We start from the raw sequence: 144,179 nt of genomic DNA on the forward strand, positions 1-144,179 counted from the left end.
ATGTGCTGGCGACGACCCTGTAAACAGGGCTAACTGCAAACATGCTTTCAAATATTTTGCAAATGCCGCAGAGATGCCTGTAATAGCCTGAACTCACTTAATAACTTCAGTATAAAATGTAGCAAAACATTCAAGTGCAAGCTGTGTAAGAATTTTTAGATGGTTGAAAGCTTCTACATAGCCGAGTGACAAGTTCAAGGCGCTTTTTTACAACTACACTCAGCAGGTGGCCCCAAAAACGTTTTACACTTTTTTCACCATCAGGGGCCCTATTCTAAATGACTGCGAAAATTCCCAAGGAAACCGGGAATTCGGGGGAAGTCTTTTCTGATTGGCTTTCAGTTTTGTTCACGTGCTTCCGGTTGACAAAGCGGTTGTTCGTGCCTTCATCATTTTGACGTTTTATGACGTTTACGGGCACCAGTTCTAAAGTTTGCCTTCTTTCTCTTTTAAAAGCGCATAATTCTTGGCCGGCGATGAAGAACTAGACTAAGTGCACTAGACATGACAACGTAAGCCTGTCTTTGCTATTCAACAACAATACTGCTTGTAATACACGCCCTCTCTGTGATTGGCTGAGAAGGCGTGGCGTATTTTAAACATTTGGCGGGAACGACACGTCACACATCGGCAACTTCAGCCTGCGTAAAAGTGACGTAATGCTACGCAACAGCTTGAAAATGGCGGCTGCTTTTGCCGCGAAATAGGGCAAAAAGTTTCCCCGACCTCCGGCGCCGCGAAATGTCCGTGAATTTGCAGCAGGCGCAGTTTCGCATGACGCGCAATTTAAAGAAAGTTTTCTACCTAAAAAAAATAATAGTTTCGACTGTTTCCAAGTCAGCGATCACAGAGCATACAAATAACGTGAAGTATTTGCTTTTGTTTGGCAATAAAATAAAAATTATTTGTTTGGCGTAACCGCAACATAAGAGGGCAGTACAAGCCTCTCCATGACAAAGAGAACCCAATGCATGGCATTTGTCCGCACTCGTCCTAGTAAGCTGCTGGGTCAAAGGATAGAACTCAATATAAAAATAAGAAGTAAAAGTGACTCTTTCGTTCATTATAGTGCTGATTGAAGTTGAGCTTCACGAATGAGGGAATCGGCGACATCGGTACGCTCCGCGGCTATCAAGCGTAGCGCTTCCCTGCTCTTATGTGTCATACAAGCGATGGTCGCGGCCGTCTTTTTATGTGATCACGCCATAAACTTGTAACGTAGCAGCAGACGATAGCATGGCGGCGGTGGCGGCCGGGGAGGTGATAACGCAACAAAGCTTGCATTGAAGCAGAGAGCTCAACTATGTTACTAAAAGCGATTGAAATAAATAAATAGATACGGTAAAAAAGATTGTGTGATGATCTTTAACTCAACATTCCCCTTTCGTTCGCTTTTGGTTCAACGTTACTACCCGCCGCGGTGGCTCAGTGGCTAAGGCGTTGCGCTGCTGAACACGAGGTCACGGGTTCGATTCCCGGCCGCGGCGGCCTCTTTTCTGATGAAGGCGTAAAGCGATAACGCTCGTGTGTTCGAGATTTCGGCGCACGTTAAAGATCCCCAGGTGATCAAAATTAATCCGGAGCCCTCCACTACGGCGCGCCTCATCGCCTGCGTTGCGTCGGCACGTTAAACCCCACAATCAATCAATCAACGTTACACGATCGTCTCGTGGTGTTGACGCCAGTTTGGACCTGCAGAAATGTGTTTCGCTTGCCAACCTTAGCTTCCGGCCAAATTTTTATAATACGTGCTAAGGGTTTTTATATCTTTTATGGGCAATATTTGATACCTTAGTTGGGATCTTTATAAGTGAAGCGTCAAATTACACCGCATGTCGTCAGAGCTTTACGTGCATCATGTCACGGATTGCTTACGTTGTGTTTACGCAAAAAAACATGCCGAATTGCCTGGGCATTTGTGCAGTCGAGAATAGGGCCCCAGACTACTTTGGTTATGTAGTATGCTTACATTGGTGGAGGGGGGGGACTGGTTTACATATAAGGGGCGCCCTTGTGTTACTAGATAAGATACAGAGTACCGTCACTGAGGCACGCAAGTCATAGAGATTCATCCTAAAGACTAGAAGGGAGACTGGCGCTGCAATTGTTCAACCACCAGCTGATTATGTGACGTAGGGCCCTATTCTCGACTGCACAAATTCGCGGTGAATTCACCCTGTTTTTGCGTAAGCACAACGTAAGCAGTCAGTGACGTGGTGCACTTATAGCTATGACGACATGCAATGTAGAGAGGGCGTGTATTACAAACAGTGTTGTACACGTTCCTCTAAAATAGGAACGAAAGCTCGTTCCTCGTTACTTCCCAATTTCGAAACGAGTTCCCGTTACAAGTTCCTTTATTGCGAAAGGAACGCGTTCCAGTTCCACTTCGAAAATTGGAACGTGTCGTTACATTAACGTTACAATTAGGTTTTAAATTAAAATATAGTGCCGGATAATTCTGGGGCGAAATTAAGTGAGAAATTTAAAACTAACATCGAACTACGTATATTATACGAATATTAACACCACCGGCAGCAGATTATCTGGAGATAAAAATAATCAAAAGAAAATCTCCTAGGCGAATTTTTTCAGGGAGCACAGGACAAATTCCAGACGGCTCTAGGACATTTTAGTGCAGCATGTTTCGGTGCGGAAATTTCGGTGTACGGACATATCGGTGTACGGACATTTCGCAAACTTTTCGGCGACCAAATTATCCGGTGCTTGCCTGTTTGCGACAGCCGTTATATTTTTACTTCCGCTTAACGTGGGTTATGGACAACAATATGGAGCAGGGAATTTATTTTTTGATTTTTTTAGAAATTCTACATTTATATATTTTTCTTTAATACCTATTCCCGGGGACACCTGTTATGCAGCCGATTGAATTCTTAAGCACACGTTTTTTTTTTTTTTCATTTACGACAGGTTGTTAATTTATATTGGCTCTTTTTTAGCTAAGACAATTAACCGGTGTTTACGACGGTCCCATGCTTTTTTTTGTATTTCTTTAAATTACATAACTTCAAATTACATAAATTACATGCACACTCTCAATATCTAAAACGTAACAAACATTAGCTAGCCCGCCCCCCCCCCCCTCCCCAGAATGCAGAAAACCTTATGCGTACGCTGGGCTGCCTTGGTAAACTGAATATGCGAACACTGGTCTAGGATATTGTCGTTGAGGAAGAACGGGCCTTTTTGAAAACAGCCGCAGCTTCTAATGTCCTATATGGTGATTAAGCGCGTACGAGTTGTGCATACAAATTGCACCCATCCTGTTCCGGAAAACCAACCTTCGTTTTATGTTTACATGCCTACATTCACCACATTTTAATCCTTCGTCCTAGCGCCCCCCCCCCCTCCCTCTTCGCCTGCATGCTCGAATCTCGACCAGATTTCTTTTTCAGTCATATTATTTTTGGTTTCCCCTGAAAATCCTAGAGGCGGGGCGGAGTTCCGGCCTCCGAAGCCTCACCGCGGTGATACAGGAAAAAGCTTTACATACACCATGAGCTCACGAAACCTCTATAATGTGCAACAAAAAGCCACCCAAAAAGCCGCTGAGAACACAATGGCCACTATCGTTTGCTGGCTACGCCCTTCCGCGCGTCGCAGTCATACCGACGGCGCCCCCACACCAGGAATCGCTCTTTCTTCACCTTCAGTCTCCCCATTGGGAATTAACTCTGCAAGTCGCGTATATCATGGACACCCCAGGCATACATTGCTTTCTCCCATTATAAGGAGCAAAAAAATTGAATAGGCTAGTGTGACGAGAGCGGCAACAGTCGTCTTCAAGTTTTCGAAGTCCAGTTGACGCAATGGTGAACCACAAGTGACACCCCTCTCTCTCTACCAAGGGGGCTGGTAGCCGGCGGGGCTCAGCCTTCCCCTCCCCTAAGTAACGCCACCGTAAGTGCGATCGTTGGTTGGTTAGTTTTAAGTAGAACCGACACCGAATGCAACAAATACGAGATTTATTGAGAAAATAATTAAAACGGAATGCACATGCGCCTAATCTACCTCGTTTTTCTGTTTTTTTTTCTCGGATGTTTTATTGTGGGGTGGGGGGGGGGGTGGTGGGGGGGAGGATAGACTAAATGCAGTAGTGTCTTGCACGTTGGGTGAAGTGAAAGCAAAGCGCGTTGGTAACACTTAAAGTAGTAGAGTTGTTCACATGAATGTTAAAATAAAAAAAAAAGGTTGAACGGATGCAAATTAACACCGTTAATTTTTACCATCTACTAATTTTTACCATCTACTACAGAAATTGGGTTTTACGTGGCAATGCTCCGCCAGGGATTAGCGTTTGTTTCCACACACGGAATGCCTTGGACATCCCGTGACTCAAAATGTCTGGGCCAAGACGTCGTGCACCAAAATGTCCGTGCACAGAAATGTCCGCACCGAAACGTCCTGCACCTAAATCTCCGGATCCCATATTAGACAATCCTTCCCCGCCAGGGACCAATTCTATCGGCCGGACGCGCGCCCTGGCCTCCTCAGGCAAACGATGAAAGGTGAAAAGCATTCTCGCGGCTACGCTATTCACCCGTCGAACGCCGCGTAAGTTCAACCAGCATGAAAGCAAGCACAAGCTGCGACCTGCTGCGTGGTTATTCTTCTGCCTTTGACCTTCGAGGAAGCACTTACGGCTGAAGGGCGGGCAAAATTGACCAGCTTATACGAAAAGAAACTCGAGCCTTAGCATCAAAAACAGCCAAATCCTAGTGATGTAACGGCAGGAACGCCGTTCCTGCCTTTCCTTCAAAAACGTAACGAGTTACCGTTACAGTTCCACCGAGCGTTAATGGAACGGTGGCGTTCCTCCGTTCCTCCAAAAAGGAACTAGTTCCAGGAACACCGTTCCTTGTAACGTCGTTCCGTACAACACTGATTACAAACAGTATTGTTGTTGAATAGCAAAGACAGGCTTACGTTGTCATGTCCGATGCATTTAGTCTAGTTTTTCATTGCCGGTCAAGAATTGTGACTTCGCGCAGAGAGAAATAAGGCAAACTTTAGAACTGCTGACAGTAAACGTCATGAAACGTCAAAATGGCGAAAGCACACACAACCGCTTTGTCAACCGGAAGCACGCGACCATAATCGAAAGCCAATCAGAAAAGACTTCCTGCAAATTCCCAGTCAATTTGCCATGTTTTTTTACTTAAGCACAGCGTAAGCACTCAGTGACGTATTGCACGTATAGCTATGACGACATGCAGTGTAATTTGACGCTTTACTCATAAAGATCACAACTAAAGTATCAAATATTGCCCATAAAAGATATAAAAACCCTTGGCATGTATTATAAAAATTTAGACGCTAGCTGAGGCTGGCAAGAGAAACACATTTCTGCAGGTCAAAATTGGCGTCAACACCGCAAGGCGATCGAGTGACGTTGAACCAAAAGTAAGCGAAAGGGGGATGTCAAGCTAAAGAACATCACAGAATTTTTTACCGTATATATTTATTTCTTTCAATCGCTTTTAGTAACATAGTTGAGCTCTCGGCTTCAATGCAATCTTTGTAGCGTTATCACCTTCCCGGCCGCCGCCGCCGCCACGCCATCGTCTGCTCCTATGTTACATGTTTATGACGTGATCACAGAAAAAGAGGGCCGCGACCATCGCTTGTATGACACATAACAGCAGCGAAGGGCTACGCCTGATAACCGCGGAGCGCACCGATGTCGCCGATTCACTCATTCGTAAAGCTCGACTTCAATCAGCGCTGTAATGAAAAAAGGAGTCACTTTTCTTTGTTATTTTTCTCTTGAGTTCGATAATGTGACCCAGCATCTTAATAGGCATAGAGTTTCTTACAATATACACTAAAGAGGAATCTGGCGCTAGCGTCTATGCGGCTCACATCAAGGCCGTCTGTGTCGTCATGGGCCGCCGTTATACATTGCGCTCGCCTTAGTTTCATCATTGGCTTGGATTGAAACGTTTTAGTGACCGCAAATTTAAACAAAGTGCTAGAAAAACGCGAAGAATAACGGGCAATTATGTAAGTGGAAAATAAAAACAGGCTGTTTTAAAACTAAGAAAAAAGGAAGTAAAGCGTATTTTTGCCGGAACGGTTGTACCTGCTATTCCGCAGGCCAAGGTTGTAGTTACGAACAATGTTAATATTTGGGGGGGAAACTCATTAGAGACTCTGATTTGATTAATTTTGCCATTATTGCAAATAATAAGTTGCTTGAAGAGTTTGGAAAGTTGTTTGAGCGTGCCTATTAAAACGTGGCCTTCGTAATGAACCGGTGCACAGACCGCGTCAGCTACAGTTTAACAAAACTTGCTGCTGAGCGAGTTGGTTTATACATGAAGAAAAAAATGTTCGCCAATTCACCCTGTGAATGTGCTTGGAAAGCAAAGCTGTAAGCGGCACCCACAACAATTACCCATGCGATATACTTAAATTCCCTCACGTGGCTCTACAAATAGTGAAACCAGAGACAAGTGAAATGCCCTTAACCACACCCTGTATTACTTCAAAGAGATATTCTTTGCTAAGGTTAAATCAATGCATGATTCATGAACGGTGTTTGGTCGAGTTGTGTTGGGGAAGCACATGAGTGGAAACTCTTTTTTTATAAAATTAAAGGAAGCTCAAACCCGGTGTTAGACGATTTCACTTTTCCGTCTGTGCCACCGCCGACAGAGACGACAAAATCTGAGATGGAGAAGAGAATACTTCTATTCAGATTTCTGAACGGCCGGGAATGCGGCCCAGGGGGGTGGTTCCTTCTTCCCTGGAGCCCGCATGCATTCCGCGCCGCCTGTGCTCTGTCCAGCAGCTGAAGCTGGGTGGGCAGAGAAGGGCTGGACAGCTGCATCTCCCATTGCTCTTGTTCGGTAGTTGACAGAAAGAGACGAGGTTCCTCAGGGCTAAAGTCGCACACCCGGATGTTTGGGCGGAGTGTTTCTATTTCTGAGCAAAATTTATATTCACCTAGCCATTCGGGTGCATTGAGTGAAGTCGCGTCCTTTGGTATGAGCGTAGGGTAGTTGTTCCCTGGAAAGTTCAGGGTGCGGTGAGGGTAGGATCTGTCTCTGAAGGCTATATTGCTGGGTTATATCCCTGAACGTGACAAGCGGGTGACTGTCCTCGTGCAGCTCTATGGCAGGGGGGGGGGGGGAGGGGGGGGGGTAAAGTTCAGGCCTGTTGGTGGGCGTATTGGTTGCCCTCCATGAAAGCGTGAGCAGGCGTCTAGATGAGCTGAATGGAACCGGTTGGGCAGTGTTTTTTTAGCACACGCAGTGCAGCTTGGGACACCCGCCCCGACTGGTAATTCTGCTAGGCTTGTTGGGAATCGGTGACTACCTTTCGGTGAATCGGTTAACAAAAACTGAGTTGTCAAGTACCCAACGCCCTAAACAAATTCCCCTTTCCTGATGAGTTTTTCTATCTGGAAACATGTTCAAGAAAAAGACCAAACAACATCTGATTGAAGGTGAAATTCTAATGTAAAAATGCAATTTACCGTCTTCGATATATATGCGTATGTGTATGTATGTGTGTACGTGGATGTAAGTGTATATATCTATATTTCTATCTTTTTCACACAAGTAGTTGAGTCGAATGATTTATTTTATTTCATCCGTATGTATGAAATTGTACTTGTACAAGTATCAATTTGTATTTGCCCATGATTGTGCACATGTTTTGTATTCTAGTAAGTGTTACTGCTTATATATTAGTTTTTTATTTTGATTGCTGCCCCTTCTATGTATTAAGTGTTTTTGCGTTTGTATCTGTACTGCTTACAGGCTTTGGGTACCGAGGCCTCGTCAGGCTTAACCGTCTTTTGCCTCGGTCCCCTCTTTTCTATGAAAAGAAAATAAATTCACTTCACTTCACCTTCCGAACCCATGGTTGAGCGAGAGCCAAGGCGATGGGCTGCCTCTTCTTTTGCCGTCATGTTTTGGATCTTGAGTGAGGCACACGCAAGGAGGTTGGTTCTGGTGGTAGCCACGATGATGGCGTACTGCTGCCCTCGATGTTGGGAGGCGTTTGTGTAGATAACTGCATGACCCCGTCCGTGGGTGGTGCTGAGCGCTTGAGCCAGTGCTTGTCGGTGACCCTCGGGGTGTGAAAGGTTCATATTTCTAGGTAAAGGAGGGAGCATCTTAGTTCTTGTGGCCAAGAGTCCGGGAGTGACATTTTGTGCTGCCCTGCCAACCTGGTGAAGGATGCGGCGACCCACTGCAGCTCTGCTCAATTGGAGCTTCTGGTTAGAAAGATGGCCTTCTATCAGCTCTTCCACCGTGTTGTGGAGCCCGGTGCTAAGCAGCCATTCTGTGGACCTACTCAGGGGAAGACCAATGGCCCGCTTAACTGCATTTATAATCATTATATCAAGCATCTTTATGTCCTCCTTGCTGAGAAGAAGATAGGGGGTGACGTAAGTGATACTCTAGAGGACGAAAGCTTGAATTAATTGAAGCGTATTGGCTTGCTTGAGACCTCGCTTCTTGGTGGAAACAGGTCTGATAATGTGTATGATTTGATTGATGCTCTGTTTGAGGCGCTGCAAGGATCGTCACTCTTGGTGTTGGACTGGAGATGTAGGCCCAGGATCTTGATGATGGGGCTTGGAGTGATGCCCTGGCCATCAAGGAGTATTTGAGTGTCTTCCTTGATGCGTCGTTTGGCGTGAGGGCGGATGACAAGGAGCTCTGATTTTTGAGGTGAACACTGGAGGCCACAGGCTGTAGCATATTGGCGTACTGGAAGTGAGATTGCATGCGTAGGTGTGAGCTTCCTTTAATATTTGTAAGTCCTAGCGCATTCTCAAGGTGCGCACACGGCCGCTACACTTGCCGTAGGCGGAGCGCACAGAGGCGTGAGAGGTCGCGAGACGCTGTCACGTGGCATTCAGCGAGAACGCAGGGGGTAAACCCGCCGATGTGCTTGGTGAGTGCACCGCTTGTCGTCTCCGTTTCCACGTGGAAAAAAAAAAGACTCGTAGCTCAATCAGTAAGACAACGGGCTCACGCTCCGTTACTGTATTAGTTCCAGGCTCGAGTCCTCGCGGTGTGAGTAACTTCTTTTATTTGTTCGCGGGAGTTTTCTGTTGACACCAACGGTCGCGGAAGAACCCTTGGGGGGTAGAGGTAAAAAACTTTGCTTTAAAAAAAAAACGTGGCGTTTGACAGTCGTGGACGATGACAAGATAGCACGGATATAGGCGCCCGTATCTATCGTATCTTGTCTTCGTCGAAGTACGTTTTGTTTCTTCTTTTTGTCGGCTACAAATTTCGCGGCGCCATCTTGCCCGCTCAGTCCTGCGTCCTTAACTGCGGCATGAGCAACGTCAGGTGTGATCACGCACTGCCTGCTGTTTCACCGAACATGGCTACCACAGAACAGGGAGGATTTCGACTTCCCTGTAGCTCGTAAACGTGTTAATGCATAGTGAAGGAAGCAAATCCCAAAAACCGCTTAAGAATCCAATTGTCATGCCAAGCCCAAGCCAAAAAGGGGGGTCTTCCGATGAACCCCCACGACGACATGGCTTACAAGGCGCAGTTTCCTCTCTAGTATACTTACTAAGAAACTCTATGTTACTAGGAGCATAGTCTCTTAGTAAGTATACAAGAGAGGAAACTGCATCCGGGAATCCATGTCGTCGTGGGGGGTTATGGGAAAACACGCCTTTCTGGCCTGGGCTTGGCATGACAACTGGATTCTTAAGCAGTTTTTTTTTATTTGCTTCCTTAACTATGCTTTACTACGAGCTATAAGGTAGCCGAAATGCTCCGTGTTCTGTGAAAGCCATGAGCCGTGCAGCTGCGTGCTTGGTGAAAGAGCAGGCAGTGCGTGATCGTACCTAACGTTGGTAATGCCGGAGTAGAAGGAACCTATGACTGAGCGGGTAATATGCCGCCGCGAAAGTTAGCGACGAAAAAAAAAATCGCGCCAATCCACCCCGTGAATGTGGTTGGAAAGCAAAGCTGTAAATGGCACCCATAACGATTACTCATGCGACGTCACTTAAATTCACTCACATCGCTCTACAAATAGTAAAACCAGAGAGAAGTGAAATGCACTTAACCACACCATTTATTACTTCAAAGAGATATTCTTGGTAAGGTTGATTAATACATGATGCATGAACGGTGTTTGGTTGAGTTGTATTGGTGTAGCACAAGAGTGAAAACTTTTTTTTATAAAATCAAAGTAAGCTCCAACCCGGTGTTAGACGATCTGACTTCTCCGTCTCTGCGCCGCGGACGGAGGCGACGAGACTTGCGGCTGAGAAGGAGGAGGAAGAAATACTTCTGTTCAGATTTCTGAACGGCCCAGAGTGCAGCCTTGGGGAGTGATTCCTTCTTCTGTAGGGCCCATATGCATTCCGCGCGGCCTGTGTTCTGTCCACGCGCTGCAGCCGGGTAGGTAGAGAGGGCCTGGACAGCAGCATCTCCCATTGCTCTTGTTGGGTAGTTGACGGATAGAGAGGAGGGTGCTCAGTGCTAAAGTCGCACACCCCGATTACGGGGCGGAGTATTCCTACTTATGAGAAAAATTTACATTCAGCGTCGTAGCGATTCGGATGCATTACGTGAAGACGCGTAGGCTGTGGGAATGAGCCCGGATTGTATGAGCCGTAGGGTAGTTTGTTGTTCTCGGGAAAGGTCAGGGTAAGGCGAAGGTACGGTCTGTCTCAGAAGGCGATAATGCTGGATTATCTCCCTGGACGTGACAAGCGGGTGACTGTCCTCGTGCAGCTCCATAGCACGGGAGGTGAAAGCGCTGGCTTATTGGGTGGGCGTATTTGTTGCCCTCCATTGAAGCGTGAGGCGGTGTCCAGATGAGCTGAATGGAACCGTTTGGGGAGTAGTTTTTTAGCACGCACAGTGCGGGTCAGAACACCCAACCCGACTGGTAATTCCAGTAGGCTTGCTGGGAATCGGTGACTACCCTCCGAACCCCTGGTTGAGTGAGAGCCAAGGTGATGGCTGCCTCTTGTGCTGCCGTCATTTGTTGGGTCCTAAGGGAGGTACACGCAAGGAGGTTGGTTCTGGAGGTAGCCACTATGATGGCCTGTTGCTGCCCTCGATGTTTGCAGAAGTCTGTGTAGATAACTGCATGAACCACGAGGGTGGTGTTTAGCGCTTGAGCCCGTGCTTTTCGTTGACCCTCGTCATGTGAGGGGTTCATATTTCTAAGCAAAGGGAGCATCTTTAGTTTTAGTCGCCAAGAGTCTGGGAGTCCGTCAAGCGAGTGACATTCTGGTCTGCCCAGCCAATCTGGCGAAGCATGGGGTTACCCATTGCAGTTCTGAGTCGGACCTTCTGGTTAGAAAGATGGCCTTCTATCAGCACTTCCACCGTGTTGTGGAGCCCCATGCTAAGCAGCCGCTGTGTGGACGCACTAATGATAAGACCAATGGCCTGCTCGACCGCCTTTCTAATCATTATATAAAGCATCTCTATGTCTTGCTTGTCGAGAAGAAGATAGGGATTTGTCGTAAATAACTCTCGAGAGGAGAAAAGCTTCAATTAATCGAAAGGTACCGGATTCTGTTAGGCCTCGCTTCTTGGTGGCAACTCGCCTGATCATGTGTATGATTAGATTAATGCTATTTTTGAGGCGCTGCAAGGAGACGTCACTCTTGGTGTTGGCCTGGAAATGTAGGCCCAGGATCTTGATGCTGGGGTTTGGAGTGATGGCCTGGTCATCAAGGAGTATTTGAATGTATTCCTTGATTTGACGTGAGGGCGGACGACAAGGAGCTGTGATTTTTAAAGCAAAGCTTTCTACCTCTACCCCCCAAGGGTTCTTTCGCGACCGTTGGTGTTACCCGAAGACTCCAGCCAACAAATAAAAGAATTTACTGGCACCGCCGGGAATCGAACCTGGAACTAATAGACTAACAAGCAAGAGCCCGTTGTCTTACCGATTTAGCTACAAGCCCACGCGCACACGGGAAGACAAATGGTGTACTGACCAAGCACATCTACGGGTTTACCCCCTGCCTTCTCGCTGAATGCCACGTGAAAGCGTCACACGACCACTCACGCCCGTCTAGCGGCCCTGTGCGCACCTTGCTCATGTGCTAAGAGTTACAAAAATTAAGGGAAGCTCACACCAATCTATGGAATCTCACTTTTAGTACGCCAATGTGCTAAAGCCTGTGGCCTCTAGTGTTCACGTAAAAAATCACAGCTCCTTGTCGTCCGCCCTCACGCCAAATCAAGGAATACATTCAAATACTCCTTGATGACCAGGCCATCACTCCAAACCCCAGCATCAAGATCCTGGGCCTACATTTCCAGGCCAACACCAAGAGTGACGTCTCCTTGCAGCGCCTCAAAAATAGCATTAATCTAATCATACACATGATCAGGCGAGTTGCCACCAAGAAGCGAGGCCTAACAGAATCCGGTACCTTTCGATTAATTGAAGCTTTTCTCCTCTCGAGAGTTACTTACGACAAACCCCTATCTTCTTCTCGACAAGCAAGACATAGAGATGCTTTATATAATGATTAGAAAGGCGGTCGAGCAGGCTATTGGTCTTATCATTAGTGCGTCCACACAGCGGCTGCTTAGCATGGGGCTCCACAACACGGTGGAAGAGCTGATAGAAGGCCATCTTTCTAACCAGAAGGTCCGACTCAAAACTGCGATGGGTAACCCCATGCTTCGCCAGATTGGCTGGGCAGACCAGAATGTCACTCCGCTTGACGGACTCCCAGACTCTTGGCGACTAAAACTAAAAATGCTCCCTTTGCTTAGAAATATGAACCCTTCACATGACGAGGGTCAACGAAAAGCACGGGCTCAAGCGCTAAACACCACCCTCGTGGTTCATGCAGTTATCTACACAGACTTCTCCAAACATCGAGGGCAGCAACAGGCCATCATCGTGGCTACCTCCAGAACCAACCTCCTTGCGTGTACCTCCCTTAGGACCCAACAAATGACGGCAGCACAAGAGGCAGCCATCACCTTGGCTCTCACTCAACCAGGGGTTCGGAGGGTAGTCACCGATTCCCAGCAAGCCTACTGGAATTACCAGTCGGGTTGGGTGTTCTGACCCGCACTGTGCGTGCTAAAAAACCACTCCCCAAACGGTTCCATTCAGCTCATCTGGACACTGCCTCACGCTTCAATGGAGGGCAACAAATACGCCCACCAAATAAGCCAGCGCTTTCACCTCCCGTGCTATGGAGCTGCACGAGGACAGTCACCCGCTTGTCACGTCCAGGGAGATAATCCAGCATTATCGCCTTCTGAGACAGACCGTACCTTCGCCTTACCCTGACCTTTCCCGAGAACAACAAACTACCCTACGGCTCATACAATCCGGGCTCATTCCCACAGCCTACGCGTCTTCACGTAATGCATCCGAATCGCTACGACGCTGAATGTAAATTTTTCTCATAAGTAGGAATACTCCGCCCCGTAATCGGGGTGTGCGACTTTAGCACTGAGCACCCTCCTCTCTATCCGTCAACTACCCAACAAGAGCAATGGGAGATGCTGCTGTCCAGGCCCTCTCTACCTACCCGGCTGCAGCGCGTGGACAGAACACAGGCCGCGCGGAATGCATATGGGCCCTACAGAAGAAGGAATCACTCCCCAAGGCTGCACTCTGGGCCGTTCAGAAATCTGAACAGAAGTATTTCTTCCTCCTCCTTCTCAGCCGCAAGTCTCGTCGCCTCCGTCCGCGGCGCAGAGACGGAGAAGTCAGATCGTCTAACACCGGGTTGGAGCTTACTTTGATTTTATAAAAAAAAGTTTTCACTCTTGTGCTACACCAATACAACTCAACCAAACACCGTTCATGCATCATGTATTAATCAACCTTACCAAGAATATCTCTTTGAAGTAATAAATGGTGTGGTTAAGTGCATTTCACTTCTCTCTGGTTTTACTATTTGTAGAGCGATGTGAGTGAATTTAAGTGACGTCGCATGAGTAATCGTTATGGGTGCCGTTTACAGCTTTGCTTTCCAACCACATTCATGGGGTGGATTGGCGCGATTTTTTTTTTACGTGAACACTAGAGGCCACAGGCTTTAGCACATTGGCGTACTAAAAGTGAGATTCCATGGATTGGTGTGAGCTTCCCTTAATTTTTGTAACTCTTAGCACATGAGCAAGGTGCGCACAGGGCCGCTAGACGGCCGTGAGTGGTCGTGTGACGCTTTCACGTGGCATTCAGCGAGAAGGCAGGGGGTAAACCCGTAGATGTGCTTGGTCAGTACACCATTTGTCTTGCTGTGTCCGCGTGGGCTTGTAGCTAAATCGGTAAGACAACGGGCTCTTGCTTGTTAGTCTATTAGTTCCAGGTTCGATTCCCGGCGGTGCCAGTAAATTCTTTTATTTGTTGGCTGGAGTTTTCGGGTGACACCAACGGTCGCGAAAGAACCCTTGGGGGGGTAGAGGTAGAAAGCTTTGCTTTAGAAAAAAGAAACCAAATGTACTTCTACGAAGACCAGATACGACAGATACGGGCGCCTGCGGCCGTCCATATCTTGTCTTCGATCACGACAGATTAACGCCTCCTTTTTCTTCAAGTATGAACCAACTCGCTCAGCAGCAAGTTTTGTTAAACTCTAGCTGGCGGTCGGTGCACCGGTTCACCACGAAAGCGACGTTTTCATAGGCACGCTCAAAAACGTTTCCAAGCTTTTCAAACAACTTATTATTTAAAATAATTGAAAAATTAATAAAATGAGAGGCTCTAATGAGTTACCCCCGAAATAATAACATTGTTCGTAACTACAACCTTGGCCTGGGGTCCTATTCTCGACTGCACAAATTGCCGGCAATTCTGGCAATTTGCCGGAAGTCTTTTCTGATTGGCTTTCAGTTTTGGTCACGTGCTTCCGGTTGACAAAGCGGTTGTGTGTGCTGTCTTCATTTTGACGTTTCATGTCGTTTACGGACACCAGTTCTAAAGTTTGCCTTATTTCTCGTTACTAAAGGCGCATAATTCTTGGCCTGCAATGAAAAACCAGACTAAATGCAGCGGACACGACAACGTAAGCCTGTCTTTGCTATTCAACAACAATACTGCTTGTAATACACACCCCCTCTGTGATTCGCTGAGAAGGCGTGACGTAATTTAAACAGTTGGCGGGAACGATTACGTCATGCATTGGCAACTTCAGGCTGCGTAAAAGTGACGGAATGCTACGTAACAGCTTGAAAATGGCGGCTGTTCTTCTCGCAAAATACAAGCAAAATAGGGCAAAAAATTGCCCCGGGGGTCCTATTCTCGACTGCACAAATTTCCGGCAATTCTGGCAATTTTCCGGAAGTCTTTTCTGATTGGCTTTCAGTTTTGGTCACGTGCTTCCGGTTGACAAAGCGGTTGTGTGTGCTGCCGTCATTTTGAGGTTTCATGTCGTTTACGGACGCCAGTTCTAAAGTTTGCCTTATTTCTCGTTACTAAAGGCGCATAATTCTTGGCCTGCAATGAAAAACCAGACTAAATGCAGCGGACACGACAACGTAAGCCTGTCTTTGCTATTCAACAACAATACTGCTTGTAATACACACCCCCTCTGTGATTCGCTGAGAAGGCGTGACGTAATTTAAACAGTTGGCGGGAACGATTACGTCATGCATTGGCAACTTCAGGCTGCGTAAAAGTTGTGTAATGCTACGTAACAGCTTAAAAATGGCGGCTGTTTTTGTCGCAAAATACAAGCAAAATAGGGCAAAAAATTGCCCCGGCTTACGGCGGGGCCAAATGTGCGGCAATTTGCAGCAGGCGCAGTTTCGCATGCGCGCTGTTTAAAGCCTGTTCCCTACCGAAACAAATTATAGTTTGAACTGCTTCCAAGTCAGCGATCATGGAGCATACAAATAACGTGCAGTATTTTGTTTTTATGTTTGGCAATAAAATAAAAATTATTTGTTTGGCGTTACCGCAACTTAAGAGGGCAGTACAAGCCTCTCCATGACAAAGAGAACCCAATGCATGGTATTTGTCCATACTCGTCCTAGTAAGCTGCTGGGTCACATGATCGAACTCAAGAGAAAAAAATTCACCCCACCTCCCAGAAGGGAATCGTGAGGAAATGCGAATGCACCGGGATCGGCCCGGCACCGCTGCCGCTTGGTCTCGGCCTCGCGCCTCTTCACCTGAGGATCGACCGAGAGAACGGGAGAATGGGGCGACGTCGAGAGGAGAAGCACCGAAGCACCGCGCCTACCCTCGTTTACACTCTCCCACACACGCGGGAGCTCCGGCGAGCTCTCGCGATGCGAGCGCCCTCACACGCCCGAGCGCGCTCCTCCTCTCCACTCACTCGCCGCTGATCCGCCCTCACCACCTGCTCCGGTTGCTAGGGGAGAGGAGGAGCGCGCGCGCTCGCAGCTGTTGCTATGGGAGAGGGGTGAGAGCGGAGAGATAACACCTGAGGGCGCGTGGACGCTGCACGGCGCCTGACATGGCTCGACTGAGAAATGCATTCGCATTTAAAATAACAAAGAAAAGTGACTATTTGGTTCATTACAGCGCTGATTGAAGTCGAGCTTGACGAATGAGTGAATCGGCGACATCGGTGCGCTCCGCGGTTATCAGGCGTAGCGCTTCGCTGCTCTTATGTGCCATAGAAGCGGTGGTCACGGGCGTCTTTTTCTGTGATCACGCCATAAACTTGTAACAAAGCAGCAGACGATGGCATGGCGGCGGTGGCGGCAAGGAAGGTGATAACGCAACAAAGCTTGCATTGAAGCAGAGAGCCCAGCTATGTTACTAAAAGCGATTGAAAGAAATAAATAGATACGGTAAAAAATTGTGTGATGTTCTTTAGCTTGACATCCGCCTTTCGCTCGCTTTTGGATCAACGTTACTCGATCGCCTTGTGGTGTTGACGCCAAATTTGACCTCCAGAAATGTGTTTTTCTTGTCAGCCTCAGCTACCGTCTTAATTTTTATAGTACATGCCAAGTGTTTTTATATCTTTCTTGCACAATATTTGATGCCTTGGTGGCGATCTTTATGAGTGACTCGTCAAATTACACTGCATGTCGTCATAGCTATAGGTGCAGCACGTCACTGATAGCTTACGTCATGTTTACGCAAAAAACATGGGCGAATTGCCGGCAATTTGCCGGAAGTCTTTTCTGATTGTCTTTCAATTTTGGTCACGTGCTTCCGGTTGACAAAGCGGTTGTGTGTGCTGCCGTCATTTTGACGTTTTATGATGTTTACGGGCACCAGTTCTAAAGTTTGCCTAATTTCTCTTTACTGAAAGCGCATAATTCTTGGCCGGCAATGAAAAACTAGAGTAAATGCACCGGTTTTGGAATTACATGGGAAAGTACTTACCCATTTTACCACTAGAAATCCCACAAGTTTCAGCAGATTCTCTTGCTGCTCAGAAAGCGGCCACGTGAAAGAGAACATCTTGCGCCGTGGCCTCGGCTCAGTGCGCATGCCGGCGCGAGGGGCGGCTGGCAAAGCTACGGGCTGACCAAGCAACAGGTAGCCACAACTGCTCGCGAGCGCCACACTAGCAGACGATGGCGTGATGTTTCCCGCGAATTCTGCAGGCCCATGCAGGCGCGCTCAACGCCTGCACATATCGGTTACTGAATTATTACTGCGAAGCAGTACACCCGCCCAAGTACACCCGCCCAATGTGTGGGCGTACGCCAATTACAAGGCAATGCTGACCATTGCTGTGGCCGCGTAGCTTACCCGTTATTCGGTAGTGCTCGCACGGTGGCTTCGGACCACTTGCTCGTCTTTCGCACTACAATTTATTTATTTATTTATTTATTTATTTATTTATCATTACTTTTTTATTGGGTCAATTTCCATCGGCGATGGAGGAGGAGAGGGAAAAAGCCGTGCGAGCAGCTTGACAAGCCCTATCCCCCCTCCTGGCTACAGCGAGTGGCATAGCACTGACAACAACAATAACAAAAAAAATAAAACGAAACCAACTTTTCAATATGCAGTATACAAAATAAAAATCAAAAATAGCAGTTAATATATTATACATAGTCATGCAAACAAAAATCATGGGCACATGGAACAATAATAAGCACAAGAAATAAACAGTATACATAGCAATATTAATTTGACGTAGTGGTAAATCTTACCATGGCAACGTAATACCACTTCTATATACGCGCTAATTATCCATAAAGAAATACGAACGTATCCGATGTACAACGCAATAAAATTCTCACTCATACAAAGTAATGTAGGTCAGCATCCAAACAATAGCGTAGGAAAAAGACAACAACAATAGGTTATCATGGGGAATCGTATGTAAGAAACATGTTTCTCAATTTTCTAGTATTTAGCTGGAAAATATCGATATTTTTTTTTAGGTAATTATTTAAGAGGGTAGGAATTCGGTGTTTTACGGTTTGCAAAGCGTAATTAGTTCGGTATGCATGCACAGTCCAGTGTTCTGGATTTCGTGCGCTATATTTTGTCGGTGTATTTTTATCTAGTTGGCTAAGAATTTTCAAAAAGTTATGTTGTCTTGTGTCCTTGATTAATGCTTGACATAGGTAGTAATTATAAAGGTGTTCTGCGCTCAGTATTTTAAAAGTTTCAAATAAAGTCTGCACCGGGAAATCAAATGGAGAGTGAGTAATTATCCTAATTGCTTTCCTCTGTAGCCTGCACAATTTTTGTATATTGCTAGAAATGGTTGTACCCCAGACAAGCACGCAATAATTCAAGTAAGGCAGAAACAATGATTTGTACAACAGTAGCATGATACTTTTAGGGAGGTGTTCTCTATGTCGATAAAATATACCAATTATTGATGAAAGCTTTTGTGATATAAGATTCACGTGCTTGTCCCACGACATATTGTTTGTGAAAATTACTCCAAGGGTTTTGAACTCATTCACAAGTTCAATCTCTGAATTACTTAACATAAGTTTTGAGCCAAGTGTAGCCACTCTCGCTTTAGCGTGGAATATTATTGCTTTGGTTTTTGAAACATTAATTAGTAAACCATTATAAGATGTGAATTTTACGATTTTAGATAGAATAGTATTTGCTATATTACAAAGTTCAAGGCAGGTTTCAGATGATATAAATATGCTAGTATCGTCTGCATATATAACAAAGTTTGCTCGGGAATCAATGTCTACGATATCATTTATGTACACGTTAAACAAAAATGGTCCTAACACACTGCCCTGTGGTACTCCATTCCGGGTATGCAAAAGAGTTGACGAATACCCGTTGTTTTTAACGAACTGAAATCGGTGGGATAGGTAGGATTTGATTAATTGTAATGATTGACCTCTTATTCCATAAGAGCTGAGTTTATCCAGTAGAAGATCTCGGTTTAAGTAGTCAAAGGCTTTCGTGAAGTCGATAAATATTCCTAGCACAAATTTTTTGCTTTCTATATTTTTAGTATTTATTTATTTATTTATTTATTTATTTATTTATTTATTTATTTATTTATTTATTTATTTATTTATTTATTTATTTATTTATTTATTTATTTATTTATTTATTTATTTATTTATTTATTTATTTATTTGCCCGAATAAGATACCCCCGTTTGCCCTAATACATTGTTTAGGAGGTGTGATACATAAATAACAAGGAAGGGAAAAAAATACAAAATTAGGCGTGAAAACGAGCATACACGAATAGCAGCGCAAACAGCAGACTACAGCCGCACACTCAATGCAAACAGCTACAAGTTATGCTGCACTTGTATGCAAGTCCTCCCAGAATGCGGCGGAAAATATTTCATTGAGGTCGGAAAGAACAGGGTGGGGCATTCCTATCTATAATAGGTTTTAGAAAACGACGCTTAGAATGCGGATACGCGCCGTGAATATTCCGCGATTTTTGTGCTGTCATCCCTTCGTCTGGATGCATACGAGAGAGGAGGGAGAGAGAGAGAGAGAGAGAATAGTCTTTAATGATACTGGTGAGGTTAGCCTGGCCAAGGCGCCTAGCTTGCTACACCAGGGGCGGTATTCTCGTAACTGTCCCTTTTGAAAACGTCCCTTTTGCGTCCCTTTCATCGTGACGTACTTCCGGTAAAGCAGTGGACCTTTGATTCAAATACCGTAACTGTTCTTGCAAACGCATTTTAAAGAACTGAAACCGTATCAGAGTATCTTTTATGTGTTTATTGTTCCGCGAGCGAACCAACAATAAGGCGACGAAAAATCGTCTGCTCCAAATCGTCTGCTCCGAGCAGCCACGGCTCATAGCTCCGCCGTGCTTGCATAGCGTCACATCCGGGTGTTCGCTGTTCGCCAATCAGGACTCGCTCAAAAGGGACACTTTTGAAAGGGACACAAAAGGGACAAAACACGGGAATACCGCCCCAGATGTATTAAAAAAATGAAATCGATGAAGAGATGATGATAATGACTGTGATGAAGATGACGCGCTCATTAAGAGAGTCCTGTTTAAAGAGTCTGATCAAGTCCTGTGCTTCGCAGGAAAGACAGTAGAGCTTTTGTCGCTCGAGATGCTCGTTTAGAGTTCGTCCAAGGGCCTAGCACGTCACTGAGAGTTAGGCCTCTAGACAGCGGAAGACCCAATGACACTAAAAGGGATGTTCTGGCGGTTCTATACCGCGTACACTCACATAGCACGTGGTTCAAGTCCTCGCGCACGTCACAAAGAGTGCACAAGGGGGAAGCGGCCTGTTTCGTCTTGAATCGAAAGTAATTGGTGTAAGCGACATTTAGCCGCACACGGTGAAGAACCGCTTCGTCATGCTTGGAAAGTCCTTCAGGCATCCTAAAGGTCCCGTGCGGGTCTATGGAGTGAAGCGGCGCGTAATTATGCGGCGCAACAGCCCACATGGATCGCTGAAATCTCCAGGCAGCCTTGGACGCAAGGGCAGAAGCATCTTTTCTGGAGAACGGTATCGGTATCACTGGCCCGTGCAGATCATGCGCTATCGATGCCGCAGTGTCCGCCTTGACGTTTCCAGTTATACCGCAGTGGGCAGGAATCCACTGAAGCTCTACATGATGGTGTGCATTTAGAGCTTGTAAGTGTAATCCATGGATGTCTAAAACAAGCTGTTCTTTCGGGTACGATTTTAAGCACTGAAGGGCCGCCCGAGAATCCGTGAAGATTGCCCACTGACGTGCTGGTTGCTCGATGATGTAGGCGAAAGCAGCCCGCAGAGCGGCAAGTTCGGTGACCATGGATGTCGTCCTGTGGCTAAGCGTTGCGCTGAAGGCGGTACAGGAGGACGGGAACCAGATTCCTATAGCCGATGAGCTAGCTGTCACAGACCCATCCATGTATAGATGGGTGTGTGCCCTTTATTTTGGGAAGAGCAGTTCCAAGGCGAAGAACTTTAAGGCAGGGGTGGCGATATCCTGTTTGCGGGTAATGCCGGGCACTCCAGTTGTAATTTGCAGACGGGGGTACATCCAAGGCGGTTGTAGCGACGGAGAAGGGTGCTGGAAATGCATAAGCAGAAGGTCTCGCACTTCAGTGGCTGAGCTGAGTGCTAATGGGTGACCTTGCTGCCGTGCTGCAAATCTCAGTTGAGCCCGAAGGACCTCCTGCGTGCCAAGAGCAAGTGGTGCCAGTCGTCGACACTCCACCATAGTTCTCACCGTGGATGTGGTCTTCGGAACTCCAATGCACACCCTCAGGACCTGCGCTTGCATACTTTGCAGGGCTCTGGCATTTCCTTTTGAGAGGGGGAGAAGAACAGGAAGGCTGTAGCGCAACAATCCTACGCACATGACGTCATACAGCCGAAGAAGAGACTGGACGTTGCATCCTCCGGCGTTACTAGATAACATGCGGAAAATGTTGACAAAGGACGCAAGCTTGTCTTTTATATAGCGGACGTGTTTTGACCAAGTCAGAGACCTGTCAAATGTCACACCCAAAAACTTATGGTGCGGAACATAGGGGATAATGCAGCCTGCAACGGTGAGTCCATAATTTGATACATCACGCTTTGTGAAAGCGATGGCAGCGCACTTGCCAGCTGATATATCTAGGCCTCGGGTTCCTAGAAACGCCGCAATGGAATTGATTGCCCGTTGCAGTCTCGCACGCAGTACCCGCCTGTTGCGTCCAGCACTCCATATGAAGATGTCATCCGCGTACAAGGATATTTCCACTGACTGCGGTAAGCACTTCTCTATGCCCATCATAGTGATGTTGAAGAGCGTTGGACTGAGGACACCACCTTGGGGAACACCACGGGTCACTCTGTATAGCGGTGTGTCACCGCTGTCTGCTGACATGTAGATGCATCTATCGGGTAAATAGTCCGAGATCCATGCATACATGTGACCCCCAAGGCCCGAAGACCTCATGGCCGAGCGTATAGCTTCATGGTACACGCAGTCATACGCCGATTTGATATCAAGAAACACAGCGATTGTAGTGTTGCGCTGTGTTTTGGCTTGTTTAATGCTGTTAGCAAGGGCTAAGGCATTATCAATGCTACTCCGTCCCTTGCGGAAGCCAGACATCTGTGGCGGGCATGCGTTGCGAGTGGTCAGGTCCCAGTCCAGGCGATGGAGCACCATTTTTTCCATAAGCTTGCCGATGCAGCTCAGGAGGGCAATAGGACGGTAGGACTCGATGGAAGTCGGTATTTTGCCTGGCTTCAGTACAGCCACAATACGCCCGTGCTTCCATTTTTGCTCTAGGTGGCCAGCTTCCCAAGAACGATTGAAGATGCCTAAAAGGCACTTCTTTCTATTTTCGCCCAAATGGGAAAGGGCTGTGTAGGTGATATTGTCTGGACCAGGTGATGTAGCTTTCTTGACTGAGGTCAGCGCAGCGACGAGTTCTGCCATAGAGAACGGTTCATCCATGGGTGATGTTATGGCTAGGGCAAGCGCACTTGTGGGCGACGTGGCTCTTATATTTGATGTCGGCGAAGAGTTAATTTTTCTACAGAAGGCGTTTGCAGCGTCCAGGTCACTGATGTTCATGCTTAGCGAAACAGAGTTGAAGGGGTGAAGTTGTGTCGGTGGTGCCCGGAGACTTCGAACCAGGCGCCATATTCCCGAGAGTGGCTTCCTGGGGTCCAACTTAGAGCAAAAAGACGTCCACTTGCGCTTGGCCAACTTGTTCATGTGCCTCTGAGTGGCCTTCTGTGCTCTTCTAGCATCTCGGATATCTTCCGGTGATTGCGTCCGGCGCGCTCTTCTTTCGGCTCTCCGACGCACTGCACGAAGTCTTTCATAGTCTGCATCGGCGGTAGTATACCTTTCCTGTAACCTCAAATACTTAGTGCAGGCAGACCTGGCCGATAAAAGTGTTTGTACTAAGTCGTCATAAGATGACGAACAGTCCACTTTCTCCTCTACTGTGGTTTGGAAAGACGTCCAGTCAGAGCAACGCCGTGTCCGTTGAGGACGACTACCCTGTAAGCCATCAACAGTGACGTAAACCGGGACGTGATCGCTGCCGTGTGTTTCAATGTCAGATATCCAACTCGTTCCAGCTAGTAGCTGCGATGACACAATGGTGACGTCAAGGGCGCTTGACACGGTTCCACGGAAAAACGTTGGTTCTCCAGTGTTGAGTACAAACATGTCGTACCGTTGAGCACAGTGCAAAAGACGCCGCCCTTTAGCTGTCACTTTTCTTCCTCCCCATGACGGGTGGTGGGCGTTAAAATCACCCGTCAGAATGTGGGGTGCTGGGGTAGCATTAATAATGCCTTCAAGTCGATGTAGGTCCAGTGCGACACGAGGGGGTATATAGGCAGCAATAATAGTGAAGGACAAGCCGCTGCCTCGCACTGTAGCTGCCACATATTCGTTTGACGCATCGGGTGGAATGCTATGTTCTATGATGGCCAGGTCATTACGCAAAGCTAGGAGGACCCTTGTTAACGCCACTCCTGTTGACGATCGTAAGACCGTGTGACCCGAGAGACGAATATCTTTGGATAATCGCGACTCCGAGATGGCGATCACCGGGAAGTGATGCTTTTGCACGAAACGGCGGAAATCAGACAGACGCTGCTGGAGTCCACAAGCATTCCACTGAAATATTGTTGCCTTATTTCGAACTTCCTGCAGCTTTAACGGTGAGGGAGTGTGAGTTACAGTAGCTACCGCCATTCAGCAAGGAAGGGCGAGACAAAATCCAGGAGTGTGACAAGAGCCGTAGCCAATGGAGACGCAAGGGAAGCAAGGAAGCTGCGTACAGCGTCCACGAGTGGCGAAATCATTGTCCAAATCACACCAAAACTCCGGTCAACTTTTCGAACACTATCTTCTCTCGGCGGAGCTCGACGGGCCGACTTCGACGTCCGCACAGCTGGAGTTGGCGGCGACGCTGTCGCCGGTGCCGATGCAGGCTCCGCTGTAGATGCGGAGGTATGGGCAGGTAGGACACTTTTTAGTGCAGACGCACGAGTAACCACTGGCGCCCTCTCCGGTTGCGTTTTCGCGGCAGGAGCCTGCTGCTCACGCTGAACGACCGGTAGCGGAGGGAAGTCTGCCTCAACATTGGTAAACGTTGAACTCCCAGCGGTCTGGTCTTGTCTCAGTAGGACGCCCTTTCTCCCAGTGTTGCGTTGCTATGCTAGGGCAGACTTCGCTGACTTATAATCGACGTGGTTCGCCGACATGACTTTAAATATCCCTTTCTGATGTCGTCGTACAGAGCACTTAGCAAAGGTCGATTCGTGCTTTTTTCCGCAGTTGGGGCAATGAAGAGTTTCAGCGGCGCACTTTGTACGGTCGTAACTGCCTCCGCATCGTGAGCATCGTAGTGATAGCTTGCAGACTTCCGCCACGTGCCCGAAGCGCTGGCAGTTCTTGCACTGTCTGGGTGTCTCCACATATTCGTACACGCGGTAGCGCGTGTATCCAATGATGACGTGCTCGGGAACCGTTTCAGTTGCAAACACAATCTGAACACTCTCAGAGGTTTTTCCAAGTCTCCGGGCGCATTTTACTGGGGCCCTGAGGCGCAGTGCACTGAGGATGTCAGAATTGCTTAGGTCCGTGGAAACACCTCTGATGACACCCACTCCGCAGTTGATGGGGCGTGGCTCATATGCCTGGACACGAATTCCAGCAATGGAGGATATTTTCAAAAGGCGCTCCGTGGCATCAGCATTGCGTGTATCAATGGCCAGCAGATTAAGTCTATGATTCGGTCGTACTTGCAGTACACCAGCGGGAGCCAAAGATTCTAGTCCCTCCTTGATGACAAGCGGGTTGAATCGAGTGATAATTTTAGATGTATCATTAGGCTTGATTACTACTACGACCCCATGCCTCAGCGGGCTCGGGGCGGTACTGATGTCTAGCGGCCGGTAGGAGCGCTTGGAGTCACGGCGGCGCTTCGGGGGAAGCACATGCTGAGGGAGTTCTGATTTTTCAGTAGAGGCCATGGCTTCATTAGCGTAAACAATAGTATCGGAAACAGAGTTAGACGATTCTGACATGCCATCCATGTCGTCTGGTAGGGGTAAGTCTGAAGGTTCCACAGGACTCACTTGTCCTGGTGGAAGCGACGTCCCAGAAGTGTCTTGGTCGTTGCCGCAGGGGCTTAATGCAGCTGGCAGTAGTCCCGAAGGAACGATAAGCTGAGGGACTGCGAGGATTCCCGGGCTTCCCGGCGCTGTGACCGGGTCTGGAGAAGCATCGGGTGGTTTGCCAGGAACCGACGTAGGCGGCGGCAAACCCAAGGCCGCGCCCGTAGCCGGAAGCATTCTTAAGCTCGCTACACCAGAAGACAAGTATACTGGGCAAGCGTACGCTTAATAAAGAGAAAATAGCAGAGAGAGACGGCTAGAACAGGCCAAGCGATCTGGTCTTCGTCTTCCTCCTCAGTCGAGGGAGGAGGGGGAGTACATACTTAAAGGAAGGCTTAGAGCAAAGAAGACGAGGACGGTGCCAGACGAGACAGGCGCTTGTTTCAGACGAGGCAGCAGCTGTCACATCTGCCAAATTCCTCGTCTCCTCTGCGCTAAGCGTCCCTTTAATTATGAGTTAGTAAGAAAGCGCAAAGCCGTATTCTGAATTGCCCCAAAATTTATTCATCAGAATTTTAACGTTCAGGATCCAGACCAAGGCGGCATACTCATAATTGAGCGTCCGCGTGGGGCACGCTGGTTTTCTGGAAGCTTGGAGTGTTTGCACCTGAAAATTGTATACTTCTCCCCAATGGAGCGCACCAAAACAAATAGCGCTCGAGGATTTTTCATCTATTGCGCCCCGACCGAACATTGGTGCCAGGTTGAGGATTGCCGGCATGTAGTTTCTGGAGGCCAGGGTGGAAAGTTGGAGTGCCATTTGCAGCTGTGCCATCAAAACTTATAGGATAAGGAGGGTTTAAATGTCCTCGGACTTTTCTGTGTGCAGTTGAGATATTGAACGAATATTTTTACGAAAAATATTTACGCTATTCACCTTTATTATCTTTTTATCATAATTTTATCTTTTTAAGATAATTTAATTCTCGATCTTTTTTAACAATTTCATAAATCTCCATTTTTTTTAGCGCACAAACATGAATCGTTATGAACCGTTACGAACCGTTATTTTTTCGTTCCGGAGCTGAAACGGAACGGAACTTTTATTTATGGAACGAAACATAAACCGGAACGAAAAAGGTTTCGCTCCGACACCTTGTATCCCTTGCCGACGTCTCGCCAAGGAGTTCCCGCGAGAAGCAAGCAATGCGGCGAAGCCGAACGTGAGGAAATTCGCGCTTAGGTGGCGTTCCTACAAACTGTAAGACCTCCTTTTATAACTTCTGATTACCGGCGTAACGGGACGTTTCGAATAAAAATTTAATTTAGCAAAAAAAATCAACTGAATCATTTGTCCTATTTTGGATTTAAATGCAAAAACTACAATAAAACACGTCGTTTTTTGCAATCGCCACTAGCGTGTACTGCTTTACGCAAGCGGTTTAAATTTTAACTTAAAATTAATTTTCGCTTGTGTCCTGTTAAGTGGCTTTGCGCCACCCGTAAAGCCAAATTTGGATATTAGAGCCTCATCTGCCACTGATATATGCGAGAAATTGGCTATTGGGCAGTTGAATGATCGGCAAAAAAATCCCCGCACCTCCCCGAGGGGGATTGTGAGGATAAAGAAATGCATTGGGTGGACCGATGAGTGTGATGCGATTAATGGCGAAGAGAGAGGCGAGAGTGTGAGCGTAATCATTTATTTTTTTCTTTTCCCACACCCGTCATTTCCGCTTCGTTATAGAGAAGCGTCTTCCCACACCCGTCATTTCCGCTTCGTTATAGAGAAGCGTCTTCGAGACTGCGTTGAACGCAACCGCCAACTGCAGAGGATCGTTCACGTCAAAGTCGTCGGGAATCATTTCGAACTCACCGTCAGCATCATCGACGTCGTCTTCCTGCGGTTCCTCTCGTTCGTCACCGTCATCGAAGTGATCGAGCCGACTCCAATCGACCCGAACGTTGATGGCGCGATACAGCGGGGTGTGTTCCAGGTGCTTGAGCCAAGCCAGGATGTTGCCGCGCTTCACCAACCCGCGCTTGTACGTTGCCGGACTCATCAGCCTCCGCTTGATGTGAACGTCGAACGCAACGTCCTCGGGTACCATGCGAGGAAGGCACCGCACAACCTTCGATACGTCGATGGGCACGTTCGCCGCCTGTCCCTTGATTCCAAACTGCCCGTTGCCTCGAGTCAGCCGCCTGATGCTCATGAAGGGGAGTCGAGGCGCGATGAGCCGCTCTTCGACCGGGTTCAGATCGGGAAGATGCGGCGGCCGAGGAGGATAACGGTAGCCAAAACTCACACAGCCCTCCTCTTCGCAGCTTTGTCTTCTTCTCCTTCTTCTTCTTCAGCGGTTCCCCTACGGGAAGATGACGAAGGTGGTTGAACGCGAAGCTATCTCGTGATGGATTGTTTGGTTGGCCAATCCCTAGGAGCATCATGCCACAATCATCATCAGACGCCCTGCGCACGCCGGCCAAGGGACGCATGACAGCCCCCGACTATAATGCATTTCTGCATAAAAGAGAAGTCTCGCGGGGCCCGCTGGCAACACTCAACGTCAGCGTGCTTCCTGCAGACGTTCGTGATTTCGGGTGGCTGCGTGGCTGGAGAGCCCTGCCGACGTGTGACCTCCTTGCAGCATTTGGTGTCGTTAGCTCTGCCCGGTGCCCGCAATGCGGACGCACTGAGACGCTAGAGCATGCTCTTTTTGAGTGTCGTGTGGCCGCCACATTCTGGGTTTCACTCAGCAGAATGTTTGAGCTTAGGCTGGGAGCCCACACAAAATCGAAAGATCCATTTGTCAGCTTTCTGCTGTGTGTGGGTGCCTTTGTTGTGTGGCGCCAGCGAAATGTAGCCGCCTTGCAGGCACGACCACAGCGTGCCATGTATCCCCTGTTGTGGCGTGTTCGGAAAATGGCCATAGAGCACCTGCAGCATCATCTGGTGGCGCTGGGTGAAGAATCTTTCCTCATGCGTTGGTCGACTCGCTTTATCAAGGTTGCCAATAACACCGTGAAATGATGTATCGTGCCTATTAATAAGGTGCAACACTTGCGTGCTGAAGGGAGTTGTATGTTAGAGGCCAAGGCGCAGTTTAGGCAGCCTGGCTGAGCATGCCTCTCTGTGCGGACATAGACATCAGTACTGAGTAGAACTGATGTGAGTGAACTGTTGTGGTTTTTATATTGACTGCCACGCGTGAACTGTGGTGTCTGAGCCTCGTTCCACGGACATTATTGTAAAGAACCTTCGGTGTGGTGGACTCGTTTTTTGTGAACTTGTGTGATATTCACTTCCTTTCTTCTGTGGCACATTGCGTATATCCTGTTCCCTGTCGACCCGTGTAGTAGCTAACTACAGCGGGTCATAGCTGTAACTAGTTTTTAATAAATTCTCTTTGAGCCCGGCCTCCAAGCAGCAGTAGCCCGGACCCATACCAGGGTGCTACTGCTGCAACATTATTACCAAAATCAGAGATCTGAACTCACCGCCTCGTCGCAATTACATTGCGACGTATCACGCTCGAAAAGCATGGCCTTCACCACACAGGGCCCTCCGGGAATTGGTGTAGAGAAAAGACGGGTGTGGCGTTTTCCGAAAGAATTCCTGCCCCGCTTAGGAGCAAGTTACAGTGTAACGAGCTAGGGTACGATATTCCTTTCAGTCTCTTGGACTCAGTATTCCCAGTAGGCAACGCTAAGTACTAACACAGATACTGCTGTAGCCACTCGTGACCTTGCGAGCCCGTTGCTATGACGGCGACAAACGCTATTTCGTCAGGCTTAACAGCTAAAAAAATCGCCATTCTATCTGAAAAACAAAAGATGTTTGTCGATTTAAACTTAAGGTGAGGGTAAGAATTGGCAAATTGAAGGCGAAATCAGCAGCTTAGAACATGATGTTGCACCGAGGAATTAGCGACGAAGATGTTGAGTGTAGGCTGTCCTGCCTTACAGTATCGGGGGTCATATCTCCGGAGAGGGCATGACCATATCATGTGATATAGGACAGCCCTGTCACCGCACGCCTTGCATTTATCGCCTTGCATCTTATCGCCTTGCACGCCTTGCATCTAAATAGAGCCCTGGGTAACATCGGCTGTCAGCCACTGGATTGGGGAAACAATCGGTCTGCAGTCGTCGCCACGCCACTGACTGCCATCTGCTCAGTGTCCAGTCTGGGGCTGGGTATTTTGTCCTTACTAGCCTATAGTTGAAATTATGTTTCGCTAGTACACCAGCCTGTCCCTGCCCGACCTTCGTAACGAGTGAGTGTCTGAGTTAGGAGGTTCGACAGCGGCTCGGTCAACGAAACCTCGAGCCGCGTCGTGCGCACACTCATTCCCGGCCAGGCCAGAGTGGGCCGGTGCCCATATTAGTTGTATTCTGACGTCTGGCTCCATATACACGCCGGATTTTAGAATTTGAAACGCCTCGGGTCAGATGCATCCCCCCGCGTAGTTTAGTATGGCCGACTTGGAGTCGCTTACCATAACTGTGGTCTTGAGGGACGCTACCATTGCCAGGGCAATGGCCACCTCCTCGGCACTCCACGGTTCCGTCGTCCGGACCGAAACGGAGGTGATGCAATTGCCCTGTCGATGCACTACCGCCAAGGCGATAGCGTCGCGGATGGTATATTCGGCGGCATTCACGTACATTACGTCCTCGGATTTCGAGAATCTTTTTTTCAGAGCCCTGGCTCTGGCCTGTCGTCGGTCCTCAATCGTTATGTACCGGATGCATGTCTTTGGGGAGTAGTGGGATGTATACGAGGGTCCGTATCTCCGCTGGTATTGAGACGTTCGGGCCTTGCGCACGTCTGTAATTATCTTAAGAGAATCTAGAATTTTCCTCCCTGTGTGACTCTTAAACAAAAAGGCGTTCCTTTTGTGCTGTTTCTGAGCTTCTATGAGCTCACTGAGGGTGTTATGGAGGCCCAGCGCTTCAAAGCGTTCGTTCGATGCTGTTATAGGTACACCGAGGGCTTGTTTCTGCGCTGTCCTTATCATTGCGTTTATTTTGTTCTTTTCATCCCGCTTTAGGTTCAGGTAGGGGGTAACGTATGAAATCCTATATAAAACGAAAGCCTGTACCAATCTCATTAGGTTATGCTCTTTCACTCCGTGGTGCCTGTTTGAGATGCGCGAGGTGAGCCGAATTGTTTGATGGACGTTTCTTTTTTTTTTTTTTTTTCAGCGCGCGTATAGTTTCTGTGTTGAGCCCGTTGGCCTGAATTCTAAGTCCCAGAACTCTAATGCTCTGAACTGCCGGGATACGCTGCGTACCACCTGCAAAAAGCTGAATGTTGGTTGTGGTCGAGTCGGTTTTGCGCCCTCTGCTGGTGGGACGGTATAGTAACAGCTCTGATTTTGTGGGGAGAAACGCAAGCCTCTCGGTCTTGCGTACCCTTCCACAGCCTCGATCGCCCGTTGTAGGGTGTCCTGTACATGCCCGCCGCTACACCGGCCACACAGAGCATGACATCATCGGCGTACAGGCTGTGGTGTAGTCCCTCTATGTCGTCTATTATTTTGGGAAGTCACATCATGGCCACATTGAAAAGTAAGGGCGAGAGGACCAATTCCTGAGGCATCCATCTGCTCGCGAACTCCAACGTGGCCGATTTCAGCCCCACTACGGCAAGTGTAGCCTTTCGATCCGTGAGAAAGATTCTGACGTAATCGTACGTCTTGCGGCCTATTCCTAGATTGTCTATGTTCTCTAATACCGCCGTGTGTTTTACGTTGTCGAATGCCTTGGTTAGGTCGAGCCTCAGAATTCCCCTAGTGTCTAAAGGAGGACAGTTCTCTCCGTCAATGATATTGTGTTTAAGCCTGAGCATGACGTCTTGCGTCGACAATTTCGCGCGAAAACCTATCATCGTTGCCGGAAAGAGTCCTTCCTTTTCTGCGTATCTATCAAGTCTTTTCAGGATCACATGTTGCATTAGTTTACCTACGCATGACGTAAGTGATATTGGTCTTAGGTTATCCATATGCAACTTTTTACCGGTTTTCGGGATCATCACTACCTTGGCTGTTTTCCACTGCCCTGGGATTTGACCTCGTTCCCAGCACGCGTTCATGTACCGGGTCAAGGCCTCGACATAGCTGTCGTCCAGGTTTCGCAGCATCTTGTTCGTTATGCCGTCTGGGCCCGGGGAAGATATTGTTGGGAAGTCCTGAATGGCACCTCGTACTTTCCCCACCGTGATGGGACGGTCCATGTGTTAATTCTCCTTGCCCGCGTATGATTTAAGCTACTTTTTTGGGTTGGTCCCTATATATCTATCACAAATTGCTTTAATTAGGTCATCGTCTGACCCTTCGAATCGGTGCAGTAAGATGCTCAGGTTGTGCTATCGAGTGGCTTTGCTGTTTTCTGGGTCAATTAAGCAGCGAAGAATGCTCCAACGTTTTGCAAGTCCAATCTGGGGTTCCATGCTGTCGCATGTGCTGTACCAATTTTGCCGCATAAGTTGGTTCGCATAGCCATTAATCTCCCGGTTCAGGGCTGCAAGACATCTGCGTAAATTACGGTTTAACTTCTCTTTTTGTAGTCGCCTTTGTAAGCTTTGCTTGGCCTCCCTCATGTGTAGTAGCCTGGCACCGGCCTGAGTGAGGTTTGCCTCTTCCGGTATGTCTTTAGTTGCTTGCTATATACGCTACTGCGCAGCTGTGCTTCCCATTCATCGATATCTTCAATAGCCTTCTGTTGGGGGCTAGCGGTGTCGTGTGAGTCAAGTTCGGCTGTTCTGATCTGACGGAAAGTATCTCAGTCTACAATTTGTGTCGTCTGCCCCACTTGTGTTTTGCAACTACTGCCTCGAATGGGGTCGCAATTATGAAGTGGCCGCTGCGCACGTTTTCTGGTGTATTTAGCCACGTGGCTCCTGTACGTGTGCTTTTTGTGAATGGGAGTTCTGGTGATGTGTCTCTGCTCACACTGTTTCCTGCCCGCGTAGGGTGTGCGGGATCTGTCATCAGGATAAGGACCTCCTGCTGCGCGTCAAACCAGAGGTTCCTCCTCTTTATTGTTTCCCGCTTGTATCCCCACTCCGGGTGGTTGGCATTGAAATCTCCTACAATTACCAATGTGTTTCCTTTGGCTATTTATAGAGTTTTGCCGAACAGCTTTGTAAATCTGGGGTTTTTACGAGGGGAGGTGAATACGTCTAGTATGAAGATACTGCCTACCTTGTGTTTCCTGTCTGGTATTATTTCTACGAGAGCGTGATCCACGGACGTTGTGCCGTCGTCAATGTCGCCACGTATGGCCGGTAAGTTACGCTTGACGAGGGTCGCCACAATCGATTTTTTTTGGGGTCGTTATCCTAGGGCGTCATTTTCTACCTCACAGTAGGACTTATAATAGCCTGATAATTTTGCGGGGCCACCCGTCTCCTGGAGACAGATGACGTCCGGCATATCATCTCGATTTTTGATTTTAGCAAATAGCTCTAGATTCCTAGATTCCTAGATCTAGATTCTAGATTCCGTTGGAAGCACCGACAGTTCCACTTCCAAACGACAAGCTTGTTGACCTTATTCCGCGCCATAGTTCCTTAGCTGAGCGTTTTCGAGGTTGGCCCTAGCACTTTCCGCCGAAGTGGGTCTGGTGTAGGGTTTTGTCGGTTTTATTGGGCCCGCGCCTCCTCCTCCTCCCACGCTGAGGCGCGGGGTGGGGGTTTCTAGTTATGTCACTCTCGTGTTCAGGGCATCGATTTTGACGCCAATGCTCTCGGCGTATTTTTCGAGCATGGCTTCGAATTTTTTGCTTAGTGTCCCGCTCAGTCTTTCCCCGAATTGAGTAATCATTTCTTCTTTTACGCATTCCCTTGCCCCGGATACCTCGGGGTTTCTCGAGAGACCTTGTTCTTTGTTGATCGTCCTGCACTTCGGAGGGGGGCTCAGGTGACTCGGACGTCGAGAAGAAGGTTCAGATACGGAAATTTGTGACGGCTGTTTTGCCAGCAGCAGTTTTGGACACTGTTCCTGTTTGTTACACGCTGCCGTGGGGCTGCGATGGGGTGCACCTGCATGTTGCGGCGTGGCCGCTTGATTACAGTTTGAGCCCTTGAGTCTGAAAATTTCTGCTTTAGAGGCCTTATTTTTACTGAGTACTATCTCCAGCATCTTTTCGATTTTAGTGATTTCTGACTGTTTTGACTCTGCCGAGCTAGCTGTGCTACCGTCTTCCACGCTGGTCCGCGGAGCTGCGCTGTGAGAGACCGCGCTAACCCAGCTCACCTTGATCTGTTGGTTTCCACTCGGCGAATGTCTTTCGCTGCGAGACGTGGACCTTGAATGGTGTTTCGAGTCCTGGCGGCCCGCGGCGTTGGGGCTTCGGCGCCGAGACTTCGATCTCGACCGGTGTTGCCTCCCGGTGGAACCGTCTTGGGCACCAGCTGCGCGGCATGAGCCCTTCCTACTCTGGCGCTCTGGAAGAGGGAGACGGGGAAAGGAGCTGCAACGATCATGCCTCTCGCCTTCCTTATCCCGCTTCTCGCTGTCCTTGAGTATGGACGATGCGTCCCTACTGCGGCCGCCAGGTTTTCCTTTGTTTTCCTCTTGCCTTTGTTTCTACTCCCACTGTCCTTTTTTAATCAGGTAGCGAGTACGGAATCGTTGCCGGCTTTTTTGTCGCCGGTTGGGTGATCCCGTCCACACAGAGCGCATTTTGGCTCGCACGGACGGTTTTCTGGCGGGTTTTTGCGGCCACAGTTCTTGCATACCTTTCTGTCTGGTGTGGGGCACACATCGGACCGATGTTCCATACACTCTGCTGCATGCGTCGCATCTCATGCTGCTTCTTGTGCAGGAGGCATCTATACTCGACTCTGCGGTAATAGACGCACTGGGGTACCTTGTTGTTTTCAAAAACGATTAGGACAGAGTTGGTCCGGCCCATCCTTCCCGCTTGTAGAATCGTAGGGTTTTTCTTGCAGACGAGACTCTTCGTTATAGCTTCGTCACTGTCATGTTGTGTCGCTGGGATGTTGTGTATCACCCGTTTGACGGTGTCTTCCGGCGGTGCCATGTACGCGGACACCTCATAGGTCTGATGCGGAGCACTCTGATTGCGTTGTACTTCTCTGCCCGCTTCATGCTGGGGGTATTTACAACTATGATGTTCTTGGCTGCATGGATACGGAGGACGTCTTCTTCCGCTTGCTCGCATGCGAGGCCGGCCGCTTCCTCGCATGCGAGGCCGGTCGCGTCTAGCACGCCGTCGCGCCGTCCAGCGAGACTGATCTTGGTGACGTCTAGGCCCTCTCTCGGCCGCAGCACAATCTTTGTCTTCTTTGGGCAGGTGTGGTTGGCGAGGCGTCAGCCGTTGCCTGCGCAGTTGATGTTGTGCACGCGACCTCTGGTTCGTTGACCGGTCACCGCCAGCGCCTTGCCCACGAAGGAGCCCCGGTGTCAGGTTCATGTTAGCGATTGCGCGAGCGCCACGTCGACGATTGCTTGTGAGCCAGCCGGCCCCCTCCGTAAATTCTTCAGGCAAGATGGGCTCACCTTCTACTTCTACGCCCCCCATTTTGCAACTCCGGTCCTCAGGGGAAGGTCACCCGTGAGTCTAGGCAGGGAGGCGGCCGTCGCCGCCGTTCCTCGGTGCGCCTATGTTCGAAATAGGGTCAACTGGACTGGGCTGCTTGAGATGGAAAAACAGACCGAAAAGGCCACCCAGGGTTCCTATCTTCCAATACTTGGTGCCCTCAGGTAGCGGATGCTTGGCGACTCTCGAATAAATGGTACTTTCTGAGGTGGTCATGGAATTATCGCCACAGAAAGTGAGAAAATTCAGAGCCTTTTCGATTGTTTTAATTTTTAGTGGGCGATCCAGCTAAACTCAAAGAAAACAACCAGCATGGACTTGACAGCGAACTAGACATGCCTTTTCCGGTCGTGGTGTATTTGGCGACTCACTGCGATGACCGCTGCTCATTTCGGAACTATAAACGTTGATTGATTATATTATGAGGCTTAACGCGCCGAAACTACACAGGTTATAAGGTGTGCCGCTGTGGAGGGCTCCACATTAATTTTTACCACCTGGGAATCTTTAACGTGCACCGAAATCTCGATCACACGGACGTTTTTGCTTTTCGCCTCCATCTGGAAAGCGGCAGCCGCGGTCGGGAATCCAACCCGCGTCCTGAGGCTATAAACGTAAACTCATGATTCATAACCTGTTATAACAGGTTACGGATCATATATGATATTGGACATGAAGCTGGGGATGCCTATGGGTTTTCTGACTTCCGTGGGACTTTTCCTAGAACTTCCGCTGTATCATGTTTGAGTTAGAAGGTACGAAAGGTCGATGTTATAAAATTGGTAATTTTGGATCCACGTGTTTCGATTCAGCCCCAATAAACACTGCGCAGACACCCGAACATTCCCCAGTGATGTCACAACACTTCAGGATCAGTTTTCGCTGGGCTATGTCGCTGAATTTTGTGATACAAAATTTAGTGTGGCTGAGTGCATGACGTCGTAAAGTACGCAAGACGACCAACCGGCCATGATTAGACTTTTACAGCTGAGCTTTTTTTATACGCTAGTTTCCAGGAGACCGATGCGTATAGGTAAACGGAGTGCGTAGACCGGAAAACCTCGTAGCGTCGATACAGCTAAAGATAGCTACAGTGTAACTATCTTTAGCTACACTGTAGGTATCTTTAGCTATCACAGCATAGCTAAGATAGCTGTGTTGCTATCACAGGTTAGCTTCGGAGCACCCTCTCCACTCACTGACTGTGCGTCGTCGGGGCGCACTTTACAGCTGCGACGCACTTTCTTCGCCCACCATCGGTGCGTCCTCCGAAGATGGCGCTACAGACAAGTCTACGCACAAACGAAATATTAGGCTACATATATAACTGGAAATAGCCAACATGTGTCCCTTTGGCGTGTGTCGTCACGCACTACCTAGGGCAACTTATCTAAGTTGCGTTCCTATACGGCGTCGCAGGTCATCCACCTTTTCAGAGTGGAATAGTACTGATTTTGTTTTTTGTCATCACCCTCTTCCTTCACCCCTTTTACCCGATTTTCATCTCTTCCTTCTCGTCTACGTCACCATGACTAAGAGCGTTGACCTAACACCGTTTTTAGGCCTGTATTGAGGCTTAACGTAAGGAAATTTTATTTCCCAGCGTAAAGACGTGCCAAGAAACGTGAACCTCATTGTACGTCTTGTTGCCCGGCTATGGGTTCAGGTCGTTCTTCCTAAAAGCGCGACATCAAGCATTAGGTCAGGCCATCCTCTGCACATTGCACTTAACCTTTTTATCACACCCCGTCTTCCTTCAACCACATGACGCGCTGCAGCCAATGGGGATGTCAGGCCATCGCATACACGCGTTCAAAGCAAATGACGACGTCAGATGATCGTGCACGCAAGTTCGGAGCCTGTAAGGATGTCAGACCGGCGCAAAGCTGCGTTCGCAACCATACGACAAGTTTCAGCGCATTGGAACGGTGGGCGAGTGCATACCCGCGTTTCCATCCTTGGAAAATTTGACATGTGAAAATTCTGGTCGGCTTCAGTTTGTGATGACGCGGATGTGTGGCTGACGTGTTTTTTTGCCAATTTAGCCAACTAACGGATAGTGATGGTCGTACAGTAAAACATGGCGTCGGCGCCGGTCCTTTTAATATGTATGGCGACGATTTTAGGTCCAAGCCATTGTTTTGCTTTGCTTTGGCAATGCCGCCCAAAAGGGTTGGAGTTTGAGAAGGCCGCACTCTGTAAGGAGAATCCCGTAGTTGAGCTTCGTCACAGTACACTCTAGTGACCATCCGTACAGTACACAAACGGATAGGCGAAGGCATAAAATCCTACCCGTGGAAAACGGACCCATAGGTTTTAAAAATTTAAGGAGCGCTGGCGGCGCCCTTCGCCAAATATGACGACGACAAGAACGAATGAACAAGGATTTTCGCCTCGCTGAACAGGTGATTGTCCAGTCTGCCAATGACCTCGGATATGTGCAACATATTGGAGATGAATCATTGGAAATTTACGCAAACTTTGCTCTGTTGTGTATTTAAAAATGTAGAGTTTACAAGAGACTCAGTCTTCAATGCGGGGAAATATCGCTTTGCTTGCACGGCTATTAGCCGTGCACGACATCTTACTCAGTAAGAAATCACCGGCTGTATGGGGTTGAACCGAACCTTAAAGCATTTGCTCAAACTTGTTTTCTTAGGCAGTGTCCTGTAGTTAGATGAGAATTTTTTCCAAGCACTGATGATTGGTCGATCCACTGATCAATCGATCACTGATCCACTGATCAACAATAATCAATCAATCAGTAATAATAATAATAATAATAATAATAATAATAATAATAATAATAATAATAACAACAATTAATTTTTTTTCCGCTGTTGGTGGCGCGCGTGACACGTCGGGACGCCGCCGCAAAGTACGGTCGCTTTTTTCAAGTGCTCTTGGGCCAGTACTTGCACATGCCCAGAGCACCCCGGGATATCAGTGCCCCCGGGCAAAATAGTACTGTGTTCTCCTGGTGGAAATATGCGTGGAGACCGTTGAAGCAAAGCGCTTCAATTCAGTTTGTCCTGTAGAAACTCCGAAGCGGAACAACCAGCTCGCATAAGAGACCTCGTCATACCTGAGATGCGGGATGCGAAGTCGCTGCTCCGTTGATATGCTCCGCCGGAGCATCCCAATAACCTCTTGAGTGATTTCCCATCAGTTGATCCAGCCTCTTTCTTAGCGACCGGAAACAATTCAGCGTTCGGCGGCACATCGCGACAGATATAGCTCCAAGACAGATTCAGGCTGGCGGAAATTGCGTGTACTTCCGCCGCTGATGAAACCGTTTCGTTTTATAAGAATGGCCCCAAGCTGGTAGTCGCTTGGTCGGTCGAGGAAGCTGTCTGGAGGTGGCTATCAATGAAGTTATATAGCTGATGCGCATCGATACTTCCGAACACCCAGTTAGCCGGTATCGTGGCGACAGCTGCCGCAGAAGTGCAAAAAGAAAGAAAGGGGGGGAGGCAGAACGCAAAGAGGGCTCATTTATTTTGTTTTACTCATTCTTCCCCACTGGTGCGCGCACCGATGGTGGAGCCGCATTCCCGAGTTTGTCGAACCGGGCATCCAAATAGGGCCGACCCAGATCTGCGCGGGTTGGGCTGGCTGGCTGGCTGGCTGGCTGGCTGGCCGCACAACGCTCGGGGCAGCCGACGCCGAAGCGACAGTCGACGACTCTCCGCACCTATATACCGACCCGGAGGGTGCCGGCGCGCCGTTTTTACGCTTTTACGCACGCGTAGCCTCGTATCGCGCGTTTGTAGGCCAAGTCTCGACCCGAGAAGAAGCGCGGCCGCAACCGGAGCGTGCTTCGACGACGCGCTGCTTTTCTTCGCACGTTCGGTGCCGGGAAGCTGTCACTGCGGAGCTCGGTGGACGTAGCGGTGCGGCTGGCCGCATGCACGTGGTAAGTGCCCACCGCCACAAGCGGAGCGGAATACGGAGGAATTGGATCGGAGCTTTGAGTGGTATATAAGTCATATGGACGTTGAGCTTTACAGTTGTTTTTTACACAAGCATTTTTGGGGGTTCGGCTTGCTTTGGGAATGCTTCGTAACATGTTCAACTAAACGTTCATGTTCAAACAGGTTCACGCCTAAGTGCTAATGGTATAGAAGCCCTTGTTAAAAAGAAACACAACGGGCTGCAACGGTGAGGGAATTGTGGTAGCGGCTTGCGCGACGTGTGAACGCGTCGCGCACACAATCTTTCCGTGGTTTGATTCGTGTCACCGCGCTGGTTTGTTACTTCAGAAGGTGTACTAATTTAAATTAGTACGGCTTTTGAATGGCCTTTTCATCGTGACTGATGTGTTCCTCGGTCAGTGCGATATTAGGGTAAGCGCCGACGTGTCAGTTGCTACTGAGGATACTATGCTTGTTTGAAACTTTTTTAAAACTGCTACCGAATCAGTCACGTGAGGTATGGTGGGAGGAAGTAGCTCGCGGCTCGCGTTCTCATACGTGGGCTTGCATATTCTTGATTTTTTTCCTTCAACACTTAGTCAAATTATGTGGAACATGATTGGAGTGTATCAATTCCAAAAGTTTGAGGACATAGGATTTCGTTTTTGTGCGTTGAGAAAATTTTAAAGGCATCACTAGTCTTAATATAGCGGCATTACAGATACGTAAAATTACTCACCCAAAGGGTGGCGATGAAAGCTTCGAGTTTCACTCCTTTCATCGCTCCTCTCACTGTTTTTTCTTGTGTGCTTGTTTTGTAGCCTTCTTACCACGTGCAACTGCATGTTTAGGTCATAACCGGTAAACAGCGTACTTCGAAAGCCTCCACAACTCCCCGCGGTACTAGTACTGCTACACTACTACTATTACTACTACTACTACTACTACTACTACTACTACTACTACTACTACTACTAGTACTAATACTACCACTAATTTTTTTACTTGTTTTGTGGTTATTATTAGTGGGTTAACGCACATCAGTCGCCTCTTTAAATCTCCAGCCGCGGTGTGTCTTGTCGTATCATCGCCTCCCGTACAGTCCGTTTCGGGTATAATTCTGGAGGAGTGGAAACGCTGACTACAGGTACCTCATACTGACGTGGTGCGGAACAACCACCTTATATTTATTTCTTTTTTTCCTTTAATCTCCACCTAATTCACAATGCTTATTAGCAGCCCTTATTTATCAAGGATCGCGTAGCTAACCTAATGTAGTAATTAGAAAATGAGGTGAATAAGAAGGCCTTGGAGGGAAGCATTTCTCTTATTTTAGTCAATGATTAGGGACTTAACTCCGCAGCACTCGATGACATTCACAGTGAGGAAGATCACAATGTAAGCGCTGTGATTACCAGTACGAAATGTCAATCTACTCGGGGTCGTCCAAATATTAGAAAGGGCAACATTTATCCCGAAGAGAGGGCCAATTTCTTTTTCATCCTTGTTTTTGAATGACGGGAGGAAATGTCTTTATAAGCTCTCACAATGACACTTAGGGAGCGATATTGTTAAGCTAGCAGAAAAAGATTGTAGAGAAAAACCATTCGTTGGTAGGAAAATGACGTATGGCTTCGCTTCCATGTTCTGGGCCGTGGTATTAAAGCACACGTTGGCAGTGCACAAATTCTGAAAGGGGAGGAGGAGGAGCAGGAGGAGTAAACTGTATTTAGGCGAGCCATAGGTGCTGGTGTCTGGGCACCCGCCTTGTGGTTGGTTTCCTCTAGTCCAGGATATCCAGGCCTGTTCTGGCCACCAGGGCCCTCTCCACCAGGCTGCGCTGGGAGGAGAGGTCGGAGCTGGTGAGCCGTGCCACCCACTGCTTCTATGTAGGTTGGGGATTAGGAGTAATGGACGGGGTTTGGTGACACCCCCATACCAGATGGTAAAGGGGGATAGGGTGGGGGCAGTATTTGTTAGTATATAGGGTATATACGGTGGGGCACATTGCATGGAGTAGGGTATTCCGGGGTAAGAGTTTGTGCGTTGTCGTCGAAATGCAAAAAAAAGTACATGCACTCGCATAATGCGGCACGAATTTGAGCGTTAGGCACGGCATTTTGAAGCGCGCGCGGCTTCCTTGCACAATATTGCGCTCGGATGCGGCGGCCGTGTGCGGCAGCCTCTTGTAGAGGCATTCTGTCGCTTTTCGCCCCACCGGGCTTTCCAAAGGCTTCTGTGCTGGCGCCAACTGAGTGCGCTGTGGTTGCAACTGAGGTTTCTATTGTGAGAGTAAACAATAGTCGACCAGTTGGCTAAGAATAGGGGTAACACAGAAAGGCAAGGCACGAATACGGATGGGGCAGACGAGCGCAGCTCGCAACTCTGAAACGCGGTGAGTCTTCGCCAGAGTAGATGTCAAATTACTGATTGCGGAAACGGTGCTAAAAAGTCCGTTACGAAAAGGAAGAAAAGGGAGGACAAAGGACAGCGACAGGAGAGCAAACTAAGAGAAGTTCGTTTGCAAAGAACACGCGACTGTAGCTTGCTTGGAAATAGTTGCTTGTATGTACAATACAACGACATTTAATGCGAAGGCAAGATAACCGGTGGTCATTAAGGGTAACAGAGTGAATCCCTAGAGAAGGCAAGCATGGCAGGGGGTGGTACAAGGTTAGGTGGGCAGATGAGATTAAAAAGTGTTGCGGAATAAATTGGTCGCAGTTAGCACAGGACCGGGTTAGTTGGAGATCTATGGGAGAGGCCTTTGCCCGGCAGTGGGCGTAAACAGGCTGATAATGATGATGATGATGATGCTGCTGCTGATGATGATGATGATACAACGCCATGCATATGCGAGCTGCCCATGACATAGCCATGCGCCCACGTCCACACCACCTCACAGAACCCCAAACTACAAGGCGTATAAGTGCCATTCCAGTCTTTGCACTTGCCTGGTAAAGCGCCCCCTGCACCGCTAGCCACGTGGCGTTCCATGTGATGATGTCGGTTCATGCCATGCAACGTGTTATGGGTTTGCCCTCGCTACAGAATTATAAGGCTGGCAATGTAGATGTCGCTCCGTCTGTGCACAGTTAGGTTAAGAGACCTTCGGTGGTTGTGGGTGCTTTCCTGTGTCGCCTTCAAAAATGCGCTGTTGAGCATTTTACGTGGCAGTATCACCATCGCCATCAGCATCATCATTGACAGTTAATTCGTGTACACTGCAGGGCAAAGAACATTGCTAGAAATTTTCATCAACCACTCCTGTCGAGGGCTTTCCGAGTCCATTCTAGCCCCAAATTTTCGTATTTCGTCCCTACATCGGCTCGTTGTCCTCCCATAATTCGTTTGCCGCATTCCGGTATCCGCTCCACTAAACAGGATGGTTCACCAGTTCGTCATTATTTATCTTTATGTAAATGCGTAGGCATGGGGTTGTTATCTGTCTGCGTGAGTGTGTGTGTCTGTTCACGTTTTTTTGTGTGTGTGTGTGAATTGCACGTAAATTAGCTTCCATGAGACATTGCAATACAGTAATCCCACCGCGCTAACCTCGTAAGTTCACTAAACCAACTGTCGCGGTTCCCTTCGCCCTCCCCAGCAATGCGCATCCACCACGACAATAAGGACCGACGCGCCTGTCTAAAAGATCTCCAGCTCAGTCGCCTACCCCCTCATCCGGCTCAAGCGAACTATTCATCAACAAATTGCTCCCACATATCCTCCCCCGGCGATGTCCTATCTGCCGTACCACCATTCCATCGTACTTAGCACAGTTTGTTTTGTGGTGCTCAGCCTTTGCCAGACACCGTACATTCTATTCCCCTCAATCACACTGCTATCCACAACAAATTGATGCCCAACTATTATCTGAAATTTCAGTCTGCTCAATTAAAAGAGGTCTAGCACGGGTTGTTTGATTGGGTCCTGCAACATATGTAGGTGTATTGAACCCTCCGAACCTGAACCGAACTGCTCATCCTACTGCTGATACCATGAACTCACCCATTAACGGCAGATCACGACCGGCTTGCGACAGATGCCAAAAACTGGCCCATTCATTTAGAAAACTGAGACTTCAGAAACTACAAGCATTTGTTTATTTCCCCTTTCCCTTCATCCCCATCTCTTTCCTCCATGGTGACCAGTGGTCCTCATTCTCCAGTTAAGATTCTTACTAGTAGTTTATCTCTAAGCAAATAGACGTTATTCGTCAGAGAGCTTGCAACTACTTGACGATTATTTATTCAATATATGAGCGCACATGGCTATCTGATAAAACGAATGCGCAGCGAAGTTTTAGGCACTCTTTCCAATGTGATATCGAAGGCCCCTGCCAGTCATATAGGACCCGAATTTGGCCAATGCCCAGTTCACTGGTGATTAGGCATAGGGCATTGCACATTTTGTGTAGTTTTTGTAAGCAACGGAAGCGAAAGATTTCGATCGTGGTAACACTAATAACTTCGCTGCGAAGTAAATTATTACCTTTCGGTTACAAGTTTTGGAAAAATGTTAACATTAGAGGCGGGTTCCGCTGTTCCTCAACGGCCCTCCGCTTTTTTATGGTTGCTGCCTGGCGACGAAAATATATGTTAACATTTTCACAGAACCATCAGCCTACTCTTTGTTGCGGTCAGGTCGGGAAAGAACACGCTGTGTCATGTAAAAGACATCGCCTGTCTACCGAGAGCCTGTCACGGGAGCTCGACCCCGAGGTGATCGGTGAGAGGAGCAATTGTAATTACGGAGTCTGGATGCGGAATGTGGCCTTGTAGTATCCATCCAAAATCCGTTTTTCTGTGGTATGCTTATCCGCCGACATATGACCTGAAGAACCCGGGAATGAACCAGAGACTTTTATATAAGCGGCTGATTGCTATTTCATGTCCCATAATAGCGTACGGAATGCACAGGGGGATGACATTGGTGTGATGTGGCGCCGACCGCACCCTCCCCATGCTGCGGCGTCAGGAATGTTGTGCTGTTGCACACTGCGCGAGTGTGGGTGGACAGCCGAGGCGGGATAGCCAGTGCTCTTTCGTTTATGAAAGCCTCTCACAAGAGTTCAATCTTGAGGTGGTCGGTGAGGAGAGCAACAACATAGCTCGTGACCACGGAGGCTGACTGCGGAATGGAGCCTTGTAGTGTCCATCCGAAATCCGTTTTCACTGCCACCAGGTATCTGTGCAACTTGCGGACTTCACCACGCACTATTCCCAAATAGTAGTCGGCACCGATTAGGCGCTCGACATTTCCTGTGGTTCGGTGTGCTGGTGAAGCAGCCACATCCACCAGCTGCAGTCCCAATTCACATGTGTTCCACACACTCAGCATATGTGTTATTATGTTGCGGTAATGTCGTACGCACAGGCACAATAATCTTTGCTGAGATGTGCGTCCGATACGTGGGACTCGATGAGTGCATCATGCTCCTTGATTTCCTTGGCGAGGATTTCCACTTGAGCTTGCGTCTCAGGCAAGCGGTATTCGTGCTGAGGCTCCGGGCAACCGTACGCTATCATGCATTACAGATCATCACTTAGTCCTTGTAGCTCGGCTCACATCACAAAACGTTTTGTCACGAGCTACTTCATGTTTCGTCGTGTGTACACCTAGTAATCCGAAGGGTCGCTTATCTAAGTTTCCAACAACCGAGAGCAGAGCCTGTATTTAGGGAAAGCTTTCAATTGATGAAACTTGGGTAGCCAATAAGGTAAAAGGGAAATATGGATAGTGCAATACTGCATTCTTTTATATTGCATTTGCAGATTACGAAAAAAGGGGATTGATTCTGTAACACCGCTCCACTAGTAGATGTATTGTGGAACCGGGGAATAGAGAAGACGCACACAAGACTCTTGGGGGACGTACGATAATCGCTTGATTGCGATAATCGTTGACAATAATAGTGAAACGTTCCCCATCAGGAAGGGAGTGAGGGAAGGAGACTATCGCTCCGAAGTTGTTCTCACACTGCAGGGGTATTCAGGTATAGTAAATGGGAGAAGTCAGGGATGCACGTGAAGGGGGAAAGAACACCTGAGCCATTCGAGATTTGCGTACGACATTATCTTTTTTCAGGCAAGCAGAAGGACGACTGCAAAAATGCTGGAGCTGTAAACAGAAAGCTCTCCAGTAGGATTTCAGATAAAAATGAATCAATCGAAAGTAATGTTAAAGATACACGCAGAAAGCCTCACCTTTAGTGTAAGTATGATAAGATATGATATGATATATGATATGTTTTATTTCTTTCAAACAAAGTATACAAAGTACACAAAGTACACAAAGTACACAATGAAAGAGGACGGAAGGGAAGAAGCTGCCATGTGCATCTTGAAGACCCCTTACGCCCCACTTAGCAGTTATGTGGTTAAAGCACAAACGCAACGCGACAATTTGAAAAATATACACAACTACAGAAATTCAAATCGGTAAGAACATTGTTATACAATTCTAAATATATACAAGTACACAATTCCACACAAGTACCATTACACAATTCTAATGTCAAAGGCAAGAAAAATACAGCGAAAATAATACATCGTGACATTTCATTGTAAAATTGCTACTTAGATTAGCCTATTCGGTCGAAGACTCAAGAAGATGCATCAATTCTATGAAAGTTGTTGTAGAAAACATTCGAATATTAAAGTTATTACCATCGAGAATATTTAAGTATTTGGGTAGATTTCAAGATAAAGACTGTGTGCGGTATTTGGTGAGGCTTAGTGGTAGGATCCATGGATTAGAGTGACGTATATTACAAGTAGGTTCATGATGCACTAGCTTAAAGATTGTTATCATGAAGGCATTGTTCATTGTTGCAGCAGTTTTGTAAATGCAAAGTAGCCTATATGTATACAGGGTAGTTACTCTAAGGATATTATACTGCCTGAAGTATTCTTCTGTGTGAGCATTCCACTGTATATTAGCTAGCAGCCTTATTGCTCTTTTTTGCGCAACAAGAAGGCGTTGTTTATTAGACTTTGTCATCGTTCCCCAAACCGTGTAGCAATAAGGGATCACAGGTACAATATATGCGTTGTAAATGAGCAGTTTAACTTGTGTGGGAAGTGTTAACCTATGTTTACATAACCAGCCATTATTTTTGTTCATTTTAGCTCTAACACTGTCAACCTGTATATCCCAATTCAGCGTCTCAGAGAATACGACACCGAGAGATTTTATACTGGACACAATGTCAATCTTGTCATTTCCCAAAAGCAATTCGATGTCACCACTTACTACTCTATTTTTTGTTCTATATATCACAGCTTTCGCTTTATACGTATTAACCTCAAGACGTTTTCTACTGCACCAGCAACGCAAATATTCCAAAAATTGGTTGCTACAGAGTGATAACTCAGCTAGTGTGTTTACTGTGGCAAGCATTGTAATATCATCAGCGTAAGCTACGAGATGAACTGGAAAAGGGATGTCAAAATATCATTTAGATATACCAGAAACAACAAAGGCCCCAAAATGCTGCGATGTGGTACACCAGACGTGATGGACTCATCGTCTGACAAGGTTTCATTAAAACACACCATTTGTCTACGGTACATTAGGTATGACTGTATTAAAGCAAGGCCAATTCCCCGAATGCCATAGTGACTGAGCTTTTGAAATAAGACAGAGTGATCAATCAGGTCAAATGCCGTGGATAAATCTACGTATATGCCAACAGCAAGGAGCTTTTCTTCAAATGCGTCAATTATAATTTCTTTTTGTTTCGTTAATGCCATTTCAGTGGATCTCTGGTTTCTAAATCCGAACTGGCAAACGGAAAGCACAGAGTGCTTACTTAAAAAGTTAGATAACCTGCAATGAATAATTTTCTTTAGTGCTTTAGATAATACTGGAAGACTAGATACCGGTCTGTAGTTAGAAAAGTCAGAAACAGAACCACTTTTGTGTATGGCAATAACCTTTGCAATTTGCATTTGTTTTGGGAAGACGCCAGTACTGAGACATAGGTTGTAGATATGTACCAGTGTCGGGGCCAATAGGTCTATTACAAATTTAAACGGTGGAATTTGAAAACCGTCTTTATCCCTGGATTTACTTGATCGGAGGTTTGAAAACATTGATACCGCCTCAGATTCGGTTGTTGGAAACATAAATATCGTTTCCTGTACGCTTGGTATCCCAGGAATCAAGTAGCGAAATACTTGGAGAGGTGGGTAAATGTAACTGTCTTGTAAAAGTAGTTAGCGGTGATTCTAACCATTAAAAAAATTCTGGCTTAGAATATTATGTAATGGAGGCGTGGGGCAAGAACGACGAAATAGGGAAGACTATGGCCCCCCTATCTCTGAAAAGAAACGTATACAACCGGTGCATTATTCCAATGATGACTTATGATGGGAGACAAACATGGCGACGTACTAAAATACTTGAAGAAACCCAAATCACCCCAACAAGAAATGGGAAGAAAGATGGGAGTAACGTGTATGGGTGGGAAACGAGCGTCTCGTATTAGAGGACGAACTCAGTGGGAAGTCATCATAGCTCAAATGAACAGCAATGAGTGGACGGGCTGCGCATGTTGGGCTAAGAACTGACAAGCCCGTTGACCATTCCAGTAGTAGAAGAGGATCAATAACTGTACAGAGAGGTGAATGAGAAAAAATTACTCCCACCTCCCCTCGCGTGAACCCCTGTGTAGATGCGACGCATAGGGGGTTCCGTTGTTGTTTCCGTTAGGTTGATTCTCCCATCGCGTGAAACGTGCCGTGAACCCCCTGCCGCAGCTGTGACGCAACGTGGCGCGGCTATGACGCAACACAATCCAACACAATCCACTTTAATCCAATCCAATCCAAATCCACTCCAATCCAATCCAAGCCAAGCCAGTCCAATCGAATCCAATCCAATGCCCCTCGCGAGAGAGTGTTCGCTATCGGAGAGGAGAGGGGCTGAGCGGCGGAGAGCGCAGCTCGCGTGGTGAGGTGAATGGGGGAGGGGTGTGGACGGACAACAACGCCGTATGGAGGGACAAGGCGAGTGAATGAGATGCCGTCGCATCTAAAACTCGGATGCAAAGAATAGACTAGGGCATTGCAGGATAGGAACGGCCGAAAGAGCATTGAAGAGGCCTTTTTGCGAGTACTAGTGCACACAAGTGGGCTGTTTATGGTAATGGTGATGATATAAATTATTATTATTGAACCAATTTTATTTTGGGGAACGATGTGACAGTTAATCGCGTGCTGCCGAAACGTTGACCCCTTTGCAGATAATAAATAGCCTTATAAATCCCACAGATTAACTGGCGGACGCGGGCTCGATTGCCGGACGCGGCGGCCGCCTTTCTGATGGAGACGAAAAGCAAAAACGCCCGTGTGTCGAGATTTCGGCGCACGTTAGAGATACACCGGTGGTCAAAATTAAACCGGAGCCCTCCACTACGGCACGCCTCATCGCCTGTGAAGCGTTGGCGCGTTAAACCTCACAATCAATCAATCAATCAATCAATCAATCAATCAATCAATCAATCAATCAATCAATCAATCAATCAATCAATCAATCAATCAATCAATCAATCAATCTATTAATGGCAACGAACTACATTTGAGCTCCGAATTTTCCCGCAGGAGAAAAAGAAAATGAGGAATAATAAAGCACATCATACCGCACATGCAGCCGTAGCAGACACTGGGGCAAAAAGAAATTGAATCGCACTTCGCTAATCTTGATGTGTAGAGTCGAAAGAAAACCCTAGCTTAAATTAAAGAAGTACAACAGTATTGATTATAGACTAGCATTGTGCTTCGCACGAGTGAATAAAAAAAAAATAACGACGCGGAAAGCGCACGATGGCTGTGCGGCACATGCCGGCAAGTGCCCTTGTATTGGACTACATTGCTTGGGAAGTTGACCCGGCTTGTACGGGAAATCGCCCCTATGGAATGGGGCAGCTGCAAAAATGCATCAACTTCAGCGGGAGTAACTATCACTCTCTTGTCACCCTTGCGCAAGCTTGGAAAGTGGGAACACCCATTGGCTAGGGGAACTAACGCGCCCCTGTAATATACAGCGTGAGAGGAGGCCGGGGTCCAGTGTTGCGCGGTAACTATACTGCACCCATGTCGTACTGTTCATTTTATAGAATCATGGGGCCGAGGGTTTTGCGAACCCCTATAACGGAGGGGCCCACAATGCGAGCTGAGCGGCAGCCGAGAGAAGTGATGAGCCCTTGTAATCCAATTTCCTTGGGGCTAGGGTGCAGAGTTACGGGAAGTTCCGCAGGGCCGGCTTCCCGGGTGACCACTACACCCACGTTGTACAGTTCTTACGTATGGTTGCCGTAGGGCCGGGGAGTGTCGCGAGCCCCTGTAACCGGATGCGAAGAAAAGGCCAACAGTGCGTTCTGGTCGACGGCCGAGGGAAATCATGAGTCGTTGTAACACAATCGCTTGGGCGCCAGGGTGTAGAGTTACGGGGAGTTCTGCAGAACTGGCTCCCCGGGTGGCCCTTCCTTCCTCGAGGTTCCCGCTTAGAGACGGCGGATCCTCCGAGAGGGGGTGAAGTTAGACTAATAAGGGTCATCCAAAACTGCGAGGCATGTTGGCCAGCAGTAGTGGGGGTGGTAATCACGAGGAACAAATATCCTTATTGACTCTGGCAAATTTAGTGCGGAGTACCACCCCTACCGTGAGAGAAGGTTGTGTTAAACTACATCTCTAGCGGAGATTCGCCAGTGAGGAGCGGGGTCTGCTTCTCTGCGAGTAGGCAAAGTATCCGCCATTGGCACGACTGCTCGGTTGATACACATGCGAGTCGCCTGCAGTTCATGGGTTTGGATCGAGTGCTAGTGGATGTGGCGCAGCGAGATTAGGTCATGGTGTATGATCACCCACTGCTCGCCCCCGTGGATTTGATGCGTGAGCAGAGATGGACCAGCGGGTGCGACTTACACTGCTCTACCGGCGGCTCCCCCTTCGTGAATGTGCTCCTGTGGTAACGGGGAAAGTCGCTGTGTCCGTTCGCGCCAGTCTCGATGATGAAAGGGGCCCTCTGGCTGTCGATGGAGGATCGTGAACCTGATAGCGTTCCTTTGCTGTGGTGCTCGTATATCTTGCACCCAACTGCCGTTCGATGGTTTGCCAGGAGAACGAGAAACCTATAGGCTTTAATCCAATATGTACCTTCACTACGCGTTATGGTGAATCTTTATCGTTTGCCCAAACAGAAATAAAATGGCTAGATGAGCAAATAATTATTTTGTTTCATTCTATGGCCTACTAGGATGTTAAGGCGTTGGACCCTCCGGTGTAGCATCACCTCATACAATTAGCGTGAGCACGTTTTAAATTTTTTTCAGCAGGATTCAGGGGAGGTTACCGTGGAATTATCGGCTAGCTGGTTTACCATCTCTACCTATAAAGAGAAATGCCTGACTGAGTGACTGACTGGCTGAGTGGCTGACTGACTGACTGAGTGACAGACTGACTGACTGACTGACTGACTGACTGACTGACTGACTGACTGACTGACTGACTGACTGACTGACTGACTGACTGGCTCGCTCGCTCACTCACTCACTCACTCACTCACTCACTCACTCACTCACTCACTCACTCACTCACTCACTCACTCACTCACTCACTCACTCACTCACTCACTCACTCACTCACTCACTCACTCACTCACGCATCAACGCCCAGCCAAGACAGCTAGACCTAGAGAATTGAAATTTCGGGGGTACATTTGTGTCATGGCGTAGGGGCTCACTAAGGCGGGATTTTTCGAAATCGTACTCCTAACCGAAGAAAAGCCTGGACATTGTGTTTTCGCAAAATCGGGGTTATCTCGCTCACCCGTTAACATATAAAAACGCATTTTGCTGATATGTGTAGCCATTAAGTATATCTAAGAAGTAGTTTTACTGTTTCGCGCTAACCAGCACTATTGGGGCGATTCTGCATGCATTTCGGAACAAATGGGGGGTTGTTAAGGGTCCTCATATAAATGTTTCACTGATTCATTTATCCAATTCGGCTTTGCTAATAAATGTTACTCATAGTAATTCACAAGACCAATTTTTAGGATTTCGCCATGCGAAGCCGCTAAAAGGGCGGAACGGATTTTTTTTAAATTTCCACCCATGACATACCCCAAAGGTTTAACATTTGTTGTGAACGTCAAGCCAAACTACTAGTTGTACAAATTAAAAATTGGGGAACCACATTGCTATTATGGTGTAAGACCTTTATATTGCTGAGTTTTTCAGAAATTACACCTCTGAAAGAGCGAGAAGCGCTAAAAGTTTGATCCACAAATTTTTGTTGTTATCGCAGGTCAGTTGAGATATCGAATAAATATTTGTTGATATAGGTAACCAATACAAATGTGTAAAAAATGTTTTACAAGATTTTCCCATAACACCCATGTAATAGGGACATCAAAATTTTCGGTAAATTGCCTGTTTTTAGGGATTTCTTCATAGCTATTCAGCACGTTGATATATTCAATTCGTTTTGGACTATATACATGCTGTCTATTAAATTGTCTATAAACTTGTCCATAAAAAAAGTTGTCCATAAAGTTGTACATAAAAAATTAAATTGTCTTATTCTATGCGTTCATTCAACAGTAGTTTAAGATCGTTTTTGCTTAACAATCTTTCCGAATAATAAAGTCTCGTATAGTAGTTATTCCTGTTTTTCCAGATGTAATATTGTATAATTTCTTGTTCTAGTGCTTCCATATTTTATTGGCGTGTTACACTGATCCGTACCTAACTGCGAAATTCTAGTACTTGTGCAAAATATTGCTTCTTCATTGTACAGTAATTTAAGACCATGCTTGCTAGCATTTTTCTTTTTTTTATTTTTTTTTTATTTTTTTCTGATTAATACTTTCTGTGCTTCCCCCTGTTTATAGTACTCAAACCTTTTTTTTTCTGTGATAATATTGCAGAATTTCTTGTTATAGTGTTTGCATATTCAATTAGCGTGCTAAACTGACCCGTACCTCGACTGCCTACATATTTTTTAACAACATTTTCGCATTTATTAACAGGAGGTCCCCCCGGCAGTTTTACTTTGGGTACTAATAACTACGTAGAATGTGTATGTACCGAAAAATGTTTAATAAAATCCTTAAATCCTTGAAACTAATTTGGGCATGTTGTGGCATGAAACCTATAAACCGGAAAGCGAGATTAAAAAAAAAACACTCCTCTCGAAGTGAAATTCAGTTCAATTTGCCCACGTTGCATAGCGGTCGCCATCTGTTGGGAATTTCTGCAACCACACGCCTCCCGTAGGAGGCCGTGTTATTTATCATAAAACTGAGTGATGCGTATTCTTTACACCTACCACATAATACTTCCCGTGAGTAGTAGTTTGAGCCCACTATCTTGCTACAATTTGTTTTTGGAATATTTCGAATAAAGCATGAGTTCAAGGCGCTTCCTATAACCCCACGCCTCCGGGAGGAGTCCATGTATGGAAAGCAGGCAGGAGTGCTTAATTGTGCACAAGTCCATCGAGGATTACCTAACTATCCCAAGTAAGAAATAACAAGTGTTATGCCCATTCAGGTAATTAGTATAGTGGCCCACCCGGGCATCGCCGGGTTCTACCGCTAGTTAATACCTCTACACAACCTGCGCGCACAACGGGACGAGAGAAAGGAAGGAAAATTTGTTCCCCTTTTGTTTTCCCGCTTGTGCGCGCTGTTTGCACACGTATCAATTAGGTAAGGCACATGCGGGTACACAATAAAAATATCAACCACTACAGCAGCAAGTGGTAAACTCAAACACCTTCAAAACCGTCGTTGCAGTTTGCCACAGCTCGTTTACAGCGCAAGGAAACGCCTTCTGACAGCTTGGCTTAGTTTTTCTGCTTTCGTGAACGCAGCGTTGCCGGCGTGTTTACCAATCCTCACTTTTTCCCTCACTGCTTGGAAATCATATGCGGAAGCCCGTGCATAAAACTTGGCCTCGGCTTGTGCCCAACGCTTTTTATCTTCTGACATCCAGTGAACAGGAACGTCACCGTGCAAGGCCCGTCTGGACGAGAACGTCCCGCGCATTTTTCTTGGGTGGGCGCTTTGTGCGCCTGCCGCTTCTCCAGTCCGGCCATGTGTGTGCATACGAGGCCTTTGAACAAGAAGTTGACGCAGTCAACCCACGCCGGCTTTTTTTTTTTTTTTTCCCTCGCGAAGTTCTTTACACAATCACTTTCTGCGGCGAAGTGTGCGGCCCATGTCGACACGCTTTCTGGCGGACGCTGCCGCCCGTGGAAAACACAACACACAAAAAGGTTATGTTAATGCGACCCGCCCCTTACGTGTGCCATCAGCCTCACTGTGCAGCAAGATATACAAGGGGGGGGGGGGTGACAGGAGTCTGTCGTGTGCTCTGTGCACAGTCGCGTCTGTTGGTCGTTATTGCGCGCTCTGCACTGCTGCGTTTGCTCTCAGCGGTATTGCTTGCTGAGACTCACGGAAACTAGGGCTATACCTTCTTGACCGCCTTCAGTGTTTGCAATTGTCTGGCTTTTTTTTCCTCAGTTTATTTTCTTCGTTGCTCGCAATTTATTGGCAAAGTGTTTTCTCTTAACTTGTGTCTTTAGTTGGCATGGAGAAAATGCAATGTAGTTTTATATATTGCACAAACATTCTTAGCGCATGCGGGCCAGGACAAGACAGGAGAGACACCACGGAGCGCTGCGGGGTGCCTCTCCTTTCTTGTCCCTGTCCGCATGCGCTAAGAATGCTTGTGCAAAGCAACACCAACTCGCCCAGGAATCCGTACTCGTGGTTTTATATAATTTATTTGTGATGCTTTAAATAATGAGTTTTACTCAATTGGTGCGTTCTCGTGCTCAGTCATGCATAATGTGAGGAATTTCAAGGGACCTGAGTTATGGAAGAAAAGAACAGTTGTTATTGTCATTAAATAACGAAAAATACCTTCGCTGTGTTTTATCGCAGCTACGGCAATTTTCTTTTCTGTACCCTAATATTGCAATGCTAGGACCGTTACCATACAACAAACTCCAATCTCCGCTAGTTTCGTGCCCGTGCGGTGAAGGTAAGAAAATGCATTCTTGAAATCAAACATCCAGCTTCGGGTTTCTTGCAACGCTTGAACAGCCCCTAAAGAAGTTTAGGCTAAAAGTGCGTCGCTGTTATTATTCTCAAAGAATCCCAGGCGAAGTTAATAGATCGTCTCGATTACTCCTACAAAAAAATCCTCATAGAGAAAGGGGCTTACCAATGAAATATTTTGTCAGAAAACCTTACCAAAATGGAGAGCTTCAATTTAGCCTCGAACCCACCACGGATAGTTCGCGGGTAACCTAAAGATTCTTCTTCCCACTCGTCATTCGAATTGATTTCAACAAAAACTGCTCAGGTTTAACTGTTCTAAACCTATCACGAGTGGAAGCAAAGACTATGCACACACTGTTTCGTGAAAGTTTGCTTTTGCTTGAGATTTCGCAGCCTAGATATATCTGATAGATTATTGGATTCATCCTTTCGCTCTCGCTGAATCAACGCACAGACAGCCCACCCGGATCGAAGCAGCTGTTATACCCTCGCCTAGTCCGTCGTACCACAGCGAGGAGGCTCCCAGCGTGCTATGCGATAAGAAAGAAAGGCGTGCCTTGGGTGCCGGTGGCTGAAGGTCACTTGAGAGGCGATGAATGACCTTTCAAGATGTCACTGACCTTGCAAGCGAATGCGTAATACGGCTACTTTCACTGTGCGAGCGGTCGGTGACTCCGGGACAGATAACAGAAGTCCCCACTGACATTGAGGGAAATGTGAACCCGCTCCCTACTTATTGAGATATAGAAATAAACTAGAAGAGTATGGTGTTAGAGTTTAGACGGGGGAGGCGGAAACATTGTCGACGTCACTAAATATATTCGGTTCACCTCCGATAACTCCCTTTAAATCAGCTTTGCGCTCGGAGAATAACTCGCTGGTGTTGGTGCACGCGCGCATGCATATTGTTTGCTTTTAAAAGACGTTAGGCTCTCTTGGGCTTTTTGAATGTGGAAATTTTGGTCTGTCTGTCTGTCTGTCTGTCTGTCTGTCTGTCTGTCTGTCTGTCTGTCTGTCTGTCTGTCTGTCTGTCTGTCTGTCTGTCGATTTAGCCACCCGGCCAAAAGTTATAAAAACATGGATCGAGAAGTTTATATAGGCAGAACGTTTGCAAACCACTAAATCCGGTACCATACGTGATACTTGTCAACATACGCGTGCGCAAGGTTCTAGATTAGGGGAAGGGGGGGCGCAGTCTCACCGCAGCGCCCCCTCCCCCGGAAACTCCCGACCTTTCCCCACTGAAGGCCTAACCGTCAGAACGCAGTGCAAGTAGGAGGAATGGTTATATTTTTTTTATCTCAATGAGATGGCATTGCAACACACAAAATATTTCTGAGCAGAAGTTTTTCCTTTCATGCGTAACATCGGCAAGGGGAGCAAGTCCCTGCGCGATCTGCATCAGTTTCACTACGCGCAGACGAAAGAACTTCCGATCTCCCTAAAGCTCAAAAAGATACGACACATCTGTCTTTTGTAAACTGCAAAAAATACAAAACTTGAAAATGTTATACAGTATGGTGGGTGGCTGGGTTAGTTGGTTGTCTATACTGATGATAAGCAGTGCGAGACGAGACACGGGGACGAAGAGCAGGGACAAAGGACAAACGCTGAATCCAACTGAATATTTACTGAAAAAGCTTTATGTATTCAAGATAAAAAAAAACTTAAAAACCGAACAATGAGAAGGTTGTCTCAAAGTGACAAAGCTATTAGATACAATGTAGTTGACTAACAAGGCAAGCGCATAACCGCACCTGCACACAGTGAAAATAGTCATATAAGGTGTACGCAACATTCACACAAAGAACAGGAACACAATTTAAAAACACATAGACATATTCAACGTTTACAAGCACGAGAATGTACAACAAACAAAATGTACAGGAAAGACCTATAGCGTATTTAATTATCAGCAAACATAGATGCTACAACACATCAGGTTTTCCTTCTGAGTATCCAATACACAGTTGAGATCGACTTCCGAACACGAGGTACACCTCGTCGTACAAGTTACATGCGGGAAACAGCTTTCGGAAGGTAACATGATTGTTCTTCGGTTGCCGTTATCATGAAAACACAGGCGTGGTCATAACCCTAAGGGACAGGCTCGATTGAGTAAAAGTATAATTTGGTGCCCCCCCCCCCCCCAAGATGATCAAGGGGGGGGGGGGGGCACCGGCCCTTCTTTCTTTGTGCGCACGCCTATGCTTGGCAACATTGTTGCGCAAAAAGAAAACCTTGAGCATATTTGAGGCAAAACATCAATACATAACTAGTTCTAGCAGTGTTCTTGTAATTGCAAATAGATGTGTGCTGATTTTTGCGCTTGAAAAAAAAAACACGTTGAAAACGATTTTCTCACCCACAGCTCCAAAGGACTCACGCCCTAGCCTGGACCTCGTGGTGGCATTCAAGCCCAACAGCAACGGAAGATTCCAATAAATGGAGCACGAGCGGTGGAACGCTGCGAAATTGAATTGATTTGAGCAAACCGCCACCGTGTTTATCGTTTGAGGAGCAAGACGGGAGGGGAAGAGCATAACAGGTGGGCGGGGGTGAGGAGAGAGGCATTTGCGTGGCAGGGGCGGCAGACGACTGCCGTCTTTCGACGACATTTGCGGCGAAGTGAGCAGATACGCGGCCAATTTTTTTTATTTATGATCCCCCCAGACGGCCCTTCGGCAGTTCTTGGGCACGCTAATAATAAAATGATTGATTGATTGATCGATCGATCGATCGATCGATCGATTGTTTGTTTGTTTGTTTGCTTGATTGATTGATTGATTGATTGATTGATTGATTGATTGATTGATTGATTGATTGATTGATTGATTGATTGATTGATTGATTGATTGATTGATTGATTGATTGATTGATTGATTTGAAATGGGGCTTTAGAGATGACCAGCTGTGTCACGCCTTCACTAATTGCCCTCGTCCCGCTGTCACATTGTAGGAACGTACATGAGGTTGCCTTTTTTCAACGTGTCATGGTCAGGCCCTAAAGGTTTGTGCTGTAAAATAAACTGAGACTAAGGCAAGAAGAAGACACCAACAGAACAAACACACAGCGCCGTGCTTCGTCCAGATATGTCTTTGTTTTGTTCTTACTCCGTGTTTGTTTTTGCTCTGTTGAAACCCACGAACTGTCAGCGTGTCCCTCTGGACTCACTTTAGATAATACTGCTTGCAGATAAAACCGGCACCATGGCTGCGTTCACACATATTATCCTGTTCGGCTTCGTAGCTGCCATCCTCATTGTCCAGTCCCCAGCTGGTGAGTCGCCATCGTGTTTAGTATTCAATTTTTCTGTACCGTGCACCGGGGATCCGTTTTCTAATTTTGGCTTTGCTTCCGCAGCCATTTTCTTTAAACTGCTTATGGAATTTGTTTATTGCTGGAAATGAGAGGAAGCCGGCCAATAGGAACGGCAATCGCTCGCATGACGTCATTCGAGCGCGCAAACAAATCAAGGATCTCAAAAGAGAAAAAAAAAACTTTTGAGCAGGTTTCTAAGTAATCTGATGGACGCAAAACAGTAATTCTTGGTTACGGTAATTTTTTACCCCCTACTCTAAATACTGGATAGCCTAGTTGACTACATTATGAAACAATTTAACGGTTACAAAAGAAAAAGTTGAAAATAGTGCGAAAGTCGAGAACGTTGCCTATACGCGGACGCGGCCGATTACGCTGGTCGCGAAGCAGGGACCGTAGCGGTGGTAAACAATCAGGGTAACACCATCGCCTCCTGCTCTATCCGCACGAGAGACTTGGTGGTTTGAGAAGAGGCAGCCATTGCTGTAGCCATGGTTGCCGCCACAAAAATCTAGACAATCATCAGCGACTCCAAATCAGCGATGCTAAATTTCTCCCGAGGGCACATATCAAGGGAGGCGTCCGCAATCCTAATTTCTGGTCTCCATCTCGAAAACCGGACAGGGAAGGTCAACTTAATTTGGACCACCGCCCACTCCGGCCTTGCAGGGAACGAGTCTGCGCACGAAGCCGCTCGAGGCTTTACCGATCGAGCGGACGGCACCTCCGATGCGGAACTCGTCCCCATGTCAGGCAGGGACAGGCTATTAGAGAGTTTTATCAGTCCGTCTGTTCCGTCGTGTACGTAGTTACCGTGTTGACCGGGACCCGACTGCGCCTGCGGGCGCGGAAGGGCGAGGGGGCGCACCCCATCGTGACGAATGCGCGGACATGGCGAAGGCCGGCTCGCGGAACTAATCCCCCTACGCGACGAATGCACAAGTGCCCAGACGGGTCCCGGTCAACACGGTAACCACGTACACGACGGAACAGACGGACTGCTCACTCTAAGAAATCGGTGCAGGTGGGCTTCACGACAACGCCCCAGAACGACCATTCAGCGTGCTTAAAAGTGAGAATTTGGCGAATGACGAGGCCCAGCATGCGATTAAAGTAAAAACTCGGATCTGCGCTGGGACAACTGCGCAAGGCGTGCGTGTGCGCTGTTGTCCCAGAGCAGATCCTAGTTTTTACTTTAATCGCATGCTGGGCCTCGTCATTCGCCAAATTCGCACATTTAAGCACGCTGAATGGTCGTTCTGGGGCGTTGTCGTGAAGCCCACTTGCACCGATTTCTTAGAGTGCTAAAACTCTCTATTGTCATACAGTGACATCTCCGGTCGTTGCCGTTTAGGCCGGGCCCGCTTCCCACCCGTGCACCCATCCCTCAGTAAGCGACTCCTACAGACCCACTAGTATCCAAACCCTACCCAGGGCGCTACTCCCCCGAGTGTCATAGATGTCAGGAACGAGAGGACCTGGCGCACATGTTATGGCAATGTCCCCAGGCGATCACAAATGGCCACACAATCACTAACAGTGAGCAGTGGGAGACCGTGATGCTCAGCTCCTGCCCGCAAGATAAGCTGGCTGAGGACGCTGCCAGAGCCCAAGGCCAACGACTAAGCAACACAGTTGGCAAACTGAATAAAGTTTATTCTCCTTCTCTGAAAATAGTGTTTCAGGGTCCTTAAGGTATAATTTTTAAGGTGAAAGGCCTAAGGGCCCCATTGTGCGGAAAATTGACGTTGTTGTTGCCAGTCACATTATATGTTCGCTGCTGTAAAGAGTAAAAAAAAACAGATTTGAGCTCGTATTGGATTCGAATACGGGTCTCCAAGAAACCGAGTGCGCTGCGACCGCGCTACATATGCAGGTTGTCAGCGGTGGAACAAGAGCTCGGCAGGTGCGTGAGGCACTGGCGTGATATCGCGTGAAGAGTGAACGCGACAGTCCATGAGTAGAACAGGGGCACCGCAGTGACGGAGAACACTGAATCTTGGGAAGCTGGGGCGTGAACTGTGACCAGTACGCCTGTCGAAGTTATTCCCGCCAAATGACTGAGGATCGAAAGCGAAGAAAGAGACGCAAACAAGGAACATTATCGCCAGAGGAAGCCATGATGCAACTGCGTTTGTACTTGGGCTGGTTGGTACGTGTCATGCCATGACAGCGCGAAAATACGACACAGAGAAGAAGCGACGTACACAAGCGCTTCTTTTCTCTGTCCTCTTTATGCGTTATTTTCCAGCCACAATGATTTCACCTTCACACCACGTAAGCATGGCTTAAAGTACCCCAAATAATATTTGGAAAAAGGAAGTTGTGCAACATTTAGGTTGCAAGAAGTGCCGCGCTTTCTGGTGTAAGTACTTCTTTTACATGCCAAGTTTATTCCACTGAAAAAAAAGGCTGTCAAGAAAGAAGAGGTTAACACTTCTTTTTGTGGGGACTTTTTACGTGCCGCAATGTTCCGTTAAAAAAGCCCATATAACTTCACTTTGTTGGCTGCTAAATCCAAACCCATATATGTTTACTCTTACAGGAGTAGCACGCTAATACTGGTAATTCAATTGTTCTACTTTCATCGAACAGAACTGAAGAAAAAAAAACGCTGCGCTTTGTGGAGTGAGAGAGAATAAATTTCAGTTTAGTGAATCAAGCCCGAGCCGCGACGTTATGTACCTTCACAGGTGTACAGCCGATAATTACCGAATATATGGGTGTTTTTTATTTGATATTTTGCGTGATTAGCGTTTCACCGTAGCTAATCGAGAGCTAGGTCGTAGTCACAACATTCCCCGATCGTAACAGCGACTAGCGCACAAGAATATTACCTACCTGTAACTTCTGTCACATTACTAGTGCAAGATTCTACATATTGACACCATTGAAATGCCGATAAAAACAGAATTCACTCGAAATTTATATCAGACGATTTCACTGAATAGAGGGTAAAGAAAATGTGCCAGAATCATTTATTAACTAAATACAGTAGCCGTCTTACGACGCAGAATAAACGGGGCTTAAAAATTAAGAACCGAATCAACAGGCCGCAAGCCCTTGTATTTCCCTATTCGTCACCTTGGACATACCTCTCTTTGTTGGATCTAAATGCAAAAATCAAGAAATGTGTGGGCAAGAACCTTCGAAGCACACGATAGTTCTCAGCGTTACTAGCAAAATGGTCGTTGCTCTCTACAGCTGGCATCCTAACAACACAACGCGTTCTTTCTAATGGAGCAAAGCATTGTTATTTATTTCAGAGATCCTTGCAATTTTGTGTTTCTTGCTAAATTTTAGAAGTTACATTGGAAAGAGTTCCGTGAGAAACGTTATGAAATATGTGAAAGAAGAATCCCACAAATTACTGTGCATCTTTCGAAACAGTTTCATGTGTACGAAATAGCGACAAAGCGTTTTACGCTTGTACTCTTTCGTGCTAAAATTGCTCATAACTGACAAGAGAACAGAATATTGAGCTAACTTTGTGCGATTTCAGAGTTTAATGGGCAGCTTACAGATTTCTTTGCTTTTCGTGCAAAAAGCAAAATACATAACAGTGCCTGCTTTACAGATGTTGAAAACTGTAATAACGACACACGCGCCCTTTTCTAGCACTATATAATCGATAAAATGCGCGGGAAGGCAGTTTTTTAGCACAGAAAAAAATACTTGCTGGTAAGTAGGAGCACTTCGCCACCAGCTGTCGGAGGGAAATCTTTTTGTTTTTAATCCTTTCTTTTTTTCTTACAGAATCACCTGCAGAGAAGGCGAAAGAAGATGCGGGCTCCCACAAGTACAACATTCGGCTCGCCAACGGGACGAGCTTCGAGATCACCACTAACGGCTTCCAAAACTTTTCAAAGGTACAGAAATTGTTTCAAAAATGGCACACTGGGCTGCCAACAAGTGCGTATGTTAGCGAGGGACGTCCCAACCCAGAACACGTTCCACAATTGAAGTGACCGTCACATTGTTTGACGCATAGCCCTCCCAAGCACCCCCGTCACAGAAGGGAGTTTTAACTCCACTACGATGTTGGATTCATTGCGCATGAACCTGAAGGCAGCCAGATGTCCAAATTATTTTGTTCTGGCCTTGGAATATTTTTTCCCGTACAAATCTTATCATGCTCTGAAGACGACAAAAGCATGATTAGTTTACAGCCTTGATTGTAGGGTTTAACGCGCCGACGCAGCGCAGGCGATGAGGCGCGCCGTAGTGGAGGGCTCCGAATTTATTTTGACCACCTGGGGATCTTTAACGTGCGCCGAAATCTCGTACACACGGGCGTTTTTGCTTTTCGCCTCCATCAGAAAAGCGACCAGCATCATGCGTAATCATGCGAACGGCAATTAAACTTCGCAGTTCGATATTTCGGAGTACGGATGCGCTAGAAGAATTCTGTCAAATGCAACTGCGTAGAAACAAGATTGCTTCTAACTCTTCAATACAAACATGCCTGCTTACTGCAGCCGCTAAAAAAGTTAATTATTCAATTTTAATAATGAAGCCACCAACATCAATAGTTACCCCCTCATTGTGTGTACCCCTGGGCGCATAACATCCTTGTAGAGGTGGTCTTCACGTAAAACTAAGCGCCTAATTTCAAAAAAATAAACCTGTCGATTTAATTTTGATCACCCTGTATATCCTATAGTCATTATTTTATGAACACATTTTAAACTAATAATGCCTATAGTCATTATTTTATGAGCATTATTAGTTTAAAATGTGTTCATAAAATAATGACTATAGGATATACAGGGTGATCAAAATTAAATCGACAGGTTTATTTTTTTTAAATTAAGCGCGTAGTTTTACGTGAAGACCACCTCTACAAGGATGTTACGCGCCCAGGGGTACACACAATGAGGGGGTAACTATTGATGTTGGCGGCTTAATTATTAAAATTGAATAATTAACTTTGTTAGCGGCTGCAGTAAGCAGGCATGTTTGTATTGAAGAGTTAGAAGCAGTCTTGTTTCTACGCAGTTGCATTTGGCAGAATTCTATCGCGTGCGTACTCCGAGATATCGAACTGCTAAGTTTAATTGCCGTTCGCATGATTACGCGTGCTAGACAGCGAATACCGACCCAAAGCTCCTACCTTTTAAAACACGTCTTTCGTGGCTAGAACTGAAGTTAGAGAGTTACCAAATGTTAATTACTTCATACTGAACAAAGTTGTATTTTGTCTTCATGGCGTCTTTAAAATGGACTTCAGCTGAGCTTCAAGTCTTAGCTGTCTCCAATTTGCAAGTCGTAGCATGTGCCTTCAAACCAGTAATCTTATTTTTTTAGCATTTATTTAAAAATTATGGAGAAATTTTTGTCAGCCTAACAGGTTACTGTGAAAATCGTCGCGCTGTCTAGTGGACGCCAGATACTTCAGCGTTCACTCTACGTATACAACTTTCGACCCGTTTATAAAAAAGTGTTGCAATTAAAACAACACCCTGTTATTTGCTAATTTATTTTGTGCGTTTATAACGGCCTTAAAACCGTGTAATAAATTCCGGGCAGACTAACAGGCGACGAATTGGACAGCCGATTTAGCCCTAGCTGTTTGCACATAGGGTAGGCGTTAGTGTTGATCGGTACAGCATGTTCTGACCCTCAGTACAAGCAATTACGCAATTTACAATGCTCTTGTCTTGGTTATTGAGTGAGAAGGGCGTCTTTTCTAAGCAAAGATTACGCAGCATGCAAACAGGATGGGCGTTCTGCGTTATTATGAAACAGTTAAACTGTGTCCACTCCTGCTTGCTGATTACAATTCGTTCCCACGCATGCGTCTTCATTTCTTGAAGCCCACGGCGCTGCCTCCAATAATTTTCTTTTCATTGCACAGTGCCTCCAGGGAGGAGCGACCCGGGTAAGTAGCAACTGCTGTCGATGGTGCATTTATACACTGCCACGGTGGGGCCACGTGCCTCAACTGTTTGCCACTCGCTTGTACCGCAGGGAAACAACTCCGTCGACATCGTGCAATTCAATAAGGTGAGTGCCAAATGCTTCTTCCTTAGAGTGTACCACACTGGTTTTGTCGTGGATTTATGGCGTTACTGACGCCTTGTCGTCACGCTAGGCAGTTTGCGTACAGCAGCTGGACCGGTACTTGCATAAAAGTTGCAACCAACTGATAAATGTGAGTTGACACTGTCACCCCTCAAGTTCCGTAAACCTGAACCACAAGCTGAGGAATGCGCACACATCACCCGCGGCCAGAATCTCGGCAACAGCAACGACGTTGGCTTGGAATGAGCGTCCAAAAGCAGACACTGCTTCATCGTGTATCATGCGCAAGCATGTACATTAATTAAGAAAATTTTGTTATACATTATCTATTGTCTGCATAGCCGTTTAGATTAATCATTACATATGTCGACTATTTGCCAAACTTGCCAATGCACAATCAGGGCCCCTCAAGTGGTTTCCCCGCTTTTCCTCTGATGGTGACATGCAATACACGTGTTGAAAACTGAATTTAGACATTTCAAGGGGTAGCCAAGGTGTCATTCTCTGCACTTGACACATTGGTTTTGCATCATCTGCATTGATAAAATTTAACATCAACGTCTATGTCGTTGGTCATATACTACGCCAATATTTCGAGCTAGATGTCCACCACCGTCGAATAAAGGCAAGTGTGCACAAATCATGGTGTCCACAAAAGCCGCTAATGAGTTGGGGGTTGCGTACTCCACTGAAACGGTCAAGGGCAGCCCACGGAGATTGGTGGGCTGGTTCATAACCCCCCCCCCCCCTCTCACAATACTGGAGTCTACTATCACAACAGTTGATCTGAGATGACGGCGCACAAAATAAAAGCACGAAAGCGTAAGTTCCTCCTCCCCAGAAAAGAATGACACATAACCACATAACCACACCATGACGTTAGGTTTCCCGACGGAAATACGAAATAGAAAGAACTTGCTCTGAGCAAAATCCATTGAAGGCTAAAATGCCATTTTGATCAAACGGGATGCATTTACGGAGGCACTGAAACTAATTTTAGACATTCCAGAAAAAGCATCGTCATCACCACCACTTTACAAAATCCACGGCACGAATACAGCTTAGGCCCCTTCAACTATAGTGAATACCAAATACATGTCTCAAAGCTGTGACTTACTAATCATTCGCAATACAAACCAAATTATAACTGCTAACAAGGTGTTGCGCTATGAGGTGAGCTGTTGCGGAAAAATAAGGGACTGAAAGCAGTTCTTCGTGGCAATGGCACATAGCATAACCTTAATTCACTTAACCAGGGAGGAGTAGCGGTACACCGCGCACACACACGCGCAGAAATATGCACGCACATGTTTGCAGACACATTTTTGCACACACTGCCACCTAACAAGTATCCTGCATATGCAGTGCGCCCGGGACCTTTACGACCGAGTGCAGACGAACATCACGGACCATTTTCGCATCCGGGATGTGGGCGAGCTGGGTGCTGCCCTGCGAAACCTTTCTTCGCTGCATCGGCTCAATGGGAACATCGTCAAAAACCTGGAGGCATTGCAAAACAGTTTCCAGCGCCTGCGCCTTCCCCCTGCCGGCACCGGTGCCAGTATCGAACCCTTGCAACGCACGCTACAGTCGGCTAGCGAAGCTTTCCGAAACATGTCCAAGACGGTGACGTCGGGCGCTGCCCTGCAAACGGTGGTGCACAACTTCAACCGCACGCTACAAACGTTCAACGGGCTCGCCACAGCCGGTGTCAATGCGATGACACCCACGGCAAACCAGCTCATGCACCGCTTCCAGGTAAGGTGCACAAGAACTGTAATGTGTAAACCTTAATCTGTATGCTGCTTGCTTTTATAACAAGAAGAGGAAAATAATGTCCCAGTGCCGATCAGCTCGTTGCAAAAATCAAACATTTCAGCGCTAATTTCTTGCTATAGGTGTACGAATCGTAGTACTATATACAAGTGAGTCAGCAAACATGGAATGCTGCAGGATTTAAACCTACTTTGAAAGTTTCCCGTGACCACACAATCGTCTTCAGACGGGCCATTATCCACCATTTCAAGTCTTTATAAACCTTGGGAGGAAACATTTTATTAAGAAATAACGTGAGAATGTTTCCACGGTCCAGGAGCCCATTTGCTGTCCGGGATGCCGTTTAAGTGCTAACAAGCATGAGCTGGTCCTCAGATCGACAGCTGGGCAGCAGTATCTCCCACTGCTCAGGGGAAGGGGACTGGTCAGGGGCGAAAGGGCTGAGATTTTTTTGCGCAGTCGAATATTTTGGTTCAGAGTTCCAGGTTCCTGGCAGAATTTACATTTGGGTGTGTACTGTGTAGGAAGTAGTAAATGCATGCGGACATGGGCGGGGAAAAGTGCCTCTTTGAATCTGTCTGAGTGTGAATTCTAGGCTTTCGCTTAGAGACCTGGAAGGATTAGGGAAGGTCTGTCTCATGGTTCGATTGCACTGGGTGGTTTCTTGGTAGGTGACAAGCAAGAGGTACGGAAACCCTCCCGGTCTCAGCGGCTCGGTGAGAGAGATCTCGAGCCGGTTTATGAGCAAAATATTGCCCCTCAGTGCAGAGTTGGCGGGAGTCGATCCAAACAATGTCCACCCGATCGGCAGGCGGATGTTGCTTCAGAAGTCGCAATGTGAAGGGGGCCACCCGTCCCGACAGGAGCCTGCTGCAGGCGGCTTGAGAGTCAGTCAGTATAATCTTGGAGGTTGGTGAGGCAAGGGCGAGCGCAATAGCTATAAAAATTCATCAGCGTCCGGGGAGGAGGTTTTCCGAATTGAGGCACTGGTGATTAGGGCATTCCTAGAGGTTGTCACTGCCAGCATAGTTTGGTTATCTGTGTAACTGGCCCGGGTAACTGCCCTTGGATATGTTGAAGGATCGCACGGCTTGATATGGTTTTGGGCGAGTCGAAGGCGTTGACTGGAAAGGTGCCCTTCGATGAGCTCCTCTATGTTATGTGGAGCATCATGCTGAGTAGTTTGGAAGTAGACTTACTCATCGGGAGACACAAAGCTTGTTTGGTTGCGTTCCGGGTGAGGCTATTGACTTTGTCGGTGTCGGTATGAGTCAGGACAATGCATGGTGTGACGTAAGCGAGGCGGGAGATGACAAAGGCCTGAACGAGCCGAAAAGTATCTTTTTATTTCATACCTCGGTGTCGGTTGGTGATGCGACAAATCATATGTATTACATGATCCGTCGCTCTATTGACTAACAAGAGCGGATGCAACTTTATTAGACCGCATCTTAACATGGTCATGAAGATTACAGCTTGGGAATTCAAGCTGGGCCTCGTGCGATTGCCTCTGTGCACGTTACGTGCCGCGGTAGGAGATGTGGAACACTGCCTAATCATCTACCCAGAGTATGCTGCTGACCGGAGAACGGAGAAGATTGTTCTCGCAATGCGAAAGTTTGAAGCCCTTCACACCAGGTTGGACCTCTTCGTATTCCCAAAGGGGCACAGCAGAGAAGGATCGGGCCTCTTTATTAGCTTCGTCCGGGACACACAAGTTGCGGACTCATAGTGAAAGGGCCATACTTGTAATGCGTTGGGTGCCACTCCGGCGTATCGACTGCCAGCATATTGTAGAAGGCTAGCCCCGCCTGATACAGCATCAGCAATCAGCAAGCTTACAAAAGCTATCATATTTATTCCTAACACAAAATCCATGTCCCAACGGAATCATCTAATCTACACCCATTGGCAACCTTCCGGTACACTTAAAAAAACCGCAGTTCAGTTTGTCAGCACAGGGTCTTTGCGCTTTGGATTCAATGGGCGTTCACGCCTTCAAACACCTTAATCCCACCTATCCGACATGGAATTGAAAGAATTATGGTGCAAAACATTCAGTGTGTAGACTGTTTGGTAGACTAAAAGTACATGGAGTTTTGCTTCGTTTTCTGATCAACGTATCATAATCAATCGCATGTCTCGGTAGCTTAGCCGGTATTCATGTGGCCTGTTTATGCAGCTTCATTTAGTTTGTTGACACTTGTTGTTGTATGCGTTGTTTATTGGCGCAAGGCAACTTGGCCAAAGAGCGCCAAATAAGTTTGTTGACACTTCCAAAATAGGTGTAGCCCGTGACCTGTTCCATGCCACGTAGTTTTAGGTTGGACCTTAGATGTCTTCTTGTCTGAGCCTAATAGGTGCCTAATATCTTGTCTAAATAGCCGCGGTGTGTACAAAAGTGGGCAATCACGTATAAAGGTGGGGAAGCGATGAAAAAAAAAGTACGTATATGGTGATATATTTCTGCTGCATAAAACTCTTGAGCTTTGCTTTGAATGAATGTACACAGAAGCCTTACGACGCTTGTGTAGACTGATTCTAAATTTTGAAGTGAATTCCCCCCTGCCCGCAGGAGGATCTAAAGAACATCCAGAACGTGACCCGGTCACTTCCCAGGACAGATGTCGCGAGGCTGACCGAGCAGACGATGGGAAACCTGACGCTACTGGTGCGCAATCTGACCGGCTCGCTGCCGGGAGTGATGCGCCGGGTCGCAACACAAGGAGCGGAGAGCACCCGACCACTGAGAGAGTTCGTGACTGCGCTCTCCCAAAACCTAAGGAACGCCTCAGTCGCGCTCTCTTCTACAGGCAGTGCCGGCAATTCTACCAACGGCACACTTCCTATAGCGGGACAGGACCTGCTGCAGGCGTACGACGGTTTTCAGTTAGCTGTCAATAACGGCATGCTCGCCATGTCTGACTTGGTGCGCGGTTCTCTGAAGCTGGTCAACCCGGCCAACTGGAATGTCCGAGGAGGCCTCGGAGGGCAAACCCCACCCGTGGGTATCAACAAATTCATCGGACAACTCTTCAGGAGGAGGGGCTAGGCGAGCCTACCGTATACTTCCTTTACTCTGATGAGCATTCTTTGTGTATCAGCAGGAGCAGACATAATTAAGCTCATAACTCTTCAGAAGCAAGAAATTCAGCATTACTTCATCTCACGTGACCATTCGGAGGTGCGCGCAACTCCTGGTGGGCATCGCTTTGTACGAACTATGACGGCAGAACTCGTTTTTGTCATTCCCGTGAGTGTGGGGGCGGCGTTACGTTTTCCTGGAAGACTTCGTGATGTTCGGAAACGTCGACAAGCTCGCGTGGCTATACTTCAGGGGCCGTGCTGTGCATCTGTGAAGCATGGAATCAGAAGAACGTAACCAGAATGACTAGTTCATTTTTTAGCACTCCGTCCTTCATCAGACCGTCGAACTGCTCCCGTGACTTCCGAATGGAACGCCGGTGACTCTGTTTTTGTTTCTGAGTTGCGTGCACTCTTTCAGACACTCCCAATGGGACTTATGTTGGTGCGGGCTAACTCCGGACCCTCCGAGTTAGGCCCTCCCTTTGTCAACCGAAACATTGCGTTATTGACGTCTTTGTGGCTCCTTTGAAGCCTTGCAATAGTGACAGGAATTCACAATTAAGTCTAGGTTGGCCATATAACGCCGGCGAGGATCAGGTCTATTATAGTCGCGGTCTAATGGCGCACGCTTTCGTAAGTCGCTATTCTCTCGGTAGCTCTAGAGCTCGGCTGTATAGATAACTTAATTGCACAGTTCCTGGGGAGCAAAATTAATGTTCCCCTGGCTGCACATATACGCCGTGAGACCGCAGCATGTGAAACCGTTGGGAGCTGTTGTTCGAGAAGCCATTTCATTCAATCAGGCCCATGAGCGTGCACAGCTGGCCGGGACTGTTGCTGAAGGCTTGGATGGTTTGCTTGAAACGTTGTCGTCTCTTTCAGAGACACGATGTGAAATTGCAGAGCTGAAATGTCACAGGCTCTACTGGCCACCCCCCTTTTCCCCCTTTGCTCGCCTTTCATAAGTGCTAGGCGAAACGTCTGCGTTGTGGTTAAGCGGTCCCACTGGAGTGTCTTAGAGTGTATATGTAGTCCGAAAATGAGCGCTAACACGTACATAAAATGGCAGTTCAAGAGCTGGAGAGGGTCACACAATACGCGGCTGGGACATCTGCGCGAAGGCCCAAAGTTTAAGAGCAAAGACTTTGCTCCACAATGTTGGCGTCCCAGGATTAAAAGTGAACGAAGCTATGATTGTAAAGTTGTAGAAGGAGCGGTGAAAGGACTGCACGACCAAGAAAGGGTGGCAAGACAAGGAGCAGTTTTTAAAGGAAAATTTTCACTTACTTTTTCGTCCCATCCCCGCGCGATTTGTTCTACACTTTGTGCATGGCCGAGCTCACCAATATCGTTATCACTGTAAATAAAGACGAGCATAAAAACTGTCTCTTTCCTCGATACGTATTATAAACGGAGGGTTTTCGGTGCTTTGTATCCTATACATGTTTTCCCTTTGTTTTCCGATCGCATCCGCGCTATAGGCGAGACTCACTTTCTCAATCAGCGACTATGAGAAGCTTTTCCCGACGCATGCAGTGTTGATTGCGGCGTAAGAGGACAATTGTGGGACGCGTTGAATAAAATTTTGAACTGCGCTGTGGTATCACGGAACCAAAACTTCAAGCTTGCATTGCGGCAAAAGTACATTTTTGACGTGAAATCATGTTCTAAGACTAGTAATTGACGGATTTGGCCAATGGTCGGTCATTCAGCTGCTTCGTGACGGAAAATAAATATTGAAAGGGCAGGGTTCACCGGAGAGGTCGATGTTCAGGGCGACCGTTTATTCCCAGGCTCGAGCGAGGAACGAGCGAGTACACACCATGATGATGAGTATTTACAAAGATAAGGACGAAGTGCTGGAGCACGTCGCTAATGATGATGATAATGTACAGATGATGAGGAAGCACTGAAGGCAGTCCGAAGGTCCCACACCAAGAGCGACTCTGCCAACCGGTACCGGTAGATTGCCCAAGGATGCTCACAATATGGACATTTTCAAAGCATACAGTGACTGTCGTATGGGGTTCGTTCGACAAGCGCTTTCAAATAAAGTATATATAGTGTACGCCAAATCTGTCCTTGGAGGTAATGGTAAGTAATTAATGCTTACTTCTGGTACTGAGGTATGAGGCAGAGACATGGGATCTATCGAGAGTTTTGGTTGAAAATATAGTTCGTCCTAAAGAGCATGGGAAGGCGAAAGATAAATGTAACGCTTAGGGCGTAAGTACGCAGGTATTGACGAATTTTTCGTCCAAGGCAGGCGTACAGCACAGTCGGTGACAAAAAAAATGAAGCTGAGGCAACCATGTTGAGCGGGGGACGGGCAATCCACAACTTCAAGTTCGCTTACCAAGTTTGGGTTTGGGCTAGTTGGTAGCGGTAATCCACGACTTCGTGTAGCGCAAAAAAAAAAAAAAAAAAAAAACAGGGAGGCGACGGGCACAAGCGCTAGTGCCCGTCGCCTCCCTGTGTCCTCTGTCGTTTTTTTTTTTTTTTTTTTTTTTTTTTTTTTGCGCTACACGACGTTGTGGTGCAAGTTCGCGCTCTCCACCAGGCGGCTACCGCGAGCAGCTGAGCCATGGGGTCGGGTCCAGTTGCTTTCCCCTCCTGGCGCGGTGCTTGCCGCGCCCGTTTTATTTCGCAACCTTTCAAATGAGAATTAATATAAGGCCGCCGCATGACGGCTCAGAGACGGTAAAGTGGACGCCTACTGAGAGTAGTTGTCGCGTTTACTTTAAGCGCCGTACAGGAGGGAAGTCAGAAGTCGGCGTATACGCTTTCCCCAGTTCCCGCGAGAAGCAGTCAATGGGTCTACAGTGCGTTTCAGATGAAGTTGGGGAGGGGAAATAAGTGGCGCAGAGCACGGTAGTTTACCCTTCGCCATGGCGGACTACCACCTTCCAATAAGCTGCAGTGATTTTCTTGGCATTAAATATTTAAACGGACTTCTTGATTTCTTTGTTTTTATTTTGAACTGGGTCTGTGTCCACGTTTCCCAATTTTATTGTGTTGTCTTGTTTTTTTTTTTCTTTTTTCTCCTATCATTTCTTACACCCACCTTTTTTTTCGGGGTTAGCCCCCCTCCCCCCCTCGAAATGTAGTCCTGCGTACGGCTCAGCTGCCTGCATTTCTATATTTTCATTATGTCAAGGTGCGGCCGAATATTTCTCATTGATGGCGATTCCTTCGTTTCTCATACTTCAGAATGCGAACAAGGCAGCGAAGTACGCCTTAAAGGGCTGCTGAAGAGCTTTTAAAAGAAACTTGTTGGGGGAATTACTTTCGTTTTCTTCATGCTGAATTCGAAAAACACGTTCATTTCATCTGTAAAAACACCCAAACCCTCTTGTGTCATCCAAACAAACAACCTCTGCCGTGGAGCGCGAGCCTGGATGCCCTGGATGCCTTTTGCAATTGGCCGGTGGTAGATGGCGTCATATTTAGAAGTCCCGATGCTGCGTTGACCGCTAGGCCTCATGAGTGCATTTTGTTCCCGTTCAGATACGGGCCAGAAAGTCTTCTGGGGAATGGAAGACGCACACCCTTAGAATAGGGGAGCCTGACGGAAACAAACGCAACAAGTTCGCTCGCAACGAGCTTTAAAGGTGCCACGAAGACAAAACACAAGTTTGGTTCATTCAAACGATTGCGTTGTTCGAATCACACTGACCCCACTTTTAACGTAAACTTCGCTCAGATAAGCTATATACTCAGCAAAAAAGGGAATGGCCATGCGACCCACCCGCTCATTTCCCGCTACAGAACCTATCATGTCATACCAGCCAGCTCTGCGATTGGCGGAGGCCAGCAAAAGAAAACGCAAATTAGGCAGATATTATAATCTTGCCAAGCGAGCTATTTGCGCTTACATTTAGAGCACATTCTTTTAAAACAGCAATAATCGTGGGCCATACAGTGGAAGTTACGAAATCACACGTAAACATGGAAGTACCGATGCGTACTGCTGTTGGTACTGCGTGCACTATGCTTGTTTTGTCTGTACCGGACTGCGGGGCTTTGGGGTAGTCTAAGACGACAATGGCCGATTGACGCAAGCAACGGTGTCTTACGTGACCATATTTTTCGAGCGAGCACTATGTTTCACGAAACGATTTTTTTCTGGCTGAACAAAACCCGCAAGCTTCAAATACCGTCAAAAATAAACCAGAGGCAGAAAACGGCTTTCCACGTATTGTGGCGCCATCTAGGTTCACTAACGGTAAACGAGGCTTCGCAATCGGCTGCAGAGGGTCGGTTCCTATGATGTCATTGCAGACCACAAAAACACAGGATTTAGCGGGAAAGTCAAAATTTTAGCTTAAATCGATTAATTCCTCAGTGAATAAAACATCGTTTGCATCTGGACAAGCGCGGGGGACACTATAAAACGTGAAATTTTTCGAATAAAACAAACTTGCATTTTGTCTTTATAGCCCCAATAAGACTCGAACACATGAGCGGTAAAGGACGCGTGCCCCTACGCGTCTCCGTCCCGAGAACCGGTTTGGCTGCCGGATGAACCGCCGCATCGGCTACACGTCCAATCTGGTCGATGTTTTGCTGCGCCGCTTCGGGAACCGGATTGCTCGGAAGCACATGTGTCTACCGCTTTAGAAAGGGGTTTTCCCCCAACGACTCGCGGCTGACTTCGGATTCTTGGATGCAGGGAAGGGAACTTTCACCGCTTTCTCGCATGTGTAACTTTGTTTTTTGCATTGGGGCAAGCGGCAACGAGATATGGTCCACGGCCTGCATTGATTCATTTGTACAGGCAACCCCGATGCAGCCAACTGTCGATCGTCGCTTTATCTACTAGCGCTCATCGCAATTCCTAACACAATTCTTCAAAACATCATTCCTTTTCTTGTACATTCGGACAGGCGGCAACGAGAGAGAGAGAGAGAGAGAGAGAGAGAGAGAGAGAGAGAGAGAGAGAGAGAGAGAGAGAGAGAGAGAGAGAGAGAGAGAGAGAGAGAGAGAGAGAGAGAGTAGTGAAGAGATGTCGGATGGTGCGCAAAAAATTTTGTCATAGAAAATTTTTTTTTCGCAAAACTCTGTCTCGTTCTGTGCCTCCAAGAAACTCCAAGAGAGCTTTGGTTGTACGTGCACCTGACTAGCACCCTACCAAGGACCCAAAACAGCCCAAGCGGAGTGCACCAACATAATATGAGCTTCTGCCTGGGCACGGTGTACTTGGAACGCACGCATATAACATGATGGATGTCCTCTCGTGTGTCGCATGTGGCGCAAAAAGGTGAAGATGCCTGCTGGATTTCGTTGAGGCAATGTCCCGTGTATGCAACATTCAAGCGCAGTCTAGTAAAACTTCGTCGCGCTTGCTAAATCCTGCTGTGGGCAGAAGCCTGAGTCGATTCATGCGCGCAGTCACCAACGATGCGGCCGCCGGTCGCCGCGTCGCGCGGAGGTGCTGGTGCCGGGTCGCATCCGTGGCCGGTCAGCGTAGAGAACGTAAGGTTTGGAGTTGCGGCATATACGCAGTTCAGCGTAGAGAATGTTAGGCTTGGCATTGAGGCATATACGCAGTTTTACGATAGGGGAACCGAGTGTTAGGGTCTCCAAAAAGTTAGCGGAACCAAACGTAGCACGCTCGCGCGCGACGAGTTTTAGAAGAGCATTTTACCGAACAGCTTGCGGCCGGCCTGGGTTGCCCGGTTGCTCGGATGTTGGGAGCTTTAGGCTTAGCATTCAGGCAGATATTGGGTCCCTGCTGTCACTACAATTGTGAATGACAATCTCTTACAGAGTTTTTCACCACACTATCAACCCCCTGTCTCGCATGTGGAACTTTATTTTAATGGTGATTTTCATCGTAGCCATCGGTGCTCTGTTGATTCTTGCGCGCCGGTAGCGGCATCCGTCGGCCCCTCGCGGCATCGCGTGCTCGGGCTGGTGCTGCATGGTGCCGGCTCGCTCACCAGCTTCCGCGGCCAGTCGGCGCAAAGAAGTGTAGGCTTAGCAATGCATCTCCGCTCAAATTTGACCCCGCTTTTAGAATCACCCCGGATGAGAATTCCCAGCACAACTCTTCGCCACACTATCCTCTAGTTCCTCGCATGTTTACCTTCTTTTTCGTGATTGCTTGCATTCTGGACAGCAGCGCCGATCGGTTACTGCGGTGGCCTGCGCGGTTCGAGCCGATTCGTGCGCCGTACGGGCATGCACTGCCGGCGTATGTGCGGAGCGCTTCCGCGCGCACAGAACGCGTCATGCTGTCCAGCTGAATTCATTTCTTTCTAACAACGCGCGAAATCTACGTACTAAGCTAAGCAATCTAACTAAGCCCACAATGTTGATCGGGAAAATGAGCAAGACGTTTGGGGAACAAACAGCGTTGCGATCCCCTACATTTTCTAACCCCTGGGCATTGTATTATTTGCAAAAAAAAAAAAAATGATTTTTATCCCATTTTAAAAGCACTTCAGTAGCCCTGTAAAGGCCAACTGTACTGAAAATTTCGACCTCTTGAAAACCCCATTTCCGTATAGTCTGCCTGAAAAGACTACAAGATACAAGATATGGCCGCTGAAATACGCGCATGCACGGCGCAAACGACCAGCAAAAATAAGCCATTTTGAAACCGAAATTGAGAAGAGCGCGGCCATTACGGCCAGGCTGAAGTGACGTTGCAGTTGGAGAGCGAGCCGAGTGAGGGGCCAGCTGGTCAGAGCCAACCTGCGCGCAAACGCTTTGCGCGCACTGCAGCCGTAGGAGAAGCGCGCTCAGGGGAGCTCGACTGGCCCTCCCGGCTTTCCGGAGGACGAAGCACGCAGCCGGCTGCAATGTCACTTCCGCTTCAGCTTCATGGCTGTTTGCGCGATCCGCGGGCAGGCGGGGCTACCAATCACGTCTCAGTTCGTTTGTGGTACGTACCGTACGTTCAAATTAAGTTTGGCCGAGGTGAAATTTGAGTGCAGTAAGCCTTTAACGTGCAGGCGCCTGCCGCAACCGAGATAGGGAGTAGTGTTCGAAGCGTACATTCCAACGACGCAGCTGCGTGCGCTATGTCTGCAACGTTCTCGTCCTCAAGCCCGAAACACCAGCCCGGGCATGTGCACAACATGCGACTTGGACTCGCTCCTGGGACGGCGGGGTCTCCCATCGCCTAGTCATTGGGGGAAGACCATTCTGAGCAGGAACAGGGATCGCTGCAGCTGCTGGTTGCTCACGAAGTGCAGCACTGGACTCAGCGTGTACTGCGAGCAGAGAAAAGACGAACGACGGGGCACAGGATTGACGTGGCTGGCCACAGGATGTAGCAATGCCATACTTATTATACTAAACTATCTAGGAGACCCATAACTGCACCCAAAGCGACATCATTCAGTATTCGACGTACTTGCTATACAATTCGTGAAGAGACTACAGTAGTTCAAGCGGCCGTGCCAAAAAAGGCTTTCGATAGCTGCGTACGTATGGCGTGATAACACGTAGCGCTTAAGGGCTTTGGCATCATTAAGAAATCCGCTACGAATCTAAAAATTGATTGAGCGGAGATTATGTGTTCAGTGCAAAAAATTATCCGTGGTCGACAGGTGTCACGGTGGTGGGTTTACGATATTTCGAAAGCATGTGGTCTCCTTAGGCTCGTAAGGAAGGAATTTCCAAATCGTATCTCCAAGATTGCCCCCAATCACGTCTCATGGTTGCCTTCTTCTCCGTGACACCTACTACGCCCGTTTCTGACGGCGGCCTCCCAACTGCGAAGCTGTGGATGTGCACGTGTGCTCGCCACCTGGTTGCGTGTCGCCGTGTTAAATGCACAGCTCTGCCCTCAGTGTTGAACCTGGTCAATGAGGCGCGTCTAGTACAGCGCTAAAGAATAGTTTTGCGGGCGCGGAAATGCTGTGCAAACAGGCTCGGCTTGAAAATAAGAAACAAAAACCATGCCCTCGGCAAGTTCCGACAATGCGCGCATCACGAGCGTCCTCAAAGGGGCCCTGAAGACAAAACACAACGCGGTACTGTTTGAAAGAACTGTCATTTGCTAACTTATTCTGCTTTATTCCAGGCGCGGAGGACGTTTTTTAACAAAAGAAATAACCCTCGAAGTATTTTAAAAAACTACCGAAATTAGCGCTGCAGCGACGCGATATAGCAAGCAATCACGCAATAGAAGCCAGCCATAAAAACGTCGTAACTACTGTGTTAATTGCACGTCAGCATTCAAGTACGCGATACAATCAAACAGAACTAGAGATCCCAATACAATCACCTATTCATGTTTCCTGGCGTTAACTTTGGTCGGGGGCCGCCAAACGCAGACAAAATTCTGTGACGTCATAAAGAGGTCTCCTAAAAATGGCTGGGGCGCAGTCACTGCTTCATCTGTTTTCTTATAGATTGCAATAAAATTGCCATCAGCGTCGGGATAAGGCAACCTCCGCAATGAACCAAACTTGTTGTCTTCATCGCTCCTTCTTAGAGGGCCTAAACAGGGTTACAAAGGATGTGATTTCACGTGCGAAGTCGCTAGTGCACGCGTTCGCGACAATGGAGTGCATCAGCATAACGGGTAGCGTTACGCTAGCAGCGCCGGGTACTTTGACCCGACTGAGAATCCGCGCGGGGGCGCGAAGTGGCCGGCCGTCCGTCCCCGGAACGAACGCGTGCATGCGCAGTCGGGTACCGGCGCCTGCCGCCGCTATAGGGTAGCGTGCGCTACCCGCTATTCTAAAACACTCTAATAGAGAGTTTTATTTTACCGCCAGCTAGCGTTTATCACACGCAAAATATTGCGCTTGCGCGCCACAAACTTTTTTTGACAGCAGAACAGTTTAGGCCGAGTGTCCGTCCGTAGCACCAAAACACCTCGAGACCTCAAGACAAAAAATTTGGTTTGGGTGGCTTCGGGAATCAAACCCAGGGCCTCTAAGCCGTGACACCGGCAACCCAACAACCGGGCCACCCCAAAGGTCCGAGGAGTGCGGCCGTAGCACCTGCGGGGAACAATAACATTTACAGAAAAAAAAAAAAAAGTGCTTCCCGTGCTCGAAATCGAGCCTGCGTCCCTCGCGGTATGAAACCGGCGCCTATCCGATTGAGCTATTATCTTTTTTTTTTTTTTTTTTTTTTTTTTTTTTATTGCAACATTTCAGTACAAAACAAGCACCATCAAACAAAAAACTGCAACGATAAAACTGCTAGTCATCACCTTGACAGCAGAAAAACGATTAAAATTGTTTGAGGTTGGTCAGTGTTTCCATCACAGGCAACCACTCTGGAGGCTCAGGCTGAGCCCTCCACACTTCAATAATCATACGTATTGAATCAGCGAAATATTCTCTTGACCATTTAGCGTCAACGTCCCTATGGCGTATGGCCATGCGGGATTTCCAAATTGCATGTAGGGCCAGGACCATCACGAGGTCGTAAGGTACTTCGTCACTCTCAATAGGTAAAAACCTAATGCCGTGAGCATCCAGGGGAAAATCTTTTTTGAGGGTTCGCTGAAGCACGTCCCAAAAGAAGACCCCGTCCCAGCAGTCCAAAAACACGTGTTCTACAGTTTCGGGTTTTCTGCACGGGTAGCAGTCCACCCCACCCGGCAAAAACATTCCCTTTTCCTTCTGCCACGTTTTCACATCAAGGACGCCCGAGTGAAGTTTAAAGAAAAACGTCTTAACCCATGGGCCAATCGCCATACGTTTCACACGCTTGAGCACATCCTGTCCTGGCCCTACACGGTACAGCGATCTATACAATGGAACGGGAAGTACGGAATCAACGAGGTCATTATACAATCTTTTACGCGTCACACTAGATAAGTACTCTAGCGTGAAGCGTGCACGCAAAAACATGGTGGCTTGTACCACCTCACGGAAGTAGCCTTTCGTTGCGCCAAAAGATAAAGAAGCTGACGTTACAACAAAATCAGGAAGCGCTCTGGCCAACTTCACCTGACACACAGTGCGCAAAAAGGAGTCCTTCACATCCCGAAGAAACAAAAAACGATTTACCACTTGACGCAAAAACAAATGCGATAATGACAGGCCACCAAGACGCACGCGCCGAAACAGGTTCGTACGGCTTGTTCTCTCCCATGACGACTCCCAAATCAACATAGCAAAAACTCGGTGCAAGGCCTGTACACGTGCCCGCGAACAATGCAACACCTGTAGAACGTACCACAGTTTGCTAATTAAAAACACATTACACACTGATGCCCTAGCAAATATTGAAAGTCCGCTTCCCTTCCATTTCTCGGCCTTTTCACGCAATTCGACTGTTTGACTGCGCCAATAAGGGTCGCTGTCTACATAGTTCTCGAGGGGCACTCCCAAGTACTTCACCGGCGTCGTCTGCCAGCTGATACACTCGAAAACACTAGGCATACTGTCCCACTGGCCATGCCAGAAACCAACACATTTCTGCCAATTAACACCACTGGCACTGTACTTACAAAAACATTTCAAGGTGTTTACAGCAATGCTTATGCTTCTCCTATCAACAAAAAAAAGAGCAATGTCGTCAGCGTAAGCTAACACCCGCACTTCACACGACTGAAGTTTAAACCCTTTGACGTCTTTGCTCCGGATTACACTTAAACAAAACGCTTCAATGTAGAAACAAAAAAGCAACGGAGACAATGGGCAACCCTGACGAACGGCACGTTGAACAGGAACGGGTGCGCCGATCGTTTTGTTAATAACAAGCCTAGTAGAACACCCAGTGTACGCCATGCGCACACCATTGAGAATAACAGAACCAACATTCACGTGTTCCAACATATTTAACAAAAGTTCGTGCGACACCTGATCGAAGGCTTTAGCCATGTCTACCTGGAGCATTGCCAAAGTCCCTTGCATGGCGTCACAACACTCCAGAACACTTCGGGCAGTATGAATATTTGTAACTATCGACCGCCCTTTGATCCCGCACGTTTGATGCGGCCCTACCAGGTCCTTTATGACAGTCTGTAAGCGGCCTGCCAATATTTTCATTAAAACCTTATAATCGACATTTGTCAGACTAATAGGACGATACCCAGGGATCTGCCTGAGTTTCGCAACCTCCTCCGATTTCGGTATAAGCACAGTGTGCGACACGAGAAAAGAAGGTGGCAGCACACCTTTGTGGTACGCCTCAGAGTAAACTCTACATAGGACCGGGCTAATGTCACCCTTAAACGCCTTGTAGAAAGCAGCGCTCAGGCCATCAGGGCCCGGCGTCTTCCCTGGGCTTAACTCGTCGATAGCGCCGCGTATCTCTTCTACTGTAATATCTCTTTCGAGATGCGCCATAACTTCCTCGTCTAAGCACGGTAACAAAGACGTAAACTCTTCTCTAAACTTGACGGCATCGACAGGATGACAAGAAAACAAATTTTTATAAAAGTCACAAAAACAGCGCTCTATATTAGCCTGGTCACTATAAACCACACCTTCGGCTTCAATTTCCACTATCGCATTTCTGCGCGCATACTTCTTTTCCGCGCTGAACGCTCTTTTAGTCGGCGCTTCCCCGTGCAAAAATCTCTCAGCTCGTGCGCGCACAAGCGCACCCTCATACTTCTCTTTATCTATTACTTCGAGCTGCGCTTTTAATCCTCTAATGTCATCCTTCAACGCCCCGGGCGATTCACATTCTTCCTTAACGTAAACGTCCAGGGTACTTCGTAACCAGGCTTCTCTTTGCTTCTCGTCGTGTTTGATTGCGGATGATCTTTCAAGGGCCTTTAACTTAACTTCTTGTTTGAAGAGCTCCCAATTGAGAGTAAAGTTAACGTTCTCTTCTCCACCGAAAAACGTCCGTGCGCATGCATTAACGGCCTCAGTGAAATGTTCATCCTGCAGCAGCTTGTTATTAAGCTTCCAAAGCCCCCAACAGAACGCGTTGCCTGGTTTTACCATTCTACCAACGGTTACGGTCACAAGACAGTGATCGCTGAAGGAAACGGGGGAAACTCGGTAGCTATCACACTCCGGCAGAATCTCTGACGAAACATACACTCGGTCGAGACGCGCATGACTGTTGCCCTGGAAGTGTGTATAGCGAACGGTACCGCTACTGCCAAGGCTATCGCCCACATCTTCCAGCGCGAAGTCAGCGACGATATCAGTTAAAACTATCGTACTCGCATCGCGGAACCTTGTCGAGCTACTTTTGTCTTGCGCAGAACATACGCAATTAAAGTCGCCAAGTAAAATAACGAGCCTCTCCGTATCGCAAAACCCGCGAACATCCTCAAAAAAACCCTTCCTTTCCGCTGCCTTTGTGGGCGCGTACACACAAATCAAGCGCCATTCGCTTGACGATAAAACAAAATCGCACACAACAAAACGCCCACACTCGGACGCGGTGACGGTCTCTAGGGTTGCTCCCAAACTCCTTCGAACCAACAGGGCAACGCCCGCAGACATCCCGACCGCGTGAGCAACGCACACGTCGTACCTCGACGCAAACGGGCGCACCATACGATCCGTCTGCTCCTCTCTCTCAACCTTCGTTTCTTGTACCGCCACTATATCCAGGTCCTGTTCGGTCACTAAACGATACAACTGATTCTGCCGTCTCCTGTCAGCAAGCCCCCGGACGTTAAGCGTGGCAATACGGATTGGCGTGTTTAAATACACCAGGTTAAGAGAGAAAACAAACAGACCCGAAAGCATTTATGCTGGTACATTTGACAAATGAAAAAAAAAAAAAAAAAAAAAAAAAAAAAAAACACAACACCGTAAAACGACGAAAACAGCCCCCCCCCCTCCCCCCATGGAAAAAAACAAACGGATCCAACTTGAGCCCGTTGAGAGAGCTTCACTTGACGCTCGTACATACAAAACACCCCAAACCCCCACCCTGAAACGAAGGAAGAACTCTTCGACGCCCAACACACACCCCCAAAAAAACGCGCAATGACCGCAAGGAAAACCCTTCGACACCCGACACAGAACCAAAAACCCACGTAATACAACTAACGAGCTTAAACCCATGACTAGAACACGCCCTGCACTTTTCTTGCTTTTCAAAGACACACAAAGAAAACTTAAAAATACTTTTAGCAGTCCGAAAACGAAGGGTAGGATGGCGTTCTTACGAATTCTTTGTTGCCGTGGGTCCTCTGTCGTAGGGCGTGTTGAGCTTCGGCTTGAAGCTCGAGCGCCGCGACGTGGGTCCCACACTCACCGACCCCCCCGCTACGGAGCCATCCCCCCCTCCGCGTTGTCCGACACTGTCTTGACGCGGCCGCTTGGCCACAGACTGGTCCTGGTCGCCAATTTTCAAGTCGACGCCCTCTTGGGGGGCGGGAGATTCCAACGCCGCAAACTGACCCGCCACGCTCACCGGGCTCTCACCGTCGCCGTCGTACGCCAGCTGGTCTCCTTCGTTGACACTTTGCGCAGGTAGCAGTACGACGGCGGCCGACTCCTTCACCTCAGCGCTCTTTTCAGGCGGCGCGTCCTCCGTCACCGGGTCTCCTCCGCCCCCTGCTGCAGCCGCCTCCGTCTCCTCCTCGTCCATGATGTTCTCCGTTCGGTCCACATCCCCCACCGGTCCGGCCACCTTCGCGTACGTCCGCACGCACTCGTTCGCTTCGTGACCGAAGCGGCGGCAGAGAGTGCAGCGCGGCACCTTGCAGTCGCGCCTCATGTGCCCCGTGCCAGAGCAGCGAAGGCACTGCGGGGCCCTGCCGGGCACGACCACGAGCGCCTGCTCGCCTGCGACACGAAGCTGGTGGGGCAGGTCCTCAGCCCTCACGCCCGCGTTGAGCTTGAGGGTCACGGACCGCGTCGTCGAGCCCTTGTCGTGGACGCCTTGAACACGCCAGCGCTCCCGTGAAACTTCGCTGACCCTCCCGTAGGGAGCCAGCGCAACTCGTACGTCGTCCTCGGTCACGTTGTAAAGCAGCCAGTGGAGCTTCAGCCGCAGGTCCTGGTTGGCAGGGTCAATGACGAGGCAGTGTCGACCTTTGACGTGAAGCTCCTTTGCTTCCAAGATCTTCTTGACGCCTAGCTCCGACTTGAACGTCACCGCCCATACGTGACTCATTTGGAACGCCCCCAAGGCAAGTACCTCAGGGAGCAATTCCAGCCGAGCCAAAGTATCGCGGAAATCTTCAACGCGATACGGGCGCGCACGCATGTCACCATGCAAAAAAACGGTATTAAAAACAATACGTCCTGTAGGCAATGTCGGCAACGAAACTTGATAACAATCGTCCTGAGCAAGAAACCTGTTACCGCGGCCGGGAACGGCCGCATTAACCGCTCCTGAGGAGCCCTGCATCCTGCGTCCGTTCACTGTGGTGGCCGGAAGCAGAATCCGATTGAGCTATTATCGTACTACGGCAGCACAGCATTTCCTTTGGGTTCGTAGCGCAGGTGTTGGATTTGGCCTCGGCCGCGGGTTCTAGCCCGTGCTAACGCGGTCCACTTTGGGAGAGATGGGAAAGCCAGCAGACACAACGATCCGGGCCTGCCAGTCATTGAGAACTTTCAGCGGGAAGCTCGGAAATAAATTTGAGGTACAACAGCCGGGCCTCTGTCGAAGGGAGAGGGGTCGCCAGCTGTGCTGCTTTAAAGCGAAGTTTTCTATGTCTCACTGATGGCGTCTGCAGTCCACCTCAAAACCCACTGCAGAAAAGCGAAATTTCGCGGACTATGATGATGACCGTGGTTGAAGTGAAAGAGGAAAAAAACGATACCTACGGTCAGAGTCGAACCTGTATCCCTCGCTTCATAGAGCCGACGTTTATCCGATGCGCCATTCCGACATGGTCGAAGCTTAAAGCGAAGCACTGATGGCGTCGGTAGTCCACAGGCGGAAGTTAGCAGGGAAGCCAACTTCCGCCTGTAAAGCGCACTCTGCCTCAAATATACCGTCTCGCAGGTGGAGCCTGCTGTAGGTTTTCGTATCAACAGAGGAATTCCTCACGCGAAAGCTTCGCGTTCAACCATCGCCGCCATTAGACGGAGGGGGGCATCCCTTTCTCCAGCCTTGTACCACTAGTGCAAGCTGCGCCAATGTTTCGCCAATCCGCTTCTAGTTTAGCGCCAGCAACGCTCCGCTAATGGCGTGGAGCTTCTCAGAATAGCGTTCAGCGCCATTAAGGTAATTGGACAGGTGACTATAATTTCGCAAGCCACTGAAATGCCCCTAGCAGCCCGTTTCGAAATCAGCCGCGGGAGACTCCGGCTCGCTGCCCACTGTCGCCGCTGCTTTTGCGGCACGTTCACGAGTGAGGTTTACCGTTTGTATGCGTTGGAAATACATATTTATGTGGAGCAGTCACTCTGTTCGCAAATGTGGTGCATTTACGGGAGTATAAAAATTTCTGACGCGATCTTAGTGTGGTTAATTCGGTCTGTACAAGCGCCAGCTGTGTGCCACAGGCCGGCGTCGCGAAACCGGCATATGCATGGAGCTGATTGTAACTCCACTTCCCTGAAATTTACTAACAGTGGGCCTAAGCAGAATTCCTCAGATGGTCATGCTACGGCTATACACAATGATGTAAATTTGTTTTGTGCGCTTACATAATCTAGCGGAGCGCTCATACCTGACAGCGTGGCAGTTACGCTTGCCAATGTCATACCTCAGATGTTCATCACTACCCTGGACAAGCAATGTGGCATAAACTTCACGAGCATTTTGCGAAATAAGTGCGATGCACGATGCAAAATTATACTCGGGGATACGCACACGATAAAATATTTAATGCTGGGTCGATCGTTTGTCCTGAGGTGAGCGTCGGCAAACATTCATCATCTGCTACGTATATCCTCCGCGAGCAGCGCGGAGTCGGGCTTATAGAGTAATCCGCGCCCGCGACTCAAGACTTCGTCGAAACAGAGTATTATGACATAGGGAGCCTGCAGAATCTAGCACAAACTGAAATTATAGGGCTTATTAATACCACACTCTTCCAACGACACATTTTATCGCTTGTGAACTGCCTACACTACCTTCGAAAAATGCGGCCGCCGATTGATCAGCTGTTCGTTGAAGCCAAAAAACAAAAGGGAATTGAACGCGGAGCATCTGTGTATGACTACTAAAACGTTCATTTCTTGATTTCGCTTCGCATTCGTACACAACGATAGTTTGTGTACGAATGCGAAGCATTTCGCATCTAATTGGTCTGGTTATTCCTATGTGGCTTGCGTTTAGGCGAACTTTAGCATTTCGGAAGCGTCACTGGGTTTTGCATTCCCGTACGTGCTATTTTGTTTCTTCCCGACCAGCAGGCAATTATTCCGTGGTTTCATTAATTTTACTTGGTTCTTTCTACAGGGCGTGAGTGTGCACATATATACGTGACGACGCAGAGCCTTGGAATATACTTAACATATTTGTGTGGCCTATATTCCGAGAAAAGGCACAATATATTGTCGGGTTTTGGGTAATCGCATCCCCAAAACAAATTTCTCTACAATGTATATATTCGAAACGAAGCCGCATTTCTTGTCCGCGCTGCAAAACGAAATCAGCCCCTCACTGTGCCAGTATCAGGTGTAACGAGGCTACAATAGAATTCACTTTGCCTGACGTATTCGGAGGTGACAGTGGTGATATGCTGCTGCCGTCGTCGATGCCCGTAACAGCATCCAAGAAGCGCGCGTAACCGCGTTGCCGGATAGATCTTGTTGGCGTTCGAGCACTCTACCAAGACGCAGCTGTTTTTTGGGGTGTTCTAAACGTACTATTTGCTTAGATACGTCACCACAGCAAGTTGTTTAGGGCGCGGAAAGGCAAAAAGGAGCAAAAGAAAACCAAAAAACCGAACTGACGGCAACCAAGACACGCGCTACTTCCTTAATGTTCATCTTAAGCGCATAAAAACACACGGAAACGGACAGTGTGTTTTTTATGCGCTTAAGAAGAACGTTATGGAATACCAACTATCCCGAACGTAAGCCCTTCTTCACGCTACCTCCTGTTTTTTACTTCTTTTATTTACTTCTTCCTTCTCTCCCTTCCGCCTTACTTCCTATTGTAACTTTATTCCCTCCTCCCCACCCCGCAGAGTAGCATGTAGGCGTTAACATGCCGGCAGAGTTCTCTACTTTCCTCTGATAAAGAGCTTTCTCTCTCTCTGTCTCCCCTATCAGCCACGCAGCGCTCATCGCGTAAACACCGCGTAGAGGCGGCGGCAGGCGGCGCAGCGATCGCGAAGCTCGAGGCGTATAGACGCGATATACTACATTGTGCTGGCTTCTCTGCTGATGAGCCGCTCACCTGGAAGAGGTAGCTGTGGCGGCGAAAGGATACCAGCACCTCCATTCGGCACTGTCCTTCGCCAGGCTCAAGGCGGAATTCAACACGGGGCTGTAGCCACGAGTCGCTCTCCACAGCTATTCGCCGCTGCGGCACGTACTCGACCACCCTGTACATCATATCACGTTCGCCTGCACCAACGAGAAAAGTGGTTCAAATTTGCTTGCCCAGTCCATTCTATCCGGCTTGTGGTGCAGCGTTGCCTATTCATCTAATGTGCGCTGTCAACACGATCCGACCAGGCCGCTACTTGGGCACCCCATAAGTGGGGTACCCTATGTGATGAAATGGCAGTCCCCTTCGGAAATTACACATATTGTAATGTGGCATTAGGGCAGATGACACGAACCATGGCGAAGAGTGATTAACTATCTATTTATAGTATATACATGGCAGCCATAAAAAAGCTGGCACAAGGACGCAGTCACTTCTTCGTCGTCCTCGTCGTCTTCTGTCTTGAGCCACGGCAGTAGGGGACATCGCCCGCCTATGTGTCCCGTGACATCACTCCCCGGTCAAGGGCGACCGTCCCGGTCGAAGCCGCCGCGAGGTGAAGATTGTGATGCGGATGGGCAATGCGATGGAAATACACTGTGAGGAATCGCTTGTCGCCACGGATGACGATGACGTGCTTGGTGATGCCTGGCCCCGCAACAACGATGTCTTCAGCGGTGACGAAGCGTCGAAGGTTGTTGGAGCCACGTCGCACGAGAGTGTTGGGGAAACATCTCCTCTTCGTATCTTCAGTGCTGGTCTTGGCAGGTCTTGATCGGCGTCTCACGGGCTGGCGGCATGATGCGGGGGACGTGGTCGAACTGCGGTCGCGGCGGGACTGTGGCTGCCCGACATGGCCGATGCACCATCAATAATCGCGTCCAGGCCGAGACGGTGCGAATCTGTGGCCAGGATGGGGATGATCGACCCGCACACTCCACCAAAAATGTAACGTAGCGGCAGGACACACTCTAAAAAAAAAGGTGGTACATTTACTAACAGAACACTAACCAGTTACTTGTCACAGCAAACACTATAGTTCATACTACAAGCTGCATGCAGCAGTGTAGAAGCTACATTGTTGTTAATAAAGCGCCCACTGAGGGGGCCTACTCACCGCGAAGGAAAGCTAGAATAGGCGCTGGGGCTTGCGGTTCCACCGGCCGAGAGGGGCCGGAGACTGAAAGGTCCTTTCAAAACACTCGTCGCGGTGAGTTATGCGCCCTCAGTGGGCGCTCCATTGACAACAATATAGCCTACACAGTGCTGCAGGCAGCTTGTGGTATGAACTATAGATACTTAGTGTTTTTACTAACTGGCCATGCATAACCTAGTGAAAATCTACGCGTGGCAATGTGGATCGGCTGAGCGCGAAGCACGACATAGCGACACAATCAACACGGACATATCACACTTAGAAAACAAATAAATTAAGCAAGAAAGCCAACGGGATGCACAGGGAGAGAGAGTACAACTTAGTTACATTTTTTTCTTTAATGCGTGCAAATTTTAGACAAATTCAGAATATAAAAAATTGGTCCCGTATTTGCTCCTTTCGTTGCAAATGTCGTCAAAAGTCGATAGACTTTGTAGACATTTGCCAAGGAAATGCCCCCCTTTGCTTTCCGCTCACCTCTGTTCCTGTTGTTGTTGTTCCTGTACCGTCGCGCTCATCCCAAGGTAAACACACTAAAGGTTTGCTCAAGGCGATTTGAATTTACCGCGTTCCACTGCTACAGGCCGGGTTCCTCGATGCCAGCGCTGCAGTACGGCTGAGACGCGCGTTAATCGAGGCGGCCGACTTCAAGGTTCCACGTGCGTTCCAAGCAGAACGTGGAACATAGCTAGTGGAACCTTTCGTTGCTGTTGCCGCGTGATTTTTCATATACCGCCAGGAGGTGGCGCGGGCAACAGCAGGCGGAAGTTTTCTGCAGTAGATGTAGAATATCATTTGCTATCGAAAAACCCAGCATCCATGCATTTTGTAATAAAGGAACACTGTAAATATCCCTTGTGTATTATTTTCCTGTCTTATATTTGCGTAATGTCTTCTTCTTGTTCAACAAAGTTGGCAATTATGAACATATAAACCGGGCTTAGGCGTTTATATTTGGGTGTTTAGACGTTTATATTTGGCGCAATATCTATTTTACTTTGGCCGGGTGGCTATATCTAGTCACAGACAGACAGACAGACAGGCATACAAACGGACATACACACAGACCAAAATTTCTGGGTTTAAGTAGCCCAAGAAAGACCATCGTCTTTAAAAACTAACAGGCGCAAAGAGCGAGCACATCAGTCTAACAAAGACTGGTATCATTTCAAAACTCTGGCAAGCAGACGCTTGTCATAGTTTTTATTCTTTTATAGTGAATTTTTTTCTTTTATAGTGAATTGAGCTTTTCTTCTTTTATAGTTAACCCGGTTAGCAATAACTGCAGGCATGTGGCCCAAAAGTAATAATTCACACAGCCGTAGGCATGCCCTCCGATACGGCCTACGACCACTATAATACGATGATTACGGTAATACATTATACAATACAGCATACATGCCATAGCTGCCAAGTGATCTGCTAAAGTAACTAGTAACGCTGACACCCTCACCATTACTCATGCGCTAGCAATGATTGATATGCATGCGACCTGGTAGGGTCGCAAACATTTACACAGACACTTTGGTCCCCGTTTGGCTAAGAGAAAAATAACAGGAAGCTTAAATCTATGGCAGAACTGGATTCGACTACAAGCACCCTTCCCCACGGCGAGTATCACAGGTTCGGAAGGAAAGCGCCTGGAATCGGCAAAATGCGGTAAGTATACTTTTTTCTGAAAGCAGTTATTATGTGGTCAAGTATGGGCAAGGCGAAGGCAGTCTAGACTTAACATTGTAAATTCTAGTCAACCTATCCCCTTATGTTGCCGCAAATGCAGAAATGTTCATGTGAATAACACATACATGAGCGCACAAAATCTCACCGAGAAGGGGCAACTCGTACGTCGCACGGTACTCTTTTCCGACTGACATGCGTCTCCCATCGGCCTCACGTACGGAGCTTACGAACGGTAGCCACTGCAGACAAAAAACAACAACAAGAAAAAAGAGGGCAAATATTGGATGAGGTAACAGTGGTGACGCTCACAAGACATTCAGGCGAGAGTTTTCCAGTGAGCACTGACGCGTAGCAGAAAAGAGTAATATACGACACAGGAACTTCGAGTGGTCACGGGCTCCTCCTGTCTCGATTGGGGCTCAGCGTGTCTCACTGCTCGCGCCTTGTCTTGGTAACTCTAAATTCAAAAACAAAATGTTAGAAAACGCACTTCTGAATTTCTACCATTCTTTTCACTCAAAACGATTCCACCAATTTCTTCAGGGAGAAAACTAATGGCGTACTGGGCTAGCCCTTTAATGTGGGAGTTCACCTAGTAGAAATGGCACAGGGTGTTTGAGGGCCCTGTGGTAAAATTTCTGTGCATGGTATGCTTTATTCGTTTGACAAGCACCTGGAATTTTCTATTCGTGTGTAGGATACGAGACTGCGCCTCATCAGCTGCTTCCGAAATCAGCTTTTGGAATCAGATGCTTCCCAAATTGGAGAGCACCGTTCTAGCCACAATACGAGTACCTTTATTTCGAGATCTTTCCACCAGTTAAGGTGGGCAGGGAGCAAGGATTGGGGAGCGCTACGGTATACGCACCTTGCTCATGTACTCCGATGTGGTGACGAAGCGGAAGGCGTCGCCGGCGCCCGCCTTGAGCGTGACGGCCTGCGAGGTCACCCAATGATCCCGCTCAACCTCGGCCTGGTACAACGCGGCCCCGCACGCCAGGCACACCGTCAGGAACGACAGCCATCCCTTGTCCTGCGTTGTTTCAGCAGCGGCACGAACAGACCTTGCTCAAAGTTGCAACAGCCAGAAAAGCTACATCCGTTCGGCGTCATCCTAATTTTTAACAGCGAAGCTGGGGCGCTATTCCAGAAGGCCCGAGGTTCGTCTACTACCGAGTTTCCAGCTGCTTCGGTTATAAAACTATAGATAGTGGAGCATTGGATACGCCTCGAGCGAACCCGCCAGAATCGCGCGCAGCACGCCTGGCGTATGCAGCGCGCTGTATTGGGGCCGCTAACGTTGATAAAGTAAAGCTTGTGCTATCTTCCGCATGCAGCACCATTATAGGTGGTATTCGTTGAAAAGTTTACCTGTCGATTTCTTCACTTGGCAACACTGGGAACGGCCACAGACATGGCCGATGCGCAACGGACATGGCGCGGCGTGGGCCACGGCGCCCGCACGCCGAAGAAAAAAAAAACCGGCGTGCGTCGTCTGCTCCGATTCTCAACGGTGGCGTCAACAGAGAGGCTGTTAATCACACTCACATTGGACTCGAGACAATAATTTGCGTTCGGTGAGGTAGAGTTTGTAACGTGCAACACAGTCATATGCTTAGCACGGACAAGTACCGGCATCCCGCGGAGCCCGACGTAACGAAAAACGGCGCACTTACACGGTTGCCTGCATGCGCGCCTCCCCACTGAATACAAGCAATAGAGTTTCCTACAACATACACTAGAGCGGAATCTGGCACTAGCGTCTATGCGGCTCATTTCAAGGCCGTCTGTGTCGTCATGGGCCGCCATAACACAATCAAACCTGAATGTAACGAACCTCTATGTAACGATTTCCTCAATTTAACAAAGTTTTTCAATTCCCCGTTGCTACCCCCATTGCAGCCCATGTATTTGCGATCTCTATGTAACGAAAGCGTTGCGGCGATTAACCTTTATCTAACGAACTCACTGAGCTGATCTGTCATTCTTTTTGCACTTTTACGGAAAATCGGCTGGAGAAATGCACTAATTTACCGACTACAAGCACTACTTTAAGGAGCCAGAAGCTACGAAAACGCCTGGAATCGTCAAAAACAAAATTCGTCATGCTGCTGCTGCTGCTACTGATGATGATGATGGTGGTTATAAACAGAGCGGCTGGCACCATACCATATGTAACGTAGCACCAACTTTAGCCTTTGCTTGTATAACTTGACACCAGGTGGCAAGAGTAACTGCACGTCATTTTTTTTTTTCGCCGGTACCGCAAACCACCGTGCGTTTTGAAGTGCTAGTCCTGCCTGTCGGCGTGTAGTTGCGCGTCTACTGTTCACTGATATCTGTGGTGTCGGTTCGCCAGTGATAAGTTGTGCTTCCAGAAAACAAAAAAAAATTCTCTTTTCAAGAGAAGCTCGCATTTTGAAATGCCGCCACCGCCCTGCACAGTGCCCCAGCTAGCGCCCTCAACAATATTGAGTGCAAAAAACAGTATCAAGTTCAGTTCCAGCATCAAGCATAAGTTTGGTTTTTGAAACACGTTTGGAACCAAAAATGGTGAAAAGGAAAAAGTGATACATAAGTGACGTTTGTGAAACGGGAGTCAGTGACCTCACATTTTTGGAGCGCTCTGCAGTGCCTAAGCTCGTGCGAATGCAGCAGGCGTAAATCACGGTTTTTCACTGTGAAATAAATCCTTCAAAGCATGACCATTGATGTCTAGCATTCTCGTTTCGTTTCTGCTTCATTCACGCGATCGTTAACTCGAAACCTGCATGTAACGAAAACCTGGATTCAACGAAAAATTGCGAACTTTTGTCAACTTCGTTATAGCCAGGTTTAACTGTACCGTGCGCTCGCCATAGTTTCGTCATTGGCTTGGATTGAAACGTTTAAGCGGTCGTATATTCGAACACAGTGCCACAAAAACGCAAAGAAGAGTGTGTTATTATATAAGTAAAAATAAAACAGGCTGTTTTGAAGCTAAGGAAAATGGAATTACGTAAAGCGTATTTCCCCCGGAACGGTTGTACCTACTAATGTGCGGCCGAGCTGGTAGTTAACAACAACGTTAATATTTTGGGAAAACTGATTAGAGACTCCTATGTTATTATTTTTACCGTTATGTGTAATAATAAGGTTTTTGAAGAGCTTGGAAACGTTTTTGAGCGTTCCTATAAAAACATCGCATTTGTGGTGAACCGGTGCACGGACCGTCAGGGGCAGTTTAAAAAAACTTGTTGCTGAGCGAGTTCGTTCCTACTTGAAGAAAAAAGAAATGGCAGCATCTCCGCTCCGTGGATGATGGCGAGGATGCGGAGTACGGGGACTCGAAATGACATCGAAGTTGCGCCCCGAGTGACATCCGTTTTGCGCCCCGACCGTCATTCGATTTGAACCGTGAGTTGCACCTTGATTACTACCTAAATGAAACTGCAACTCACGGCTCAAATCCAATTTCGCTTGATTTTCGCTTGATGGTGGTGTGCGCACGGATGGACGCGGACAGACATTGAGAGGTCCTAACTAAGGTACTCCGCACCGTTACAGGCGAGGGAGTAAGCCGTTTGACTCTCGGGTACTACTCACGGTCGTAGCCCAATGGGTAAGACGACTGACAGTAACTGTGTCTGACACGTGTTCGAATCCTGCTGGTGCCGGTGCGGGTGCCTGTATGATTTTTTGTGATTGTAAATGCTATGCGCACGGACCCGGACGGACGTTGTGCGGTCCTAAGGTACTGCGCATCTAAAACGTGGCGTTAAACATTCGTGGACGAAGACAAGATCTATAGGACGGATACAGGCGCCCGTATCTGTCGCATCTGGTCTTCGTCGAACTACGTGCGTTTTTTTTTTTTTTTTTTTGGACAGCTACAACTTTCGCAGCACCATATTACCCTCTCAGTCATAAGTTATTTCGACTTCGGCATGACCAACGTTTGGTACGATCACGCACTGCCTGCTCTTCCACCGAACACGCAGTTGCCACAACTCACGGCTACCACAGAACAGAGAGGATTTCAGCTATCTCGTAGCTCGTAGACGTGTTAATGCATAGGGAAGCAAGCAAATGCAAAAAGAAAACCGCTTAAGAATCCAATTGTCATGCCAAGTCCAAGCCATAACCCCCCACGACGACATGTATTTCGAGGTGCAGTTTCCTCTTTAGTATACTTACTAAGAAACTCTATGGCCGGACCGCATGAAATTGCATGCCAGCGCGACCAATGAATAGATGCGCCGAAGATATATGGTACCCGCCACTGTGACTCAGTGGCTAAGGCGTTGCGCTGCTGAGCACGAGGTCGCGGGTTCGATTCCCGGCCGCAGCGGCCGCTTTTCTGATGGAGGCGAAAAGGAAAAACTCCCGTGTGTTCGAGATTTCGGCGCACGTTAAGGATCCTCAGGTGGTCAAAATTAATCCGGAGCCCTCCACAACGGCGCGCCTCATCGCCTGCGTTGCGTCGGCGCGTTAAACCCTACAATCAATCAATCAATCAATCAATCAATCAATCAATCAATCAATCAATCAATCAATCAATCAATCAATCAATCAATCAAAAATGCCTGTGTGTGCGAGATTTCGGCGCATGTTAAAGGTCACCGGGTGGTTGAAATTAATCCGGAGCACTCCACTACGGCGCGCCCCATTGCCTGCGTTACCGTTAACCCTACAATCAATCAATCAATCAATCAATCAATCAATCAATCAATCAATCAATCAATCAATCAATCAATCAATCAATCAATCAATCAAATAGCGAGGGTACGTGGGCAGATCCGCCGGGCCCATCTCGATGTTCTAACTCTCGCCCTATAGCCGGCTCAAACGAAGTCGTGCTGCTGCCATCCTTGCTCGCCAGGGGCGCTTTCAAAGCTTTACACATGTATCTCGGCGATATCCCAGAAGGTCCGAGCCGGCTCATTACCGAGTTTCCAGCTGCTCGAGTTAACAAAGTAGTAATCGTGCAGCATCCGATAAACGTCGAGCGAAACCGGCGCAATCGCGCGGAGCAGGCTTGACATTATCAGCGCGCCCAATTGAGGCCGCTCACGGTGAAAAAGCACGGCTTGTGCAAACATCCGCGTGCTGCGCCGTTTCGAATCGAGTTGCAATATGCACTCCGTTGCGTAAAGTAGATAAGCCCGCTATTTTAAATGCAGAGCATTTCAGCAACTCACGATGTCACCCGCGTTGGCATCCGTAGTCCGCACGCTCACTGCGCATGCGCGTCGAGTCGAGGCGATAGCGAACTCTCTCGCGAGGGGCATTGGATTGGATTCGAACACTCTCTCGCGAGGGGCATTGGATTGGATTGGATTGGCTTGGCTTGGCTTGGATTGGATTGGCTTGGCTTGGATTGGATTGGAATGGATTGGATTGGATTAAAGTGGATTGTGTTGGATTGTGTTGCGTCATAGCCACGGCACGTTGCGTCATAGCCGCGGCAGACGCGCTGGGGCCGGCGCATGTGCTGTGCTCTCTCTTCCGCGGTTTCCTCTCCTTCGGGCGCGCTGCGCATTAACCGGTGTGCCGTTCTCCGGCGAAGCAACATCCGCGCTTGGCTCAACTAGAGTCCACGCCGCTTTACAAGTACGCCAACGTCGTCGACTGGGACCGGCTTACGTAGTCCCCTCAACGTATATAAGCGGCGGAGCGCGCGTTCGGAATTCAGTCAAGGGCGTCTTTGCTTGGCTTTCGCTTGACGTGACGCTTTGCTTGACTCGAGTAGATGCGACAAGTTTACTCGAGTTCCCCCCGTGGGAAGATGCGGGCGGCTTTTTTATGAGCCAATTGTTTTGCACGCCACGGTGTTTTAAACAGAATTTGTGGGGCCTAATTTATTTACAACTAAACATCCACTTCACAGCCTTTCGACGCCTAACAAAAAAACCGTGGTTGTCCAGTCATCTACCACTCTTTTCTCACCGAATGGTTGTAATACACCCATAGCTGAAACAATGGTGTTAGACTAAAAGAAAAAAAGGTATAACCTCCCACCACCCTTTCACGCGTATACACCAATTTTGTAGAGCATTTAGGTCGTACCTAGGGAATTAGCAAAGGGGTGCTGGGATAACAACAAGAAAGGGTATAACCACCTTGCAACACTTCTCGACATCTGAGGAGGATTACATGATTAAAAAAAGTGCAGTTTCTGCATTAAGGGCAATATTTTTCTATACATTTCAAGCTAAACTCCTCCGTATTGATACGAGCAAACCATATACACAATATGCGAAATTTGTTAAATCGTGTTGTCATTCTGGTCGACTCACCGCAGAATTTTCAAGCTTCATCAGTACTCATAGGAATAGAATTTTGAGGTACTACCACTGATTGGTGACTGTATACTAATTTCTTAAGAACTGTTATTACCGTGACGATAATTTTGTCAAAATATGAAGGGGCCCTTCTCTGTTTCGAAAGAAGGAGCTACAGCGGTGGGTTTGAGCGTCTTTCACAATCGGTGAGGTGAGAGGAGGGATGTGTTGTACCTCACAGTGCTTAAAACTACGTATATGGCCTTTATAACCATCACTATTTTTAAGTAACACACCCTCTTTCCACACCCTTTGAACATCCTACAGAACACCGAGGGTGGTACAGTCGGTCGCCACCCTTTATGCCACATAAAATGAATCTAAAACTACGAATTAGGGTTTTGGAACCTCAGAAAGTGGGCGTAGTAACCTCACACAACCCTGATTACACCTATACTACACTTATTTTGTGAATGAGGGTGTAGAAAGTCTAGTGTACGCGGGTAACTGCAACATTCCAAAACAGTACGTAGGTTGAAGCAGACTGGGCGACGCATGTCACGATGGTGGGTGACCCGGTGTTTAGTAGGAGCAGCCCAGTTTGGTTAGGCGTCCTCCAGCAGCTCCTTGCCGTGACGTGCAGAGGATAGGCTCTATGCCTTCATGGCGGCCAGGCAGGCCGCGGGCCGCGAGTGACCTTGGGTTCCCGTGCAAGGCGTGTGATAGTGATTCGATAGTCGGTTGGGACGCGATAGCGTTGGTTACGCGAAAAGTCATGACTCCGCTCATGAGTGTGATAATTCAATGGAGTATGACAAATCTGCAATTCAACTCCAGCCTCCGCGCACACCTACGAGTGAGTGCGAGTCGGTCGTGGCACAAAGGTTGCAACGTGAGCGCAGTGGTCCGTTTGACAGCAGGAACTGCATCATTACCGAACTGTTGCTCTCTGAACGCAAAGTAATACCTCGACGCCAAGTACTGTTGAGTGCAGCACAGTACGACCTACCTATCGCCAGACGCGTATGAAGTAGCCGCCGCAGATCGGCTGATTGCCAGCCGCCGCGCTCTAACGTCAGACGTGAGTTGTTTTGCTGGGTGTGAAACATTTAGCGCACGAGAAGCCAGCGCTAAATCGGTGTACGCATGAACCATTTCTCCAAAGAAATTATTCGGTTTTTGTACTCGACCACGTATTAGAGGGCGCCTACCAAACATAAAGTCAATAAAGTCGTGGATGCGGTGCGCGTGCACTTGTGTCGACATCCGCGGCGGCAGACAAATGCAGCGTCGGACTCATGCTGCCATTCGCAGCCGCGGTTTCATCCTCCGTGGATTTGAAGTGCTCGAGGGTGTGTAGAGCGCCACCACTTAATGTGAGTGCGAATAATATTATATCTGTTGACGCCACTACCGATAATCGGGCTGAAACGCAGCAGACGATGTGCGCTGGTGCTTTTTTCTTCGAGATGCGGGCGCAAAGCGCATGCGCTGACACGGTGGCCAACGACATGGCGGTTTTCAGTGTTGCCAGGCGGAGAAATCGCCCGCTAAACTTTTCATTGAATACCGCCTATAGGATGGCAGCAATATGGCGGTTTGTTTGCGCCTCGTGAGGTGGCGCCACCGGCACGCTTGGAAGCGGGTAGCTCGAGAGTTGCTTCAACGGCGAGGCGGTTGGCTGCGGCGCTCGGACCGGGGACAGTACGGCGTGCGGCGGCGCTGTCACCCGGCTCTTCTCTTCCAGCCTGGGCCGACCATCGTCCACCGGTAGCGCCGGAAGTCGAATGACTCCGGCCGCTCGAGCAACGCGGGACCAGTCGACGACGAAGACGGGAGCGCGAGAAGGGTTTTTGGGAATAAACCCCCACTTTGAGGCCGGCGGCGCCGGTTGCCTTTGTCGCTTGTCTGTCTCTCACGCTGGCGCTGTGTACACGGCAGCGGCGTGCGGAAGTTCGTCCGAGCCAGACCCACACCACAATACATATACAGATGCAAGGGCGAATCCATTGAACTGTATTAAAATATAAACGTTCTGTCAGAGAGGCGATTGTTTTAGACAGCATTCATTGCGTCGAAATAGGCAGCGGAGTCTGCTTGGTTGTTCTGCACGATGCAGTAGATAAGCACCACCCAGTACACCAAGACGAAGACGGCGAACACGAGAGGGAAGATAACACGACTCGGGATATCGAAGAGCCAGGTAGACAAGCATGGCCTGCATGAGAGAAGATGACGGAGCTGAGAAAGGCTCGGAGGTGAAAAGTTCAGGGCACTAAGAAATGTTCTGCGAATTTTTTTTTTTTTCATTAAAACTCCTGCCTGGCCACGGCCTTCTTCAAAGCTTTGCCCTCTAAAATCGGCGCGGGACAGCTTCGATTTTTTCGGTGTTCTGTCCTTCCAGTGAATTGTGTTTCCTACATAGTTTCAGGGTGGTTTCAGTGCACCTCAGCGCAACCCCAAATCAAGTAAACAAAGGAGTTAATTGTAGTGAAGGGAACGCGCCCTTCTCCCGACTCTGTCAAACGTGGCCGACTGTTTGCGTGCGGACGACGGAAGTAGTATCAGAAATCGCCCCAATGTAGCATGTCATGAGCGTGTATGGACATTGAGGAGGGAATTTTAGACGATGAAATCGTGTCATCTGTCATCGATTGTGTTTTCACTGTGTATGAAGACTGCTTGTAGTCTTGTCGTCTTGGCCGCTCCTATCGTTCGGACTAGCGAACTCTTCATTCGTACCGTGCGCCCCCTCGACTGTGGCAAGATTGACTGACGGTGGCCTGGAGACTTCGTTCGTTCATTGTTTGCAGCTAAGCTTTGTTACTGGAGCATCAAATGCAAGTGACTTCGTGGTTGCGACACTACCCCACCGGCGAAGTCGACGCCATCGTTGGGTGGCGCTTCGGTCGCTACGCCGAGTTCACGAATGGGCTGGGTGTGTTTGGTTGACACGATAACTCGGAATAAACTCGGAATTGATATTGTACGGCCGTGTTGAACTCGTGAGGCTCTTAAAGGCAGCTGCTGCGGTGGGGTTAATTGTTCACGGTCGCCGTAGCAGGCATAATTCTGCCCCGGAAGATCTTTTTCTTTAGCGGAGGAAGAATGTCTACCTCGTTTTCGTCTCTCCAAAAGTACTGTACCTCGGCTGTGCAGTCATCTGGCGATCGAGCCCGCGGGCGACAACTTTGAGGCGGCTTTCGCTCCATGACTGCCGAGGAGCAAGTGTTGTGTGCGCTGAGGTTTTACGTGACGGGCACCTTCTGCGGAAGCGTTGGTAGCAACCGCACCAGCGACCACCACTAATCGACGGTCTGCTCGTATCTGTGCAATAGGATCCCTGCAGACCGGTTTTTCGCCCTTTTTTGCTGCAAAGCAGTATATGTCTAACCCCCCCCCCCCCCCCACAGTTTTCATTCCGGTGTCATCGATTTACTCGGCGCCGCTCCGGGGCTCCTCCTCTCCAACGCTGACACCTGTTTCAAAACTATGTTCACCCTCGCCTCCACCGATGACCCTTTGGAAAGGTGCCCAGTCGGCAGCTAACGGCCGTAGTGCGGTTATCAGATGATTGCGAAAAATAAACAGAAGCACGGATGGGCGTAAAAATGAACTGACGATTACTACACTCCCTAATATGAAGTTTGTGCGCAGCGGGAGCTGCAGTCTTCTCGGTCATAGAGCATTTCTGCTGCGTCTCAGGAAATGTTCGCGTGATCATCCAACGTACGGCGGCGTGCGCTACTCTGCTGCTACGTGGCAGTGCGCCGCCGCCGCCGGCCAGCATATTGCAAATCGTGTTTGAACCTCCCGCGCAAACGTCACGTGGTTTGGATTAGCGGAGAATGAAACAGCGTTTGGGGAAAGTGTCAGGGGGAGGGAACTCCTTGGTGGAGGCACATGAAAAGTGTGAGGGAAAGGCAATGATAGAGATGACGCCATAGCCGCACGTGTCGTACTACACTTCACCCTTCGCTAGACGCTCCTCTCCGGATTTTTTCTTTTGTCTCTACTGCGTTCGGTCACTCGGTTACGCGGACATAAACAGATGCCGCTCCCGCGAAGCCCAGGTAACGGGGCCAAAGGGCTGCCCCTAAAACAACCGAAACCCGCCGTCACCTTTTCCACTCAAATTCACTCTTCCAAGTAGCTGCGAATCCCTCCTGGTAGAAGAGAACCTTCCTTAGTAGGAACGCGGGCTTGAGCCCATATTCATTTTTCAGCTTGGAAGGCCTTCCGAGCGGCATTTTCACTGGTGTCTTTCACGCCAAGTATACGGCACCACCGGTTGCCGGTTTATGCGTGCACGGTTTGCGGGAAGAAAAAAGGGGGCGTGCACGCACAGCTAGGTTTCATGCCGCTACCGATGAAACGACGGTTGTGCTGGTATTTAGATGTCGAAATTACATGGCTCAATGCGGTTAGTCGGCGGTCCTCCTCAATCGAGTGGTTCGTGCGTGGCTTGATGTGTTACACAGACATCTTACACACACAGTAAGATGCATACGAGGGGGAAGCAAAACAGACAGCCACCTGTATGTACGCGAGAATAGAGCTCAAGGGCTTCCAGGATTTAAATCGTTATGGGACAGATGCATGCCGTTCGTTTGGAGGAAGAAGAGCAAGAATCGAAGCGTTGGCCCGAACACAAGCGCGAATGGGTGCAAAAACAATGGAAAGTTGCTGGCACCGCCGTTACCGCCTAAAGTTCAGCTCGTGGAGTAGCGGCGAATCACTCCCAGATAAACAGCAAATTTCCCGCTTGAAACGCCGGCGTGAGCCAATATCACTTCTTCAGAGGACTTTCAGGGGAAATACTCGATGGCGTCTGTCACTTTTAAGCAGGCGCACATGACCGGTCGCCGGTTTATGCGTGCGCAGGTTGTAGTGAAGAATAGTGAGAGGGAGGAGGGAAGGCGTGTACGCGCAGCTATAGGTTTCATGCCCGTACTCATGGATGGCATGTCCGTTGTGCTGGTGCGAGATTTAAACGCGAAAGTTACACGGCCCAATGGGGCCTTGTCTGGAGTCAGTGGTACAGCGGATTGGGTTTGTGTGTTAGGGTATATTCAGATTACCGACGCAAAACCCGTATCGGGATCTATGGACGTAAAAAATGCCATGGCACGGAGTTCCGTTGGCTGAGACGTGAAATGACGTCATTCTTTAAAGTTATTACGACAGTCAGTTGTGGCAACAGTCTGAACCAAGCCTTACAGAAACAGTAAGATGCTTACGACGCAGTAGGGACACAGGTAGTTCATTGTTTATCTGCAAGAACAAAGCTAAGATCCGTCAGAGGTTCATTCAGGTAATTGTCTAGGAAATATGCTCCATCGCAAATTACGATAAACGTGTTTTGTTTCGCGCACTCCGTGGACTGCGTCCAGCTTTGCAGATCATCCTTCTTCACAGAGTGGAAGGGCACACTTTTTTTGCTTAATTTAATGTCGCACGTGCGGGCGCCTTACTGCTTAGTTTCGAACGCGTCTTTTTTGGCGGCCACTTTTTTCTCAAACCGACCCAACGGGCGTTCCTAACTAAATGGGCGCGGGGGCGTCCGGTTACATACACGTATTTTGTCTCAAACGTGCCTGCAGTTTCTTTTGCACTAAACAAAGGGGAGATGTATGACAAGCGCCAGCGGTTCAGGAGTTTCGAACGCTTATTGGTTGATTTTGGGGTTTAACGCGCCGACGCAACGCAGGCGATGAGGCGCGCCGTAGCGGAGGGCTCCAGATTAATTTTGACCACCTGGGGATCTTTAACGTGCACCGACATCTCGTAGACATGGGCGTTTTTGCTTTTCGCCTCCATCAGAAAAGCGGCCGCCGCGGCCGGGAATCGAGCCCGCGACCTCGTGCTCAGCAGCGCAATGCCTTAGCCACTGAGCCACCGCGGCGGGTGTTCGAACGCTTATGACTATGTGAACCGCTTGTTTTTCGAAGCCTCGGTGTTACGCACCTACGGTACGCCATGGGGCTCTACTTGGGTTTGTTATCCTACTGCGCCGCCTGATTCCGGCAGTCGCTAACAAAATGCCAGCTAACGCTGCCGTTTGAAGGATACGGGTCTTTTCCCACATCTTGTAACTATGCCGGGTCATTTCTGAATAGAATTTGGCGTCAGGATTCGAGAAACATATCATCGATATCGATCTCCAGGATGACTAAAATCTATACGTTGATTCTGAAATGTAAAATATTTGTTCCGCGGTGATGTTTTAACACATGGGGATTGATTGAATGCGCTCTAAAAAACAAATAAAAATATATGAACGAAATCACTTATGAGCTGGCCAGGCCTCAATCGAAAGGCTTGCGGGCCTCAGGTGGCCTGCAGGCCTCGTGTTTGAGACCCCTGCTCTAGGCTAATGTGTTTGATGTTCTGGCGATTACGTTTGCTTACATATCAAGGCACACGATTTGAAATATTACGCTATTTACATTAAAACACGAAAATACCTCAGCGCACTTAGCGGAACATGTCTGACTGGCCAGCGTATCCCGGTGTCTGCCCTCGTCCGCTAGCCTCTGACCCTCGTCTCCCCCCAGGCACCAAACAATTCAGTTTTATTAATAGAAGCACCTTCTGAAGAGACATCACACCATAGAGTGAAGAGGGCCTAACAATTACTATAGAGTGAGGAAAGACTGCAGGCAATGTAGGCAGTTCAAGCATGGAATTTTTTTGTCTATTTTTATGAGTTTCCTTGGACCAAGCATGATTCTGGCCACAGATGCTTGCAACAAACTCACAATCGAATGAATGGCGAGCCACGGCAGGCACGTATATTCAAAGCATAAAGCGGACCGCACTAAAGATCTAGTTTCCTTCCAGACGCGGGCGAACAGATTTGTGCATAAAGCTTTGGAAGCACCCCTGGCGAGCAGGGATCGCAGCAGCGCGCATTTGTTTGAGCCAGCGATAAGGCGACCGTCAGAACTTCGAGATGGCCCAGCCGAATGTGCCCACGCACTCTAGCTATCTGCGGCGCATCTGTTCATAGATCGCGCTGGCATACAATTTCGCCCGGTCCGGCCACCGCTGGCGTGCTCCGTTTTACTTTTGCAGCACCTGTACGTGTATATGAAAGGGACCCATCAGAATACTACGTCAGGCTTTTTCAAGCAAAGCGTGTGTGTAGACTGAAGTGTCCCGAGAAATTGAGTTCTTTATTCGACCAAGGATGGGGGCCATTCTTGGTGTAGTTGCAGTTTGCTCTTAAAGGCCTGATGCCCCCAACCCCTCTAATTTCTTTCTTTAAACGTGGCGCTAACCGAGAACGTACCCAGGAGGGGGGGGGGGGGGTTCCGTGTCAAAACACCCCCCGAAATATACGCATGCAAAAACAAACTGCGTATATTGTTCAGGCATCTGGTGTAGTCTCTCTTCATTTTTATTTTTTATCCGCACATGACAACCATCGGCTAATTCTGTCGTGGAGAACGAAGAAAGCTTGGGAGGAAGTAGTAAAATAGTTCGCAATATTCACGTCTGAAGATTTGGTACTAAGCAGACATTTTCAACCATAGAGTTTCCTACTAATATATATATATTAGTATGAAACTCTATGTTTTCAATGCTATCCGGGACGCAGAGCGTTGACACACAAATAGAAAAAGCAGAAGGGAGGCGCTCGATCGCCTACTTTGTCTGTTTGTGTCAATGCTTCGCAACTTGACCAAAGTTGAAAAGGATTTACCAACTAGCCCGGCAGAGTACGTTAGCGAACTACACATAGACGGCACATATAGAAGACACACTTCATGTTTATACAGCTGCTCAAGAATGTTTACTCAGGCTGTTATTGAACGTAAGGAAAGATGCGAGACCGGCGCACGTTAAAGATCCCCAGGTTACCATATTAATCCGGAGCCCTACACTACAGCACGCATCATCGGCCACGTGTAGCTGCGGTGCATTAAACAGATTTTTTAAATACAGATGCGATAAGGCGTACAACGGCAGACATGAACTTATGGCCAGTAATGCTCATGGTTTGTTGTATTACTCGTTCGAACAATATATATTGTTAGAATGGCGTATGTATAATGGTTGTTAATAGATCACAGCTACCTGCTAAATCATTTATTGTTACCCTCCGTTCCGATAGCACCTATTGCCGAATGATGTGAACTAACCCGAGCGACTTTCGTTAATGAATACTTCAAGCCTGTTCCCACCACTGGCGCATGCCTGATTCGCCTTGGCTGTGCTTCGGTGCAATTGAAATGTTCTACACATTTCCAATATTCGTATGTATTGCGAAAGGCATCTGGCATGAGGCGGTGCAACTTTGAGCAGTCCTATCTTGCTGGTGTGCACGGACTCATATATTCTAATACTGGTCCCGGTTAATTCCCCGCGACGAAGTTATTGTGCCGAAACTCCCGGGTTAAGCAGCTGATTTTCATTTCTTACAATTTTATTTTGCAACGCACGTTGCACTCTTATTCGTGACGTTGCTGGCATTCGGGCACATTCAGCCCAATGCAGTCCTTACTGCTAAAACACACCTATCGCGGCGTCCTTTATGCCAATCCTCACTGCGTGCCCATCTGAAGCTCTTCTTTTCCCGCTGCAGCGTTAGCCCGAAATTAACGCTTGGTATCACCATCGAAATGACAGAGAAGCCGAAGGTATATTTAAAGGAAGGTGACGTCTCCTAATACCTCCTTCGTTTTCTCTTAAAAGAGCAACGAAATTCCACGTTGTCTGGAATTTGACCCGCTATTGCTACGATACAGCCTGCAAAAACACTCCGGATGTTGCGCACCAGCGATATCTGTGCGTTTCTGTCGCTATTTTCATTTTTGCGCAATTTTTGCAGAACAGTAGTATACAGACACAATAAGAAAAAACCGGTGCGACCGGACGGCCACTTGGCACTCTCAATCTCGCAACAAATCACTTACCATTGCACGGGTTAAACCGCCGCTAGCCTTCTGGGCAGTGATGTTGTGTTCGGGTTACCATGATGACCGAGAGTACGTGAGCTGCCTGTCCACAGAGCACGGACAATCCTGGATGTCCACACGTTCACCACGTCAGGCGCTTCCGCCGACCGAGGGTCCCGTTATTGAACGGCTTGAATGAATAGGGCGCGTTTTTCTTTCCGAGTCTTATTTCGGCACCAACTGCAGCTTCATTTGTGCTGAACGATTTCTCCTTCTCAATTGAAATGTATGTGAACACATTTCCAATTGTTAAAAAAAATCGCGCCAATCCACCCCGTGAATGTGGTTGTTAAGCAAAGCTGTAAACGGCACCCATAACGATTACCCATGCGACGTCACTTAAATTCACTCACATCGCTCTACAAATAGCAAAACCAGAGAGAAGTGAAATGCACTTAACCACCCCATTTATTACTTCAAAGAGATATTCTTGTTAAGGTTAAATCAATGCATGAAGCATGAACGGTGCTTGATTGAGTTGTATTGGTGTAGCACAAGAGTGTAAACTTCTTTTATAAAATTAAAGTAAGCTCCAACCCGGTGTTAGACGATATGTCTTCTCCGTCTCTGCGCCGTGGACGGAGGCGACGAGATTTGCGGCAGAGAAGGAGGAGGAGGAAGAAATACTTCTGTTCAGATTTCTGAACGGCCCAGAGTGCAGCCCTGGGGAGTGATTCCTTCTTCTGTGGGGCCCATACGCAGTCCGCGCGGCCTGTGTTCTGTCCACCCGCTGAAGCTGGGTAGGTAGAGAGGGCCTGGACAGCAGCATCTCCCATTGCTCTTGTTGGGTAGTTGACGGAAAGAGAGGAGGGTGCTCAGGGCTAAAGTCGCACACCCCGATTACGGGGCGGAGTGTTCCTTTCTGAGCAAAATTTACATTCAGCGTCGTAGCGATTCGGATACATTAAGTGAAGACGTGTAGGCTGTGGGAAGGAGCCCGGATTGTATGAGCCGTAGGGTAGTTTGTTGTTCTCTGGAAAGGTCAAGGTAAGGCGAAGGTACGCTCTGTCTCATAAGGCGATAATGCTGGGTTATCTCCCTGAACGTGACAAGCGGGTGACTGTCCTCGTGCAGCTCCATAGCACGGGAGGTAAAAGCGCAGACTTGTTGGGTGGGCGTATTTGTTGCCCTCCATTGAAGCGTGAGGGGATATCCAGATGAGCTGAATGGAACCGTTTGGGGAGGGGTTTTTAGCACGCGCAGTGCAGGTCAGGACACCCAACCCTACTGGTACTTCCAGTAGGCTTGCTGGGAATCGATGACTACCCTCCGAACCCCTGGTTGAGCGAGAGCCAAGGTGATGGCTGCCTCTTCTGCTGCCATCATTTCTTGGGTCCTAAGCGAGCTACACGCAAGGAGGTTGGTTCTGGAGGTAGCGACGATGATGGTGTATTGCTGCCCTCGATGTTTGGAGGCGTCTGTGTAGATAACTGCATTTTACCCACCGAGGGTGGTGTTTAGCGCTTGAGCCCGTGCTTTTCGGTGACCTTCGTCATGTGAGGGGTTCATATTTCTAAGCAAAGGGAGCATCTTTAGTTTTAGTCGCCAAGAGTCTGGGAATACGTCAAGCGGAGTGAAATTCTGGGCTGCCCGGCCAATCTGGTGAAGCATGCGGTTACCCATCGCAGTTCTGAGTCGGACCTTCTGGTTTGAAAGATGGCCTTCTATCAGCTCTTCCACCGTGTTGTGGAGCCCTGTGCTAAGCAGCCTCTGTGTGGAAGCACTCATGAGAAGACCGATGACCTGCTCGACCGCCTTTCTAATCATTATATAAAGCATCTCTATGTCTTCCTTGTCGAGAAGAAGACAGGGGGTTGACGTAAGTAACTCTCGAGAGGACAAAAGCTTCAATTAATCAAAAGGCACCGGATTCCTTCAGGCCTGGCTTCTTGGTGGCAACTCGCCTGATCATGTGTATAATTTGAATAATGCTGTTTTTGAGGCGCTGCAAGGAGACGTCACTCTTGGTGTTAGCCTCGAGATTTAGGCCCAGGATCTTGATGCTGGGGCTTGGAGTGATGGCCTGGCCATTAGGAGTATTTGAATGTATTCCTTGGTTTGTCGTGAGGGCGGACGACAAGGAGCTGTAATTGTTTATGTGAACACTGGAGGCCACAGGCTTTATCACAATGGCGTACTAGAAGTGAGATGCCATGCATTGGTGTGAGCTTCCTTTAATTTTTGTAACTCTTAGCACATGAGCAAGGTGCGCACAGGGCCGCTAGACGGGCGTGAGTGGTCGCGTGACGCTTTCACATGGCATTCAGCGAGAACGCAGGGGGTAAACCCGTAGAGGTGCTTGGTGAGTACACCACCTGTCTTCCCAGTCTTCGCGTGTGCTCGTAGCTAACATTCTACTTCCGGCCACCGTAGTGAAAGGACGTAGGGTCATGTGCTCCCAAGGGGCGGCAATTGCGGCGCAGCCTAGCCGCGGAAACAGGATCGACGCGAATGATAACGAAGAGTATCAGATTATTTTGCCATCTCTGCCTACCGGGCGTATCGTTTTAAACACAGTTTTTCTTCATGGTGACGTGCGCGCTCGACCTTTTCGAGTAGAAGATTTCAGGGACACGCTGGCCAAGTCTGGTATGCTTTCCGAGGTAGTTGCCTTGGGGGCATATCAGATAAACCACATCTGGGCGGTGACGTTTAACAGCCCCGAAGCGACGAAAAAGATGCTTGCGACCGGCGAACTGCAAGTGAAGGGACGGCGCTGCCTGGTCATCGACCCGCAGGACCAAGAGGTGAAATTGAAACTTCACTGGCTGTTGTACGGTGTTGCGGACGAAGACATTCGGGCGGCGTTGGCGGCATATGGCAAAGTTAGCGAAGTCACCCGGGAACGCTGGCGAGTACAAGGTGTGCACGACAAAGGTTCCACCACCCGCACCGTGCTCCTCAAGCTGAAGGCCGGACTGAAGGTTGACGACTTGCCCCACCAAATTCGTGTGGCAGGTGAACTGGCTCTCGTTGTGGCCCCCGGCCGTCCCATGCAGTGCCTGCGCTGTCACACCGCCGGCCACGTACGGAGGGACTGCCAGGTGCCGCGCTGCTCCCGATGCCGGCGGTTCGGACACCGAGACGAGCAATGCGTCAAGACGTACGCGAATGTGACCGGGTCAACAGAGAGAGAGGATTCGATCGAGTTGCTTATGGACACAGCGGAAGCTGAGGAAGCAGCGAAAGGTGTGGGGGAGCATTCGACGGTGGAGGCGTCGACTGCTCCAGGTGGACCCAGCGGTGACGGTCTCAAGGACCCAGGCAACGGCCGGCAACCGACAGAGGCGTTCCCACCTTTGCCTGTCCAACAGGCGGAAGGTGGTGTTGACGCCCCCTCTGTGGAAGTCACAACGGATGCAACTGAGCCATACGAGATGGAAACGAACGTCGCCTCTCCTGCTAGCAGCGTCAACGCGACCGCCAAGCGGTCCCACGAAGAGGCCGGCCACAAGGAGGGGGTGGAAGAAGGTGGCACCGGAGAGCCGCCGCAAAAAGCGGCAGTCGCGCGGCGGTCGTCCCTGCGACTACGGCCGAAAGTTCAGGCCGACCACAAACAGCCGGATACAACGCCGGGACAACTACAGCCTCCGGGAGGCCCAACAGCGGACGGACACGCCTAGCGACGGCGTGACGAGAACGGTAAGCACCATGCTCCCGGCCTCCACAGATCGTCTTTGTTTAAATGCCTACTGAAGCTCAGTTGACCTTTGCTACGCTTAACGTTCGAGGGCTCTCAGCAAAAAAAGAAGCAAAGTCAGGTGCACCGCCTACTTACTGAGCAGGATTTAGACGTGGTGGCATTGCAGGAGACGAAAGTTGAAGGGGAGGATGAGACCGGGAGCATAGTGCAGCGCTTCACGGCCAGGTATTTTGCGTGTGTCAGTCATGCTGTAGGAAACTCTGCAGGCTGTGTGCTTTTTCTGAAAAAGCATTCAGGCCTGGAGGTTGAAAGTGTTCGATCGTGTGTTTTTGGTCGTTTCGTTGTGTGTGATTTCGCGTTGAATAACGTTGAATGGCGTGTGATTTGTCTGTATGCACCGAACGCGAGAGAGGATAGGCAGAATTTCTTTCGCACTCTACGTCAATACCTCACTAACGAGAGGCAAATTATAATGATGGGAGATTTCAACTGTGTGTTATCCCCGCAAGACAAGACAAGCAGCAGTCCTTACAAGGACGCAAGTACGGACTTGCTGGCCGAACTTATCGACGAGTTTGGGCTGGTAGATGTGGCAAAATGCCTTGAGAACGGTCGAGACGTGCGCTTCACCCACTTTCAGGGAACCAGTCACGCGCGGCTTGACAGATTTTATGTGTCGCTTGAATTAATCCCCAAATGCCAATCATATAGTGTACATCCAGTATCATTTTCTGATCACTGCCTTGTTAAATGTAGCGTCGGGCCCAGAAAACAAAAAACGACCTTTTCGTGGGACCTCTGGAAATTAAACGCTAAACTTTTAAAGGACGAAATCTTCACCGACACAGTTAAGGAAAAAATTGAAGAATTTAAAAATGAGGATAATAAAATCGGAGAACAATGGGAATTATTCAAAGAAGCAATTAAAGTTAAAGCCATCGAAAGATCAAGCTGCATAAGATACGAGGAAAAAATGAAAGAAGGGATGCTACGTCACACTCTACAAAGATTAACTATAGAGGAAGGGAAAACACCAGGTGTGTTTAAAGATGACATAGGCAAACTGAAACATCAACTTGAGTTAATGGACGAAGAACGCTATCGCGGAGCGCTCGTTCGTGCGAGAGCTGAGCGATTAGCGATGGGGGAAACGCCCACCAAACGGGCGCTTGGAATTGAAAAAGCACGTGTTCGACAAAACACGATAGATAAAATCGAATGGGAAGGACGCGCGTCAAGCAAAAAAGAGGACATCCACCAGTTTTTCTTTGAATATTACCAACAGTTCTTCGCGTATCGGCCCTGTAATCTAGAAACCTTTCGAAGGGAGTATCTCAGCTGCATGCCAATTCTTGAGGACGAAACAAAAGACAGTTTGGAACAACCCATATCTGTTGAAGAAGTGAAGGCAGCTATAGATAATTTAAACCCTGGAAAGTCGCCCGGCCCAGACGGGCTAAGCGCGGCCTTCTATAAGCATTTCAAAGCCGAGGTTTCACCTATTTTAACGGCAATGTTTAATGAGGCATTCCGAATGAAAACCCTTCCACCATCGTATGCATCATCGCACACAGTTTTGATACCTAAAACAGAGGAAACTGAAAAATTAAAGTCTGTCACTTCATACCGACCAATAGCGTTGACCAACGTAGACTACAAGGTTTTTATGAAGGTGCTCGCGCAAAGGCTGCAAACAGTTATCACAACCCTTGTTGGACCGCACCAGACGTGCGGCATCAAAGGACGCACAATCACAACAAACATACACACCGCGCGGTGTGTACTCGAGTGTTGTGACGCCACTGGAGATGCCGTTGCACTTCTTCAACTAGACCTTCAAAAGGCATTTGATTGCGTCTCACACGATATTCTGCTCTCTATTTTGGACCACATCAAAGTGGGAGCCGTCATTAGAGACGGAGTGACCCTGGCGTACCACAAGTGTACGACGCGGTTAATTATAAACAAGTCACTGGGAGCGCCCATTAACGTGCAACGTTCGGTACGCCAGGGCTGCCCACTCAGCCCATTGCTTTTTTGCATATACATTGAAATGTTGTGTTTAACTATTATAAAGAACGATCAGATCCGAGGTTTCCGTTTACATACGCGTGAAGTGAAACTTCTTGCCTATGCGGACGATGTCGCGGTGTTTTGTCACAACAAGGAAAGTGTCGTTCACGTAGTCGAAATCGTGAAAAGGTTCGGCGTTGTCACAGGAAGCCTGGTGAACTGGGGAAAGTGTGTCGGGTTCTGGCACGGCGATTGGCCAACAACCCCAGAGTTTTTTGCCAACATCAATTGGGTTACTCATCCCGTCAAGTACTTGGGCACTCCACTGGAGTATTATAGAGACAGTGAGCCATATTGGCGTGCGCAAGCTCAAGAGCTGCGCGAGAAGGCTGACAATTGGAGGGGCTCTGGTTTATCCATGTTCGCAAGGGCAAACGTATGCAACGTATTTCTTGCCAGCAAATTGTGGTACGTGATGCAAGTTCTACATTGTTCGCGAGTGAATGTGCAGAAACTTCACCGCGTGTTCGCAATGTTTGTTTGGGCCTCAAGTTGGGAGAGAAGTAGCCGAACAAATCTTTTCAGGCGAGTTCAGGAAGGTGGGCTCGGGCTGACCCACTTGTTCGTGCGACAGCTTGTTAACAGGTTTTTATTTTTTCGCGATGTACGCGATCCTTTTTTGAGGACTGTCTGTCAGTTGCGGCTCGGGCGAGTTCTGCCCAATTTTGTTGTGACGAGCGGCCGCATGAGTGGTGGTCTCCATGGCTATTTAAAGGAAGTAGTCGACGCGGTGATGTTTCTGAGCGTGCGTTTTTCAAAAGAGTATTTGAGTACTGTTACACGGAGGAAATTGTATAATGATGTATGTAGCGTTATCCTTCCTGTTCCTATGTACCGAGCCTTATACGCTGGAGGCCCTGGGCAAAACGTTCTTAAGCGCGTGAAGAAAATGTTAGTACCGTCAGGGGTGAAGTCTTTCTTTTTTAAACTTCACACCAACACATTAACCACAAAGACATGGATGGAAGAAAGGGGCCTGTTTGTTCCGTGGGGTACGCACTGTACACTTTGTAAAAAGCCAGAAACAGTAGATCACGTGTTCTTACACTGTTGGGAAGGTGTTTTCTTCTGGGACGTTCTTCAGAGGACTATGCGCAAGGAGCTCCCCCTGAGCCCACACGGAATCCGTTACCTGGCAGTGGATGACGATGATGGTATGCCATTGGACATGATAATGCTGTTGGGCCTCCAGAGTATTTGGCGAGCACGCTCGGCTTATGTCTACAGCGATGTAGACGCTCGGTCGGCGCGGGTGTATTTCGGGGAATATATTTCAAGGTATATAGAAGAACAGAAATTGCATGAATGTGTGCCGGAATGGCTTTCAAGTGTCGAGCCACTGGCAACGTTAAAACCCTTTTAAATGACAACGCCAGCCCTGGTCGGGTTGGTGGCGGTTTTTTTTTTTTTTTTTTTTTTTTTTTTTTTTTCAGTTTAGTGTCATTCATGTGTTGAACCCTGCATGTATTATGTTGTAAAGTGCAAACCTGGCAATAAAAAAAAAAAAAAAAAAAAAAAAAGTGCTCGTAGCTAAATCGGTTAGATAACGGGCTCTCGGTTTGTTAGTCTATTAGTTCCAGGTTCGATTCCCGGCGGTGCCAGTAATTTTTTTTATTTGTTCGCTGGAGTTTTCTGCTGACACCAACGGTCTCGAAAGAACCCTTGGGGGGTAGAGGTAAAAAGCTTTGCTTTAAAAAGTGCGCGCAAGCACACAGTAATTAGGTCATACATGGGGTGTTCCTGCCGACTGAGTTGTGTGCAAGAATGAAGTCTTCACTTCTTTAGTGCGACTTCATATCTCCGTACTTACGGCGCTGATCAGCCCGTAAGACGTACGGTATTACGCATTAACGGCATGACGTCCCTCCACCATAGTCAATCATGAGCGCAGTCCTCACACGAATAAGAAGTGGAGTGAGATGCCACGGCGCCTCAAACCATAGATTGGATTCCCCGCAGAAAACCCGTGTTATGCTTCCGGCATAACACAGTCATATAGCTTTAAGGATGCAAAGGGCTGCCACTTTATTGTTATCGTGTATTTCCCTTTATAACCTTAAGAGCTTATTTGTAGTGTAAACAGGATAATCGCCTGACATTCGGTGGCTCTCGGAAAACCTTTAGTTATCTTGAGAAAATTGAAAGAAAAGCACTCGGGCAAATCAGGTTTTCAATTTCATGACTACAAAATGGCATGACACTGCAAGGAAAATAATACAAGTTGCCATTTTAGCTACACACAGAAACGAGTTAACTGCTGCGAATCGGAAATATTTTATTCTGCTTACTTGCACATGGACAGGCTGAGCAGTGACGCCTTGTAGGCACGATATGCGGAGCTTGAAGGGGCACTATTAAAGGGGCCAAGCAGACAAAATACAAGTTTGTTTTATTCGCAAGATTTCATGTTTTATAGTGCCCCCGGCGCTTGTACGGAAGCGAACGATGATTTATTCACTGTCAAATCAATCAATTTACTTTGAAATTTTGATTCTACCGCCAAATCATGTGTTTTCGTGACGTATGCAATGATCTCATATGTTCTGGGGAGCCTTGTTTACCGTTAGTCAACCAAGATGGCGCCACCATACCGCGATGGGCGGTTTTCTGTCTGTTTTTGGCCGTATTTGTACCTGGCTTCTTTTTGTTCACGTAGAAAATAAACGTTTCGTGAAAATTGGTGTTCGCTCGACAAATATGGTCACATAAGACACCGTCCCTTACGCCAAACGGCCAGTGTTGTCTGAGACAACCCCAAGGCGCCGCAGTGCTGTGCAGCTAAACCAGTATAGTTCACGCAGTACCAATAGCAGCACGCATCGGTACTTCTATGTCTACGTGTACTTTGTAACTTCCCTGCTTACCCCATCATTCTTAATGCTAGAAAAAATTTGCCCTAAATGTGAGCGCAAATAGCTCGTTCGCCAAGCTTATAAGCCCTGCAAATTGGCATTTGCTTTTGCCGACCTCAGCCAATCGCAGTACTGTCGCATATGACATCATAGGTTCTGTTGCGGGAAACAAGCTAGTGGGTCGCATGGCCATTCCCTTTTTTCCTGATTATGTAGCTTATTTGAGCGAAGTTTACGTTAAAAGGGAGGTCAGGCAATCTTTTGAACCAACCAAAGTGGTGTTTTGTCTGCATGGCCCCTTGAAGGGCTAGATCTGAAACCCACAAGAATAGAAGACAATATCATGTACACAACGATAGCACTATTTAGCACCAAAGTAAAAGACAAAAGTTAAAAAAAATTGTCTTCAGGTAAACTGTCTCACATAAAGTTCTACCACTCTTGCAAAGACAGGGGTAATGTCCTAACGCTCGAGAAGTGAAAAAAAAACAAAACGAAAGACGCCAGAAGCTTTGTACGACGAAAGCACTAATTCGATCGTTAATAAAAGACGAAAGTTAAGACAGCAATTTGTGTTTTGCGGTAAAAAAGTACACAAACCTTTTTACCACTGTTGCATGAACTGAGGTAATGTCCTAACGTTAGACAAATGAAAAAAAGACGTCAAAATCTTTCTATCGGTTTATGCCATTCAAGATTTTAGCCGTCCATTAATTGTTAAAATGCTTGAAATTAAAACCTTACGAGCCTCACCTTGTACATGCGCACGATATTTAGGGGAGGGGGGGGGGAGTTGATCGTGTTCATACTGCAATGATGGGTTGTCAGAGTCTTTTATTTATTTATTTATTTATTTATTTATTTATTTATTTATTTATTTATTTATTTATTTATTTATTTATTTATTTATTTATTTATTTATTTATTTATTTATTTAATTGGTTTGTTTGTTTGTTTGTTTGTTTGTTTGTTTGTTTGTTTGTTTGTTTGTTTGTTTGTTTGTTTGTTTGTTTGTTTGTTTGTTTGTTTGTTTGTTTGTTTGTTTGCTATATTTTACAGTCGCATTGAAGAACACTGGGTAAGGTGGAAACAGACCACAAGTTTTACAAGCTAGAAAAAATTTTCAAACTTTCTTTGGAATCATAAGTTTGCGGCATACTGGCACGCTGAGATGAACTTCATGCATTACATTCTTCTTTTGGGGTGTACTTCTACGTTACTGAAAATAAAGAAAACGCAACAACCCGTAACACGAATATACACACTATCAACTTCACATGTAGTTCAGACAACAATTTAAGAGGCAGCTTCGGCGGATCATTTTGGCCTAACGATTGTTATTATTTACTTGTATATGTATGTAGATGAATATCCCCCTTTAATTACCTTTTTGTATAATACTTCTGATTTTTAGTAAGAATATTTGGCTTAATTGTGTAATCATGTTCTTCGTGTTTTTTTTAGGATTGTTACTGCTGTTAACCGCGTTTGGTGTACTTTTCGTTCGTACTTGTTGGTAGGAGGTCCCTCCCCAGTCTATGACTACGGGACCTCCTAGAGTTATTTATGCACTGTACCATTTCTACTGAAACAATAAACTGAAACTGAAACTGAATTCACCAAAAACATAAAACATGAATACCTCAAATAAAACATACTCGCAACGAGAAAACCATGTAACGTGCAGTCGGGTCAAAGGTAATTGCTAAAGCTGCATTTTTTTCTTGACAACTGTCACACTACAGCTCGGCCTTTCTTAATTGTGCCCAGATTCTATAGGTATGCACTGTTAAAAAAAAAATTGGTCGCCATACCCCCTGCGAAAGTGGATGTCCAGCAAAGCTGTTGTAAACCACTACAAATGGTGATGGAGGAGGGTATGAAATGTTTCTCCTCGTCTCGGAGGGCTTGTCGCTTGCGCTCGTTAGTGTCACTTGATAAGTGTACAAAGTATCGGCACTCTACTCTTCTATCGTTCCGTGCCGCCGCCATGATCATTGGTCAGTTCCCCCTATGTGACATTTGTTTACACTGCGACAGTTCATGGGCGCCGCCATTTTGTCGTTTATGGGTTTTAGTCGGTCAATTCTGGTAGGCTTATCTTGTCCTCTCTGGTCTGTGGCTGCGCGCGACTGACGTCGTTCCGCATGCGAATCAAAGATAACGCGTGTAACAGCGTTTCAGCAGCAGAAGTGTGTCTAAAGATGCCGGTTTGCTGCATCTTGCTGCCGGTTTGCTGCTTCTCACCCCATCAGAGCATTCAAATATACTCCAGCATGGGAACGCCCATACCTCAGGTTCCCGTTATTCAGGTATTGGGGATGCACATTCAAGCGAATGGTCTCAACTTCGAAACCATCCACCTCCTCGATGTCCATACCACCCAGGTCGTTCGCATGCTCACTTGGGTTGCTAATCGGCGACATGTAATATCCGAACAGCGTCTACTTCGCCTCGTACAAGCCTTTATACTCTTCAAGATAACCTATTCCACCCCTATCTGCAGCTAATTCTCGCCTTGAAATGGAAAAACTCAATATAATTCTGCGCCGTACCTACGAGCCGGTGCTAGGCATTCCCGGAACGGTACCTACCCACCGCCTCCTGGAGATCGGCATCCATATTACTGCTGATGAACTCATGCCTCACACGCACGCCTACGGGCAGAGAAATTCTACAACGGCTTGGCCATACGGTCCCATTTGAACACCCTTATGCGCAACCCGTGCCGTCCTTTTTGTAAGCCGTCATACGAGCACCCACTCTCCCCAAGAACATGCAAGTAGGATTCCAAGAAGGTCGGCGCAGGGCACGAACGAGGCACTTCACCCGCCTCCTCATGAACCATCCGCATGTATGGTATACGGACGTCTTCCCATAGAAAGGACGCTCCGCCCTCTGCGCTGTCATATCTAACTTTCCATGCACCTTGCCCCACGGCGACATCACGGACGCAGAAGAGGCAGCCATCGCCCCTGCGGTTGTACAGATTGCTCGCGGTGCCTCACCTGGAATCATCGTCCCTGACTCCCAGACCGCCCTGCGAAACATTACCAACGGCAAGTGCAGCGCTAAAGCTGCTCGCATTCTACGCACCATCTCCGAGACTCCGCACTTACCATCCATACGCCTCCTTTGGACCCCCACCCACTCGGGCCTAGAGGGGAATGAGGTGGGTCATGAACTGGCCTGCGAGCTCACCAACCACGCGTCAGGTCATCCTGCCGCTACTTCTCTCTCAGCATCCCTGCTTACTTTTCAAGATATCCTGACTCACTACAAGGACACTAGACGCATTTATCCGCACCCGCACGCTTCACCCATTCGACACCAAGCGACCGTATTACGGCAAATCCAGACGAACGCCCTCTCTTCCTCAGCACTGTGCAGAAGAATATATCGTACCTTACACAGCCCGCTCTGTCCTTCCTGTGGAGACTGAGCCAACATGCAACACATGTTATGGCAGTGCCCCACTCTGCAGGCTAACAATTTTATTCGCGACGAATCAGGCTGGGAGGCCGCGCTGCTCAGCCCCAACAAGGACATCCAGACGGCTCTCGTGGCTCTGGCAATCCGTGCGGGTCCTCCGGTGTTTCAGCGCGACCCGCCACAGCATTCACCTCGTTCATGAACGGCCCGGCAACAGACGCCGTCGTCGGGTCCAAGCTGGATCCGGCTGCCGACCCTCTGAGAAATTACCGGGCCACTAAATGAAGTCTTCTCTCTCTCTCTCTCTCTCTCTCTCTCTCTCTCTCTCTCTCTCTCTCTCTCTCTCTCTCTCTCTCTCTCTCTCTCTCTCTCTCTCTCTCTCTATCTCTCTCTCTGACGGCAAATGCAGGGTCCTGCCTAGCCTGACGCATGCACTCGGCGTCTTGGGCAAAAATGCCGTATTCAGTTACACTATTCCTGCCTAGCCTTCAATAACCTGCAAACATCTTTACCAGGAACACATGGTGGGTTGGGGGGTCCCATTGTTCACAGGCCCCTTATCATCCATAATGCGATTTCTATGCTTGTTTTGATGTACCTTTAAACGAATTTTGAGCTCTATGCTGTATGCCTGATTAGCGTGATGCATGCGCTCGGCGGCTTAGGCCTTGGCGTTTTTGCCCACGAAGATCGTTTTTGCCCATGGAGATGAAACCGTTGAAGGGCAGAGGTATACAGCTTTGCTGTAAAACTGCATTTAATTTGGATTCGGGGAAATGGATACCGGTCTGACCGTATCACTTTGTGCTCCCAACAACGTGAAAGAGGCCACCTTTATTTTTTGAGTTACGTATCAGTGGCTACGGCTACGGTATACTGAGTTCTGGTGTGCAGCAGCACCTTGCGCAATGCGTAGCTAGATTACCCGATATTTGTAATGTTCTGCAAGCTAGGCTGTACTCTCAAACGATGATTAACGCAACGACCGAAGTGGGATTTGTCGGACGCCAACAGAACCTTATAAACATTCCTAGTCTCTGTACTGATGCGCGGATTCAACTGTGCATTGTCGGTTTTTACTTTAGTTGAGTTCATCGATAGGTTGACATTTCATCATTGTGTTAATTTTATAAGGAATGAGAAGAGCTTGTATACGTCAGATGTTCCCATGCGAAATCGCTACAATTTTTTTGCTTTTCTGCCGCTCTGTTTGGAATGTTTATCTTTATCAATGGGCGGCGCACATGCTCGTTCGGCAACTGACACAATAGCCACTAAAATTGGGGTGTTCAGCTTGTTCTTACACGCTTTCCTTTAATTGGCGCTGACGACTTGCTGGCTGCCTGCATAAACATGCTGCGGGATTACCTCTTGTTATCTTACAGAGCCCTGAATCAAAGGGACTACTATACTTCTCGCCCATTGTGTTATACTTCCAGCACATGTGACATCTCTCAAATGCAATCCAGATGCACAAAAAATTGCAGGCTATTCTTACGAGGCATTTCCATCGTGATTTAAGCCTTTAAATGCCGTTGTGAAGACCTCACACGTTCTAGCGGTATTCGTTTCTGGGGAGCACACGAAGAAATCATCGATGCACCGAAAGCATCTACCGCTCGCCTGTCTGGTTGTCGGAGTGACTGGCGCCGTGTCTCGCGATGGAAAACGCTTTTACGCCGCATGTACCGCCACTTTATGTTTTAAGTGCGGTCGACGGCGGAAATACGCCTTAGCTGAAGCGGAGGAGACTAAGTATGCAGTGAGGAGAGCCAAACGATGAAAAGAAAAAAATCGATTTTGTAGAATTCAAATTTGGCGCCCTTGGAAGACCGCCTCATAGTCTCTACAATGTCAGAAAAAGGGCGCCAGGAGTCCGCTAGAAGTAGGAGTTAGTGTATACACATCCCCTTCGCGAGGGGCACGATCAAATGCAGAGCATTTCCGGGGGCGCACGACGTTAAGTAGTTTGCGTTACGTTAATGTTGTTGCACTTGTGGCAACTGCTGACGAGAGAGCGCTCGTCAGCAGTAATTTGAATGAGTCAACGATATAAGGCGCGTTCGTAGCCTCCCATTCTGTGTCGGCTAAAGTGGCGCAGTGGGTAGAGCACCATGTACATTGCGTTCCGCCCGCAGGGTCGAGGGATCGAAACCTGGCGCCGGATAGTATTTTCTTTTTTATATAGTAGGGACAACGACGGTGCGGACTACGGACGTCAACGCGGGTGACATCGTGAGTTACTGAAATGCTCTGCATTTAAAAAGAAACAGAAGAGAGGCAAACTTTTTTGTTCTGCTCAAGCCGAACAGGCTGAACCTTATCACGTAGCCAGCGGGAGGATTCTGTCGCTTTCAGCGGGTAGCAAGCGCTTTACTTAGATGCCGTCGTTCACGTTCCTTTTTACATTTTATTCGTCGTCCCTTGCGGTACCCCTGTCCCCAGGATACCTCAAACTAACACGCCACCGGGCCACCCCAAAAAATGTCCTCGGGCAGGTTATCCAGCCTACACGATGCTCCGGGCAGGCGCACGACACGTAGGCTCCCTTGGGCAGGCATGCATGCACGCAGCGCTCCCTAGTCAATACGGGTGCCAACTTTTTCGGCGACGTTGCCATCTCGTCGCTAGATTGCGCTCGCACTCTGCGGCTCGCTAGAGCAGAGCAAAACAGCGCAGTCATTTGTTTTGTCACCGCGATGCATTAATTCTCGATGAGAGCTGATAGAAAGTACACTTCAAACTTAGTTTACTGCCATGATATGGCCGCCAAAGGTCTTGTGATCGCCTCACACGCAAAAAAGCTTTGCCAGTAGCAGAAAACAGCGGGAAAAAAATTTCAAATGGGCTTATCATTTGCATTAAATTCGAATGCGTTTCACTAAATGATGAATATTACATACATCCCAACAAATCAAGGTGTCTCAGCACGGCTCCAAAACCAGATCTGGGACGAACCGTGCCTAGGTTTTCTTAAAAAGGCGGGTAAAAATCCCATATAATTTTGAACGTTACGGACGGCGGTATAATTGCGTTTTTAGTAATATTTCTATAGAATTAGGACTTTATTTTCATAGTAAACAAAATAATATCCACCACTGCTGTTGTATTAAGGACGCAAAAAAAAAAGCTTTCACATGGTTTATTTACGCCACGGGTCTGGAACAACGAAACGGGGATGTAGAACTGCGTGATTTCCGCTGGAGTTTTGGGCAAGAAGTCACCTTGGTCCGTTTCGAGGCAGACCCGCTTCAATTCATAATTCAAAATAATGCAGCGGGGAATTGGCAGTATAGGTTCGTGTGAACGTGTCTAATTTGCTCCCCGTTTTGTATACTCGTTGTTGCGTTTTACAAATTCTCTTTAAGCTAACACAAGCAATACTCTCCTCTGCAGAAGCTTTGGTCCCCATCACCGAAGAACGCAAAATTCGGCAAAGGTCCTCTAATTTAGCGCTTACTGTGAAAATTATCGATCTACTAAGAACTTCTGATAAGGTTAAGTATGGGCCAGACTTTCATGCGTATGCATTATAGGGCTACGTCCAGAGGAAAATCAATAATTGACCTTGAGTCCATCACATTTTGATATGACTACTAAGACTTCCTCTGGGGAACTGTTTCCATAGCAATTGTGCATTAGTTTTATTAGTGAGGCCAACACTAAAGCCGCTCAGTGTATACAGTCAAACCCGATTATAACGAACCCGGATAGAGCGAATCATGCTATATATCGAACTCGGTATGCCTAGAATGGCCGCCAAAATGCATGGTCTCGGAGCGGCGATTGATACGTTTATTGGCCGCGACCACTGAGCAAAAGCCGCGACTGAGACATTGCGCCTCGTATGGAGGGACATGACGCCCGACACTTTCCGTAACTGTTTCCGACAAGCAGAACTCACGACGGAACCCGCCCAGTCAGTGAGTCCGGACCAAGACGGCAGCTCGCCAACCTTCCCGATGCTATGCCGAAAGGAGTGTCCTTCGAAGATTTCCTGAGTGTCGACGACGACGACGTTGCCGTCACTGCAAGCCCCTCGGACGCGGGCACCGTCAGCAGCACCGTCGTAATGCTGATGAAAAGCACCGAGGAGGCAGAGGATGTCGCGAGTGAAAGCCGCCCAACGCTTAATGAAGTGCTTTGGGCAGTCGATGTCCTCCGCCAATACTTCTTCGATATTGAAGGACACAGACTCGAACTGGTGCAAACAATGTGTCGTGTAAAAAATGCTGTGCTAGTTGACGCTGCCAAAACGAAAAGGAAAACAAAAATCACCGCTTTTTTTTTTTTGTAAGTAGGCAGTTAAGGCGTTAAGGCAGAGAGTAGCTTTATTATTTTCAATAAATCGATTGTTTTCTGTGCGGTAATGACTTACCTTATTCTGTTCGTTTCTGCATGCGGGGATGGCAAGGGGATTCCCGCGTATTGCGAACTCGTAAGAATAAACTCGTTATAGGTGGGTTCGGCTATATCGAACTATTGGATATACCGAACTAATCGTGGCGCATATCGCAGTTCGCTATAACCGGGTTTGACTGTAGCAGTTAAGCCTACTACTCACTGGCTGGATCAATAAATAATGTTGGCTTTCCTACATTGCTTTTGTGTATTGGAGTAAAGCCTGCTTTAAATTGATTGATTGATTGATTGATTGATTGATTGATTGATTGATTGATTGATTGATTGATTGATTGATTGATTGATTGATTGATTGATTGATTGATTGATTGACATTAATGAGAAAAGGTGGGAAAGGTGAGAAAGCAGAGAGAGAGAATTCTCTTTAATGTGAACTGGTGAGGTCAGCCCTGCTAGGGACAAGGCTTGCTACACCAGATGGGGGGTGACTACGTTGATGAGTGGTGCATATCAGACATCAGGGTTACAGCAGGAAGAAGACAAACATGAAGCGTTAAAAAAAATGAAAAAAAAATGACAAGAAAAACAAGAGATTGCTGCCAACAGAGTCCGGACAAAAAAATACAATTGAAAAGAAAATCGTTAATGGAAACGCTGAAACAAAATGAAAAGTAAACGACGGGAAAAAAGTAACAACACCAACCCAAGAAAAAATAAAGAGATGAACGCCACAGTGCGAAAGAGAAGATATCGTGACACACTTGTTTTTTCTCTGATCTAGAGAGATTTGTCCAGTTCAGTCTCTCGTAGGAACTGGAGCAGAACTTTTGTACCTAAGGTACTGTCAGCACTGTTGGCCCAGGGCCCAAGAAAATGAAAAAGTTCGAGGCTGCCTCCATGACGTACACGAGAGAGGGAGCTCGCTGCAGTTTTTCGCGCAGCAGCCTATCGAGGGCAGACGCACAGCAAGTGATTTACAGTATCGCGCACACCGCAAGTCCGGCACAGGGGGGAATCTTCCCAACCAATCTTAAACTTAAAACTCCGAGTAAACGCCACATTAAGGCGCAGTCGGTGCAGAACTCCTTCACACCGCTTGGTGAGGCCGCGTGGAAAACGGAAGTCACAGTGCGGGTCAATAGCGTGCAGTGGTAGATACCTGCGGTGAGGGTCCTGCCACTCCGACCTTTGTGCAGCCCATCCACTTGCGAGGATAAGGGCGTTGCTGTCCTCTCGGGAGAAAGGAAGCTGGGTTGTGTTGCTCAGCAAGTGGCCTGCGCTGGCGGCTGCGTCGGATCTAATATTGCCTTGTATGTCCGAGTGGCCAGGTACCCACTGAAGAATGATTTCATGGCCTTCGCGCACTGCCATTGTGTGAATTTCGGCAATTTCACATAGAAGCTGACTGCGGTTGTTGTTAAGCTTTAGGAGCGCTTGTAAGGCACTGCGCGAGTCGAGGAATATTACCCATTGCTGGGCATGATGTCCGCTAATGTAATGAAGTGCAGCCCTCACAGCTGCCAGCTCGGTAGCAGTCGAGGATGTTTCATGGCTAAGTTTTCTTTCGATAGTGCACCGGGCTGATGGGATCCACACGCCGATGGCGGATGAGCCCGGGCGAACCGAGCCATCCGCATAAACATGTGTGTAGCCTTTGTAAGTGCTGGAAATATACTCGAGTGTGAAGAACTTGAGCGCGGCTGCAGGCATGGCAGACTTTTTGCTAATTCCGGGTATCGTCGTGCAAATTTTCCATGGCGCCAGTACCCACGGGGCTACTATCGACTTTTGAGGCTGTTGAAAATCAGAATAAAAATTAAACCCAGTTCCACTCAGTGTGAAGTCTGCTTCAGCAGCAGAACTGTGCGTTCTCTTTACGAAGATACCATTTAGCTTCGAGTTCTTTCTTGTGCCTAATGTTAGAGTCGTCTTAGCGGCTAATTGTCGGACAGCTTGTTTCCTGACAGTTCCGGTAAAACAACAGTTCCTGCCGTTTTCTGCAACGACATCCCCTATGTAATATGGCCATGTATTCACAGCAAATTGTAATTTAGTAACGTTCACAACTTCACTGGAAACTAACTTGGTAAGGCAAGTAAATGAAACTCAGCATAACTATAGAGTCGCCTTTGCGGCTTGTGGTCACAATTTTTTTCGCGATACTTTTAGTAACACAAGCGTTAGAGTCGTTTTCTGTAATCATACTTCCTCCGCAGATGGCCATGCTTCACTGTGCAACAGGCAGTGTGAGAAAGTCAGCTTACAAAGACTAAGCATACACTGATGCAATTAAAGTGAGCCTCACCTCTAAACACAAATGCACTGCAGGGAAGACATTCCTTAGGGGCAATATAAGCCGTCTTATAGAGAAATATGAAGGCACAGGGACCATTTTTTATCTTTAAGCGCAGAGCACTCCAGGGGCTCGCCTTCTCGTCGCAGCTCACTCGCTGGACCCAAGTACAGTCACATGGCGTTCCTTCGTCGTAGTGTAACCTAGAGGCTTCGAAAGCCAAGCGGTTTATGTAGTCATAAGCGTTCGAAACTCATAAACCGCTAGCGCTTTTCATACATCTCCCCGTTGTTTAGCGCAAAGAAAACTGTAGGTACATTATACGTAATTACCCGGCAGTGCCGGCGTTCATTTAGTTAGAAACGCTCGTGGGGTTGGTTTTTACGATAGTAAACGAAAAAAAGTGGCAGTGCAACGCCGGCACGTGCGGGAGAAAAAGCAAGTCCAAAAAATTGGCCGCGTATCTGCTCCTTTCGTTGCAAATGTCGTCAAAAGACGATAGTCTTTATCGACTTTTGCCAAGTAAATGCCTCCCTTCGCTTTCCCGCTCACCTCTCATGTTGTTCCTGTTGCGTCGCGCTCCTCCCAAGGTAAAGACGCCAAAGGTTTGCTTAAATCTTTTTAAATTTCCCGCGTTCCACTGCTGCAAACCGGTTGTCTCGATGCCAACGCTGCCGTACGCCGAAGACGCGTGTGAATCGAGGCGCCCTACTTCAACGTTTATAGAACCGCGTTTCCCTACTCCACGTGCGTTCTAAGCAGAACGTGGAACCTATCTAGTGGAACATTTCGTAACTCTTGCCACTTGATTTCCTCAAATGCCGCCAGAAGCTACATGGCGCGGGCGACAGAAGGCGACGGCGGAGTGATATTTTTTTCTTCAGTTGAGGAAGTATTTAATCTCGCCAAAATCAAACGTGTACGATTTTTTATAAAGGAATGCTGCAAATATCACTTCTGTATTAATTTGTTGTCTTATATATGCGTAATGTCTTGTTGTTCTTCAACAATATTGGCAAGTATGAACATTACACCGGACTTAGATGGGCACATTTAGCTGTGACTATATAAGGCTATTACTCAGGCATTGTTTTACTTTGGCCGGGTGGCTGAATCGAGTCACAGACAGACAGACGGACAGACAGACAGACATACAGACAGACCAAAATTTCTGGGTTTAAGTAGCCCGAGAAAGACTATCGTCTTTTTTAAAAAAAAACAGAACTCCCGCTGGCGCAGTTTCCGGCGGGGAGCACGCGAGCACTGCGAAGGCGGGAAATTTGAATTGCATTGGGTGGTAGCAGTGAGCGGATAACGTCGCTACAGCTCATTATGGCGAACCCCTGCACCGCACTTCGGACAGCTTTCACATTGAGTGGAACGGCTTTAATTTTTCTATACTTGGGAGTGGTTTTTTCGGGACGGAGAAACCGGCTTCAGAAGGAGCGGGACACGATACCAGCAGAGACGGTCGTCAAGACCAGCGCTAGAACAGCTCTGCTGTTAAAAGGGAAGGAGGGGGTGGGGGGTGGGAGGATAGCATATGGATATTTGAAAAGTGATTCAGTTTTTGTATATTGCGGTTGAGTTCATATAAACACATTGGGGAACCCTGTAACTGTGGTCCTGTTTGTGCCCATTACTTCAATTAAATTATGCTGAGGGGCACTACAAACGTTGTCCCGTTTGCGGTCTTTCATTTGGAGTTATTCGAAAGGACGAACTGAAGAAGGGGTCTTTGTTCACGTATATACTTTAGAAAGACCATTTTCTAAAAAAAATGACACAATTCCTTCGAGTAGCGTTGTGTCACTGCGAACTTTTGGTAAGTGTTATACCTTATCCGGATGGACGTGGGAAACGAGCAGTTAATTTTGACCCCCGGCAAAGTGAAGCCACTCCGAAGACTTCAATGCGTTCTTAATAAAACAAACAGACAGACAGACAGACAGACACAGACAGACAGACAGACAGACAGACAGACAGACAGACAGACAGACAGACAGACAGACAGACAGACAGACAGACAGGCAAAGACCTTTTATTTAGGTGCTGAGGAATTACGTTGGGGTTGTAGTTGCGGGCCGCTCCCATGTATCGGAACAGGAAGGCCGTGGCCCTCTGCCCTTTCGTAGGCCCTCTGGACAGCCCGGAGCTGGACGGAGAGGTCCCCGCTTTTGAGGGCTGCCTCCCAATCCACATTTTACTGCGAAACAGTATACCTCTACCTGTTAAGGGGTATGTCGCGACCGTCGGCGTCAGCAGAAAACTCCCGCGAAGAAACAAAAGAAATGACTGGCACTGCCAGGAATCGAATCTGGACCTAAATAGAGTAACCGAGCCTGTCGTCTTACCGTATAAGCTACGCCCACACAAGGAGACGGGAGAGAGGCGGTGCACTCAACGAGCACAGCGGAGGATCTACCACCTGCGCCCATTCAAAGCCCTCGTGTGAAGTGCAGACTGCATAATGTATCATAACAGAGTTCACGTGGTTTGGATTAGCCGCGAACGGAACAACGTCTGGTGAGCGGGAGGGCGGGTACGACGCTTTTTCGCGGCGACACATGAAACAAGAGTGGGGATAGGCAGTGAGAGAGATGACGCCATAGCCGCGCGTGCCGCCATTCTCCTCACCCTTCGCCAGACGCTACTCTCTGTTTTCTTTCTGCCGTCGCTGCTGCGTTCAGTCGTCTCTGGTTTCACTCTTTGTAGAGCCACGTGTGTGAATTCAAGTTACGTTGCATGGGTAATCGTTGTGGGGGTCGTTTATAGCTTCGCAGTCCAACCACCTTCACAGCGTGGATTGGAGCCAATTTTTTTATTAAACGCAGCGTCGCGTAACGCAAGGCATTGCCAGAGCATGTGATCTAAGGAGCAATACGCTTCTCCGCAGCCCGGACAGTGCGGTTAAATTTTGGGGTCAAAGGTACTGAACCTGCCCCGCGAATGGAAGGACTCAGTCTGGAGCATTCTTAATGCTGACGACTCAGACCGAGTCAGCTTTGGATGATGGGGTGGGTAGACCCTCCGAGAGAGAAGATAGTGAACAACGACCTCGTGAAATGTTACAAGCGGTTCCCTGAATCTCTCGGCGTCCCCGCCCGCGGATTAACCGGCATCACCACAGTGAGGTAATGCACGCGCATGATCATGGGCCAACTCTTTGACGTTGGGAACGTCGGAATGAACGTTGGCCCCCATATGGGCAGGGTACCATTTCATGGCGTGATGTCCAGCGCCCCTCGCAACCGAGGATGGCCGCAGCCTCCCACGAGATCGACCCCGAGGCAAAAGCTCGAACCACAGCCCGCGAGTCCGTAAAGATATTCGGACTCAATGGATCCTTTATGGCTAATCGATGGCGACCTGTTCAGCCACCGCCGAGGAGACCATCGCCGCGGAGTTGAGCATCCTGCCCCGGTGATAAACGGATACCGCTACAAAGCAATCCGAGCGGCCGTGCTGAGCCGCGTCGACGAAAATCGCGAGCTCCCGACTGCCGGCGACAGAGTTTAATAAAGATCGAGCCCGACACTTGTTGCGCCCTACAATGTATTGCGGGTGGAGCTTAAATGTATCCCTTACTGAAGGTGAAATTGACACCTTACGTTCATTTACCACCATTGGGCCACAGCCAATAGATTCCAGGATGCACCTGCCGGCCCGCTAGGACGAGAGGCGCACCTCCTCGGCCATCTGTTGACCCTCTACCACCTCCGAGAGGGTGTTGTTCATGCCCGGCTGCATGACCTTTTCCGGGCTGGTGCTGACAGGCAAACCCAGCACACGTTTTGATGCTTCGACGCATGAGTGTGTTGATTCTAGCCTCCTCAGATTTGGACCAGTCGAACACAGAGGTGACATAATTGATATGACTATTGAAAAACGCTTAGTATAGACGAAGTTTATTGTTCCTCGCTCAACCATCCCCCCTTTCCTTCCGCTGAGGTTAGGAGCACTGAATATAAGCCTGAGCATGCTGCCCGTCTTGGAGGTGAGGCTTGGTGTGTGTATTGTGAACCTTGGATTCCAACAATGTTTATTCTCTCTCATACTAGATCATAAAGGTTAGGGTCCCAGTGCGATTGACGAAAGGGACATTTAGGGAGAGTGTCAAAATGCGGATGAGTCCATTTATGGATGACATCTGGAGTAAATACTGAGTTTGCGTAGACCTTATTCGCGAAGATTTCTCCCTGCCTACTCGAACAATTCAGAAAGGAAATGGATCCGGGTGGGGATTCGTGAATAAGCCGCTTCCTAGTCATCATCTTGTACTTTCGATATCGCTGGGTCTAAAAAGGAGTAGATGCATCCGCTTGTGGAGGGACAGGCTCTTCACATGCTGAGACAGAAAAGGTACCCACCATAGGAGGGTTACAAATACACGCCCGGGCGGTAGTGCATGCCAGTTGGTGGTTACCTGTGGTTCCCAGTGTGGGCCGGGATTTAGACCATGCGGAAGCGAACATTTTCGCAGCGTAATTCTTGAATTGTTCGAAGTGTCGCATTGACGTCGAATTTGGCGGGAAGGGGGGATTTAGTTCTCAACCAGCAACATATGAGTCAGTGATAATATTATCACAAGTAAAAGGCACATAAAACGTATTAACTTGGCCAGGAAAACCTACAGACAGCACCGAAGCTGACGGTGAGAGCGAACAAGAGCTGGTTGTTTGCTTGGTTGGAGCCACACCAAGAATGCCTCGTACCCACTCTGGGAAATTGGCCAAGTCTGATTGTGGTTTCATTGTTGAAGAAGCTTATGAATTCAAAGTAAGGGAAAATAGAAGTGGGTTAATAGTGGGTACAGTGATGCTAACAATTTGCCGCGCTAGCGCCTCTACCTTGCCCTCTTCTCTTGCCCAGCGTGCGGAGAGAGGCACATACCGAAGCAAGGAGAATGACCCTGCGCAGGAGTTCAAATGAGGTAACACTTGCGGCCATGTAATATTTCTGAGACAGAATATAAGATGTATTGTTTTGTATGTGTTGCAAGGCTCCAAGGATACCGAAGAGCTCAGCTTCTTTAACAAGACCATGTACATTGTCAATTTGTCGTGATCTGCCTGGCAGGGGGGAGTCGGACACGATGGCGGCTGTGTTTTCATGTACAGCAGCATGTGTAGATGTCTATTCTATCATCTGCCTTGTCTTGACAAAGCTTTTTAACCAAAAGTTATCTGCCATTACAATTGGCATGTATACGGGGTCGTTGTTGCATTATTCCTAGAGAAGGACGTTCTCATGGAGGAATGACTCTGAAATAGGCTTCCTGGTCGAAGATGCTGTTTAACTCGTCCCATCTTGCGACTGATTGAAGGAAGGGGAGTCGGGGGGAGGCAATGTGATGTAGGATGGCGTGATTGAAGAATGTGCCCGTTTGTAGTCGGCGGTAGACGTAAGATTGACATTTGATGAGGGTGTGATGAGCGGGAGGATATGTTCGTGTGTGGGCGTAGTGCGACAGAAGGGCGTTAGAGGTGGTGTAGAGGGGTGTGAAACAGTTTGGGGGAATAACTGAAGCGTCCGGCTAACCGAATCCTCGGAAGGGAATGCCTGGGAGTGAAGGCCTCGGGCGGCAGCATGCGCCGCTTCGTTCCTAAAGAGCCCAGCCGAGCGTGTCCAGGTGTCCAGATGAGTGTTATAGTGAGATCTACGGGCAGCCATTGTAGGAGGGTTGTGGCCTGACAATAGGCGAGGCCTGCTTGGTAGAGGCGATGTGCCTGCTGACAGTTGTAGATGATGGTTATGGAGGGAAGGCTTCAGTGGGCTGGGGCGGCGTGGGCGATTACTCGTGCTTCGGCAGTGTGGACCTTGCATAAGCGGTATGTAGCCGCAGTTGCAATCTGCCCTGCAGAGCTGAGAGCGACAGTGGTGGTGTGTGATGATGTGAGGTTATTGGCAACGTTCGTACAGCGAACCTGAGGGTCCACCTCATATTTATTGTTGAGGTAGCGGACTCGTGCCTCCCGCCGGCCTCGATAGTTGGTGGGGTGCACATGCTGTGGAATGGGAGCCACGCCCAGTCTTGGCCTGATGGTGGGCGGGAGACGTTGTGGCTACTCCGCAAGATGTGGTGGCGGACATCCCAGCGCTTGTAGCACTGCCTGACATGCTGGGATCAGTGCTAGCCTTTGCAGTTGAGAAGTCAGTTGTGCCTCGATATGCTCAGCAAGGGTGTTGTGCAGGTGCACCTTAAGCAATTTTTCGCTGGAGGTATAGGTGGGAAGACTGAGTACCATCTTGTAGTCCTTGCGGATTAGGGCATTAAGATTGGTGACTTCATGTTGCAAGACGGTTAATGTACTGTGTGGACAGTGTTAGTCTGCTAAGTTAGAAAATTTGTACTTGTCGGCGTGTTTTCCGTTCCGGGATGCCATGATTCCGACTGCGTATCCTGCGTATGAGGCTAGTCAGCTGTGTTAGGGATTAGAGAGAGAGAGAGAGAGAGAGAGAGAGAGAGAGAGAGAGAGAGAGAGAGAGAGAGAGAGAGAGAGAGAGATAATTTTTTAGCCTTTGTAGAAGGACTGCTTGGCTTCCTGGTAGGGTCACAGGGACTTGTGTATTTTAATGTGGTTCACTAGCGTGTCCCAATAGAGCTCTTCAAGCTCCTTAGGGGGTGTGACTTATGCCTCCCAGCTTGAAGGGCGCTTTGTGGTAGGAATTCGCTGAAGTGAAGATCTGTAGGAGTGCTGCTTCGATGCCGTCGCGATTCAAGGGAAGTCTTAGGATCCGGAGAGTAGGCGCTGAGGGTATTGGCTGCCCTGAGATACTTTCGGGTCAGGGGTGGGTGAGGGAGCGCGTCCTCTAGACCGTGCCCTAAGGATGACGAGGGTACATTAAGCTGGTTCGCAAGTAAGGCCTCTTGGGCGAAGGGAGGACATAGTTTCGTCTGCGGCCTGTGGGAGACCGTCCTGTTCGCCGCTGGAGCCAGAGGTGGTCCAGAGGGTTAGGTAATCTCCAGATAATGCGTGCCGGAGGTTGGGTATCTTGGCTCGTTTTTCCGGTAGGTGTATTAGGGTGATATTAAAGAGCAGGGAAGAGACGACTGACCCCCGAGGCGTCCACTTGGAGTTGGTGAGATTAATGGTCCGAGCTTCATGGTTGCTGTGCGATCGCTGAGGAATGCTTTGACCTAATTATAGGTTCGGGGGCCGCAGTTGGTATTGCTGAGGTTATCCAAAATTGCTTCCTGTGTAACGTTGTCAAAGGCACCTTTTACATCAAGGGCTAAGAAGGGCCGCTGGGTGGTACGGCTGGGATGGTTAAAGGGGCCATGCAGACAACATGCAACTTTGGTTCATTCGAAAGATTGCCTCATTATCATAACACTGACACCACTTTTGACGCGAACTGAACTCAAATAAGCTATATTGGCCGCGAGGCCCACCACTAGAGAGGCTGGCGCTGCGATCATTTTGACGTCACTTGTAGGATCACCGTTCCTACCTTGCTGCACAGTTGGCTTGCAGCGCGTGACACTTAGCTTAGGACGCGCGTTTAAAAGTATTTTCGTGTTAATTTCCGTCGTTTGAAGTCAATTCTCAGTGTATCAAGCGCAGTTTGACGTCATGGGGATTTTAAAACCGTATCAACTGTGGTACATTCTCCGCAAACAACTTGAGCGTGGTGGCGGACGTGTGCGACCGAAGCGTAAGCTGCGGCTCGGTTCCCCGATCAACAATGTAGACTACGATGATTGCCAAGCTAAGTTTCTAGATTTCCCTTGTTTGCAACAAATGTGTAAAGCAAGAAATCATGAAGCGTTTACTGCTCGCAGAAACGCTCCGCGCACACACCGCCGTGCCTGCCCGCACGGCTGACGGAGCAGCTCGAACCGACGCAGGTCGCGGCAGCAACAACTTGTCGCCGCTTTGTAAAATCAGGCTAGTTGTGGAAAAGTAATATGACAGCGGCGAATGTGGATGTTGAGTGGTGAAAAATTGTGCTAGGTAGTGTCATCAGCTGTGGTTTTTAAAGCGATGCTCAAATATCTGCCGCGATCTACGCACCGCGATCCCGCAATGCCGCGATCCCGGCACCGCCGGCCCGTTCACGCGCGGAGCGGCGAGCGGCCGAAGGATATGTGCCTGCGCGCAAGCATCGGCCGAGGCCGTGGCAGGTTCTTGATCATCGATCGCTTAAACAGACGCGGATACAAAGTTACACATACAAGAAAAAGGGTGACAGCGAATGGAAAAGTTGTATTAGGGACTCTCGTTCGCAACTGTAACGAGAGCGGCGAAGAAATATCTGCCGCTACGTTAAGCCTAAAGTTCCCAACATTCGATTACGTGCATCCGAAGCCGGGGGCGAGCGGTTCGAGAAGACCCTTTCGTCGCGCGCGCGCGTGTTCCGTTTAGGTTCCCCCATCACTTTGGGGAGCCCCCAACGCTCGGTTCTCCTATTTTAAAGCTCCCAATTACCCGAATTCATTAACGACGTGTTTCGCCTCGTACACAGCCTCGCCTTCTCTGAGCAATCGTTAGTTTCATTGATGCTAGAGGAAGGCAAGCTCACTGTAAACATAAAAGAGCCCACGTTACAATTATACATTCCTACGCCGAAGTCCTAATGAAAACTAAATATAGCCATGTCCAAACCCGCTCGCAGGCGTTGAAAACTCGCGTTCGTATACCATTTATACATTGCGGACAAGTTGTCGCGAAAAGTAAATATGTCAGCCGTACAGGGTACAGGCTACAGCAGTGATCGTTAATCAAATCCGGGAATAACTATGGAAAACATTGTAGGGGTAATAGGTACTGCTTAGGCCAAACTGCGCATCATAGCAACACTTTTAAGCATGCGCGGCGAAGCAATCCGATCACCGTTCTCACGTAGTCATTCATTTACCAGGCCAGGCGAGCAGTAGGCGCGGTGAGATCACAAGTGAGCGACGCGCTTCCGTCGCTGTTACAAGGTGTTTCCTTGCACACACAGTCTTGTACATGTCACGTCGCAAGTATTTCATAATGAATTTACAGTGCACTTTTCTCGGCATCAGTTGCATCGTCCTTGGCGTTAGCTGGCTGCGTACGAGCTGTGGGGCGCGGCGGTGACGCCGGGAAAAAGCGAGTCGTTGATTGCTCGCCCGGATCATTCGGGTTGCAGACAACTTTTTTGAGTAATTTGCATCAAATCCACAAAGAGCGGGGGGGGGGGGGTACGGTGGCTACAGACACACACACACAAAAACACGCGGCCGCATACGCACAGGAAATGGGTTGTAGCAGACGACAACCCGACCCGGCGTCCAACAAGTGACGTTATTCGTAGGTGGCGCCACGGTATGTCCTCGGGGCCAATAATTAGGCAAAAAGATAATGCCCATGCGACCAACTGGTTTATTTCCCGCACTAGAACCGGCGGCCGGCCAAATCCAACAACGCAAGTAACACAGGTGCTATAAGCTGGCAGACCGAGCTGTTTCCGCTTAAATTTAATGCATATTCTTAAAGCAGTAAGAATGGCGGGGTAAAGATTGGAAGTTACGAAAGCAGATGTAAACATAGAAGTACGAGTGCGTACTGCGCGCACTATGACGGTTATTGCTGCACAGCCATCCGGCACGTTGAGCTTACACTCGCCAACTGGCATAAGCGACAGTCTCCAGTGACTCTGCTGGTCGATCATACCTAATGTTTCACGAAATGAGTACTACCAACGAAAACAAAAATTATCCAGGCACAAATCCTGTAAAAAACATGGCGCAGCTTGCTCTAGTGGTGAAAGGCCAGAGAAACAGCACAGCTGGAGGCACCTCCCTTCGTCGGGGACCCGGCTGTCTGAAAGTTCTCCATGACTGGCAGTCTAGAATCGTTTTCTCCGCAGGCTTTCACATCTCTCCTGAAGTGGACCGCGTTAGCACGCGCTAGAACCGACGGCAACCGCCTTCGCAACCTCGTCGTCCGTAGAGCGACCTTTCCTGTGCGCACAAACAGGCACGAACGCACGTCAACTGTCGAGAAGTAGAGAATCCGAGAGGTCACGCCACGAACGCTGGGTAGAGTGTTCTCGAAGGTCGAGATGGCCAATGCCAGGCGCTCTTCGTGAGGCGCACGCTCACGTGCGCTCGCTAATTTTCCTTGGTATTTTTGCGCGCTCCTCACGTGGCGCAAGTCCACACGCACCGTGACATAGGAGAGCGGAGCACACACATGCCGCAGACCCCGCCCTACACGAGTGGGGTGCGAGAAGGTTACGTGGTTCGGTTCGGTGCTCCTGTAGGCGGTTGCTAGGAAACGTGGGGCACAGCTGAGCTGAATTTTCCGGTAATGCTCCACGGCGGAACTAAGAATTTCAGCACATCCGCTGTCAAAACAAACGGGAGTGGACAGCGGTCCCGAGCGATATGTTGGCGCCACCTAAGAGGCTGAGAGCAAATGAAGCTTCTCCCGTTCGCTGCAGCCCTAGTCCGCATACGTATATCATCGCCGCCTGTATAAACCATAGAGTTTCTTACAGTATACACTAGAGAGGAATCTGGCGCTAGCGTCTATGCGGCTCACATCAAGGTCGTCTGTGTCGTTATGGACCACCATTATACATCGCGCTCACCTTAGTTTCATCATTGGCTTGGATTGAAACATTTTAGTGACCGCAAATTTAAACAAAGTGCAACAAAAGCACGAAGAATAGTGTGCAATTATGTAGGTGGAAAATAAAAACAGGCTGTTTTAAAACTAAGGAAAAAGGAAGTAAAGCGTATTTTTGCCGGAACGGTTGTGCCTGCTATTCCGCACGCCAAGGTTGTAGTTACGAACAATGTTAATATTTGGACGGTAACTCATTAGAGACTGTGATTTTATTAATTTCACCATTATTTCAAATAGTAAGTTGTTTAGAGAGTTTCGAAAGTTTTTTGAGCGTGCCTATGAAAACGTTGCCTGCGTGGTGAACCGGTGCACCGACCGCCAGCTAGTTTAACAAGAAATAAGAAAACGTGGCGTTAAACAGTCGTGGACGATGACAAGATAGGACGCATACAAGCGCCCGTATCTGCCGTATCTTGTCTCATTCGAAGTACGTTTTGTTTCTTCTTTTCGTCGGCTACAAATTTCGCGGCGGCATATTACTCGCTCAGTCATACGTCCTTCGACTGCGGCATGAGCAACGTCAGGTGCGATCACGCATTGCCTGCTGTTTCACTGAACACGGCTACCACAGAAACGGGAGGATTTCGACTTCCTTGTAGCTCGTAAACGTGTTAACGCATAGTGAAGAAAGCAAATCCCAAAAATCGCTTAAGAATCCAATTGTCATGCCAAGCCCAAGCCAAAAAGGGGGGTCTTCCCATGAACCCCCACGACGACATGGCTTACGAGGCGCAGTTTCCTCTCTAGTATACTTACTAAGAAACTGTGTGGTATAAACATTGTCTAACGCGTCTCCCGCTTTCCAATGGGAACAGTAGGGACGCTTAGTTCAGGCACTCATCCGCTATGTGGCGCGCGCCGGCGGACGTCCCGCCTGACGTCACTGCTCGCGAGTCGCGAACGCTGCACCCACTTTTACGACGTGTGTCTATCAGCTTGCATGTTAGGTTTCAAGAGCCGTTTCACTCACATCTTAGCCGTGACGGGGCGCTAGTTCTGGGTCACACTGGGGTCTCGGTCAACGTGTCGCTCACTTCATACCTGTTGCATTTTCGTAATATGACTGACGCAGGCAGAACTGAAATAGTGTAAGAACATATTAATTCTAGGGTAGACAAATAGCAAACACAGAAACGATATTACCGGATGGTACAGCCATTATTTTACCGATATATTTTTCCCTGGAGGATTTAGTGAAGAAAAAAATTCGCCGCGTATCTGCTCCTTTGTTGCAAATGTCCTCAAAAGACGATAGTCTTTGAAGACATTTGCCAAGGAAATGTCCCCATTTGCTTTCCCGCTCACCTCTCAGGCTGTTCCTGTACCGTCGCGCTCATCCCAATGTAAACACACTAAAGGTTTGCTCAAGGCGATTTGAATTTACCGCGTTCTACTGCTACAGGCCGGGTTCCTTGATGCCAGCGCTAGAGTACGGCGGAGACGCGCGTGAATCGAGGCGGCCGACTTCAAGGTTTATAGAACCGCGTGGCCGTGCTCCACGTGCGTTCCAAGCAGAACGTGGAACCTAGCTAGTGGAACCTTTCGTTGCTGCGTGATTTGTCATATGCCTTCAGGAGGTGGCTCGGGCAACAGCAGGCGGTGGTTTTCGGCAGTAGATGTAGAATATCATTTAGAATGTAGAATGTAGATGTAGAATATAGAATATCTGCAGTAGATGTAGAATATCATAGAAAACCCAGCATCCATGCATTTTGTAATAAAGGAACACTGTAAATATCCCTCGTGTACTAATTTCCTGTCTTATATTTGCGTAATGTCTTGTTCTTGTTCAACAAAGTTGGCAAGTATGAACATATAAACCGGGCTTAGACGTTTGCATTTGGCTGTGAGTATATAACACTATTGCGCGATATCTATTTTACTTTGGCCGAGTGGCTGAATCGAGTCACAGACAGACAGACATACAAACAGACATACAGACAGACCAAAATTTCTGGGTTTAAGTAGCCCAAGAAAGACTATCGCCTTTAAAATTTGCGTGCACATTTTCTGTTTAAGCGCTCACTTCAACTATTACTTTCCAAGAAATATCACCTGCTTGTAAATTTCAGGACACGATAGAAAACAAAACTATAAGCAGTTGAGGTTCCAGCCACGCTGTGAGGGCGCTGGTACAGTACAGTCCTCTATTTTAGAACTGTGCACCGATGCGGTGTGCGAACAGCGTGGACAAAACAAGGCCGAAACGCAGAGGGGACAGAGGGGGGATACCCCACTAAGAAACATTCGCGGCCCGTGATCCCTGTAGGTAAGCGCGCAAAGCCGGCATCAGCCTACGGCGCCACAAGTGATTTTGCGTCCGCCGTGGCGCAGACGGTTTTATCAGCGACAGACCGAGGCAGACATGCATAGCGATAAACAAGAAGGCGTAGGAGTGCCGCCTGTGGAACGCTAGACAAGCATATTTACCTTGGACAAGCTGTTAACTATTTTGCATAGTTCCCGAGAAGGGGCGCTGGCTGGCGAACATGAAAGCACGCAAAAGGCTGCGTAACGGGAAAGGGTAGGAGAGAGCAGCAGGAGAGTGGCTGTTTGGCCATTTTTCGCTAACGCGTTAGGCAATGCTTATACAGGTCATAGAGTTTCTTAGTAAGTATACTAGAGAGCAAACTGCGCCTGGTAATCCATGTCGCCATGGGGGTTTATGAGAAGATGCCCCTTTTTGGCTTGGGCTTGGCATGAAAATTGGATTCTTAAGTGGTTTTGGGGATTTGCTTACTTCACTATGCATTAACACGTCTACGAGCTATGAGGAAGCCGAAATCCTTCCCGTTCCGTGGTAGCCGTGTTCGGTGAAACAGCAGGCAGTGCGTGATCGCACCTGACGTTGGTCAAGCAGCAGTCGAAGGACGTATGACTGAACGGGTAATATGCTGCCGCGAAATTTGGAGCCGACGAGAAAAATAAACAAAATGTACTTCGACGAAGACAAGATCCGTCCTATCTTGTCATCGTCCGCGACTGTTTAACGCCACGTTTTCTTTTTTCTTGTTAAGCTGCAGCTGACGGTAGGTGCACCGGTTCACCACGACGGTGACGTTTTGATAGGCAGGCTGCAAAAACTTTCCAAACTCTGCAAACAATTTACTATTTGAAATAATGGTAAAGTTAATAAAATAAGAGTCTATAACGAGCTTCCTCCTCAAATATTAACATTGTTCGTAACTACCACCTTGGGCTGCAAAATAGCATGAACAAACGTTCCGGCAAAAATACGCTTTACCTCCTTCTTTCGTAGTTTTAAAACAGCGTGTTTTATTTTCCACTTATATAATTTCACACTATTTTTCACGTTTTTGTGGAACTTTGTTTAAATTTGCCGTCACTAAAACGTTTCAATCCAAGCCAATGATGAAATTTAGGTAAGCGCATGATCTAATGGCGGCCCATGACGACACAGGCGGCCTTGATGTGAGCCGCATAGACGCTACCGCCAGATTCCATTCTCTAGTGTATATTGTAAGAAACTCTATGATACAGGCGGCGTTGTGTATACGTTCGCTACTGTGCTTGCTCTGGATACGTAATCGCAGACGTCACGAAACACACAATTCAGTGAGAGCATCAAAATTTATGCTTCAATTGTTAATTTATCAGTGAATAAAGCATCGTTTGAGGCCGGACAAGCGCTAGCGGCACTAATAAACACTAAATCTTTCGAATGAACCAAACTTGCATTTTCTCTGCATGGCCCCTTTAAGCACCTGTTCTTTGAGTTGTAGAAGGACATATTGCGCGGGCAACTTTTGTCGAAACACAAACATGGTAAGGGGGTTGAGATGGTAGTCCTCCAGGTAGTTAGTACAACGTTGGTGTAGCAGGTGTTTTAGTAACTTCCCGATGCGTGAAGGCAATGCGATAGGACGGAGGGATGTTTTCGAAATGGGTTTGTGTGGTTGGGGAATAAGTGTTACTTCCGAATGTCGTCCTTTATACGGTAGAGTTCCTGTATCCCAGTGGTGGTTAGATTTAGGTTGTCCAGCCGGACATCATAGATCTAGAATTATTGCTACAACTCTTTGCTAGAATCATTGCTACAACTAGGTTACGGCGGATGGAGTTTGGGATGCGGTCATTGCCTGGTGCAGAGCACGTTTGAGCTTGGCATGGATGGATTGCAACTCGTCCATGTTGAACGGGCATCGAGGGTAAAGTTGGAGCGACAGGTATAATTTTGAGTGGGGAGAAGGAGGAAATGTCGTGGGTGAGCCACAAATGTTGGTTTGGATGGTGTGAAGGCGATCTCGAGGATTGAGAACGGAACGGTAATTGGTACTGTCGAGCAGGGGGTGGAGCAGGTGCCAAGCCTTCTTGGTGCTTAGAGTGCCTTTGAGTTGGTCACAGATTGAGTACCAGTTTTGCTTGTACAGCGCGGTTGCGTACTCTCGTGCCTGACGGGAAAGGAGCGCGACACTTTTACGGAGTTTATTGTTGTGTCTGTGGGGCTTTCACACTTCGGTGATGCTCCTGCGAGCTCTTCAGATGTAGAGTAGGTGTCTGTCGACTGCAGGATGGTCATTAGTTAGTATTATGTCTTTAATGTGTTGCCTCGCTTTTTGTTCAAGGCCCTCTGTCCAAGCGGAAAGATTTTCATGAATGGGTGGTAGCGCGGCTTTATCTTTCCGGAAGGACGGCCAGTCGGTCAGTTTGGCCACCTCTCGTTGAAGCGTGATAAGGTAATGGTCACTACCGAGATTTTCTTAGCGGCAGACCCACATCCCATTTGGACAGTGACGATCTAGGTGAGGTCGGGTATTGTGTCCCTTGTCAGGCTGTTTCCCAGATTAGTTCTTTATGAATGCATGCGTACCATCACGCCAAGCGTACCTCGTCGCGCCCTACATTTAATGCGGACTGATTTAACGCCAGTGACGTCACTCGATTAAAAAGGTCACTTAAGCAGCGTCATTACTGTTAACCGCAGTGTGGGGAATTCAAGGAGCAGTGTCGGTGGTGCTGAAGCGAGCAGATACTGGGGCTATTCGATTTAGTCTCGGACTCACTACGGACTCCCCGAGAAGCAGTCCGGCATTCGTTTTCCCCATACACCTCTATGGCGTGGGCTATAGTGAGGCTCCCGTGGGGTTCGCGGTCTACCCACGAACTAGCCGCAGTGAATCCGATACTGGGAATCGAATAGCCCCGATGTTCGTAAACAGGCGCAACAGCGATTCTGTAGTTCATTTAAGAAGCACTGTGGAGGCTACAAGGCTCGAAACAGATCCAGCGAATAAGCGCGTCTAACTCATCGCCACATTCTACGGAGGCAAGCTGAAGAAAAGCGAGGATAGGAGTTGTGGCCCTGAAAGAACCATCCCGCCGACTGCTGGGCAGATGGCACTGCCTCGGTTCGCCTTGTAGTTTCTGCCCTGCTGCACGAAGTTTGTGATATGAACTATAGAATAGAGCTAGGTGTTAAAGGAGCACTGACACCAATTTTTGGCGTTAATATTATTGCACAGTTCGCTTCCTTCACTCAACAGAATACCCTGGCTGAAATATGAGCGGCCTGCGACGCGAAGAACATAGTTCAATTGGATCGCATTTATCGCGCCGACGGAGCAGCGCGCGGAGCGGCACTCAGCAAATGGACATCAGCGTGACATCACTTCAGGAGAGGAAAAAGAAGTGACGCGCAGGGCTCGCCAAAAACTCGTGACGTCACTTCACGCGCGCGACCCCACGAGCGGCGAGCGGGCGCAACACCCTCTCAAGCGGGCACCGGTGACGTCCGCACAAAGCGGTGACGTCAAACCGGGAGGCTGTCATATGCGCCGTTCGGGAGGAAAGCGCGGGAATTTGAAACAAACGATTTTCAAGCCGTTCAATGTAATTAACTATAGCGAACTGAAGTATTTGAAGTGCTGTTTCAGGTTCGCCAGACCATTAAGCATCGATAAAAGCCATAAAAGTGTAACATAAAATTTTCGTGTCAGTGCTCCTTTAAGCTCATGTACGCCCCGTCGGGCAGAAAACTGCTGTAATCGTGGTTAGGAGGCCGAAAAAAGTAATCTAACTCCACACAGGATGCAATAATAAAGTATGTACATATCTCGTTACACTCGGAAAGGTGCCACGGCGCCCGCATATATCCTTACCCACTTACGTCACATGTCACGCTTAATGAAGGACTAAATTTCCTTCCCTATCCCATAGTGATTCTATGTTCCCGGCCTTACATTTCTTGTACGTCTGTCCTGTGTGGGTAGCCTTTTTTTGCTCGTAGAATTAAGGGGGCTGGTCCGTGGGATTGGATGCTTGTGCGCTTCGGGATACGTACGCCATGAGCTTCAACACCAGACGTGTGCTTTGTGACACCATTAAGCAAAGTCTTGTGATTTAAGTACGTGTTGCAGGTGGGCAGCAGAACCCGATTCTCACTTTTTGTTTGTCCCTATACTCGGTACCCGGTATTCTGAATCTTCATGATCTAGGGAGTCCGTGCCAGTCTGATATAAAGTTAAACTAGAGTGGAAAATCGGTCTTGACAGGGCGCCCGGTACAGGGTCGGCGCACGCGCGTGTGCGCACAACCAGTTTCGCCGCCTTCGTTCATGGGCTGTGGCGTGGACCGGTTCTCCACTTTGCTATAACTAGAGACCGGAACTTAAGGCAAAATGCCTATTTTTTCCTTGAGTCCGTATCAATCCTATTTAACATATAAGCGCGAACTAAGGTAAGGGGGGCATTTTAAGCAATAGTTTATTGCGCCTATAGTGCCTATTTTGACTATATGAGCTTTTTCGTGCCTATTTTGACTATATTGGATTTTTGACGCCTAAAAATGCTTTTTCTGTGTTATATATGCCTCTTTTGGATTTTTAAGTGCGAATGCACTTCTTAAGCGAGCCTGAATCGTCCGCCGCCGTCGTCCGCATAGCAACAGCTGCGGGTGCGCGCGCTCCTCGTCTTCCCTAGCAACGGGGGGAGATGGGCGCGCGCTACTCTCCTCCTCCTCTCTCCGCTCAGTGACTGCGGGTGTTGGGCACCTCCTCTCCACTTCGGGCGGGAGAGCTCTCGTTCGCGTAGCGGGCGCTCCGCATTCCGACGCGTGAGGGCGCTCGTGTAGCCCTCGCCGTAACGGCGGGCGCTACTCTCCTCCTCCTCTCTCCGCTCAGTGACTGCGGGTGTTGGGCGCCTCCTCTCCACTTCGGGCGGGAGAGCTCTCGCTCGCGTAGCGGGCGCTCCGCATTCCGACGCGTGAGGGCGCTCGTGTAGCGGCCGCGTGGCGCGGGAGGGTATTAGTCGAGCGCGCGCCGTCGTCGAGAGCGGTCGCTGGTCCTGCATCTCGATAACGATGATGGCGGACCGGGCAACGGTACCAGCAATAACGAGTGAAATATCTTTCTTTGTAGTTGTGTGCGTGTGTGTGATCTCTCGACTACTCATTAGATCACGATATCCACCGTAATCGCGCAATCAACAACCGTGCATTCGCACTTACACACTCTCCCCCTCGGGGAAGTGCGAGGGAATTTTTTTGAGTCGAAGTTCTGCAGGCTTTGTTCTCGCTTCAGAAGCCCCCAAACGGGGCGTTTGTTTCACGCCGTTTGCGAGAAAAATCCGCGCGTCGTGCCAAACACGCCGAGAAGCCCAAGCCGTGCCCAAGCCGCCACCACCTCGAACTCGCAACCTCGGGCGAGCCGCCAGAAACCCGTGCGCAGCGACACCGTAGCCAAGCTCACCGACGTCACCCCGGTCCGCGCAAACTCTTTCATTCTATGCATCCTTCTGACGTGCTGTGTCCACGGACCAACAGGGAAAACATCTGCCCCCGTCCCATATCTATTGCTAACGGAATAAAAAGACAGCAAACAAAAAATGAACGCGGCACAGCCCCGTACATGCCGCTCAAGCTCAAAGGCGCCTTCTGCGGGAAACCACGTGCACATCTGAGACACCAAAGTTTTAAGGTGATGCCACGAACTCGTGCACTGTCAGCCGCCGATCACACGTACACCGCCGGCTGGCACGATGCAGTACGCGAAGCACGAAGAAGGAACAAGAAGCGGAGCTTAGGAATGGGGATCTCAGCACTTTACAAGTAGTCTAGTCGTGACACCCGTCATCTGCCGCGGCCGGGTAATCTTTAAGGGCATCTGGCCACCTGCATTAAGGGAATTATTTCCAAAGAATCTTGCATGCTGTAGAATGTTGATAATCAGCATATAGCGCATAGTTAGTGAACGGTGTTATTCCTGCAGATTCACAAGTCATCCGCTTCTGCAGAACAGAAAAGCTCAGTAATTTCTGCAGAAGTATTGCACTTCCCTGCACTATCCATGGGATTCATCTGTGTTATGAAGAGCCGAGGAGCTCATTCTGCTCCGTCAACGAATCCATCTGAATAAGCCAGTCTTGGCCAGAACGTGTACCTCGTAAATCAGACGGAACGGAGAGAAGTCCGGCTAGGGCCCCTCGCAGCCTCCGTGCGCCCAAGTGAGCTCGCGTTCGACAGCCACTCGGAATCTTTCTTCGAAGCCCAGTTGTGTCTTCAGGCAGCAGTTACCGGTTGTGCCTCCTTCAACCAGAGCCCGTCGTTACCCCTTAAGCAACTCGGCTAAGGGCGGAAAACTATACCATAAACACTCCGGTTTTATCAACAGCTTTGCAATGGACAAATGCGTCGCAGTCCAAAGTATTTTCCCCACCCTACACTTCACTGTGACAGGGCGCATTCGTGTCCTTATTTCGCATTCTTAGCAGAAAGAATTTCAGCAGCTGAGAGATTTGGCGCCACTCTGTCTAAGAAGGCTGAGTTCATCTGGGAGGTCCAGGAGAGATCCGCCACCATCCCCGAAGGACCGGTTGATTAAATCTGCCTGACATAACATTTCTGGATTCCTTCAACTCTCAGCCGTCCAGCAGGTCCTAACGGCTCTCGAGCGGCAGCGCCGGAGAGAAAGCTGCGGGCCGACGCCCTCCCTTCGGGGACAAGGGTGTCCACCACCACAGTGAGTAGCGAAAATGTTGCTTACTAGAATGCCTCCAGAATCGACGAGTGGCCACGTCCAGGCGCAGTGGAGATATTACGTCTGTTCCCGGTGATCAATAAAGTCTCTTTCACTTCACTTCACTGGATTCCACGTGGTAAAATAACTGCAGGATGTTCTGAGTAGCAAACATTGTGATATTCCAAATGGAATTAGATCATGAAGCGCCCCCAAGTACAAGAACGTTCCCCCAACTTCAGTGGACGTTGAGCGTTGTTTTTCCCGCACAATTATCGACTGAAAGGGGGTAAGGGGGTACAACTTCAAGCAGCAAATCATAGAGATTCGTGTGGCTTTTCATGGCTTTCAATCTTGTCTTTTGGTGTTGAATAACCGTGAATTTCCCGTAAATTTTAAAATAACAGTTCTTCTGCTGCTCATTGTACCGAAGAAAATAAAATTACTTTCCCGCAGCACATTATGTGTCCGCGGTTTCACTTCAAGTCAAAGATTGGTGCTCAGGTATGCTTCTGAAGCAAAAAGGAATTGAGCCTATATATGCCTAAACGGGAGTATTTGGTGCCTATATATGCCTAAATGGCACATCTCAGTGCCTATTATAGGCGCCTAAAACCTGGATTTTTCGTGCCTAAAGTTCCGGTCTCTAGCTATAACTGTCTGAGGGCTTCCTTTTCCGCGCATTTTACACTTACATGTTGATGTCGCGAGTTTCGATTCCTAGTATGATTGTTATGTCCCAACATGTTGAGATCCGTTCAGGTCGTTGCAAGCTTTGCCTAAGCAAGACAAAATATGTATACTGAGTGCCTCAGATTCCCCCTTTGGTCAGCCAGCTTTCAGATAATGCAGGAAAGTGTCCAGGCGAGCGTATATTGGGCAATGTAATGCGCTAGCTAGCAGTGCTGGTGTGCCCGGACAAACCATCAGCGAATCGACTCCACACGCCAGCACGGCCGCGTTTCAATTGTGCGTGCTAGTCATCTAGATTGGCGTAAGGCGGCTGCATCCGGAAGATTCCTCAAAGTTTCAGGGAGTCCTTACTAAGGTTAGCGAGAGAAACACCAATTATTACACACGCCACTTTTTTCTAGATGCCCCGGTATTTTGGTTGTGCCGGCCACCTAAGTAAAAGTAACCACATTGCGCAGGTTAGTGGCTCTAGGGATGCCAAACACAGGTGGCGCAAAAGCAGCAAAGCACACACGCAGGTATACGCACAAATTCAAGCTCAAATAAAGAGCCACAAGCCGGCATACGATGCAAGAAAAGATAAACCAAGCGAGCACTGAATGTTTGTTGGTCTTTATTTGGATCTCAGAGTCGATTTGGGAACGTGCATGCAGGAAGTCGAAATGTTCAATGATCGCTCACACACAAATATGGAAGGCAGAAGTCGCACTGGGCAAGCGTTTTGCAGTGGGCGCTACGTTTCTAGACAGCTATATAGAAATATACACAATCTCCAGGAGAAACCGGAGTCTTCGTGTGCTTGAGAGGTGAAGGAAGAACCGCACATCGCGTACAGAGATGCCACGGTACACGTAAGCCATGCTATCTGTACACTACGTCAACCAGTAAGATTGGCAATTCAAAATTCTGAGAGGACGCAAAAGCAATGCACACTTGCCGTCTACAAAGGGGTCAGTGTTAGAGTGCCAAAGATTTATTTCAAGAACCTTACACTTAGCAACTGGCCTGACCTCTGGCTGGAACTTTCCAGATTGTAGTGATCATAATCTGTATGCAAAACGTACTCTTTCAGAGCTGAAGTTGGTGGGCGTACCTCACATTGCCAACCTTTGCCATTCGAATAACTTACACGTGGTTAACAGAGTGCTGCTAACCGGGGCGTAGGTGCAGCATTACTGTTGCTAAAGGGTATCATGCATATTGCATTTCTAATAGGAAAGCATTTCCAAAAGCCCGATCAAACAACTTGTCACATCTTGTCACTGATGGCAGGACCCGCACTCAGGAAAGACTGACCGTAAAAAAAAAAACAAAAAAAAAACAACTCCAGTTTGCAGGCACAGAACCGTTCGAGGGAAATAAAGGGGATGTGCATCAGACAACAGTGTTCTTTAACGGCCTGTAGAACGATGTAGACTCATACTGCAGCAATTCCTTTTGTTAAAACATGCAGCAATTCCCTTTGTGTGCAGCTTTTGTTAGCAAACAACATTAATTCTTAGCATACGTTGACACGCTGTTTCGCTCTCATGGATCTATAGAAGCATACTGGGAGGCTGTTCAGAACAGTATCTTCGAGTAAATTAACGGTTCAGTACCTTAAGTCCGTCCGTATGACAGTATTTCGACTCCCATGTAAGATGAGAGGCAAGAAGCCAAAGTAGACCAATGGAGGTTGGAAGTACATGCATTCCCATGTACAGGTTTAACCAAAGACGCGCAGGGACATATATATTACAGCGCTTCAGAAGGCTTGACAGTAAGC

General features: G+C 48.2%; 5 protein-coding genes across 5 annotated transcripts in view; 2 read left to right on the forward strand and 3 right to left on the reverse strand.

Annotated features, from left to right (window-relative positions):
- The first annotated feature begins 57,195 nt into the window (after positions 1-57,195).
- Positions 57,196-68,938, forward strand: LOC144156242 (uncharacterized). The gene is made up of 5 exons (XM_077688157.1): positions 57,196-57,265; positions 61,064-61,176; positions 63,278-63,313; positions 64,697-65,089; positions 67,683-68,938. The coding sequence occupies exons 1-5, from the start codon at positions 57,196-57,198 to the stop codon at positions 68,157-68,159; spliced, it is 1,089 nt and encodes a 362-aa protein (XP_077544283.1). The 3' UTR covers positions 68,160-68,938.
- Positions 68,939-73,209: 4,271 nt separating this feature from the next.
- LOC144167790 (uncharacterized) lies at positions 73,210-103,477 on the reverse strand. The gene is made up of 5 exons (XM_077696970.1): positions 103,450-103,477; positions 89,134-89,298; positions 88,411-88,504; positions 85,397-85,566; positions 73,210-75,414 (listed from the first exon to the last, which is right to left on the reverse strand). Exons 1-5 carry the CDS (start codon positions 103,450-103,452, stop codon positions 75,328-75,330), a joined length of 519 nt encoding a protein of 172 aa, XP_077553096.1. The 5' UTR covers positions 103,453-103,477; the 3' UTR covers positions 73,210-75,327.
- On the reverse strand, positions 81,049-82,470 carry LOC144167779 (uncharacterized). Its single transcript, XM_077696961.1, has one exon. It carries the CDS (start codon positions 82,442-82,444, stop codon positions 81,251-81,253), a length of 1,194 nt encoding a protein of 397 aa, XP_077553087.1. The 5' UTR covers positions 82,445-82,470; the 3' UTR covers positions 81,049-81,250.
- Positions 103,478-105,848: 2,371 nt separating the features above from the next.
- LOC144140569 (uncharacterized) lies at positions 105,849-110,135 on the forward strand. Its single transcript, XM_077672307.1, has one exon. The coding sequence runs from the start codon at positions 105,882-105,884 to the stop codon at positions 107,112-107,114; it is 1,233 nt and encodes a 410-aa protein (XP_077528433.1). The 5' UTR covers positions 105,849-105,881; the 3' UTR covers positions 107,115-110,135.
- A 32,875-nt stretch (positions 110,136-143,010) lies between these two features.
- LOC144156248 (bone morphogenetic protein 3-like) overlaps positions 143,011-144,179 on the reverse strand; it is a 46,990-nt gene continuing 45,821 nt past the window's right edge. The window contains exon 2 of the mRNA XM_077688170.1: positions 143,011-144,179. This exon is cut by the window's right edge and continues 5,508 nt beyond it. The gene's annotated coding sequence lies outside the window, so the exon portion shown is untranslated.

This window comes from Haemaphysalis longicornis, unplaced genomic scaffold (assembly GCF_048455015.1).
Source record: "Haemaphysalis longicornis isolate Haplotype H1 unplaced genomic scaffold, Haemaphysalis longicornis Haplotype H1 scaffold_1, whole genome shotgun sequence".
Taxonomy (NCBI): domain Eukaryota; kingdom Metazoa; phylum Arthropoda; class Arachnida; order Ixodida; family Ixodidae; genus Haemaphysalis; species Haemaphysalis longicornis.

Excerpts from the sequence above, each read along its gene's own strand:
- LOC144167790 (XM_077696970.1), bottom strand. Across the intron at positions 88,505-89,133 it reads CATCGGAGTACATGAGCAAG|TGGCTACCGTTCGTAAGCTC; the intron begins GTGCGTATACCG and ends TTTTGTCTGCAG. Across the intron at positions 75,415-85,396 it reads GCCACAGCTACCTCTTCCAG|TACACGCTGAGTCCAGTGCT; the intron begins GTGAGCGGCTCA and ends CTCTGCTCGCAG.
- LOC144156242 (XM_077688157.1), top strand. The coding sequence starts at position 57,196 with ATGGCTGCGTTCACACATATTATCCTGTTCGGCTTCGTAGCTGCCATC. Across the intron at positions 63,314-64,696 it reads ACATCGTGCAATTCAATAAG|TGCGCCCGGGACCTTTACGA; the intron begins GTGAGTGCCAAA and ends CTGCATATGCAG. Across the intron at positions 65,090-67,682 it reads AGCTCATGCACCGCTTCCAG|GAGGATCTAAAGAACATCCA; the intron begins GTAAGGTGCACA and ends CCCTGCCCGCAG.
- LOC144167779 (XM_077696961.1), bottom strand. The coding sequence starts at position 82,444 with ATGCAGGGCTCCTCAGGAGCGGTTAATGCGGCCGTTCCCGGCCGCGGT.
- LOC144140569 (XM_077672307.1), top strand. The coding sequence starts at position 105,882 with ATGTGCTCCCAAGGGGCGGCAATTGCGGCGCAGCCTAGCCGCGGAAAC.